General features: G+C 38.8%; 3 protein-coding genes and 1 pseudogene across 4 annotated transcripts; 1 reads left to right on the forward strand and 3 right to left on the reverse strand.

Annotated features, from left to right (window-relative positions):
* Positions 1-3,832: 3,832 nt before the first annotated feature.
* Syx17 (syntaxin 17) lies at positions 3,833-12,637 on the reverse strand. Its single transcript, XM_089649671.1, has 3 exons — positions 12,477-12,637; positions 6,857-7,052; positions 3,833-6,349 (listed from the first exon to the last, which is right to left on the reverse strand). Exons 1-3 carry the CDS (start codon positions 12,597-12,599, stop codon positions 5,757-5,759), a joined length of 912 nt encoding a protein of 303 aa, XP_089505797.1. The 5' UTR covers positions 12,600-12,637; the 3' UTR covers positions 3,833-5,756.
* Positions 12,638-14,592: 1,955 nt separating this feature from the next.
* On the forward strand, positions 14,593-55,435 carry Rtf1 (RNA polymerase-associated protein Rtf1). Its single transcript, XM_089649464.1, has 17 exons — positions 14,593-14,819; positions 22,082-22,250; positions 24,099-24,212; positions 24,372-24,483; positions 27,159-27,278; positions 28,150-28,403; positions 34,670-34,750; positions 37,009-37,166; positions 38,948-39,056; positions 39,163-39,316; positions 41,819-41,924; positions 45,064-45,195; positions 46,616-46,744; positions 48,135-48,247; positions 50,509-50,677; positions 51,284-51,545; positions 53,321-55,435. The coding sequence occupies exons 1-17, from the start codon at positions 14,757-14,759 to the stop codon at positions 53,428-53,430; spliced, it is 2,355 nt and encodes a 784-aa protein (XP_089505590.1). The 5' UTR covers positions 14,593-14,756; the 3' UTR covers positions 53,431-55,435.
* A 4,937-nt stretch (positions 55,436-60,372) lies between these two features.
* Positions 60,373-62,146, reverse strand: LOC149409648 (uncharacterized). The gene is made up of 2 exons (XM_089649465.1): positions 61,146-62,146; positions 60,373-61,069 (listed from the first exon to the last, which is right to left on the reverse strand). The coding sequence occupies exons 1-2, from the start codon at positions 62,144-62,146 to the stop codon at positions 60,373-60,375; spliced, it is 1,698 nt and encodes a 565-aa protein (XP_089505591.1).
* Positions 62,147-100,864: 38,718 nt separating this feature from the next.
* LOC149409649 (activity-regulated cytoskeleton associated protein 2 pseudogene) lies at positions 100,865-113,487 on the reverse strand (annotated as a pseudogene). Its single transcript, XR_016305143.1, has 2 exons — positions 102,533-113,487; positions 100,865-101,325 (listed from the first exon to the last, which is right to left on the reverse strand). The product of XR_016305143.1 is annotated as an activity-regulated cytoskeleton associated protein 2 pseudogene (transcript).
* Between the last annotated feature and the right edge of the window lie 30,692 nt (positions 113,488-144,179).

Genomic DNA, 144,179 nt, shown 5'->3' on the forward strand with positions numbered 1-144,179 from the left:
CTCGTCGCCACTGTAGTATCTTTATACTTTTAAGGGTTTGGGAAGGCCTCGTCGCCACTGTAGTATCTTTATACTTTTAAGGGTTTGGGAAGGTCTCGTCGTCACTGTAGTATCTTTATACTTTTAAGGGTTTGGGAAGGCCTCGTCGCCACTGTAGTATCTTTATACTTTTAAGGGTTTGGGAAGGCCTCGTCGCCACTGTAGTATCTTTATACTTCTAAGGGTTTGGGGTTGCAGGAATAGTAAACACTATTTAACAATTCAACCGCTAGCGTATTAGATTTATTCTCTGAGAGTACAATACTAGAATTACTCTATACAAGCCGTAGATGGATTGCCACATGCTCCTCTATATGCAAGGGAGGTAGGTACCACTACCACAAGAATTCTACAGAAAACTCCATTCTAACTAACTAACTAACTAACCATCACGCCGTTTCCCCGCAGGGGTAGGCAGAGAGGACGGACCGCCAAACAACTCGGTCTTGGCACACACTCCTTGCCTCATTCACATTCATACATCGTCTCATACATACTCTTCTATTATTCTGACTCTTGACATGGCCCGACTCGAGTATCTGATTCACTTGATCGTGCCATGTCTTCCTCGGGCGTCCCCTACTTCTGCTACCATTCACATTTGCATCATATATCCTCCTTACACTCCTATCTTCGCTCATTCGCTCTACATGCCCAAACCATCTAAGCGTCCCTTTCTTAATCTTACTCATTACGCTTACATCAGCCTTGCACTCTTTGCGGATCTCCACATTCCTCACACCATCACACATGGTTTTACCACACATACGCCTCAGGGATCTCATTTCAACAGCATTTAATCTACTTTCATCCTTTCTTTGCCAGTTCCATGCCTCACTTCCATACATCAAGGTAGGTACCAGCACTCCGTTGTGGACTGCTAACTTCGCTTTTTTGGACAATTTTTTGTTAGCGCCTACGGCGTTTAGTCCTCCATTAACGGAATTACCTGCATTTACCCTTCTTTCGATATCTCTGTCAGCCTTCCCATCTCTCGTAAACATACTTCCTAAATACACAAACTCATCCACCTGCTCCAAGTATTCCCCATTCACAATTATATTGCACACTGTTTTCGTACTCTCTCTTTCAAACACCATTACTTTAGACTTACTTACATTCATCATTAACTCATTCTTCATGCATACTTCGTTCATCTTAGACACGAGAGACTGTAGATCATCTATACTATTAGCAATCAGCACCGCATCATCAGCATACAATAGGCAACATACTTTCAAATTATTCAAATTCGCGCCCAATCCCACCTCTTTCAATTCTTGCATACAATTATCCATGTATAGATTGAATAACCACGGCGACATTACGCAGCCTTGTTTAGAATTCAATATAAGTAGGACAGTAGACATGCAACTTAAAATTCCACCTATTTTACATAATTACAACCAGTTTTTGTTCTCACTAGGTAGGTAGGTACATCATTTAATTATTTGACTGCCTCAACACAGGCTAGCCGCTAGCCTAGTTAGGCAGGTTATGAGAATCCTCAATTTTATCTAATTGTTATGTATTCTCTCTATTTACATGTTTATAGTTGCAAATGTATTAAATAAAGATATTATTATACATTTAAGATATTGCTAGATACTATTAGTTTCCTTTTTTCTTTGTTTCTGAAGTTTCTTTGGTTTGCAAGATCAAAGTAAGGTATATCAATCTTCGGTTAGTTTTTAGATTTTCACGGCCAAAAACATTTTTGTTGTTTGTTTTTGGGGTGTTATGCCGTGTTGCGCTAACTCCTTCTTTAGCCGACGTTTCGGACAGAGTTGCAGTGTCCATCATCAGGGCAGATCCGGTAGATCACATCTTCAGCGCAACACGGCATAACACCCCAAAAACAAACAACAAAAATATATCAATCTTCGTTATAGAATTAGCCATTTCTTCCACAGGGATATGCAAGTATCTGATACTCGACGATTCAAGTATCTTGGCGACTATCGGCATACATCTGCATGGAGGTTCATACACAGGCATGTGTTTTTGACATTTTATAAACTTAAAATCGTTACAACTCACATCTTGGAGACTTTAAACATGGCGGAGAAATTAATAAATAAGATTGCATCATCACTTGTATCAGACACTTTGTAACAATGTGTGTACTTTATATCAATGCTAGGAATAAAACAGTGAAATGAAGAATGTTAGTTACAGCAGTTGTGAGTGAGGTTATGAAAGCTAGCTTTGACGTATCGAGAGATGGCGGCGACGCGGATATCGTGATTTAAGTCGTTCACAACATCAGTATCGGATACTTGCGTATTCCTGAGGAAGAAGGGCAGTATATCTTTTGTCATGTGTTAAAAGATTTCTAATAAATCCAACAATCTAAATAAAATTACTAGCAAGTCAAGATATAAAACAAGAGGCCTACGATTTTAATATGACTAACAGAAGGTCTGATTGACAGCGCTGGTGAAACTTAGGACTAGGCTACTATAAAAAGGAATAAGTTGAAACGTGGGACATAGAACAATAGTCCTATGACCGTATAACCTGAAACCTTACGGCAGTTTTATGCAGGTAGTTTCCTTAATCAATAATAATATGTGAAAAATGTCAAATGTTCACAGCAGAATCACTTTAAAGAAATTATCGCTTGCGTGGTGGTGTGCCGTCCATATAAGCACATAAGCTGTGCCTAAACTACCTTACTAGCATGAAAATATAAAATTATTGCAAGAAATAAACCTGCACTTTCAAAAATATGTGCGAAATAGAATCGCACCGACTGCACTTACAAGATATCAAAGGCAGGAACTAAGAATAGAAAATAAAGCACATTCATATTCAAATGTTGTCTGCATTCCACAAAAAATTTACATGTATGCGTGATGCTCATTCAAGAGCAGTGGCGGTTCGTGGTCTTTTTAACAGGGGGTTCAGAAATTCAAGAGAAGATAAACATATTATCTAATTAAAATTTACTTACTGTTGTCCTTCGTCAAATAGTCGAATACGGCAGCAGTCACACTACTTAAATAAAGTTAGTGGGAGGGGTACCTACATATTATTGTTTTTAAATCACTTTACACTAGACACAATTATTAGATAATGAGAAAAGTTTTATAGGAATTAAATTGTTTAATGTTTTTATAGCACTCAATTATGTTGCTAATTATTATTGTTTTTTCGAGAAGAATAATTTCGTAGAATATATAATAGATATTTTAAAACATAAAAAAAAAAACAAATAAAGGTGGCACGAAATAAATTTACTAAGTCTACTTCAATGGGTAGTAGATTTGCAAATGCCATAAGCAAACGGTTGGAGAAATGCAGAAACAAGAAAACAAAAATATGTACAAAAATGACTACAAAGTTAAATACCATAATATAACATAAAAAATAACACTTGCTTCCCTATGGTTCAAAGGTCAAACGTCGGTTGGTCAGTCCGCGAAGTTATCGGGTTTCTTCGGTTACATTCGTCAATGTTCGGAGGTCACGTGATATCACAACGCGTGTTCGGCGCACACAATTTGTCTTAGTTTTGCAAAGAAAGACCAAATTTTGTATATGTCACCGTCATAGGGTCTGTACCGGCTAAAATTATTTTGTATGAAGAGTTTGGCGCGGATTTTAACTCGCACAAACATGGAATATGTATCGTATTTTTCGGTGGCGCGGGTTTTGAAGGCGAAATTTTAATAGCGTGCTATCTATAATGTGCTTATATTATTATAAAACAAGTTTGTTTTATTTTCTCATCTTTTTAATGGGGGTTCGCCGCACAAACGCACTTTAGAGAAAACCGCCACTGTTCAAGAGACGATCCGTTAGTGTTAGTGTCGAAAAAGGCCATGCTTTTTGATACAAACTACGAATATAGCAATCAGCGCCATCTGTTAATACCTCTATTAATTAACACAACTTTACTAACAAAGTAATTATCATATTATGTTGGCTTTCTTTCATGCAACTGTGCAGTTGAAAAGTAAAAATGGAAGAGTTATATACTTATCCAGTCATTGGCTTGTAATATGCATAAATGAAGCAATTATTTGGAAATTTGATAAGGCTTAGGTAATCTTAATCAACATTGCATAAAGCCAGCAACTTAGCCATTCTTAGCAAAAACTTATCACGTCTGTGGTAAGTTTTTTTTAAAAAGAAAGACAAACATTACCGGGTTACGAATAACCTGACAATATTTGAAAATCTCCTACTACCACCACAGTAAATGAAAAATGTCACTTGTGTTGTGATGGAGGACTTAGCCAGCCGAGGAATTGAACACACTAAGCCTGGGTAGGACCCAAACGCGATGCCAACTCAGCCACCGACCGGTCAATTAATTCGCTTTTTTTCTTGCTGCCTATCCTGATTAAAAACTCTGTGCAAGTCAATTGGTGTATCGTAGCACTACTGCAGGGTACAAGGGGACCACTATCAGTACGTACAAATACATTCAAAGTGCGCTCTTTAAATGTACAAACGTCGTTGACGATCTTGGCTGTGCACCGGTACCAAAGGGAACAGTGAGATTAGTTCTTTGCAGTACCTTCCACTGAAATACTGGTGGAACAAAACAACAATCTCATCGGATTGTTCTAAAAATTGCAATCCAATGAGATCTATCAGAGAGATTGTATAGATTTTTATGTTAGAAGTTTTTTAAGTAGCTACAAGGAAACTAATTACATATATAAAATTTTGCATTTTTTGCATCACTTTTATCATCCGTAATCCAAAAGTTATACATATTATAAACTACAGTTGCACGCATAGAACTCCGTTTAGGAGCATAATACACATTCTCCAAAAACTCGTAATACCTACATGCAGGAAACTTATGAATCTACATCAAAAGAGAGAACCCCAAAAAACCTTTTTTTTCACATTTTAAATGACAGTAAACATCTGATGTTAATCCCTAGAGACTGAGTTTTTCAATATTCAACCTAAAAAATTCCAAATTCGCACTCGAAAACGAAAGCTCAAATCAATAAAAGTTATACCACACATTGTGATATCCAAATAGATTTGCCAGTTTTCTGTTTTTAATACGAATTTCCAGACACCATGTATACACATAATATTTGACTAGACGAATTGAATGCAAAAACACAGTATATTCACGTAAGTAGCAATATTGTCATGCATGTGCATGAAGAACGATTTTCAATCACTGACCCCAAGTATGTTGAATTATCAATACCTACTATAATAGATTTCTGTATAAGAATGTCATACCATAGAAATAAAAAAAAAAACTTGTATATCCCTCACACAGATGTCTCTTTGTGTGCGTTCGGGACAATCAACCAATGTTCGGGATCCACACTGACGACAAAGATACAAAACCCGTCTATTATAAGGATCCGCATTGAATCGGTTAATAAATAGGGTAACAATTCCCCAACAAACTAATATCATATCTTATCTGACCAAGTAAACAGTACTTATTGATTCATAATCAAAATTAGCAAAGGGTAATATATTTGATTGCGCAAATATTATAATAAAAAGATCTGTTTTATTACAGAACCAAATTAATTTGTATTATTTAGACTTGCCGCAGTCTGGTCAAGTGAAATGTAAATTTTAGTATTTTTTAGTACATATGTTTTGATATCTGATGTTGATATGTAATAGGAACAACACTTTTACACAAATACCTACATTATAAAAAATTTCTCTCATTTACAAATGTTAAAAATTCTCCGTTTAAACGTGCAAATAATCCACGGTCAGTCTTCCTTTTTATCCGACTCGCTAACAGAAGAAACGGTGGCCTCCGTTGAAGGCGTGAGCGAATCCTCCTTTTTCTTTTTCAAAATTCTTCCCCCGGTAAACCCCAAAGCTGTACCACTCAAAAAAGCAAGGCCTCCTACCTTCAAACCTGTCACCAATCCAATAGGCCCCGCAATACATCCTCCAATCATAGCGCCTACGATTGGATACCAAACAGTTTTAAGTCTCTCGGCATTAGCGAGTGTTGCTGTTCCCGTTTCGACGTTAAGAGCTACCGTTTCTACATTTTTATCTATGGTGTTTACCGTGTCTTTCTGCGTGTCTATTACTTGTTGAAACTTGACGAATATCTCGTGCAGGTCTTGAACTTCGTCTTGCAGCGTCTCCCAGGATTTTAGGCACGAATCTCGCCGTCTGATTTGCTCTTCTGATAGCTGCTCTTCGTCTATTTGCAGGGAGAGTTTCTCACTGCCCGGTGTGAAGTCGAATTTGTCGACGGATTTCCTGTCATTGGACGTGTTGGGAGAATGCGAGGAGTAGCCGCTGGAGAGGCTGGGGGATGACTGGCTCTGCGAGTACTGCGGCATATCTGGAGAATGAAATTAATAATCCTCACCTATCTTTATACAAACATACATAAATAGCATGAAAAAGATTCAATACTCGCTCTACTCGAAAATCCTGCAACTCATACTGCTCTTGTACAACGAAATTTTAGGAACCTTGTGACAAGAATTTACAACATTCTTCGAGAAGACTAAAATAAAATAAATGTGATTCACAAAAAATTCCGATAAGATAACATAAACATTGGATCAAAAGTAATGATAGGGCCTTTACCGGTGCCCAAATTCGAAGTAATTTACTATCAAAATATTCAGTGAACATTTTTATTATAAGTGTATATTCATACCTGTAGAACAGACAGCATGCCTGCATTGCATTTGTGCATTAAAGATGGCAATCAGTCTGTTAACAACGGTTTGTCAATCAGACAGGACCGCCCTTCTTTGCAGAGTAGCAAATTTTATACAATAGAAGATGGGGATAAGTGGCTCTGGGAATACTGAGATACTTCTGGAGAACTATAACTTACCGATATACTCCTTGATCGCTTTTATGGTCAGCTGGCGGGACTTCTCGGTGAGGCGATCGAATCTGACCAGGTCGGCATCGGCCACACGCTGGCGCAGCACCTCCATCTCGCTCAGCAGGTGGCGCAGCTGCACCACAATGCGCGTGGCGTTTATCTGCTCGTTGCGGATGCGCTCCAAGTCACCCAGATTCTGGAACTGGTCAAGACAAACTCTTAGTTTTCATTATTATTTTTTTGGTAAACTAATGTTTTAAGACAAGGTTTTTTATGCATAGCACAAAGGGTAACAATTATTTTACAAGCAATAATTATTCGCCTGAAACACTCATCTACATTGAAAAATCTCACTTACAATGCCTTTCTCATATAAAATAAAGTTGGTTGTTTTCAGGTGAAAAAATGTAACAAGCAGTAATTGTTGAATGAAACACTAGTATATATTGAATCATTTCGCGGGTAAGAGATAAGCCGCCATAGCTCAGTGGTCAGAGCTGTCGACCGGAAATCGAAGGGACACGGGTTCGAGTCCCGTTGGCGTCATGTATCTTTTATCAGGAGATTTTTCAATGTGGATGAGTGTTTCAGGCGAATAATTATTGCTTGTAAAATAATTGTTACTCTTAGTTTTCATTTTAAACCTTTTTAAATCTAGTTTATAACGAATACGCAGAATGCCCAAACGAATACGCAAACTAATTTTCTTCTTGAAAGATATACGGAAAATTGTTGATAAGAAAACCATTAATATTGTGTACTATGCTTTGTGCCATTCAATTATCAGGTATGGCATACTAAACTGGGGCGGTGCAGCCAAGACTATACTAGATCCGTTAGCCAAGGCACAAAAAGCTGTAATAAGAGTGATGAATAAAAAACCTTATTTATCTATCGACACCCTTATTTAAGGAAACAAAACTATCAGACGTAAGACAGATATATATACATGCACACATAATGTACTATACGAACAATCCCAAGATTCATAGTCTTGTAGATCACAGACTAAGATCAGAACAACAGATGATAGTACCAAAAATGAACACATCGTTTGGACAACGTTTCCATGTATTCCTGGCTCCTAAGGTGTATAATGGGTTCAAGCAGCAATGCAGTAAGGTTAAAACAGACCCTCTTCAAAAGAAAATTACCGTATGGCTGATAGAAAGCTTCCTGAATGAAATTATTGTATCACTGAAGAAAGACCCTTATCCCTTTCAGCCCGAGTCTTAATTCAAATTAACACAAACTTTGTGATTTTTTTTACCGCATGGCAGCGATTTATAAAAGCCATATTTTGTTTTCTTAAAGCTTGTAATCTTTTTTGTTGCGTCTACTTTTTCAAATCGGTTGTAATCCTTATTCCTGCCACAAAAACGGTAAATATTTTGACATCTGCTGATTGTAAGTTTCATAAAATTTCTGCCGTCATTGATTACTTAATTTAAGGTGAGATGTCAATATTTTCTACTCAAATTACAAATATTTTAACGCATAAAGATGTGTCCTATAATAATAACATCAGTTCAATTCAGTGTTCACAGTCATTTGCCAGAATATCGTAAATTAATTTCAATGTTCATTCAAATTAACACTGGTAGTGACGGACATGTTTTCGACTAGTATGGCGAATTTTTAAAGATTATTTCTTTATTTCCGAATGAATTTTTAGTTAAAATGTTATTTGTTTCAAAACTTGGAGATTATCGCTACATTATAAATGTGCATTTTTGACATGAAACAGTTATTTGTATGACTTTAGTGTTATGTTTATTTAACCTTACTATTTAAAAAATACCCTCTGACGTCCAATGTTAATCCAAATTAACGTAGAATAATTTCAAAAAAAAAAAAATTAAATTAAATACCAAAAATTTTCAAATAATTTTCTGAGGTATTATCAAGCATTACATATTTTATATATGTGGAAACAATAATGAGGGTGTGAAAGGGTTAAGTGAAATCATTCAGAATTTATCCCTATTATCGTATATATATTTGTAATTTTTGTTTTTGTATTACGATATATGTACAACATTGTATTATTGTTTTTATATGTTCTTATTTATGTTACCACCATAATACGAGCATTTGCCTACTTTGGGGTATTATTAATAATAAATAAATAAAAATAAAATTAATGTGTTTGGTGAACTGGTCTGAATAGGTACTTTGCCACTTTCCTAATCCCCCCCCCCCCCCCTTCACCACCTCTCGCCATACAACATTGGGGATACCATGGTATCACTGGCTCCAGAGAGAGAGCAATTGGGACTATTGTGCGGTACTTACATTAAAAAAAATAATAATAAAAATTTCCAATGGTTAATTTCAATAGTTGACAATCGCTAACAATAGTAACATTGGGGTTTTTTCGAATTGTCGTCAGCGCCGAATAGAACGCAACGGCTCGTCTAATATGTAATGTCATCAGATACTGTCAAATCACTTCTACTTGATTGCCGTGGCAAATACACTTATATCACAACTGTAGTTCTGTGAACAGTAGACATAGTGTCCAAAAACGTATGTTTCTAATTTTCTTCGATAAATCAGAATCATATGATTTCTGAGTAAGTACTAGCTTAAGTACCTACCTACTTAATTATAAACCATATATTTATTTGATGTAACATTAAAAAAAAAAATCAAATTAGGAATTATACAATTTTTCCAAAGAAATTTCTTATTTTATAAGGCTTTTATGTTTTATGTTGATAATACTAATTTGTTCATACATTTATTTTTACTTGCTTATTATATAAGGCTTTTATGCTGCTATTTAAACTTTTCTGCAATGTAACCAATTTATGTAATTATGTACCGTTCAAATTGTATCTTATGAGTGTATAAATGTTGTCTCTATGTCCCTGCTGACAAACTACACAAGTAGTTTAGCGGGTTTAAATGTGAATAAATAAAAAAAAAAAAAAAAAAAAAACATCAAGACAAATCTTTTTTTAAACATTCTTCAAGCAGGTAGGTACGATAATATTGAAAAAAACTGTAAATACAAAAGTCCAAATAAACATGGCGTAGCAAACATAATTTCAAACTTGAACAAAGAATCTTTACTGAATCATTAAAATGGCCACCATCTTGAAAAACAAATTTACTGACAGACAAAATGCAAAACAGTCGAGTTAAAACAGGACTTCGCAATGCTCAGTCAATAATGCAGTGCACTTAATATCCGAATCCGAATTTATCCGAGGTTCATTTACTTGAGGCAATAGATAGAGGTTATGAAAATCTTGCAAATACTCAGTTTTAACCCTAGATAACTAATCGCTCGTCGAGGCGACGACGCTCTACACGGCGAAATACGAAATCACCTACTTCCCCCCGCTCCCCGACCTTGACTCTTTCATTACCTTCCTAATTTGAGTAAACAGTGCAGCACGTGACGCGATTGTGGCCACACGCATCTAGGACGTGCCATATGACCATCTCGTCGTCCGCTGGACGAAAGTTTAGTTATAACAACAATTTTTATTTTTAAGGTACGTACATTCATATATTCTTATATTTATTGTTAATGTTGGCGAATTTTCTACAATAGAAGCTCCGGTTCCATCTACGTCAAACGTGCGTAAAATTAGCTACCTGTGTCCATCCAAGGCCCGTAGGATAACTAAACACCGTTGCACCAGATGTAGAAAGGCTATTTGTGGTCCACATAATGTTGACATGTGTGGTCACTGTGTAGACTGATATTTTGATATTAATTTGTTCATTATAAACCTTACTTTTGTTCCATGTAACAAGTTCCTATCTTAATTAAATATTTTTGATTTATTTCTAGTGTTTTATTGCGTAGTCCACTCAACGAAAATGAAGTTACAATGAAACAATGAAAACAGTTTAGTTATCTAGGGTTAATATCTCTAAATAGTAAAAACTAAAGTCGCTATCTGCGTCTGTCTGTTTGTGATCATAGTTCTTATAAACTGCGCAACGGATTTAAATAGGGTCTTCAGTATCATTTAGAGAATTTCTTCCGGAAGGTTTATGTATATAAAACATGCATATTACATTTATAGAAAGTAGAGAAAAGTCCATGTTTCTTAATCAAGTCGTAAATATATTTCGGGGCTTACATTTCTAACGCTGGCTAAACCTTATGAGATACATCAAAATAATGTGCTATATCTTGAAAGGCCTACAGAAAAGTCTACAATGGTATATGTCTAAGCAGATTCCTTTTGGAATGCTATGGCTTAGACGTGCACGTTTTGTTTTTTATACGTTTTTCAAAGCATTAAGGTCAAAATCGCATTGCAAATTATTCTAACAAGGATCATATTAGAATGCTCCAGAGTCCCATCTGCATTCCACTAGTTAACTATCACGCAGCCAAGTGGGGGAGTAGGTAGTACCCAAAATTACTATCCTCCTTATATTAGCTTAAATACTTTACATATCATGTTAGTATTTTACGTATTCTTGCGCAAATACATAAGTTACCATTTATAATTGGGATTTCTATAGTTTAAAAGCCCATAAGACAGAAAAATGCATGGGGTCGTCAGAAGACCCACTTGGTTACAGACGTTTCGTTTGGCATCTTGGCCTGTCAAGAGTTAAACAGCCTTAAGATTTTTTTTGTATAGGGTTTTCCAATAAGAGGTGTTATTTTGATATTCAATCGTAAAAGATCAATGGTTTCGTTGCTTGTGTGGCACGTAGCGCCGTCTTGTTGAAAGTAAACGTTGTCCAAATCAATACCATCCAATTCCGGCCATAAAAAATCATCTCTCAATAGCGCAATCCATTCACCGTAACTGTTGCTCCAGCCTCATTTTCGAAAAAGTAAGGTCCAATGACTCCGCCGGACCATAAACCGCACCAAACAGTCACACGTTGAGGATAGAGAGGCTTTTCAACAATAACTCTTGGGTTTTCCGAGCCCCAGATGCGACAATTTGCTTGTTGACGAAGCCACCGAGGTGGAAATGGGCCTCATCAATCAAGATGATTTGCATTTGATTCACTCAAGTGAATTTTAATTATTTCAATGCGTTGTTGAAGCGTGTATCGTTCAATTTTTATTAATGGCGTAGTTTCTACTTGTCAAATGTCAAAAAATGACAGCTTCAAAAGTAACATCTACCGAAATAGCGGGCTATTCAAAATAACACCTCTTATTGGCAAACACTGTATAATTATCTTCCCAAACTTTGAGTGTCAGAATGAAAAGATTGTTCAGTAATTGGATTAATAATATGTGGTACAGTAATAAAATAAATGTAAATAAAAAAAAAATTCATACTTTATCTAGATTCTATTTAAAATTACTTTATTAATGCGCAGTTAGTAATAGAAATATAAAAACAGCATCAATGTTTGCTATCAGAGATTATTTCGATACGCAAATCAACATTTGATTTTTTATTGTTCAAAAACACATCGACAAAACTCTATGCAACAGAATAAGATTTTCACAAAGGATAGTAAAATAATTAATTTGTTCGGAGTCTACGAGAAGGGATGTGAGCTGGAAGAGTTGTTACAAAGAATGTGATTCAATAATACTGTCGATATATTGCTAGTGGATATTTTTTCCTTAAAATAATAAACAAAAAAAAATATTAAAAAACAACATTAACCTATGTTGTCTCACCTTTGAAATATTGGTCTTGTGCTTGTTAAGCAAATCAATGTGATGCGGAATTGCAATGGCGTTGAAATTATTTAGAGATATTTCAACTCTTTTTAAAGACAATTTACTATTATTTACGTCCATTTTAAATTGCCAAATAATCTTTATTTTGACAGCTGTCAAAATGCCAGCCGTTTGGAAAATAGTGATTAGTGGTGGTAATAACATTGATCGATATTTTTTATCGCTTTTTCAGGTTTTGTCTATGGTAGGGTCGTGCTTTGTTGTAACCTGGAACGTCTCTTCTTGTATAATATCATTGCACAAATGTTGAGTCGAACCAGACGGTATCGGTTGAATACAGTCTACTCACGTGAGTTGTTTATTTATATTACTCACGTAGATGTTTTGTTTACATTCAATACCAACCCCTAACCAACCCTTCAACCCCTAGCTTCGGCTTGATTTTGATGTTATAAATTACTCGAAATTGAAGCGGTGCAGATGTAGGCTCTATGTACAGGGTGTCCGGGATGAAAGTTCAGTAACTCCGGGAGGTGATTCTACATGATAGTAGAAGTAAAAGGGAAAATTACTTTTTTGAAATTTCAACTTTTAGATGTACTTTTCAGCTACAGACGAAAAATAGCGCCGGCGTGTGCGTACTGCATTATTATTGCTTTTGGATCATTTGAAATCGACCGGCCGATCCTAGAACTAACACCCCTTTCCGCGCTTTACAGCTCGTAACAGAACAGCTGTGATTTGTTTACTTTAAAGAAATATTATAAACAAATACCTCACATGTACTCACTAAGCATATGGGTTACATAATTCGATAATGGGTTAGAAGGCCTAAAGGCCACCCATTACGTAACAAGAGATTCATTCATTAACTCTTCTGAAAGCTGATTACTTCAATGATCGTTTCATGCCGTAAAAAGATAACGATTTTTAATCCACATTTACGACAACATACTTCTCAACAACGGAAACCTCAACGAATACCTACAGTTGGAAGACACCAATACACTTTCTGAGAAAACCGTCGTGTTCAACTTCTTAAGAAGATACCTTACTGCCCGAGGAAACTATTTGGTGAAAAATACTTTTTCGGGTTGGGGGTGGATCGGACAGCAGGTGGATGTAATAATAAACAACGTCACCAGTCTCGCGCTCGACAAGCACACAGCGAATTTATCGGGTAAGTACCTCAACTAAGGATTTTTAGTAGGTATGTCTTTTTGTATGGAAAAAAAAGTTGTTATTTCGCAAAAAGTTTTTTTTTCTTTTTTGCTCCTACCATCATGTAGAATCATCTCCCAAAGTTACTGAACATAAATAATAATACTTGGATGACTTGTATAGCGCCGTTTTTGTGCAAAAACACCTTAAGGACCCCGGACACCCTGTATAATTTCACACAAAAAAATTGTAGCGATCCACGTCAGTCTATATGTGCGATTAGTTCTAACTAAGCAACAGATTTTGATAGGTATTTACATTTAGATTTTTATATATTTTATTACACTATCATTTGGAGAATTTCTTTCAGAAAGTTTATGGGTATCATACAATCATATTATATTTATAAAAAATTGAGAAAAGTCTCCAAGCAAGTAGTATATAAAAATTCATCATGCCTTTGTTTGTACTCGCAAACCTCTAAAAGTAGTTGACCGATATTGATGAAAATTCCAAAGTTTGTTTAAGTTTCTCATTAGTGCCAAGAGTGTTTAAAGAGTGTTTTAAGGGGTATAAGTTGTCAGGAACGTCCAAGAACACTTAACGCAATATGTTGGCAACGGAATAAGATACGGAGTCGAATTAAAGTTGATAAATGCAGTTTTTTAACAGTAACATTGTGGTAGTAAATGGTGGAAGAAGTCGGAGACTCCAGAGAAAGACATTAGCAATATCAAAGAATTGCGGGGTCCAGTAGTATTTTCTAAAAAACCTTGGGTTGGGTGTACCGGCAGAAATTTTGTATTGCCCAATTAACTGTGAGTTTATGGTATCATTCGGCAACTTGATATTTTCCCGCCCAATAAAAAAATCACATGAATCTTTTTTAACACTGACAACACCGTCGCCATCTTAGTTCTTCTTCAGTGATTGGTTTATTTATGTTCTTCAGTGTTTTGAGTGTTGTGCACTTTTCGATTTTGCGTCTGCCATTGGTCCGTCGCGAAAAAAACAAATTGCGTCAGTTTTAAAAAATCGAAAACTATCTCACCGTTTGTCTAGCTCCACGGTTATCACTTGTAACAACCAGATCAGTTACTCTTGTTCCCGATCGCCATGGCGAAGAGAAAGGCCCTAATCGATTCTGACTCCAGCAGCGATTGCTCCGATCTGGATGCGGTAAGATTCATATAATGGAATCTATTACTTCCCAACATTCCTCTTTCATGTCTTCTTCCCATTTTTACTCCCTCCAGCCTCACATCACTCCAATTGGGCATGCCATAGATCCTTTCAATTTGAATGAAAATGATAAAAATACCCGATGTATTTTGTTTCGAACTGCAGAAGATTTCCCGGTAAATATTTACCTACGACTACCGTTTTTACTACTACAAAAAATTGCCCCTTTAATAACGCCTGCTCGCGTCCCCTTTAGAGTTATATCCCAGTTTTCAAGTAGTTTGTGGGCTACGCTAGGTTTGTATAGACTGGTTTGTGATTTAATTCTACCTAATCCAACCTAACCTAACATGTATGGAATATTTTCTCAAACGGTAGTCGTAGGTAAATAATTACCGATTTCCCTGATGTTAGCTAACCTCATATAAGAGAGGGCACTAATCAAACATATCTTAATTAATTATCTTTAATCTCTCGCTTTTTATATTAGAACAATTTGTGCATCACGATTCTTGTTTTCCTGGTAGAGATTTTACTTGACACCACAACAATAATATGGCGATTTTATACGAGTCTATCGACTTGTTCGTGCCATGTCGGCTTTCTTGGACGACCTCGACTCTTTATAACATTGGATAATGTAATAGTATCGTTTTAACTTAAATTCCATCGCTTATTGGGATTTTTCATGTGACACGGACGCTTTTTGGCCAATGTATTTTTCTTGACGACGTAACTACGCATTTGTGATCACATGTTCTACATTCTCATTGATGTCTTCTAGAAGTCTAACAATCCTACAATCTAACTACCCTGCGATATTCCGTGAATTTATCACTTAGAGGTTAATGTCGTACGATATCGTCAACGGTTGCCAAGATTACGTTTTCATTTTGAGGTTAGTTTAACGGTATCGGGCACAGCTAGGGTACCTATATGTATAATACGAATATATCTAGCTGTTGTTTCTAACCGCTAGTTACATTTTGATATAGTACTAATGGGAAGCCATAACTTTGAATCACTCTGCTACAAGTTGGTTGTTGCTTGCAAAATGGTATGGACTTTTCAAACTATTCACCTGAAAGGAGTACCACCAACATAAATATATGTTGTTTCTGGGAGGTTGACCAACCCCCCCTCACCCCATGTTGAGAAATTTCATAAACTTTAGTTATGCTTTCTTACTCTACTTACTGTCAAATATGCCCAAATTATTGAATTAACACTTGCCAAATAGAAAATATGCAAAAAAAGGTTCTTAGTTTGTGGGTTATTTCAATAATTTGTGCATATTTGGATTGAAGCGCAAAATGTCACTTCATACTAACGAAATCCAACAATAAAACACCACCCAAAGTCTTTTATTTTTTTTTATAGTGAATACCTCACAAGAGTCCCAACTGCTCCCGTCTGGAGCCAGTGAGACTATGGCATCCCCAATTGGGGGATGTTGTGAGGCTGAAGGTAAGTGGTGAAGGGAAAGAGGAAGGTGGGGAAGTACCTGGCTATTCAGATCTAGTCACTAAACACGGCTAAAGCCATTTGGAGCAACGTTTCAATTCTGAATGGTGGTCTTACACCAGGGCGATACTGGTAGTATCTTCCACTCTGAAAGTCTGCCATTTTGTACTATTTATCGTTACCTAGTGAACAACTGTATTACTTACATTTATTTCATGTAAAAGCCCACTGGGGCGTAAATAAATAAATTAATGTTTGTTATTTGTGGGTAAAATTCCACATTCATCACTTGTAAAGATTTTTTTTGTGATAATTGGTGGTAATTTGAAAGCAGTAACACATATGTTATGATCCATGGTCGTCATTCTGTTCATAACTCTTTCACGCCCTTCATCAACAGACCAAGTAAGAGATAGACAAGTCATAACCGTGTGGAGATGCGTTGGTGATACGTGATAAGGGGGCGTGGCTATCGACTTGAACGGTTGTACCGTCAGAGTATCCAACTACCATCCAACCACTTGACCGCCAACCAAGTTGGATCGTCTGTAGCGTGGTTGAGCAATTGAACCAACTCAGTCTGCCTAGGGAGCCGTCGCGCATCTTTTTTTGTGAGCGTACATTTGACTAATCAAAATGAATAAAAAGACATGATGATTGTGAAGTTTCGACAGATGTTTTTTACATTATATGAGGTATGTAACATGCTCATGGGATACCACAAGCAAGATATTTGGTCAATTATTCGTGACAAGTATATCTTTTAGTTTGTCGATGTCTTTTAATTTCTTTATTTCAATCGGAAGGTTGTTGAAATACTTTATTCCTAAATAGAAGTAATTTTTTTGCATTAGTTTGGTATTTTGATGTTTGTTTATTTATTTAACCATAAAATGGCTTTTACAATAGAGTGATACAATAGAGTGATTACAGAACAAGTAATGTGTACACAAAAATATTATTGCAAGTGATACAGTTGTCAACAGAAGTGCAGTTAAACAATACATAATTAAAAGAAATATCTACTAGTGTAGTAATACTGTTATGTTATGTTATATATGTTTTGACTGTCCTGAAATGGGAATCCTTCCTAGTTGGACAGTAAAAATCATAAAATGTAATCAATATTATATTATAAAAAAAAATAAATAAATAGTTGAATGAATACTAGGTTTGTATAAGACCTGACATAAATTGTGGTATGAGGTGTCTATAATAATAATTGGATGACTTGTATAGCGCCGTTTTTGTGCAAAATCACCTCAAGGGCGCTGTACAAACTTATAATACATTTCTACAGTGATCTATATTATTACTTAACTATTTATGGAGATAATAATATACAGTACAATACTTACCTGGTAGGTCACTTGAGATTAACACTTAATTGACATTATCTAATTGTTTATTGGCGAAATTTAGATACAGGATTTAGGACTTAATTGGAAAATTGAACATAACTGAACTTTCTCTTAGGAATGGTATTGTAGTGGTACGCAACTACTTCATTCGAACGAAATTCTAGAAGATTTTTCCAAACAAGCTTCTTGGCTTTGATTATATAAATGTCTAGATAGAGTGTCGCACTGTTATTCCGACAGAAAGAACAGGCCAATGCGTGTCACGCACACAAGTATTTCAAATCTACGCAACTTATATCATTGACGTAAGCGCTTAACGTCACTGTAGGCGTATTGAGTGATACCAGCTCCCTAGTATTTCCCAAAAAAGTTGGGAAAAATATGTTTCGATTTTGCGGGACCTATAATTCGTTTAATTTTGAATTCATTTAAGTAAGATAGTTTTCTACATAAATATAATGATATAAATGAAAAGAAAATCATTGTTAAAAGAGATTTATTTTTATTTGATTATTTTTAACAAATAAACAAGAAATACGGAAAATAAGAAAGATACATTCCTAGACGCTGCCAAATGGCCGGCAGGTATCGCTGTGTCTAAATTTAAATTTTTATCATCATCAATTAAAGAAGGTGGAAGGTTACAAACACTTAAACACAAAGACAAACTTTCACATTTATAATATTATTATATAAAGTGTACTTTGGGTAATTATTAAAACCTATTTTAAAATTAACAACGCACTCATGGGAAATTTTTTTATTTACTAGATTCTTATATTTCTTACAGAGATGAATCATTTAAATTTACTGAATTTAAAGTTAATGTTCTTTATAAATAGAACGGCGTCATTTGCGCCTTGCAATTTTTACCTTATGTGGGTATTTTAATTTGAAGAACAGGCAACCCTGTAAACAATGCGTCAAAATATGGCGTTGTCATGACGATGGTAAGACTAAATTACACTATTAAAACTGAATTGTTTCTTTAACTAAATGGTTATTATATGGCTTTGAAAAGGTAACTTACCTATGATAGGTAACATTTTTAGTTATTTTCAATCGTCCTTTGTAATTTCTGCACACTGTTATAGCGCAAATCGTCATTTTCAAATGTCACACAACACGTGTTTACCGAGCTTATCAGCCAACAGTTGGCTGATATTTTTTTTGGCGTTTCGTTGCTCGAACGCTCAATCTAGACATTTATATAATCAAAGCTTCTTGGATGTTCTTTTATTCATTTGTTTGGAAAATTCTACATAGCAACCAAATTGTTCCAGAAGCTTCTTCACCTTTTAAAAGCGACAGCATGAAGAATCTAGTTAGTCAGTCAGTCATCAATCCGCCATCAGTTGCTATGCTATGCAACAAGGTGCTCAACGAGTGATAATCCGCGCACCTCACTTGCGCGAAGGACATTCTTCCCGGCTCTGCTCATGGACTCCATCGGGATATCATCATAGCGCTTTGGCCCAGATCGCCGTCCCTGGCCAACGCTACATGGATTACAGCGCCCTGGTTCCAGCGTCTCTGACCAGCGCTTCATCCACTCATCATGACCACCACGAGGACACGTAGCATCCTCACTGGTCTACTCAGCTCCCGCTCAACCGCCTACAAGGTCCACCGCACCTTCGGCCTTCCCGTCAGCACTGGAGTACTGATTGCCAAGATCGTCAGTGCCTGACAGTCAACGAGTCCGGTCACCAGCGCCCGGCGTCGACTCACAGACCCGCGCTTGACCTGCCATCACCGCCTGCATCCGGAGAATACTACATCAGTCCTACGCCCACTCATCACGGCTACCTGACTCATCAAATAAAACACTCTGACCTTCACGACAACATCTTTCATTCCGTGCCTCCTCCACCAAGATCCCCAAAGTGGAGGCCCCGATGAGATTGTGTTACCCCGACTCACCGGTAACCCCGTCTCAAAATGGGTGATCGGTTGAGGCACCATGGAGCTGCGTGCACCAGACTATCTTGGCACCAGCGCGGATAATGGTGCCCACCATGGTTACCTTGAGTGCCTCAGCTTGTGTTGTGAACAGTGTTTGTAATTTATAATAATTTTGTTTTTCTAACCATTTTTTTTTTTTTGGTAATTATTCGGAATCGCTGGACACGGATTATATGAAATATTTTTAAATAAAACCTTCTGATTTACCTTAATTACTATAAAAGAAATCTGACTGCATTTGGGATATTTTTAATTTTAGCATTTTAATTTTTAATTACGTAAATCGAAAATTCACTTTCGTTGTATGGGATGACAGCTGGAATGCTTTCTGTTGATAAAATTTTCTTTTGTTTGTATTTCTGATACGAGTGGCTATATTTTTTACCATGTGCAAATACTAGTAAGGTACTATTTTAGCGAAACTCGAAAAATGAAATAAAGATATTTAGGTATGTTTTATAAAATAGAAAAATTAAAAAAGGTGGGGTTATTATAGGTAAGGTTGGATTATTATAGGTTAAGTTGGTTTATTATTAGGATTTAGGTTAGGTTAGGATAGATTGGATATTATAGGTTAGGTAGGATTATTATTAGGATATAGGTTAGGTTGGATTATTATAGGTTAGGTTGGATTATTGTAGGTTAGGTTCGATTATTATAGGTTGGGTTGGATTATTATTAGGATATAGGTTAGGTTAGGTTGGATTATTATTAGGATATAGGTTAGGTTAGGTTAATCCTTGTCCAGCGATTCCGAATATTTACCTTTTTTTTTTACGTGAGAGAATATACAACAACTGTACAGTGGCCCTGAACCCAAGATAAATGCAACGATACCAGCACCAACCCTTCCTACTCCCATCAACAAGCAAGATCTGACTCAACTTTTCTTTCTATCTCGGCCCTCAACCATGCCGCTGGAAGGGGAGTCCTGTAGTGGTACGCAACTACTTCATTCGAACGATATTCTAGAAGTCTCGATTTTTCCAAACAAGCTTCTTGGATGTTCTTTTATTTATTTGTTTGGAAAATTCTACATAGCAACCAAATTGTTCCAGAAGCTTCTTCACTTTTTAAAAGCGACAGCATGAAGAATCTAGTCAGTCATCAAATCCAGCCATCAAGATCCCCAAAGTATATTTAATTTAAGGGTACGACAGCTTAAAAAGGTAAGTTTTTAGTTAAGACCTGAATTCTGTTGGACTTGTTATGGATCTTAGTTCCGGAGGGAGTTTATTCCAAGCTTTCGGCACAGATACTCCGAAAGCGCGATCACCAAGCTTAGTATTTGGCTTGCGCTTAGGTTCTATCAGTCTGCCTACAGCTGATGATGTTGCTGATATAGTAATTAATATAAAGTAAATTCTATTAAGGCCTAGAATGTTAAAATAACATGTTGTATTGATATCTTTTTGATAAGTGGGTTTCAAAGTTTTTGATGATATTATCTTTGTAAATTTGGATAATTGCATTTTTCTTGAAGATATCCTCTACTCGAGTATATATGCGGAGGGTTTCTTTATAATTACTTTGATGATTAGCTTCTGGACCACTTTGATTGTGGTTAGAATATTGTTGTATGACCCCTTATCCCCCATTTTATTAAGTATTCTTTTACACAAGAGACGAGAAGTTAAAAATAAGTTTGACTTTTATCACATTGTTTAAGGCGATGCCATACGTAGTAATGCAAAATCATGTGTTTTTGGTTTGAAAATTTGGTCGCCTAGAAATGTTTCAGATGCTTTAATTAAATACTACGAGTAGAATACATTGACTTTTGAAATAATCGAGTATTTTTTAGATAAGTCTTTTTATAAGCCCAGAAAAAATTAATGTATAAGGCCTATGAAAACTGCTTTAAAGTTCAGAATCTCCTACTTGAACCCATTTTCGATTATGATTTTATTGTTTAATGTGACAAATTAAGTTATTTATAAAATGATTGAAAAAAAATTAAATATTTATGATAAAATAAAATAAAAGGCACTTTTTGGCCATGTTTTTTTCTTGCATAAATCAAAACAGGCGGATGGTGTTAAGCGGGAATTTAAACCTTATCGCCATCTACGTAAGGGTTGTTATTGATAGCAGCTCAATTCAAAGTATTACACGACGTAGTGCATCGCCTTAAGCCTGTGACCAGACCATGCTATAAGCGCACTGTATTTTCATGGCCCTGCCTATATCAGCGATGTGCTAAAATAGATCAAGCCATAATGCGTATAGCGTAATGTGTCGCCTACCTTATACATATTTATAGTTGGGACTATTTATAATACACGGACACGCTGAAAAATCGTATTCCAAAGCCGTCAGAAAAGCGGCATACATAAAATAAAAAGTATTTTCTAATTAAATATTTGACGCATCCCATCCTCAGTTGACAGGTTAATTATTTATTTGCTTCTTGGGAACGTGCATTGTGCGGACTATCTCCATAATTAATGGTGTCATATTTTATTCCAGCAATTCCTGAACTTAGCCAAGAAGAAGAAGAAGCCGGGAGAGGTGTCCCCCAAGAACCGTAAGCAGCAGAAGCAGCGCTCCGACTCGGAGTCTCAGGATTCTTCTGACGATGATGACGAAGACAGGGACTCCGCAGACAGCAGGAGGTCCCGAGATAGCCCCGACGCTGGTATGTTACAAACAGAAAATTATGTGAATGTATGTTCCAGTTACCCTGACGCTAATCAAAACTATTTATTTGATTTTATACAAATCTCAACGTTATCAAGCATATTGAAATAATAACCAATAAAGCTTTGAAAATGTTGGGATTTATTTTAACCTGTGGTGTCCCAGGAAATTCCAAGCTCAAATTCCAAAATCAAACGTCAAGTGTCCACTTAAATTTTTTTTGTGTCGCATTGTATAAGTATATGATAACAACTCTTCCAGATTTCGGTAGTTTATACAACTGTTGTTACTAATTATATTATTTTGTACAAGAAACCTGTAAATAAATAATGCTAAAAATATAATTATTCATTATGACGTAAAAATTTTGACATTTCTTACAAAGTTATTTTTCATCACTTTTCTTGGGTGAAATATTATAAAATTTAAATCAAAATAATGGAGATAAAACTATCTTTCTGATGATACCTCAAATCTATTATTTCCACAATCAATTTATATAAAAAATAATGAAAGAAGACGCTTTGACACTAAAAACGCGGCAAATATTTCGTTGGCATTCCACAGAAAAATTCTTTGCAGAAAAACTGAAAAGCTAGAAGTCATTCCGGTATTTGCTGCGTAAAGAACGAGAATAGCTCAAGCGATTGTGACCTTGTTCTTCATACAAATTCCTTATACATAAGGGTCAAAATCGCACATAATTTTTTTTTTTTTTTAAATTCGTAGATAATGTGCCGCACTCACATATGCGCTCCCGGGATATGACGGGTTAAGGGTATCTAGTGATTTCAAAGATGTAAATACTGTAAAAACATTATATGTCACTGTTGAATTTATCACATTATATATGGTTAATTGATTAAATTTTCTCTTCAAAGTTTGTTTTTTACAGTCAGAATAAATCTTCCGGTGTTCCTGAACATATTGTAACAAAAATTGTGTTTGCTCCTCTCCGACCGTGATTAAGCCATGAAAATCTTGCATTAACTTAAAAGCTCTTTCGGCTGTATCATTCACATTCACTTATTTCTGGCTTCTTGATACGAAGCATTGACCACATTGTAGGGCATTCGTTAAGAAAACTGGCATCTATTTTGAGACGATCAAAAAAGACTTGCTTTTGACTGAAATGAAGTTGTAAATATTTTTCTTTGAAACAAAATTCACTAAATTATTATATGAACAAAAACCTCAATACAAAACATAAATGTAACAACTTACATACATTTTAGCTTCAAGATCTTCCTTCGATGGGATGTAACGTTTATCATGGGTTGATAAATTTTTTTTTTTGTATTTTAGAGCCATTTTATTTTAGTTGTTTGATCCACAGTGTCATCAAACTGCGATAAAATAGATACTTCATCGATGGACAAATTCAATTCAATTCAAGCAACTGGTCAATAGTAATAATAATAGAACCATCACAGAACTTTAAAATCAACTTAGAAATTTGATGAATTGTTCAACAACCCTTCCTTAGGACCAGTTGTTTCGGAGAATTTGAACAATTCATCAAATTTCAACGTTAATTTGCGAGTTCTGTGAAAGTCCTATTCATGTTTTGATATTATATCATTATAGGCTAGTTGCTTGACAGAACTGAAATAATAACAGAACTATAAAATATCTTTCACAGAACTCGCAAATTAACGTTGAAATTTGAATAATGGTTCAAATTCTCCGAAACAACCCGTCCTTAGAGTCAAAAACCAAAATGGAGCTGAATGGTCATTTGACAACAGTTTTACATTTGAATTTCTGCAGAACAACTGGGCCTTAGTATGAGAATTTTTTATTTTATATTTTCTTAATTATTAATGATTAATTCATTTTTTTGCAGGCAAAAGCAAAACGGGGAAAATACCGCGGAAGAAATCTACCGATAGTACCGGCTCGGGAGGAAAAGGTGGTAAAACTAATAAAGACAAAGATGATAACTCTGAACCGGAGGAAGGTAATTACAACTTCAGTTATTACATATATATCTAAAAAATACATTGAACTTTATTCATATTTTGAAACGGACACAGATCAAATCCCAGTATAATTAATATTCCTGGCTCCAAGCAGTTGTTGTGCGATGGTATCAAATAAAATAAAAATGTAATTCCAGGTGAGGTCTCTTCGAATTCAGAGTCGGAAGAAGAGACGAAGAAGCCCACTGCTGCGTCAAAGGACTCCGACAGCAGTGGTTTCGATACAGACGACTCTGAATTCAACGATGGGTAAATAGATATATTTTTACCAAAACTAATAGTTTGATTTTTATATAATTCTAATGTAAGGATGGAAATAGTGCTGCGCGTACGTTGGTCCATGTGATGGTGCCACACGGCGACGGCCTTCGTGATAAGCAGGGTACTCACCAAGAGTGTAGCATGTAACGTAACTGATACTGTATCAATCTGCAAGTGGGTACGGCTCGTCCACGGTAACCGCGTATCCAGCTACGAGCTCCCGGATCCGCCTTTAGTGCTCGCAGTGTGCTCGCAGTGAAACCGCCGTCGGCGGGTCGCTGCGAGCACACTGCGCTCCACCCGCGAGCAGCGAGCAGTAGGCTCGTGCCTACGTACTCACTTGATACAGTATCAGATACGTAACATGTTACACGGTTAGGTGAGTACCCTGCTATAGAGGGGTGAGCAGTCCCGACGTCGCGGCTTCAAATCCGCTTGCGCAACTACGTTTTATTTGATTAATTTGTGTTCTTTCACAATTTCACCTTCCAGAGTGGAAGATACTCTCATGTTGGTGTGTGACCACCATTCAGAATTGAAACTTTGCTTGAAATGGCTTTGGCCATGTTTGGTTACCAGATCTAAATAGCCATGTACTCACCCACCTTCCTCTTCCCCACCTCCTTCTCCTCCCCATCACCTTCAGCCTCTGGGGATGCCATAGTATCGCTGGATCAGTTTGTAGCAGTCTCGCTTGCTGAGTACCTACCGTATCAGCAGACAGCATTCTCAAGTTGCCGTCTTGTTTTGCGAACTAGTCTGAAGGGCGCTGCGCAGCATTTGGAATTTGTTCCGGCAGTTGTGGCTCGATACTCGTGTGACAAGGAACGGTGTTGAAGACTTCAGACTAGTTCGCAAAACAAGACGGCAACTTGAGAATGCTGTCTGCCGATACGGTAGGTACTCAACAAGCGAGACTGCTACAATTTGAGACTCTTGTGTGGTATTCACATAAAAAAAAGTGCTCGCTGATGTTGCCCGAATACAGTAATTTTAATTGATTAGCTCGTTTTTATTAATGTTGTACTAACCGAAGACTGGAAACAGTGCGTCACACACTTCGAGCTAACATTTTAGCTCAGCATCCCGATCTTTGTTTAAATGACTAGATAAGTCCCAAAGAGTAAGACAATAATAACCCTCCCTGTTCAGTATTAATTTTATAAAACTGTACATCGAACTCCCCATAATTTCACGCGATCTGAACGCTCTTACACAGATAGTAAGCCTGTCAGTCATCCCACAAAGTAGCACAACGTGGACCAATATTCATCGTACTGCTCTTCGTTCATTCACCTAAACAATTAAACTACGCGTTGCACTATTTTCAGCTTAACTTTAAGTTATCAGCGATGGGGATACTATAATCATACAGTTAACAGTATCAAAAGCTGGGCGTGCTGTACTCCAAACAGGAGACCCTGAGGGGAACATGACTCTTTATTTAATTTTCCTAAACAGCACATGTAAAATAACTCTTTTTCCTAACTAACGATCATGTACTAACCCTTTATATCCCTTCATAACTAACCAACAATGTCAATGAACAATTGGCCAATCACCATCATTCTATCATCGCCATCAATTATTCTTTTTGTACTAACCAAAACATCACCAACCCATTTTCCCCTTTTCATGTTCCGTTTTTCTCCTTTCACGCCTCATCTTCTCCTTTCACGAGTTGGCCCCCCGCTTATCATGGCGGGTGTCGCAACGCATGTGCTGATATTAAATTAATTGAGATAACAGGGCTGGTTTCCTTAGAGATTGGAACTCCAGTAGTAAAATATCTCGTACAAAACAATCCTTTATAATCCACTGAAGAATTGATCTATAGGGTTTTCCAATAATAGGTGTTATTTTGAATAGCCCGCTATTTCGGTAGATGTTACTTTTGAAGCTGTCATTTTTTGACATTTGACAAGTAGAAACTATGCCATTAATAAAAATGGAACGATACACGCTTGAACAACGCATTGAAATTATTAAAATTCACTTGAGTGAATCAAATGCAAATCATCTTGAGTGATGAGGCCCATTTCCACCTCGGTGACTTCGTCAACAAGCAAAATTATCGCATCTGGGGCTCGGAAAACCCAAGAGTTATTGTTGAAAAGTCTCCCTATCCTTAACGTGTGACTGTTGGTGCGGTTGTCATTGGACCTTACTTTTTCGAAAATGAGGCTGGAGCAACAGTTACAGTGAATGGATTGCGCTATCGAGAGATGATTAATGATTTTTTATGGCCGGAATTAGATGGTATTGATCTGCACAACGTTTACTTTCAACAAGACTGCGCTACGTGCCACACAAGCAACAAAACCATTGATCTTTTACGATTGAATATCAAAATAACACCCCTTATTGGAAAACCCTGTATTTCATTGGTCAGTTGGGGCCTAGAAATCCAATGACACATGAGATTCCATGATAATTCCTCAAAATGACAATTCAACACACCTATAAAAAGTGCTATATAGTTAGATATGTAACCTATTTAACCTAGTTTTTGTTTCATAACTTTATAGCACTTTTTATAGGTGTGATGAATTGTCATTTTGATGAGTTATCCATTCACCATTTGACCTAACAATAAATACAAACTGTTTTCTACTATTCGTCAGTTGCCTGATGTGAAATGTGTGTGTGTTTTTGTGGGACAGGTATGACGAGAACCTGATGGGAGACAAAGAGGACCGGGCGCGGCTAGCCGGGCTCTCTGAAAAGGAGAGAGAGCAGGAGATCTTCAAGAGGATAGAACGCCGAGAACTCATGAAGACAAGGTATGAACTTAATTAATTTTCACGACAACAGAACCGTGAAGATAAATGAAAGGAAAAACCTCACCTAACCTATTCTTTTATCATGTTCTGTTTTGTCGCTCTTCCATTTCGTCCGGTTACCGAATTTTTAATCTATTTTTCTGAATTAAGTCTTCGAGTGTCGATTCGAAAGTTTTGCTGTCCGTCAGCTGATTCTATTTTCGTAATACATAACTAATTTGTTTTTGTAAATTGTATCGTCTTGCCAGATAATCTGTTCATATATTTGTAAAAAAATTGTATGTAATCTACCGTAAGTTCCCGCCCAAAGTGTGTTAATATTATTCTAGTATGTTGTTTAGTCACTTACGGAGGAGTACATTTCGGCAAATGTGTTTATTTTATGTATCTGTGAAAAAGCGCATTGTAATATTCCGTGTGAAATGTCACAATTCAGATTTTCAAAAGTAATGTATTTATTTACAGAGAAGCGTCAATGACTTATTTTTATTGTGAGGTAAATAGTGTCAGTCAGTGCACGCTCCAGACAGTTGGGACTCTTGTGCGGTACTAACATAAAAAATACTGTTGAGCCAGAAAGGTGAACTCACTACACTTCACTTCACTTTTTTTTTATTTTTTTTATTTTCTATTTTATTTTTTAAATTTTTTTTTATTTTTTATTTTTTTTTGTTTTTTTATATAAAGAAAGTCAAACATTCCCAGGTTACGAATAACCTGATAATATTTGAAAATCTACTACCACCACGAGGACGCGATGTCTTTTCGGCCACCGACCGGTCAAAACCGGTCACTATGTATATGTTTGGCATAGATTGTAAACGATAGCCATGTTTACGAATCTCTCTTAATTATGTATATTGTTGTTCAGATGGGAGATTGAGCGCAAGCTCCGTCTCGCCCGCCGCAAGAAGGGAGAGTCCCGTCCGGCCCCCCGCCCCAAGCCCCGCCGGGCTCCCTCCCCCGTCTCCCGGGCGCCCACCCCGCCGCCCGCCACCACCCCCGTATCTGCACCGCCACCGGGGGCGGCCGCGGAGAGCCCGCCCGCTTCTGCTATGCCACCGCCTGCCAGCCGCGACAAGGACAGAGACGAGAACAGACATAGCGACGATAATAGTAGCCAAGGTGCGTGATTCATTTTATACCATTTATTCCGTTGGGTATCGTACATTACAATACATGTTAATGTAATGTAACTGTTACATATTGTTGAAGTTATGGTACGATGTATATTTAATCAGTTACGTTGTAACATGGTAACCATTGCAGTGCAATTATTGCATAGTATTTGTTGCATCATGCATTATTTTAATCCACACGTGTATCATTTTACCATATCACCAACGTGGTTCCATGATATTTCATCAAAATGACAATTAATTACACTTTTAAAAAATGATATAGAATCATCTCACTTTTCATGACTTTATATCATTTTTTGTAGATGTGTTGAACTGTCATTTTGAAGAGATACCCGGTCACCCACCAACGTGTATCACTAGCTAATGTGGACGTGTGTAATCAGTCGCATGAAAGTCGTAGTACAAGTGGGAAACGTGGAAAACCGGTCACTAGAGGGTTAATATCTGTTGTTTAATTTGTTTTAAAATGCGTTGAAATGTAGAACAGGCCTCTTTTTTTATTACATAAATCTTTTTGTTTACAAAAAAAAGGAAAAAGTAAAGAAAAAAATAAATTATTTTACCGAAATGCCAAATAGCTAACCGAAATGCCAAATAACTGCTGACCCTGTACAAATCGCAAGTGCGCCCTACTGTCGAATTTGGCAGCCATCTCTGGTCCGGAGCCCCTAAATACCTGAAAAAAACCCTTGACTCTGTGCAAAAACGGGCGGTCCGTTTGATAGATTCCCCAATCTTAACAAACGGACTACAATCTTTAGAGCACAGGCGTCAGGTAGGCATGCTGTCCTTGTTCTATCGGTATTACAATGGAAGATGCTCTGAGGAACTAGCGTCATTGATCCCTTCGGCACCGGTGCGTAGTCGGGATACACGCCAAACGCGCGCCCAACATTTGTACACGGTTGACATTTGTCACATGAGAACGGGTCGCTTCTACCATTCGTTCTTAAGTTCAATAGCTCGGCTGTGGAACGAACTGCCGGCCTCTGTGTTTCCTCCCTCCTACAACATGGGACTCTTCAAAACCCATGTTCACTCCTTCCTCTCCACAAAAAGACCCTCCACACAGCATCCCCAAAGATGACATAGGCCCTGAGGGAAATTATTTTCTTCAGGGCCTCCTGTGTGGAGTTAATATAAAAAAAATAGATTTAACAGTTTCTAGCTGTTACAAGTAGTTTACAAACATTGTGTATATGTAATAAGGAATATGACGTGTTGCATTTTGAGTGGGTTTTTGCCCAATCATGCAGGAAGAAACGGAAATGATGCGGTGCGACGGGAGTTGCATTCCACAACTTGATACGAAGCTTGACACGATACGGTGATCAGATGGGGTACATTGAAAACGTACTACTGTCGTCTCGCTATAATATGTATCCTAATTTGTTGTACAGTACTTCCGTCGTTCGATTATCCGACAACTACTTTAATCTGGCGATATTTCGGTATTATCGGTATTGGTATGTCAAATTCAGTAGTCAGACTAGTGTGCCTAGACTCAAGTGCCAAGCTTTGTACACCGACAAGTGGGGTTATCTTATTCTTACACGCTAGGTTACTATACCGCCGTCTAGCTTGCTGGAGCTGACCATTTTACCAGTCACGAGGGTTCATTATTAACCCCTTGGGTCTCAACAAAATCATATCTTAACCCTTGCCACTCCTTTGTCGGGTGCCAGCCGACATCACTATTTGTACGCTATAACTCAGTTGTGTTAAGACGTTGTTTCTTGTGATTAGGGGCCGTTCAAGTATTATGTAAGCACTATAGGGGGGCAGGGGGGTCTTTACTTTGCTTATTTTTGATGACATGGGGGTGTGGGTGGGTGGAGATTACAGACATAGGAATTAATAGACGAGAAGATAATGGCGAGGGGAAAAATCAACTGTTGAAGAACGAAGGGAGTGAAGCTGACTGTGATTCGTCAATAAATCAATCTGACAGTAAATAGGCATCTCGCATTATAATATCACCATTTACTTCTTAAAAGTAAAATCTGCTTTTGAATGAATAGACATTTTTACATGGAAGCGCAAATCACTCGCCACGTTATGAACAAATTTGCGAAGTCCAAATTAGGCAAAAAAATTCGGTTCTATTTTCAGAGTCGAATGTTTCGTTTAAGTATTTAGTTAAGACACTTTTATAAATGTTCATAATTTACTTCCCAGCAACCAACCAGCTTTGTGTTTCGCGTCCAGACGTTTCTCGATGTGATGGTAACAACTGATTCATATTATACGATGTGAATATGCTTAAAATAAAGTAAAATAATGCTTATATATGGAATGTAATACGACAATTGGGTTTATTCTCTTTTTCACATCTATTTTTACAAGTTTTCATAGTACAAGTCAATATTTTGCCGTGTTATTTCGTAAAATGAACCGATGATGCCTCGACCATAGTTCGCACAAGAATGATGACGTCACGTTTTCAAATTTCACTTGAGGCCATACGTGAGCACAGCCGGCTCCAATGGAACCGGCATGGGGAGTGGGGATAATACGCTTTTAATCACTTAGGGCAGGTCTACTAATATTCATATGTCTATGGTCGAGATAGTGATTACGTCAGCACTGCTCAGCAGTAGTTTTTTTTTTTTTACACATTGGCAACCCACACATTGTCTATGTTTGAAAACCGAATACATATTCGGGGATTCCCACAAATAATTAATACGTTTAGGTACTCGCTTAGAAGCGAATGGGGGAATTACCGCGCGCTACTCACTTGTCAAAATTTCTTCCATCAATCTATTGTTTCGTTTCAGTACGATTGACGATTTGACGTGTTGTAAGCAAATCAAAGCAAGTTAATATTTGTGTTACCGTTGATCCTCTTTCGCTTATGAATCAATAAAAAAACAGAATACATTAACAGAAAAATGCATATAGGTATCAATTTTTACGTAAGCATGGGAGGAGGGGGGGGGGGGGGTGGTAAGAGCTTTGCTTACTTTTGGTGACAAGAGGGGGTAAATAATTGTAATAAATCTGCTTACGTAATACTTGAACGGCCCCTTATTCGATAAAAAAAACTTTTGAATTCATGTTTTCATAAGATTTTGACTGTTTTCCGTTTTTATTTTACTATAAAATAATCTTTGCAAATTAACATAACCTAAAATGTCGGGAACTTGGCGTGATATGGCATCTGAATACCAAGTGTTTTCGGAAGATGAATCTTATGAAAGTGACAGTGAGTACGAGCCTGTTGCTTGTGATTTTGAAGATCCTGATGATGGTAGTGTTAACAGCACAGAAGGAAGACGCGAAACAGTGTGGTTTTGTGAGACCTGTTCCAGAAAACCTGGTCTCCATCCTGGAGAATGTTTTAAAAAGTACCATACTATGCTAAAATATAAGTAATCCATAATGTTTTTTGTAAACTGTTTTCTTGAATGAATTTTTAACGATTTTTTTTGTAACTGCCAATCAATGAATTAATATTTTAACATTAATTCAATTAGAGTTGGCTGAAAAAAAATATTAATTGAGTAGTAAGGGTTAACATTCAATTTCAAACAGATTCGCTGTTTTTGAATGTATATCGTAATAAAATATACTGCTTTTGAAAGCAGATGAAAGTCTCTTTCAGATTTTAGTTTTACAAATCTGCATTTGTAATTATTGTCACATCACTATGTTATGTGACAATAATTAATTAATCACATCACTGTGTTATGCGACAATAATTAATTAATCACATCACTATGTTATGTGACAATAATTAATTAATCACATCACTATGTTATGTGACAATAATTAATTAATCACATCACTATGTTATGTGACAATAATTAATTAATCACATCACTATGTTATGTGACAGTAATTAATTAATCACATCACTATGTTATGTGACAATAATTAATTAATCACATCACTATGTTATGTGACAATAATTAATTAATCACATCACTATGTTATGTGACATTAATTAATTAATTGTCACATCACTATGTTAATATGTTAATGCCATCACTATTATTATTTTCAAGTGTCTATAGTGAATCACAGTGTGTGTATTGTCAGCAATATCAATAAACCAAAAGATCACATGAAACAATTATAAATTTTTAAATTTTGAACACAAACATGGATAAAGTTTTTAAAGTAACCTAATTACATATATTCGTCGACAACACTACTGACCTCGCCAAATGCCGATTCGGTAGGACTGACATTTATTTTGTATATTAACTGCTTTAATGTCATCCGATTTCAGCGTATACACATGTGTGTGTATGTGGTTGCCACCAAAAGTCGGTAGATTGCATTGTCACCGACCACGACTCTATCTGCCTGAGTTTCAGCTATATCGAATGTCGGGAAGTGTAGTGAAGAATTTCCACTTTTATTTGCATTCGTTCATTACCGAAAACAAAATGAAATTCAAGTAGAAATACTTAATAGTTGTAAATCACAACTTTATGAATGATTTAAAAGCGGCGTTTGTTTTACGAAATACTTGTTTTTAGCATACGTGTGCATTATTGTAATTTGCCGCTGTCTCTAATACAGCGGTCGGGGAACTTTTTTTAACCATTACCCCAAAATATCTTTGCGTAAGTCGATATTACCCCTTCCCCCATTTTGAAAAGAATACAATCAATGTAAATAAACATTATGTGTGTAATAGACAAACAAAAAAATTAAATTCTCAAATTGGATCAAACAAAAATTGAGATTTTCAGGTTTCCCTTTCAGTTTTTGGAGAAATGATGTTGCTTCATGTTTGATACAATTACTTCAAAATTGGGACTTTTTGATGTAAGAGCAATTTGAATACAGTCTTCGGCGTTTAATCGATTTCTGTTCTTCGTTTTTATGTTCATTAGAGTGAAAAAGCCTTGTTCACAAAGATAGGTTGTTGCAAATGGCAGCAACTTTTTTACCGCCTCCTCATGTGCAATTTCGAAAGCCTTCGTAGCTTTTGACATCCAAAAAGACGACAGATTGGCTTTGTTCTCAAATTGAATACGTGCTTCAGTATTAGATCGAAGTTCAAGTATTTTTTCTGCCAAACCCGGAGGTTCTTCTGGTATGTTAGCAATTTCACATGTAAAAGGATCTACAACCCAATTTTTTAAAAAATTTTTTTAATTGAATTTTTTTTTTATACATACATGGTTACATAAAATATTGAAAAATGTATAAAAAATATTGAAATAAATGTACATAATTAAAAAAAATCCCACGAAGGCGAAGCCTGAGTGTGGGTATTATAAGTATTTTTATCTTATTTCTATGGTTTAAGTGAAGATACAATATTAGATATAAATTTAAGTTATTTTAAAAGAGTTACTGTAGAGATGCAATACAAGAAACTAAATCATGTAACATGTAAAAGTTCAAGACATCTTAAAAAGTGAATTAGCAGACAAAGCATTACAAACAATAAAATATACCCGCTGTTTTGTATGTATGTGAAATAATAAAAAATAATGTATACATGGATATAAATGTTACAGATAGCTTTGCTAAAACTTATAAGAAAAAAATATCTAGTTCAGTGTTTTTTAGCCAAGATTTGATGTACTTTTTAAAAGATTGAAGGTTTACACACGTGTCCCTTTTAAAGGTTGTACATAAAGAATTATACATTTTTGGAGCAATAAAACTAATATGCCTTTTGGCCAACCTGGTTTTGCAGTGAGGCACAGCATATTCACAAGCGCCATGTCGTTGGCTGGCACGATTTGAATTTTTAATAAAGTTGTTTGGTCGCGTATAAATAAATTTAAGACATTGAGCACTATAGGTCTGCTTAAGGTCCAAAATTTCAGTTTCTTGGAACAATTGTTTAGAGGGATAGGATTTAGTCTTTTGGTACATTATCTTAATAATTGATTTTTGTGCAATTTCTAGTGGTTTTACATGATTGTTGAAAGTTCCGCCCCAGCCAATTATTCCATAATTGAAAGCATGTATATCACGATCTGGAAAGTAGTCAGAGAACCGCTCTCTGAGTTTGGTAAGATGTTTCATAACTGTATCCCTGATGTCATCAAAAGTAATATTTTCACAGTCTTCCAAAATAGCCAACTAGAAAATTTTCCTTATTACCCGAAAAAAAAAACATTTTTACCCCATTTGGGGTAATTTACTCCTGTTCCCTGACCGCTGCTCTAATAGGACACTTGCCCGGTTGGTGTACTGTAACTTCATTTGGGTATAAGTAACTAAAAGCATGCGTAAAAAAACTACGGCAGTCTCTAGAATGTTTTGCCTTTGCAGACAAGCAAGAAAAGGACAAGTGGGCAGATCAGAAAAGCGGCTACCTGTCCAACGTGCAGAGAGATCTAGACGATGCCATCGGTACTGTCATACTTCCAACACATGCCACGCCACTCATTATTATTATTTCAGTTGCCGTTGCCATTCTAACACGCCACTCTTCGCTGTTTTTGTTTTTAATTTATTTTTTACTTTTGATATTGTCATCTAAACTTTGTTTTGTTGTTTTTACTATGCGTAGTCTGACATCTCATGTTTTAACGCTGACTTAACCTCATTTTTCCTATCCTAACAAATATTATTTCCGCAATCAATCTACACATTCCGCATCATCTATTTAGTACCACAGTGAAACGAAGTACTCAGTGCGACAAGTTTTCACGCTTAAGAAGTTTCACGCTTAAGAAGTTTCACGCTTAAGAAGTTTCACGCTTAAGAAGTTTCACACTTAAGAAGTTTCACGCTTAAGAAGTTTCACGCTTAAGAAGTTTCACGCTTAAGAAGTTTCACGCTTAAGAAGTTTCACGCTTAAGAAGTTTCACGCTTAAGAAGTTTCACGTTTAAGAAGTTTCACACTTAAGAAGTTTCACGCTTAAGAAGTTTCACGCTTAAGAAGTTTCACGCTTAAGAAGTTTCACGCTTAAGATGTTTAATGCTTAAGAGTATGCATGCATAAGAAGTTTCATGCTTAAGAGTATTCATGCATAAGAAGTTTCACGCTTAAGAAGTTTCACACTTAAGAAGTTTCAAGCTTAAGAAAATTCACGTTTAAGAAGATTCACGCTTAAGACATTTCACGCTTAAGAAGTATCACGTTTAAGAAGTTTCACGCTTAAGAAGTTACAGTCTTAAGAAGTTACACGCTTAAGAAGGTACACGCTTAAGAAGTTTCACGTTTAAGAAGTTTCACGCTTAAGAAGTTACACTCTTAAGAAGTTACACGCTTAAGAAGGTACACGCTTAAGTAGGTACACTCTTAAGAAGTTTCACGCTTAAGAAGTTTCACGCTTAAGAAGTGTCACGCTTAAGAAGTGTCACGCTTAAGAAGTTTCACGCTTAAGAAGTTTTCATTATTATCCCATACTAACTGTCGTGTACCCGACATTGCTTTGATATTACGTAAATGAATGTAGTTCTCCTTTTTACTGCCAGTGGTGAAAGCAACCCATAGGGGAGCTTCACTGTATACAGTGTCTGGAAACTCGTAGTACAAATAGGAAACTGGTGAATAGAGTTCGAAGTTGGAATTTTTTTTAGATAAAATTGAAAAATTGCTAATGTCTTTTAAAATGCGTCGAAGCATCCACTTGTGTTTTAACCCCGCCCTTGTTAGTGCCATATTTTATCTCCCTTTGTTTGTATCATGTATAAAACCTACATAACCCAACTTTACATAACTACATCCAGTTTGATAATTCAGTTGCTATAACAATTACAATATTGCATCCGCTTGAATTTTTCTGAAACACCTCGGTCAGGTTGTTTAACAGAATTTGAACAATTCTTCAAATTTCGAAGTTAATTTTGAATTTCTGTGAGAGTTTAATTGAAGTTCTGTTATTATATTATTCTGGGCCAGTTGCTTGACTTGAATAGAACTTGAAAATGAACTTCGAAATTTGATGAATTGTTCAAATTCTGTAAAACAACCAGTCCTTAATGTCCTTTTCCAGCTTGAGACTAATTTAATTTAATCTGTATTTTGAAGCTTTTTCATTTGTTAATTATATACTTTATATTTTTTTTATAATGCTTTTTGTTTAATTATTTTACCAGTTATGAACCTATATTATTATTTTTTTTTCACATTAAATAATTCCCTTCAATCCTTTGTCATTTTTGGGGATGCTGCGTGGAGGGTCACTTTTAAACAAAGAAAGCAGAGGATGTTCCGAGAAGGAAAATTGTACAGGGTGTGAGTAGGAATCTGGGGGTTTTGTATGGTGCCCCGGTGTATTGGGTGAGATTTGTCCAGGTTTTGGCGGCGGAACCACCTGCTGCGTGAGACTGTTCCTCTCCGGCTGGACTGTCTTGACCCAGCGCCTTTCACCGCATTGAAAGGGATAGATTCATATGTCATTCCTGGACAATGACTCCAGATTTCTACAATTCTCTCTTCTTTCTTTCTTTACAAACACCCTTTACACACATTATCGCCAAATATCCTTCTGTGTGTATAGTTGATGAAAATTTGATGTATCTATAAAGACAGACTGAATTTGGATTGCTTGTATTGTGGGCCATTAAATGAAGTCTGCGGGGTTTTGTCATTCGGTGTTTGGTCATCTCTTTTGCGGAAAGTACTTTGATATATGACGTTATTATTATTGTCTTTCCAGGCGAGCTGGACGAGAAGGAGCGTCCGAAGGAGAGGCGGCGCGCCGGGGTGGACGACAAGCGTGTCAACGCCATGGCCGCGCTGAAGGCCAAGCGCGAGGGCAAGCAGCGTCGCGAGCAGGACAACCAGCGCAAGGAGGAGGAGCGACAGAAGGCACAGGTAACACACACTGTTGGATAAACTCATCCCTTCCTAACGACACATTATCGACCTATGGTGACGTAGGTAGTTGATGTCTCCGTAATCTTTGATGATTTTCTTGGTCGACTAGTTAAACCCCTCGGTCCCCGAAAATATAATATCATGTCTTCAAATATTCCTACTTGATATTCAATTTCAAATGCTGTTATATATACAGGGTTTTCCAATAAGAGGTGTTATTTTGAATAGCCCGCTATTTCGGTAGATGTTACTTTTGAAGCTGTCATTTTTTGACATTTGACAAGTAGAAACTACGCCATTAATATAAATGGAACGATACACGCTTCAACAACGCATTGAAATTATTAAAATTCACTTGAGTGAATCAAATGCAAATCATCTTGAGTGATGAGGCCCATTTCCACCTCGGTGGCTTTGTCAACAAGCAAAATTGTCGCATCTGGGGCTCGGAAAACCCAAGCGTTATTGTTGAAAAGCCTCTATATCCTCAACGTGTGACTGTTTGGTGCGGTTTATGGTCCGGCGGAGTCATTGGACCTTACTTTTTCGAAAATGAGGCTGGAGCAACAGTTACGGTGAATGGATTGCGCCATCGAGAGATGATTAATGATTTTTTATGGCCGGAATTGGATGGTATTGATCTGAACAAGGTTTACTTTCAACAAGACGGTGCTACGTGCCACACAAGCAACGAAACCATTGATCTTTTACGATTAAATATATCAAAATAACACCTCTTATTGGAAAACCCTGTACATCAAAATAAAATATTGTTTTTGAAAGCAGATGAAAAACTCTTAAAAAATTTAGTATTACAAATTGACATATGCAACTAATCATATTAAAATTAGAAACGCAAAAATAGAATAATAATGTTTTTAAAGTCGCTTACTGATGGTTTTTATCGTATTTCAATTGGTTTGGCATATTGGCAACCATGGCAATATTGGCGTTTGGCAAGGACCACAACACGGGCATGTGCCTTGCTTGGTGGTCTAAACATTCTTTACCTTTCCTCACCTGTGGTGTGTATTTACTACACATTGCTTTTAATAACTTTAATAACTCTATAAAAATAATTAATTCTGGGTTCAGATTTTAGGTATTCCTCCGTTATACATTTATGCAGTGAATTAAAAAATAATATTTTACATAGTTTTCAAATTCAATTAAAAATCAGAGATTTTTGTTAAAAATCGGAAACAAATACACCAATACAATCAACCGTGTGACAATGCTACACGAAGAGTGTGCGAGGAAATGACACGCTATTGATGCCCCGCTTTAATTCGCTATGCAGGAACATGAGAAATCCACACGTCCGCAGTTGTATTTTTATTTAGACCGTCGATACCTACGACCTCATAGCGTGTGTGTGCCAGCACTGCTAGCCGCCGGCCAGTTTGTCGCATATTGACCTCTCGCATATTTTTTTAGCATCTGCCGATGGTTTTTTCACGTTTTCAGCAATTAAATTACAATTATTATCACTTTTGATATGAAATATAATAAACATAAGCGATTAGCTATGAATATTCACATTTTTCCGATATTAAATCGCTTATTTTGAGATGTGTATTGACTACACAGCACCGGAACGCGTGGATTTTTTTAGCGCAGTAAGGGAAAGGTTAATGACTGTAATAAACAATGCACTGAATAAAGAAAAATGAAAAAAAAATTGAAATTCAAGATGCGTAGTTAGAAATTTTAATTATACAAATTAGGCTCCAAAAGATGATTATAATAATATTGAATGTATTGTTTGTTTGTCTCAGGATGAAGGAGATGATATCATCGGAGGATCCAAATCCAGTGTGAAGTTGAAGGCATCCGATATCTATTCCGATGACTCGGGTTCAGATTCTGATGATAACAAGTCACAAGGTAAACATAACCTTTCTTTAGACGCATCAAATCTCTCTCCAGTGTTCATTAGTTTTTTTATTATCTATTACGTGCAATACTAATAAGCCTCTTGTAATGTATCCAGGTCGGCAGAGATCCTCCGACAGTTCCCGCTCCTCATCCGACTCGGAGAGCGACAAGAAGTCAGTTTCGTCCAACCGCGCTCGTGCCGCCGGAAGCACCCGCAAGCCCACCAACATCACCACAAAGGAGGAGCTCAACAAGATTAGGATCAGCCGGTAATGCATACATCATCCACCACATCTTATATTACATCGTCCACTACAGATTACATTACATCTTCCATTACATTATCCACTACACCTTACATTATATCATTCACTACATCTTACATTACATCACCCACTACATCTTACAGTACATAATCCACTACATCTTACAGTACATAATCCACTACATCTTACAGTACATAATCCACTACATCTTAATAATAATAATATTTGGCTAATTTATGTAGCGCCGTTTTCGTGAGAAATCACCTCAAGGGCGCTGTACAAATATATTTCCTAAATAGTTAATACTAGAACTACTGACTTATCTCTAAGGCTTATATCTAGTGACTTACGACTAAGGCCTATAACTACAATCTTAACGACATATATACGAGTATTTGCATATTTAGCAACTTACAACTAAAATTAATATTAACAATCTAATCTTACTAACGCCAGAAGAAGAAGGAAGTTCTATTATAACAGTACATAATCCACTACATCTTATAGTACATAATCCACTACATCTTACAGTACATAATCCACTACATCTTACAGTACATAATCCACTACATCTTATAGTACATAATCCACTACATCTTATAGTACATAATCCACTACATATTACAGTACACAATCCACTACATCTTATAGTACATAATCCACTACATCTTACAGTACATAATCCACTACATCTTACAGTACACAATCCACTACGTCTTACATTACATCATCATTACTATTTGCTAGCGCACTCCCAACTGCCCCCAAATGCTCCCAATTGTCTGTGGCCAGTGAGACTATGGCATCCCCATTTGGGGTATGTTGTGAGGCTGAAGGTAGTGTACCAAACATGGCTAAAGCCATTTCAAGCTTCATTTAAATTCTGAATGATGTTCTTCCACCAGGGCGATACTGAGAGCATCTTCCACTCTCTGCAGGGGTGGGTCAAAGACGATAGACTGAAACACGCTAAAACTAACAAACTCTTTGCAAATCATAGGTGGGGTTGAATCACAAATTGATTTCCTTGTCGAAAAGTATTTTAAATATTTTGTTAAACATGGGAGTGCTATTTTGCATACAAATTTCGAATGTCCTACTCTAACTCGTCATGAATTTTAGATTTTATATATTTTTTTAAATATGCCAGCATTTGTAGTTCGCTGTAAACGCAGTCTGGTGAATACAACATAGCAAATTTTAACAATAGGGTTACATGAAACAATACCGGCTGTCAACATTGTATTTTTTTCCCTGTCAACAGGGTTTTATAATCATCAGGGTTTTATAATCATCAGAGTTTTATAATCATCAGAGTTTTATAATCATCAGGGTTTTATAATCATCAGGGTTTTATAATCATCAGGGTTTTATAATCATCAGGGTTTTATAATCATCAGGGTTTTATAATCATCAGGGTTTTATAATCATCAGGGTTTTATAATCATCAGGGTTTTATAATCATCAGGGTTTTATAATCATCAGGGTTTTATAATCATCAGGGTTTTATAATCATCAGGGTTTTATAATCATCAGGGTTTTATAATCATCAGGGTTTTATAATCATCAGGGTTTTATAATCATCAGGGTTTTATAATCATCAGGGTTTTATAATCTTCAGGGTTTTATAATCATCAGGGTTTTATAATCATCAGGGTTTTTATAATCATCAGGGTTTTATAATCATCAGGGTTTTATAATCATCAGGGTTTTATAATCATCAGGGTTTTATAATCATCAGGGTTTTATAATCATCAGGGTTTTATAATCATCAGGGTTTTATAATCATCAGGGTTTTATAATCATCAGGGTTTTTATAATCATCAGGGTTTTATAATCATCAGGGTTTTATATTCATCAGGGTTTTATAATCATCAGGGTTTTATAATCATCAGGGTTTTATAATCATCAGGGTTTTATAATCATCAGGGTTTTATAATCATCAGGGTTTTATAATCATCAGGGTTTTATAATCATCAGGGTTTTATAATCATCAGGGTTTTATCATCGGAGTTTTGTCATCGGGGTTTTGTCACCGGGGTTTTGTTTTCGTTGTTTTGACATCGGGGTTTTGTCACCGGGGTTTTGTCACCGGGGTTTTGTCAACGGGGTTTTGTCATCGGGGTTTTGTCATCGGGGTTTTGTCATCGGGGTTTTGTCATCGGTGATTTGTCATCGGGGTTTTGTCATCGGGGTTTTGTAATCGGGGTTTTGTCATCGGGGTTTTGAAATCGATGTTTTGTCATCGGGGTTTTGTCATCGGGGTTTTGTCATTGGGGTTTTGTCATTGGGGTTTTGTCATTGGGGTTTTGTCATCAGGGTTTTGTCATCAGGTTTTTATCATTAGGTTTTTATCATTTCTACAGCATTCAGATTCAACTTACTTTCTTCCTTCCTCTGCAAGTTCCAATTTTCTTCCCAACTTGTGTGTAATTAATTATCCAGACGACTGTAGGGTTGTGTTTGCCATCTTATAGTGTTTTATCAGTGTTTTATTTATTGCAGACACAAGATCGAGAGATTCCTCAACCTGCCCATCTTCAGCAAAGTGGCCAACGGCTGCTTCGTGAGAATATCAATCGGGAACAACAATGATAAGGCAGTCTACCGGGTGAGTCCTCGCATTTATTTATTTATTTGTAAAGATTGAAGTAGAGGATAATATAGGGTTTTCCAATAAGAGGTGTTATTTTGAATAGCCCGCTATTTCGGTAGATGTTACTTTTGAAGTTGTCATTTTTTGACATTTGACAAGTAGAAACTACGCCATTAATAAAAATGGAACGATACACGATTCAACAACGCATTGAAATTATTAAAATTCACTATTATTAATTATTAAAATTCCATCGAAAAATCATCTTGAGTGATGAGGCCCATTTCCACATCGGTGGCTTCGTCAACAAGAAAAATTGTCGCATCTGGGGCTCGGAAAACCCAAGAGTTATTGTTGAAAAGCCTCTCTATCTTCAACGTGTGACTGTTTGGTGCGGTTTATGGTCCGGCGGAGTCATTGGACCTTACTTTTTCGAAAATGAGGCTGGAGCAACAGTTACGGTGAATGGATTGCGCTATCGAGAGATGATTAATGATTTTTTATGGCCGGAATTAGATGGTATTGATCTGGACAACGTTTACTTTCAACAAGACAGCGCTACGTGCCACACAAGCAACGAAACCATTGATCTTTAACGGGAAAAGTTTCTTTGAATATCAAAATAACACCTCTTATTGGAAAACCCTGTACTAATAAATCTAATTGAAAATAAAATAGTAACAGTCGCAACTGGGACTATAATCCGGGTTCTCTGTCTTACTGGAAGAAATAAATGAGAGTAAAAAATGATTATTCGAGGAACCATCCATCTAGATTTCACGGTATACTTTTACAGCGATGCACCTCGGCGTATAGTAATAATAATAATTGGAAGACTTGTATAGCGCCGTTTTTGTGCAAAATCACCTCAAGGGCGCTGTACAAATTTAGAATCGGGCTAAAATACTCTTCAACCCTTAGAAACCGACCAAATACAATAGCAGTTCAATGAAATCATGACTCCCTTCAGGTGCACTGCAATGTGGTGTGTGTAGAACTAGGTTTTAGAAGTTTTGAACGCATTTCAATACTGTACATGAAAATTTCTAAGTAAAACGTTGATATTGTAGATGTCTGTCAATTATTTCATGTATAATTTTCAATATTAAATTTAACTTTGACATATTTACTAAATATTACCCGGCTTCTAAGGGTTAAGCAGATGGCAATAAGGTTGAAATTTCTGCCTGACAACAGCTTCCTTTTTTTTTTTCTTCCTTCGTATAAGCTTTACACAAGAGGCCCTGAGGAAATAATTTTATTTTTTAATGATAAATTAATGTTTATAGGACAAGGTTTTATACATAGCATAAAGGATAACAAATAATTATAAGCAATAATTAGTCTCCTGAAATACAAATACAAATTGAAAATATCTCCCGAGTAAAAATAAATGCCGCCAACGGGAATTGAACCCGCGCCTTCTGATGTCCGATCAGGTGCTCTGTAACCAACCGACATAGCTCAGTGTTAGCTCAGTATAGCTCAGTGTTAGCCGTCATAGCTCAGTGGTTACAGAGCACCTGACTGAACATCAGAAGGCACGGGTTAGGTATCTGCGAGTCAGTGTGTCGTTAGTGGATGTTTGAATTCATCCCTCCCACTGCGGTGCAAGGCGATGTGTCGAGAGAGTTGCTGGAGAGGTAAAAAGATCTCCCTCAACTAGTCTCTCCAAATCTGGCCCCCCCCACATGGTAGGTGAGCAGATGCATCCGCCGTCAAGACCTAGACAATCCTCACCTCGTGAACCCCTGCTAAGTCACCAAACGTGGCGAACTACATGGGGAGGCCTAAGTCAGAGGTTTTGGTTATCCAATGAATGGTTCCCGGGGTGGCAGTAACTATATCCACCTCCCAAATTGATTGTGCAAACTGTCAAAATGCACGTTTTATTTTATTTTGTGAAGGCACAAATAATAAAATGTTTTCCTATGATAATCTAAAGAAATTAATTTTCTCATTATGCAATATAACCGGTTCCATGATAACTCCTCAAAATGACAATTCAACACGTCTTTAAAAGGTGATCTCTAGTCAGATTCGCTGAGGAATCCAGTCAGGAGTTCACACTTCAATCCTTGTTGAAAGATAGTGATTTTAAAACGCGTATCTAGATTTTAGTCTCGACATTCCTTTGATTATTTTAACTTTCCGTGTACCTTAAATATTGCACGTGTTGTAGCTTTGAACGCCGATACACAAAGAGGACCGTTGAACAGTTGCGCCCGTGTATCTCGCGTGCCGGTTAGTTTCGAGCATGACCACAAGACGCCGATGGCGTGGGGCAGCACTAACTCGTTATGATTTTAAATGGTTTCGTAACACTCTATTTAACCTAGTTTTTGTTTCATCACTTTTCATAACTCTTTATAGGTGTGTTGAATTGTCATTTTGATGAGTTATCCGGTCACCAAAAAAACCATATCTCAAAAGGGTTTCGTAAGTACGAAATTTCACACTTCAAAGCACTTTTTAAATAGACAATAATTCTTGATTATTTCTTGTGTTCTCACCGCAGTATTTAATTAAAGCATCTGTAACATAGGGTTTTCCAATAAGAGGTGTTATGTGTATTTAATTCCGGCCATAAAATGATTTTTCATGGCCGGAATTGGATGGTATTGATCTGGACAATGTTTACTTTCAACAAGACGGCGCTACGTGCCACACAAGCAACGAAACCATTGATCTTTTACGGGAAAAGTTTCCGGACCGTGTTATCTCTCGAAGAGGTGATCACAGTTGGCCACCGAGATCTTGTGATTTAACACCTTGCGACTTCTTCCTTTGGGGCCACATGAAAGAGAAGGTCTACGCCAACAGCCCAGCGTCGATTCAAGACCTCAAAGATGGAATTCGTGAGGCTATCAAGGACATAAGCCACTTTGCGATTTGGTTACGAAAAATTTCATGAAAAGGATATGGTCCTGTAGGCGTGGTCGTGGTGGTCATTTGACTGATGTTATTTTTCACTATTAACGGCATACCTTCCTCTATTAAAAAATGGCATTTTTCTTTGAATATCAAAATAACACCTCTTATTGGAAAACCCCTATACATATTTCTAATCAATCATGTTTTCAAAGCAAAACGATTCTTTGAATTACTTTGTAGCGCATCGCCTTAGTAAGTTAATCTTGTCTGTTTGTTGCAGGTTGCGGAAATAGTAGAAGTGTGCGAGACGGCCAAGGTGTACCTGGTGGGCAAGACGAGGACTAACAAGGGACTCAAGTTGAGGCACGGCGCCCAGGACCGCGTCTTCAGGCTGGAGTTCATTTCCAATAGTGTGAGTTGTTATTAACATTATAGATTTAGGGTCTAAATCGTTATAATTAACCCCTCAGGTAATATTCTGTCAGAAGTGTGTCCGTCCGCTTTGCAGTAAAATCCAAATAAATGGAATATTTCAAAACTGGTTGCGCCAATGCGCAATAGACATTGATTTATACATACATCTCATGCACACATACACACATACCTGCGACCACTGTACTGAGATAGTATTATTGTCCTTTGTCCTACCTTCCTTTCCATTCCTGCTAATTTATGTGCCCTTTGGTAATCAGTATGTTGCAATAACCCGAACCGCTCACAATAAACCGCATCCGCGCGTGATCTCATCTCCCTTATCTTATGAAATTATCATTCGCGCCGATATCTTATGACAAGCCACTTCGTGTTAAGTGACATTGTTGTGAGGAGAAAAGACAGGAAGAAGCGAGTGCCCTTTCCTAATGGTGAGTCCTTCCTTATCCGTACAACAAATATTGTCTTATGTGCAGTGGTCATTGCTCAATCATCCAAGGTCCTTCGACAATCATTTCTTACACTATCACAAAAACAACTTCATAACTTCTTATACACCAAAAACTAAAAACTGTTTCTGACAGGTGATAAAATACACTTTCAAATTTTAACTTGTTGAAGGTCGGAGCATAAAACAAAAAAACATTAGTGGAACCTAAAGTTTTATTAGCCCGAACAATGGTGATTTTAAATTAAATTAAATGAAATGAAAACCCTTGGTTTTACGTCACTTTATTGATCAATTTTATTGGCTACCGGTTTCGGTACGTCCGTACCATCATCAGGACAGTTGTAAAAATTATGCTATTAAATACAGATGTGCACATATTATCAATAAAGAAAGAGACAGTATACTAGAGTGGGACAGCGCTTCAGTTGTGGGAGAGAGGTGGGGGAGGGAACTTGGGATAAGTGAAGTAATGGAGAACATACTAAGAATTGGGTTGACAGTTCAATTTAACGTGTTCAGTCCTTATGGGTACTTTCAGGATTATTTTTATTATTACTTTTTGTGTTTTAACGAGCTGCTTCATGTGAAGGTTTGAGGCAGATCCCCATCCAATAATCCCATATTCTGTGCGTGATTGGCAAAGAACATACATAGTAGACTTTATAGAGATCATTTTTATTTAGTATATTGCGTACGTTTCTAAAGTAGTACATGAGCTTTGTAAGTTTCTTTGTAATGCTATTTATGTGAGTGTCCCATTTTTCCCGAAGTTTTTCATCGATTACAACGCAGAGATATTTTATGTTTCTGGAGTGTGTTATGGTGGGGCAGTGACATGATTGCGTTAAGTTTTTTCCTTGACAATCATTTATTTTGAAAGCATAATCCTCAGCTGGTTGTCCTCAGGGGATTTATAATAATATATAACGTCAGGTTTATATTGTTGCAGGAATTTTCTGATACGGAATTCAACAAGTGGAGAGACACCTGCTTGCAGGCGGACCGGCCACTACCCTCTCTGGAGCACGTTGAAACCAAGATCCGAGATATCACGGAGGCCATGTTATATCAATTTAAGGTAAACAAACAGTTTCAGACAGTGTTACAGTGGATTGTGGTCAAGTGTGTTGCGTGCGTTAATCCTCTTAGAGCCGGTATATCTGTATAATAATTAGTCAAATTAACACACTTCCAGCGGGAAAGGTAGTTCTACCTTTTATGCCGGTCCTACTTGAATGGTGGGAAAGGCATTGCCGTTTGATAATTTTATATCAATCTCTTTGTAAGGGTCCCAATTATATGTATATTTGTTTAAAATGTGATCCAAGTCTTCCACGTCTTCAAATTCTTGTCTTTTGTGTGGAAGAATCTTTTATTAACCCGTCATATCCCGGGACCGCATATGTGAGTGCGGCACATTATCTACAAATTAAAAAAAAAAAAAAAAAATCATGTGCGATTTTGACCCTTATGTATAAGGAATTTGTATGAAGAACAAGGTCACAATCGCTTGGGCTATTCTCGTTCTTTACGCAGCAAATACCGGAATGACTTCTAGCTTTTCAGATTTTTTACAAAGAATTTTTCTGTGGAATGCCAACGAAATAGCGTTTTTAGTGTCAAAGCGTCTTCTTTCATTATTTTTGATATAAATTGATTGTGGAAATAATAGATTTGAGGTATCATCAGAAAGATAGTTTTATCTACATTATTTTGATGTAATTTTTATAATATTTCACCCAAGAAAAGTGATGAAAATTAACTTTGTAAGAAATGTCAAAATTTTTACGTCATAATGAATAATTATATTTTTAGCATTATTTATTTACAAGTTTCTTGTACAAAATAATATTATTAGTAACAACAGTTGTATAAACTACCGAAATCTGGAACAATTGTTATCATATACTTATAAAATGCGACAAAAAAAAAATTTAAGTGGACACTTGTCGTTTGATTTTGGAATTTGAGCCTTTGGAAATTGAGCTTGGAATTTCCTGGGACACCACAGGTTAAAAGGAAACTATATTTAAACCCGTAGAACGGGTAATCATCATTACACTTATCACACCGGAAATGCAGAATTTTAAATATCAATAAATGGCCCAACATTGACATTAACTTCAGTTAATGAAGTTTTATTGCAAAGTAGGTTGTAATTTCACAAAGTACTTTTATAATTGGGTTATTGTGTGACTACCATGTAAAAAAATCATTAAAATATATGTATTATTTTAAAAGATAAAGCTGTTTAAAACAAAATCCATTTTCTCAAATGGGACCCTAATTTTCGCCCGCATGAAGTGTGTTAATGTAGTTTTCGGCATTTAGTTTTGTTGTAGACATTGGCTAAATCTGGAGAAAGCCAAGTTGTGTGGCGCTCCATCCACTGGAACTCACTAAACATGGTTATGATTAGATAGTAGAAGTGGACTGATGATTCAGATAAAGACTTTCATACGTTGCAGGAGGAAGATGTGGACAAGATAATCCAGGAAAAGGATCGATTCCGCGCCCATCCCACCAACTACGCCATGAAGAAAACCCAACTCATGAAGGACAGAGATGCCGCTGTATTGAGGTAAGCTAATCCGCAAGCTCGGTAATCCACAGATCAAAGAAAACATGGACATGCCACAATCTTTTTGCCAGTAATAAGGTTCAAGCATGTCTTAGCCTTTGGACTGCATTAAAATGTATGAGTTTCGTCACTGCCACACGCCACATTTTTTTATCTGGTCTGGTTGACCAATGATACTTTTAGAAATGGTAATTATGCATATTTCGCAAGATTGTTCTTTGTGTAAACCTTGCTCAAATAATACATCCATATCTCAACTATTCACAAATAACTCAAAATAATTGTTTTGGGGTGATGTTTATATGGGGTTTTCCAATAAGAGGTGTTATGTGTATTTAATTCCGGCCATAAAATGATTTTTCATGGCCGGAATTGGATGGTATTGATCTGGACAATGTTAACTTTCAACAAGACGGCGCTACGTGCCACACAAGCAACAAAACCATTGATCTTTTACGGGAAAAGTTTCCGGACCGTGTTATCTCTCGAAGAGGTGATCACAATTGGCCACCGAGATCTTGTGATTTAACACCTTGCGACTTCTTCCTTTGGGGCCACGTGAAAGAGAAGGTCTACGCCAACAGCCCAGCGTCGATTCAAGACCTCAAAGATGGAATTCGTGAGGCTATCGAGGACATAAGGCAGCCACTTTGCGATTTGGTTATGGAAAATTTCATGAAAAGGATATGGTCCTGTAGGCGTGGTCGTGGTGGTCATTTGACTGATGTTATTTTTCACTATTAACGGCATACCTTCCTCTTTATAATGAAATAAACATTCGATCGTTAATATTAAAAAATGGCATTTTTCTTTGAATATCAAAATAACACCTCTTTTTGGAAAACCCTGTATAAACAAAATGAAATATTACCTAGGAGATAAAACATTACTGAACATCAAGACGGGCCAAGCGATTCCGAAGGGTACTTATTTCTTTTTGTGTTTGAATTTGTCTGACTAGCTGTACCCTGCATGCGTTGCTATGGCTCAGTCTGTCTGTGCAGATAGAGAAATAATAGCTCGTGTTGTTTTTCAAAAGAAGCATGCTTCTACCTGTCACAGGTGATATCTATATAATATAGGTATATAAAAACACACGCGTATTCGAATGTAACGTTGTGTCAAAATTTCAAACCAATCGTTGAAGAACTTTCGGAGATTTAAGATTTTTAACTAACGAATATTAACGATTGTTGGATCTGTGCTTCCATATCGTGAGCATTTTTTAAATCGGGATTTGTTTACGAACTTATAAATATTTTTCTTTTTAAACTTCAAGAATAAAGATGTTATTTCTCTTTGAACAATAGTATTTAAAAAATATATTATTCAATTTAAAATTCAGTTTTCATGGCACTATGTTAGTTAAAATTCTATTTAAAATAAAACACATTGTGTTTCAACACTTGAATTCGCTAAAACACAAACAACGTTCAGTGTAATATAATGCAACATAGACCCAAATCTCAAAAGAGAAATATATATTTTTAGGTTGACATCTCTAATACTTTTTTATATTGAAATATTTATGTGTTTTCCAGCGAAATGAGATTGTCAAATCCTACATTTACACTTGTTAAAGAACAGTGCACGATATTGATTGATATTGCACTAATCGACAAACAATGCTTTTTGTACTGGCGCGGGAGATTGAATAGAGATGAAGGGAAGAACCTGTCTGGGTCGCTTTAAATTCTCACCCAAGATAATCAAATAAATTTACTGGACATATTTATAGAGATATCGCTAGTGGTGTGAACCCAGAATTTATACAAATGTTTTTCGGTTCTGTAACGTGCTTGTAAGTAATACAGCGAGAACTCAAACCTAGAAATTACTTAAGTGAGAGAGTTTGCGTGAGAGGCGATCGTGTTGATATGGCTTAGATATTGAGAGTTAAATTAACTATCACATCAATCATACTTTGACCTCCGATGAATGCACACTGAAAACACCAGACTCTGCGCAGAAAAGTAATATTTGCTAATGTAAGATAACGGTTTGCAGCACAGACTTTTGTCGGACTTTTTTTTCTTCAAATTTTACATGTTCTTTTTTACTGCATTGAGTAAATTATAAAACACTTGCAAAAGTGTCAAACTAAATACTGTATTTTAGTCAAACCTTCGCTCAATTTTTTATATACCCAATGACCGATTCGTGCGCTACTGTAAAACGGACTAGTTATTTGTAAGCAGATTTTTATTTTGAGAGAGCAGGTAATTTGTTTGTTATTAATGTGTAATTGACTGTGTCCGTAGGGGTGAAGAGGAATTGGGCAATGACCTGACGCAGAAGATACAGGAACTGGAGGAGCGGGCCAATCACCTGGACAAGGTGCGGACCTCCACCATACAGAGCATCTCCTACATCAACAACCGCAACAGGAAACTCAACGTGGAGGGAGCCGAGAAGGCCATCATGGAAGAGGTTGGTTCCTTGCCCGCCGCATAACCTTCCCATACCACAAGATGTCAACTTATATCTCAACTTACACTGAATCCATTAAATTCCACAACTTCAACTCCCTTCGAACACAACGTAATTTTTAAACACATTAATTGTAAACTAAACTCACAGATTACAACTTACACTGAAACCATTAAATTCCACGGACACTTTCGCCAGAAACATCTGAACCCTGGCCTGCTATTTCTATAAGATCCTCCCATGTAACTGTTTTGATTTCTATTACCTATTCTGTCAGAACGTCGGAGTAATTCCCCTTTGCAATAAAATCCTAATAATTGGAATTATTCTATAATAACTTATCCAAAAACTAAAAACTGTCTTTTAAGGTGATGAAATATGCTTTCAAATATGTATGTCTTATTACGTCCAATGTACTTATCCTTGTCCTATATTCCTCTTCTTCTTTCCCTCACCTACTATATCTAAGCAATTTTAGCAAAATAAATAAACTTTCTTGGCTCAACCTTAATTAACATGCGTAGATCTTTATATTATAATAAGCTGTTTAGTTAAAAGAAACCAGTGGAAAAGTTAGTAATTGTAATTTGCCTGTAATTGTTTCAGATCCGCGCCAACAAAGGCAAGAAGATAGACGACCCGTTCACGCGGCGCTCCACCAAGCCCGTGATGAACTTCAAGTCGTTTGCGGCGCAGGAGCGCAGCCAGGAGGAAGAGGCGGCCGACACGGTGCTGGAGGTGGCCAAGGAGGCGGACCAGCTGCTGAAGCGCCAGGACAGCTGGAAGGACAAGCAGCGCTCGCACGAGAACAACCTCTATTCCCTGCATGACTTTGAGATCAACATAGACCTGGAGGTGCCACAGCCTAGTGAGTCCAATACACATCTATTTCTCTCATACTGTCATCATTTGAATAGTGGACTTACTACTGCTCTGGAGATAATCTTATACATCTACCTACCTAATGATGGGTAACCTGGTATTTAACCTTTCCTTATCTGTGGTGTGCATTTACTACACATTGCTTCTAATAACTTTAATAACTCTATAAATATAATAAATTCTGGGTTCAGATTTTAGATATTCCCCCGTTATACATTTATGCACTGAATTAAAAAATAATATTTTACGTAGTTTTCAAATTCAATTAAAAATTCGGAGTTTTTTTTGTTAAAAATCGGGAACAAATACACCAATACAATCAACTGTGTGATACTAATACGCTAAGAGTGTGCGAGGAAATGACACGCTATTGATGTCCCGCTTTAATTCGCTATGCGGGAACATTAGACATCCACACTTCTGCAGTTGTAGTTTTTGATTTAGACCATCGATACCTACGACCGCACAGCTGTGTTTGTGCCAGCCGCCAGCCGCTAGCCAGTTGGCCGCGAACCGTCGTTAGATGTGGACCCCTCGCACGTTTCTTTAGCATCTGCCGATGGTTTTTTCATGTTTTCAGCAATTAAATTACAATTATTATCATTTTTGATATAAAATATAATAAACATAATCGATTAGCTATGAACATTCATATATTTCCGATATTGAATCGCTTATTTTGAGATGTGTATCGACTACACAGCACCGGAACGCGTGTATTTTTTTTATCACAGTAAGGGAAAGGTTAATTATTGAAGACAATTTTAGCGATTCCTAAATGAAAATCTGAAACAGAAAAATCATAAAAAGATACGGTCACATCTAGGACTCGAACCCAGTACCCTTGCCTTGCCGGGGCACCGCTCTACCAACTGAGCTAATGGGACCCTATCTCCTTCGGTCATGTTTGACTGTATCATACTTCGAATAAGAACTACCAATATCATCGTCTTCATTTTTCTTACCGCACATTTTTATTGGCAACTATCTTTATGTATGATGGCAAAATTTTTCTGTTACAGATTTTCGTTTAGCAATTGCTAATGTTGTCTTCAATAATTAAATATTACAATTTGAGGTTTTACTCACTAAGTTATTCCAAAAGAATAAAAATTCCTGGTAGTTTAGTTAGGGAATATTGCAGGAATTTGTCACGCCGGGTTTATATGGTAACAATTTAAACAAAATATTATTGAAATAACAAGCTAATGATTTTAATATTGTAAAATTTAAAGAGCCATGGTCAGCCATTTGGCGGCGGAATCGTTCCATAAATAATCCTTCTACGAGAGAGTGGGGAGCCTTGTTATCAGTTCTTTTCGGTCGATGATATTTCATCAAATTGAAAATTCAACACATCTTTAAAAAGTGATATAGAGTCATTAAAAGTGATGAAACAAAAAAACTAGGTTTAAGTTACCTATGTAACCTATTTAACCTAGTTTTTGTTTCATCACTTTTCATGACCGTATATCACTTTTTGTAGGTGTGTTGAATTGTCATTACTCGGTCACCGAATATTTTTGTTCAAATATGGAGTGAATACGAATCCCATACATGCTCCTGTTCTGAATGAGGGGGAAATGTATGTGTTAGGGCGAATGATGGTTTACAGGGTGTTTGACACCACAGGTGTGAATGTGATCATAGAGTTATACAATTAGAGGCGCTATGGTGTGTACAATATCTCATAGAAGTGTGTTCCGCTGTTACCGCTGGAGCCAACCAATGTTACAGTATTCGTCCCATTTGTTATTGCAGTAAATGCGGTCAGTGTGCTCCCCAAGCCCCTGCTCAACAAGGCCAAGGACACGGGGCCCAAGAGGGCCCTCAACCTGGAGGACTACAAGAAAAAGCGGGGGCTCATCTAGACCGTATCCCCCGCCTGTACTCACAAACCAACCTGCACTCGCCAAGTGCGTAAGTGATGAACCTGACTGTATATGTGTTTATTCATATTTTGTTATTGTTACTTATCCTTACACTCGAATGCAATCACGACAATAACGCACTTTGCCAATGTTATTGCACATATTGATTTGTTTTCCTCATGTGCTGAGGAAAAATAATTTTACCTGTAATTCGTTTGTATGTACATAAAATGTACATTATTTTGATTATATATGTCGAGAATTAGGTGTAGGTACCTTACCCATAGATAATAGTGCCAAGAAAGATGGGTCATGAACCTAGCGCCCTGCCTTTGTTTCTACCTAGACGACAAACGCATAACTTACATTGCATAGTCACTTTCACAGTCCGTGCTGTTTGGCCATAGACAGTCAGCGCACAAACACGCCATATATATCCATATCTCTTTGTTTCTATTATATATGGGTGAAGTGTTGTTTTATTTTTATTAGGTTCATGTATGCTTTTTTAAGATGTTATAATATAAGAGAAACTCCGTGGTGTAATGGTTTACATATATGATCTAGAGTCATCCATAGAAATACAATGAAAGATATTTTCATTAATCAGTATTATCCCTATTTAAACTAATTCTCTTCCAGTCACCATGCACTCTGTGCTCCAATTTGTTGTTTTCGTCTATTGAATCCCATATATTGTTAATTCGTTGCTCCAATCTGTAATGTAAACATTCGCTCGCGCTGCCAGTCCTTTGACTTCCGCACAAAAAACTACCAACGGAGGGAGCGCCGCGGTGGGTTGAATGTAAACTCGTCTGTTATTTATTACAATATTAATATATTGTCATTATAATACAAATTTTTTAAATGGTATTGTGGCGACAAGAGAACATCCAGAATGTCTCATTAATAATAAACAGCTCGACCTACTTAGTACCTACTTGCGAGTTACTACTGACAGTTAAATTGTAAACAAAGCAACCTACCTGCTACAAGCATCTACTTGCCTACCTGCGACAATACGATTGCAAGTCGGTCTGGCACATTACGACAACTCGCCAGAAGGTTCGAGCCTATCGCCTATGCTTAATTGCTGCGCTGCCGAAAGTTCCCGAAAGACCCAGACTGAGCGAGTGTCTCCGATTTAGTTACAATTCCACCTACCTACTGTCGCCGCCGGCCGTACAGTATAAATAAGCCCGACGCAGCGAGCAGTCAGTATTCAGTCTCTGTCACCGCCGGCTACGTACAATCGCGCTACGGAAACTTGACCCAGATTTGCCCGCATTCCATAGTATTGTAAATAGTAACGCGTAAATATTGCGACTGTAAAATCGATTTTTGATTTATCAATAAACGCTGAATCAGAGTTGGAGAGATTTTTATTTGTACACCAAGATAACCACAGTATCTAGTCCTTTATGTAAAAATTCACTTTGAAATATTTTCCAGTTTATATGATCTAACAAATTTCTAGATTCTTGATATGGCATGGACCTTAGTTGAAGCTATTAAGTGCTGAACTTCCGATGGGTTTGAGGTCATCGATATTGTCACGCTGTGTTTGAATTTAATGCACTTTGTCAGTGTATGTTTTAAATCTTCAATTTCTTCGCATATCAAGCACATTGACAAACGTTGCTTTAGAACTGTCGTAAGCACCGCCGATTATTAAACATGCAAACCACACTTTGCATCGTGCATGTGGCAACCGTTAGTTAACGGTTAGCTAGGAGGGAAATATTGAAAATTTTGTCTCCTATATTGGCCAACCACTTAAATATGAATTTATATCACATTCTATTACTAAGTTTACGTCTGTTTTCTTGCAAGATAATTTATTCAACGATTCTGAGGTCAGCGGCAGACTGCAAATCGAAGCAGTTGTCCGCAGACTTAATACTTGATGTTTAATTTCTTTTCCGATTTTATGTCCGGGTTAAATCTTCCCCATAGGAAAAACTAAACCCTTCCACACACTTTTCCACAAATGATCATCTAGTCAATCAACATTATGCAAGTGCATTATATAAGCAAAATAAATTCAAAACAATACAAGAACAACACGTCAACTCACCGGAGATCAAATGGGAAAATAATTCACCGACTCCAGATATTTTCATATCAGAGGGTTCGGCTCGGTAGTACTCCCAACAGGGCCTATAAATCCTACTGATCCCTCAACGTAAATATTTAAAAAATCTTTCGTTATCCTACATGTATTTAAAATGACTGATTTTAATAATTATTAAAATTATTTATTTAATAATTATTATTCTCATGTCTTGTATTAAGTCTGAAGTCTTTTTTTTACATTAACCCCACACGGAAGCTAAATAATTTCCCTTAGGGCCGGTGTCACTGTTTGGGATGCTGCGTGGAGGGTCTTTTTTTAAGGAAAGGAAGGAGAGGAAGTTAACCCCTTCAGTAATCATTTAAAAATTAAAAATGGAAAAAAAACACCTTTTTTTTATCAATGAATTTTATTTACTCAAAATATATATTCTCATATAAAAGCCATTTCAGGCCCAAAATGGGACTGAATATTGATGTTGTGGGGCATAGTGTGAAAAAATAATTAAAAATTTTCTTTAGTACGAATTCCGAATTCTGGCACATAATAGCATGTGGTCCTTAAGAGGTTAAAGGGTATGAGGGTTGGGTAGGAATCTAGGGAACTAGTGTGTCCAGGAGTGACGGACATATGAATGTATCCCTCCCACTCCACGATGGGTCGAGAGATGAGTCGGAGAGGTCAAAGGGTCGCCTCACGCCCCGCAGCTGGTGGGCAGGTGCATCCTGAACACACCTCATTCGATGAACTCGGGCACCCCTGCTAAATCGCCAAACGTAGCGAACCACCTGTGGTGACCTACGGCAGAGGCTTGGTTATACAATAAATGGTTCCTGGGGCGGCGGTATCCAATCCCGCGCCTGCCGCAGAATCGTACCTTTAGACAAATATTTCTCTAGGTAGTCTGAATATTTTGTGGTAACACTTAATTCCGCAATTAATATATCCTCTCTTTAAAAAATGTTTCTATGTAAGGGGCCGTTCAAGTATTACGTAAGCAGATTTATTACAATTATTTCCCTCCCATGCTTACGTAAAAATTGGTACCTATATGCATTTTTCTGTTAATGTATTCTGTTTTTTTATTGATTCATAAGCAGCACGTATAAAATAGACTTAGGATAGAGGACTTTAATGCACATAATATTCATTTAAACAAACTTTATTGACACAGTGGGAATCCCCAAATATGTATTCGGTTTTCAAACATAGACAATGTGTGGGTTGCCAATGTGTAAAAAAAAAATAACTACTGCTGAGCAGTGCTGACGTAATCACTATCTCGACCCCCCACCCCCCCCATGTCATCAAAAATAAGCAAAGCAAAGACCCCCCTGCCCCCCTACAGTGCTTACATAATACTTGAACCGCCCCTAATAGAGTTTAGATCATGCATGCTAGAATGAGATTGTAAATATAATTACGTATCTACATACATATTACAGTGCATATGCGTAGGTATAAATAAACACTTACTTTATATTAAATAATTAAAAACAAACTGGAATCGTGCTTTTTTGTATTAATTCATACTTTATCCAAAGTTTATTCTTGATTCAGGTAAAAGCTCCAGTTCCTATATTTAAAGTGCTTACACTTTCGAATTCTAATCACTCCCTTCACAAGCTGGCAAAAATATTCATTGGTAAAGTTTATTAGATTACAAACATTTTTACAAATAAAACTCACCGTCATTTTGAAGTAAAAGTCTTTAAGTAATCTAGCAATCAATGCAAATATTTGCATAAACAACGTATGTTAACCGTAGGAATGTCCAACTCTCCTCATTGCCAGAGATTTAAATGGACTAATCTCTTCGATGCATCTGGGCACGCTACAGCGATACGGAACGGACGGGGTTCGGTAGTTCTGTCATTTACCGAAAGAATGCATCTCTTACGGCGGCGATTGTTTGAACGTCCAACTACAATCTTATATGGACTATTATTATTACATATTTATATAATAATATAGGTACGCGACATGACACGCTGTAACATGTGGGTAGAATATTGTGTGCACCAGTTAAATAAAACTGTAATATCATCTTTATCATTTATTATATAAACTGAACCACACATATTGCTCTAGAAAAATAATATTTAGCATGAGACTCAATATAATAGCATTAATACTCAAGGCGTGTCGAGTTAGAAATTAACCTCGATAGATGACATAAAATGCAAGTCCTGACAGTTGAATTTAAGAACAGAAATAAAGATGCTATAAAGAATTTACAGGGCGCCAGCTCGGAATCATATTATTCTGAACAAATTTATATTAATTATGAAAGAAATCCCTAAATATACTAGTGAATAAATGTCAATCTCAATTTGGAAGGCATCTTACGTAAAATCCTAAGTCCGCCAAGGCCAGGAAGCTTCACCAACCGTCACGTGTCCCCGAGAATCACGCAACAACTGGCGGAACAAATTTTTTTTATTTTTTATTTTTTTATTTTATTTTTTTTTATTTATTTATTGCACAACAGATAGATTATCCAATTACTGTACAATTCTCAATTTGACAATCTTAACACCTATGAAGATAATTATTATACCATTCCAAAAATTGAAACCATACACAGCGCTCTTCACACCGTAGCTCGCAAATCAAAACGGCAACTTGAGAATCCTGTCAGCCGCTTTCGGTAGGAACTAAATAGCAAGACTGCTACAACGCGACATAATAACGTTGGTTCGCATCAAAAGGTTCATCCGTCCGATCGGAACCCTTAAATTGTTTTGTTATTATCATTATCACAATTTTTTTTTAAAATTTGGCAGTTTAAGTTTTTAAAACCATGTTGAAATAAAAATAATACAGTAGAACCTAATTAATTCGAACCCCGCTATTAATTATTACACAAAAAAAAACCCGGAAAATTTTTTTCATACGAAAGGTTTTTTTTAATTCGAAATTTGCTAATTCGTAATTCATTTAGTCCGCACATGCAAATTTGTAAATTCACAAGAATGTTAAAAAAATAAATAATGTATTGCTCTCTTAACACATTAGTTGCAGCTATGTTTGATAAAAAGTGTAACTTGAGGCAGGGACATAAGACAGCTGTCCGCTATCCTACAAGATGTCAGTGAACTTCAAACTGTGGAGTTTTACGAATAAAACAAAAATTTAAAAATAAGTGTAACATTAGACAGGTGAGATAAGATGGCTGTCCGGCAACCTAATGTATGTCAATGAACTGCATACTGTAGAGTTTTATCAATAAAACAAAAATTATGTATATTAAAATATACAGGGTGCGCCAGAGAAACTTACTTATTTGAAAAAATTCCCGACCGTTGAGTTGGGCAGGTAGAGGGGCAGGAGGGGGCGCATCTGGAGGGGGACGTCCCCAAGTTTGTTTCCCATTCTCGTCAGTTGCCATTATGCTGTGGTCTAGAGTGCAGCGGGCATGAATTTGCTGCGACAAAATTTCCCCAACCGCCTCATCTCTCTCCGAGGCGATCTCCCATGGCCGGCGCGCTCTCCGGATTTGACTCCATGTGATTTTTTTTTTATGGGGTTATTTGAAATCCCTTGTTTATGTCGATCGACCACGGACCATAGATCACCTGAAAAACAACATTCGCGATGCTATTGCCAATATTCCGATTGATATGTTGAGAAGAGTGGACGAGAACTTCAAAAAACGACTTAACCAGTCTATGCGCAATGAGGGTCGCCATTTAAAAGATGTAATTTTTAAGACAGTATGTAAAAAAACTTGGTACATTGCATTTTCAAATAAAAAAAGAATTACAACAATAACTACAGTGCTTTTGTTTTTATTGAACTTTCAAATAAGTAAGTTTCTCTGGCGCACCCTGTATAATAGAAAAAATATGTCTTGTAATTTTACATGTTCTAAAACTAAATAAATTTAAAATTTTTTCTTGGTGTGGTATGTTTGGAAACATTTACCAACATGAAGCGGAATTTTGTATTCCTTGCACATGAATGCATTTGGTTTCCTTATTTTGAGTTAAGCACAAACACGACAATTACGTCTCACTAAGTTCTGAGTTTTCTCACTTGTTATTTTGACCAGTTCGTGGTTTTTTAAAATGCCAGAAAGTCTATCATTTGGGTCAAAAAAAGAAGTTCTTACTGTGGCAGACGTAGAAGGTGCATTTATTTTCGAATCTCTCGTGCCTGATGAGGACGATGCGGCTAGTGCAAAAGAACTATCTTCAAGCCAGGTCTCTGCGACTTGTAACAAGAAGTCTTGGAAGCGAAGGTTATTTGTTTTGAGGTACAACGTCCGGTACAATTCTCCCCCTGGTGCAGTCACGGCTGCGCCTAGCGGTCCGGACGTGTAGGTCGGCGGCGTCCTCGACATCCGGTTCCCCTGGGCCGCTGGGGGTTGTGGCTCCCATGCGGCATCCGTGGTCCGGGTGCTGTCGAGGGTGGCGCTGGTGCTGGTGCCGGTGCGGGCGCTGGTGCTGGTGCGGGGAGGATGATGGCGAGTTTTACAGCAGGGCGGGTGTACGTCCCTGTGGCTGTTTGGACCCGGGCTGTCCTCACTTGGCCGTCGGCAGCTGGGATGGCTTCGACGATACGTCTGCGCGGCCAGCTGTTGCGTGGTAGCGCGGGGTCTAGGATGACCACCAAGTCACCAGTTTTGAGGGGGTCAGTCGGGTGGTGCCACTTCTGTCGGGCGCCCAGGGTGGCGAGGTACTCACAGAGCCACCGCCTCCAGAACATATCGGCGAGTTGTTGGCTGATACGCCACTGGCGACGGAGACATACCTCCTCCTCCTTGCTGTCGTAGAGCGACAGATGTGGGCGGTTCCCGGCAGACCCCATGAGGAAGTGATTTGGGGTGAGGGGCTCTTCGTCCCGCGGGTCAACAGAGACATGAGTCAGTGGCTGACCACAAACTCAGCCTCTGCCAATGCTGTACGCAGGGTTTCCTCCCTTGGCGCCCTCTCCTTTAAGGTGGCGCTCAGGGCTCGTTTCACCGAGCGCACCAACCTTTCCCAGGCTCCCCCCATGTGGGGACTGAGGGGGGTGATGAAGCGCCACTTGATGCCCTTGGTAGTCATGGCGTCCGTCATCCTGTCATCCTGCTGCAGGGCTGCCGTGGCATCCCGAATTTCCGTGTCCGCACCACGGAAGTTCGTCCCGTTGTCCGAGTACAACACCTTGGGCTGACCTCTTCGGGCGGTCATTCGTTGTAAGGCCATAATCGCCGAGTCGGCAGACAGCGAGACCACTAGCTCCAGATGGATGGCGCGGGTGGAGAGGCAGGTGAACAAGGCTCCATAGCGCTTCTCCCGATGTCCGCCGACGGTGACCTCCGTCGGCCCGAAGTAGTCCAGTCCGCAGTGTGTAAAGGGGCGGACGTGGTGCGCCAGGCGGGTCGGCGGGAGAACCCCCATCAGTGGAGGAGAGGGCTTGCTCCGTCGTAAGCGGCAGGTGGGGCAGTCGTGGCTGATCTTCCTGCTGATGGTACGGAGTCGCAGGATGAAGAAGCTGCACCGGATCTCGGCCACAGTTTTCTCCGTGCTCGGATGGTCTGCCTTTTCGTGGTAGTGGCGGATCAGCAGTCCTAAATGCCTAATCGACACAATTTCTCATTGGTAAAAACCAAAATACAGATTTATTGCAATCGAAACAAAAATATTTTGAGGACCTCAACTCGGTGAACATGAAACGTGACACGTATCCGTGTTGCTCCGACCTGCAAACGCATGGCACCACTGCTTCCGGGACGGGACAGCGGCCGCAGTACACGTGACCAGCACCTGTGACGTCATATAAAAATTTGACACATGTAGTCGGGAAGGCCTGGATGTCGTCTAGGAGACCTCGGTATTCATCGTAATCGTAAAAGTACTCGTATCTGAGGAGAGGGCGTGGGACTCCCGGCGACCAGCCCACCGGGTCGAAGATCTTCATCACGATGGAGAGGAGCTGCCGCTTTGTAGGCCGTGTGGCTTCTTCTGGACTGGCCGCTTCCAGGAAAGTGTAGATGAAGCGGTCGGTAGATGGGTCCCACACCAGTCCCAGGACCCTCTCGGTCTCGCTGCTCCCGCTACTGATTGCTACCGTGGAGGTGGCGCGGTCTTCAGGGGGTACATCGGCGATGGTGTCCAGGCTGTTGGAGGCCCAGTTCGTAAGGTGGAACCCCACCTTTGCAAGGAGGGCCCTTACGTCTCGGACTAGGGCAGCAGCTTCATCAGGGTTGTCCACTGCTTCCAAGTAGTCGTCCATGTAGAACCGTGAACGAATGGCTGCTGCGGCGGCCGGGTACTGGTGCTCGTACTGACCGGCCACCCTGTCCCGCACGTACTGGGCACTGCTGGGCGAGCAGGTAGCCCCAAACATCATGGACGCCAGCTGATAGGTGTCCGGCTGTTGCCGGTCTGGCGACCTCCACAGGTAGAGTTGGGAAGACTGGTCCTCTTTCCTGATTTGGATTCTCAGGAACATCTCCTGGATGTCGGCGGCGATGGCTGTACCGCCTTCCCGGAACCGGAGGATGTTCCCCAGGAGAGAGGACAGCAGGTCAGGGCCAGTGAGCAGTTGATCGTTTAATGATGTCCCTCGGCATCGGCTGGCGGCGTCGAACACAACCCTTATCTTCCCTGGCTTGTTCGGGTTGGTGACGGCGAAGTGGGGAAGATACCACATCTTGTCGTTGTACGCCGCTGCCAGGGTTGCGTCCGCCGCGAGCTTCTACTCGAGGGACTGGAGCCGCTTCAGCGCACACTGCCGGTTGTCGGGTAGTGTGGCATCATAAGGTGGGCATTATCCTGCCGATCAAAAATTTTTCGGGTGACGCGTCTTCCAGGCACACGCTGCTCCGGCAGGCTCAGGTCAGCTACTGTGTGGGCGGTGATGGTGAAGGTGGGTTCCAGTCCAGCGCCCCGGATCGATAGCTTCACGCGTTGGTAGCGGGCGTCGGAGGTGCACATCCCCTTCGCCCCGTGCAGCCGCAGACTGTGGACTGGGCCGCGTGCGCCGATCTGCGTTGCGGTGTCGGCGTCGATGAGGGTGATGGTGGATCCCTCATCCAGGAGAGCGAACGTCGACACTTCCCCGTCCGTGGGGCCCCGCAACACAACCGGCACTATTTTTAACAGCACGCGGCTGTCCACTGTCTGGCGTCAAAGGTTCACCTCCGCGACCGTCTCCCGGTGGAGCAGCTGATGATGCGGGTAGCGGCACTCACCCTCACCACACCACACTGTCTCCTTGCAGTCCCTGGAGTGGTGCGGCTCCAGGCACTTGCAGCACAAATTGTTGGTGCGCACAGTCTCCCACCGGAGGGAGAGCGATTTGGCAATGAATTCGCGACACTCCCGGGTTTTGTGTGGCTCACCGCACTGAGCGCACGCACTTTTAAGTTTGTTCGCCTTTCTCACTACAGGCGGTGGTGGGCGGTTGGCCTTCCCCTCTGGCGGTGTGGCCACAGCGTTGGCCAGAACATGCTCCCGGCGCCCTTTGCCGGTTCGCAATGGATCCACCATCCCGCTGACCGGAATCACGCCGGCGACGCCCCTCAGGAAGGCTGCCAACTGGAGGATGGTGGACTGGGTTGTTTGCCTCAGCATCCGCAGCTCCAGCAGGGCGGGGTTGGTGAGGTAGCCTCCCGTCCTCAAGTCCCGCAGGGAAGCCACCAGGTTCTGGATGGTCCCGGAGAAGTCTGCAATCTCCTCCAAGGTGGCTTCGGCAGACAGGAAGGGCAGCTTCCTCACCTTGTCCAGCATGAGGTTGGCGATCGAACTTGATCCGCTGTACCGCTCCTCCAGGGTCGCGATGATTTCTGGCACGCGGTCCGGGTTTAGCAGGAGCGGGTAGACATTCTCCCTCGCCTTCCCCTTGAGCGAACGCTGCAACCGTATCAGGCTCTCGCTCAGCGTGAGCTTGCAGGTCGAGGGAGATTGCTCATACTGCGCAATCCAGGCCGGCCATTCGAGGGGGTCGCCTGAGAATGTGGGGAGGTCCTTGGCGGTGGACTGCCGGGCGATGAGGGCGGTCATCCGAAGGTCCTCCTCCACTGAGGGACGAGGGCTGTCCTGGGCGCGCGTGGAGCGGATGGCGTCAGCCAGCAGAGTTCCCAGCTGTATTAGGAACAGGTCGGCGCCTTGTCGGACCCACTCGCTGGTGTGATGGGCAGTCTCATCGGCGGTGGCTGCGGGGGAAACAGCGGCGAGAAACTCTGGGATGAGGCGCCAGGGTAACCCTCAGGAGGTGCGCCAGGGTGCTCGCCAGGGTAGGCACCAGGATGCGCGGCGGCAGGAGGCGCGCCAGGGGCCGCACCAGGGTAGGCGGCAGGAGGCACGCCAGGGGCCAGACGATGTAGCGGGAATGGCCGGCTGGCCGCTTCGACGCCTAGGAAGGAAAGTCGGGAAAAAGGAGGCAGAATGTGGGAAAAGGGAAAAATGTGGAAAAATATGAGGAAAAGGGAAAAATGTAGGGAAAATGTGGGAAAAATAGGCCTTTGTTTTTTGTCCATAATGATGACTGCTTGACCCCGTGGTTTTATTTATTAATCAATTTTTACAGTTTATACAAGTTTAGAGAAGGAATTTGTTGCATAAATTCGAAGATGCGCAGAGGTAATTTTGTAAAGGAACTCTGCGTAAATTCAAATTTATGCAAATTAATTTAAAGTCGGTCGAGGTACAACGTCCGGTACATATACTATTCACTACGGGTGATAATAATGTAATTTTAACAACAACAAAAAATCGAATAAAATGAAGTATAAAGTATTTTATTTATTTATTATTTACTAAGCTGAATTTTATATATGATATCAAGTTATGGTTGAAAATGTCTACATCTCTAGAGGCATTGTGAGTTTCACAGATACGTACTATTACAGAGTTTTGCGCGTATTTGGATTTACAATGTGGTATTCTAAATAAATCATTCGATCTGGTGTTTCGCTTGGGGCAACGAAATGCAATCCTTTCTAACAGATATGATGAATCAACAAGGCAGTTCACGATTTTGTGTAAGAATAATGCATCAGAGATTTTTATAATTATCCGCATATACATTGTACCATTTGTTTAGGTAGGGTGACAGCAATTCGAATATTGTGGATTCTAATGTAGAACTTATACCTGCATATAATTTAAAATTGCAGATATATCCACTCTTAGATACACAAATCATCCTATTTAGAATTCCGTATTTTAAAATTTTCATGGGATTGTATACTCGACATTTCAGACGACCTCTCCACGGAATCATTCCTTCATCGAGAGATAGGTTTTGATTTGGCTTATACACATCCTGGAATTTCTTCGTGAAATAGTCAACAATACTTGTCAAAATCTGTCGCTGCTCATTATCTTTCTAAAATATGGGGTATCTATCCGAGGATTCGTGGACCAATAATCACCAATGGTATTTTTACGGACTATCGCCATTATAAGAACGAAGCCAAACCATTTTTTTAATTCTTGGATAGTCACATCTTTCCATTTAAGTGCGTGAGCTGATCTCGGATGGTTGTGATGGTTTCTTTCACGATAAATGTTTGTTTCCTTTGCTTTTTTGTCGAACAAATCATCTCCTACACTTGATTGGTTTTCAGGAAAAACTTTTAGACCCGGTACACCTTCGAAATCAGGCAAATTCCTAGGAGGATCAAATTCTGACCAATCCAAGGTTATATCAGGGATATCCTCTGAAGATTCTGTTACGGCGGTTTATATGGTGACGACTCATCCGAGAGACTTTCCTAAAGAAATAGTGCGCCAAAACCTGATTTATCAATCGGGCTTTGTCTGTCGGATGAGTCACCAACTCAGGGTAGCAAGGTAGATGACTTCATACTCAGGAGGTGGGCACTGTGTAGAGGAGGAATAGGTTTGTAATAAAATAGTTTAAAATTGATCCCAAGAAAATAAGTTATATTTTGAATATTACATAATTGGATTGTAAACGACTCACCCGAGATCGACCATTATGTTAATCTAGCTAGCTATACCAATCGTAGGCCTGGCAATGAATGTGGAAGATACTGGCGATGACGAGTTTTATCGTCGAGGTCCGTGAGAAGCTTGTGATGAAGATGGAACGCATCCGTATGTCCCGAGGTAATGTTGGTCGCCTCCAAGCGGACCACAGCGCCCTTGGGAAATGGTAGGCCGCGAGATGTGTTCTGTGATGAATTCCAAGCCGAATCAGCCCAGGTTCCGGCCAACCGGATTATACGTGATTCGGCACAGAATGTTATGTAACAACCAGGAGGTAGAAGACGAAGGCGAACATTAGAATTGCATCATGAACAACACAGAGTTGGCCGTGATAACTCTCAGATTTGAAGTGCTTACGACGCCATTACGTTTTATCACGTAAACTCGAACGCCAAAAGGTTAGATAATCACACAAATGTTTCATTCGCGTACCCATCAGGGAAAATATTCTTTCGAATCATAAAATAGTACACCCCATAACTGTAGGCTACTTCAAAATCAAACTCGAGACTGGCATCACCGTTTCGGTGTCCTGCGAAACCGTGACAAGAGTGCCCCCGGAAACGGCCCGCCTTTCCTCCTTCCGCCCATCTCTGTGTTGCCTGTATTGAATCAATTCCCCAATAAGTCACCATTCTGTCCATTTCCATAGTTATGAAATATTGTTTCATAACAATTCTTCAGAGGATGATATACGCATGACACGCCTTCTTGAACTTGCATGTAATATTGGTTCATCATCTTCTTCATTTTCGTCAGCATCACTGTGATCTTCCTCATTGATTTCTTCTTCAGCGTCACTCAGTACGTCGGAAAGATGGTCTTTAAAATGTTCTTCGACGAAAGTATCTTCTCTCTCATCCATTTTAGGTTGATAAAAAATCACCATCACAAAAACCGAAAAATTTAATCACATAAAAAAGATTCAAATTCACAGTATATTATTACGCACAAATTCTCTGAGATCGATTTCGAAAACAATACAAATACAGTTGTTTAAGCTGTGGACTTTAATCAATTATTCTTTGGCAATGAGTTTTATACCGAGTTTAATACCGCTCACCGAACCATAGCGAATCAGACACTTCCGAGCTCTTCAAACATTTGAGCGATACTATTGATGATCTCTTGCCCCGCTACCCTTCGGCCGAGTTTGTTGTTCTGGGGGACTTCAACGTTCATAACGAACCATGGTTGAAGTTCTCAGGCCCAACGGACTCGGCTGGCCGACAGGCGGAATCCTTTGCCATTTGCTACGGATTAGAGCAATTGGTTCAGGAGCCTACAAGGGTTCCTGATGTCCAGACTCACCGCTCCAATCTGTTAGACCTATTCTTAACTACTGTGCCACACGGTTATAAGATTGACGTCACAGCGCCTCTGGGATCATCTGACCACTGCCTAGTGACGACATCAATCCCCGTTAGCCTCAGACCAACCAATGAGAGGCTGAGGAGAAAAGTGTGGCACTATAGGTCAGCAGATTGGTTCGGTATGCGGGCCCATTTCAATGCTTTTCCGTGGTCAGCTGTTTGTTTTCGGACTTCGGACCCTTCAAGATGTGCCCAGGAGATTGGTGAAGTCATCAATTCGGCGATGGATGGCTTCATACAATCGACTACTAAAGAAACTGGTGTGGGCTCAAAGCCGTGGTTCAGTCGACAATGCTCCGAAGCAGTTCGACGAAAAAACGCGGCTTACCGAGCCTACAACACATCTCGAACGCCCGAAAGCAGATCAGCATACAACAAATCGGCAAAGGAATGCAAGAGAATCATCAATAGGTCGAAATTCGAACACGACCTGCAGATCAGCAAAAAGCTGGCTGCCTGCCCGCATGGCAGCAGAGCATTCTGGTCGCTTGCGGGCTCAATAGGTCGAAATTTTTGCAAACCCAGTTTGCCACCTCTTACCAGACCTGACGGCTCACTAGCAAACACCGCCACCGAAAAGGCAAACCTTTTAGGGAAAATGTTTGCGGAAAACTCGACCCTCGACGACGGGGGTGCTGTTCCGCCGTCGGTTCCTCACTGCGGCTTCTATATGAAAAAGCTGAGGATCCGGCATCGGGATGTACTCCACGTCATACGGGGGCTCGATGTTAACAAAGCTAGTGGACCTGATGGAATACCTGCCCTGGTATTGCAGAGGTGTGCTGCGGAAATAGTTCCAGTTTTGACAAAGCTCTTCAAAATGTCCCTGAAGTGTGGCACTGTGCCCTCTGGTTGGAAAAAAGCGGTAATTCACCCTATTCCCAAGAAAGGTGACCGCTCCAACCCGGCCAACTACCGCCCCATAGCGATCACATCAGTTCTGTCCAAAGTGATGGAACGTGTGATCAACGACAAACTGCTCACATACCTCGAGAAGAACAAAATTATCAACGACCGTCAATACGGATTCCGGCGGAACCGCTCGTGCGGTGATCTTCTCGCGTATGTGACGCATGTTTGGGGGCGGTGCCTGGAACGTCACGGTGAGACCCAAACGGTCGCACTAGACATATCCAAGGCCTTTGACCGGGTCTGGCACCGAGGACTTGTCAACAAATTGCATTCTTACGGACTTCCCGCATCCCTGTGTACGTGGATTGCTGACTTTTTAAGGGATAGGTCGATTCAGGCGGTTGCTGACGGTTTCACCTCTTCCTCGCACTCCATAAATGCTGGCGTCCCACAGGGATCGGTTCTGTCTCCAACTTTGTTTTTGTTGCACATCAATGACCTTTTGACATGTGCACCGATTCATTGTTACGCGGATGACAGTACAGTTCATGATAGCTTTTTGTTTGACAAGCCCCCAAAGGGCACACAAACTCCAACGGCTCGGAGGGCTTTGAAGCAGAGAATGGACGGTTATCTCGAGAGTATTTCCTCCTGGGGTAAAAATAATCTCGTCGAATTTAATGTTTCAAAGACCCAATCCTGTCTGATTACGTCTAAAAGGGATCCAAATGATAATCTAGTCTCCTTCAACGGAAGCAATCTTCCGAACAGGCCTTCCATTGATATGCTTGGTGTAACTATAAGTGACCAGCTCAGGTACGGGGGCTCCATCGAAGCTAGAGTAAAGTTGGCCTCTCAGAAGCTGGGCGTACTGTACAGGGCCCGCAGATACTTTAATAGTACACAACTGCTCACCCTGTACAAATCGCAAGTGCGCCCTACTGTCGAATTTGGCAGCCATCTCTGGTCTGGAGCCCCAAAGTACCTGAAAAAAACCCTTGACTCTGTGCAGAAACGGGCGGTCCGTTTGATAGATTCCCCAATCTTAACAAACGGACTGCAATCTTTAGAGCACAGGCGTCAGGTAGGTATGCTGTCCTTGTTCTATCGGTATTACAATGGAAGATGCTCTGAAGAACTAGCGTCATTGATCCCTTCGGCACCGGTGCGTAGTCGGGATACACGCCAAACGCGCGCCCAACATTTGTACACAGTTGACACTTGTCACATGAGAACGGGTCGCTTCTACGATTCGTTCTTAAGTTCAACAGCTCGGCTGTGGAACGAACTGCCGGCCTCTGTGTTTCCTCCCTCCTACAACATGGGACTCTTCAAGACCCATGTTCACTCCTTCCTCTCCACAAAAAGACCCTCCACACAGCATCCCCAAAGATGACATAGGCCCTGAGGGAAATTATTTTCTTCAGGGCCTCCTGTGTGGAGTAAATATAAAAAAAAAAAAAAAAATAAAGGTATAAGGGTACTTACGGAGGTGGAGGAACATTCACTTGTTGGGATGCACTTGGATTGCACTGTAGTTGTGGTATTAGCAAAACTTTATTTTTGCAATGCGTTAAGATGGTTTTTATTGCTATGCGATGCGTTTTGTGTAATAATGTTCACCTCGCGTCACGGCTGTTGGTTTTTGACTGGCTCCCGGACAAAGAGGAGAGGTCTGAAGGAGAGGATAACGGAGTTCAGGAACAAAATTCATTGCCATAAACAATTCTCTATGACACGACAATTAGCCATTATTTGGCGTAAACAACAGTTAAAGAGTCTTTAACGTCTCAAAATAAAATCAAGTTAGTCCACAAATAAAAAAAAGTAAAAAATTGTCAAATACACTTGATATATTATCACAATAAAATAGCACATTGAAGTGACCCACCGCTGTCCCACCCCGGTATAGGTGACTTATGGTCACCCCTTCGGAGCTCTCGCAAGAATATAATTTTTTTGTGTAAACGACTCTACATAATATAAGAAAGAATCTAGACCTTCAATGTCCCCGCATACAGTGTTAGGAAGCGGTATGCGAGCGCTTACAGGTAAGTTACTACGGAGCAATAAATGCTTCTCAACTAAGAAAGACAACAACAAAACAGAAAAAAATGGACATTTTGGAGAACGTGGAATTCATAATCATTTGACAAAACCAAGAGAAAAAAAAGACTAAAAAGTGTAGATGTATCACCAACCTGGAATGAAAAAAAAGAGATAAGAAGCATATTGTTACAGTGTAAAAAAAATAAAAAGATAATAATAATAGAAAAGTAAAAAAGGACATACTCAGAAACCATCACGAATATCGTGTGGTCACTGAGTAGCAGATGACCTGTAAGCATAAGAATATAAGAAGAAAAAAGAAAAGGAAGGTGGTTCAGCGCCTCGCAGCTGGCTGTCCTGTGGGGGGATTAGTGGTGGTTGGGAAGACTGAGCCGGGTCTGGATGCCGCGTCCCTAAGCCGACCTCCCGGTGGTGCCCCGAAGAAGTGTGTGGGATGGTAGGGATTAAACCCTAAAGACCCTAGGGAAGAAAAGCGTCGGGTAGTCGGAGGCAGGGCGGAAGGCACCAAGACCCGCACAGTCATCCCTCTGACCACCATCCCTCCTCAGGGGTGGCGCAGATGTTTGGCAAGGTTCCACACTAACAGAGCTCCGGTGAGCGAATGCGGGGACAAAGGCCCATGGTCCAACCCCAATTGGGGAAGAGAGAAAGACAACACAGACAAACAACGGAGTTCAGTAATCTCCTGAAATACATTGCAGAAAATAAAAGTAGAAAAAAAAATAACAGTATCTAACTAGATAAAAGAAATAAAATTTTCCTGAAAACAGGAATTCAAGAAAGAGAAACAAAATAAACATTATATAAGGAGTATAAAAATTTATAAAACATAAGAAAAAGTCATATTAATAATCCTGAAAAAACAAGAGAGACTCGTAAGAATTAAAGAAAAGAACTAAGAGAAAGGAGAGACAAGAGATCAAGAAAAGAGCAAGGAGATAAAGAAAAAATATACAAGTTTGTAAGGTAAAGTAAAGTGAGCAGTATCTGTGGTAGTACAGGCGCAGTACACTAGGGTTCCTGAGTTTGCAATTAGTCAGCGACTCTAAGCTCAGACCATCTCTCAACCCAGATCTTGTTAACTTCCTCAAACACTCTAAGTTCACCTTATTAGCGACAAGATCGGTGTTCCACACCGGTCTTATGATGACATCCAAATCATCGAGCATTTCCTCTCTTGCATCCATCATGATCTCACAGTGCCACAGATTGTGCTCAGCCGACTGATACATGTTCCCACAGGCACAATTTGGATGGTTAGACAGGGCGAGGCTGTAAAGCCTCCCCCTGAATTCCCCATGTCCTGAGAGAAGCTGGGTTATGTGATGGTCCAGGTTTATAAAGGCTCCTTCCATTCTGCTTTTAACTGATGGAAAGAAGGAAAAAGTCCATCTTCCCATGCTTGACCTATCCCAACGGACCTGCCACTCTTTGAGCGACAGATCCCTCATCGTTCGGAGCAGTCCAGGGAGAGTTCCTGGTCCACCCGGTGTCAGAACGACACCAAGGTGGTTTGCCGGGGATCCTCGGATTAATCTCTGCTTCGCTAACACTTCCCTAATCTCTAGATTGATTGGTAGTACACGGCCAAAATTGGCGAAGCGTCCGAGGCAACGGTTCGGTATGCACCAGATAGTGCCAGAAGGGGAGTACGCTGACCCCTAGTGAGAGCTAGAAGTATTAAGCAGTTATCCAGGCGATGCTCCCAAACAGAGGCAGCATATGAGACTTGCGCAACATATACACCCCTGTAGAGAGCATGAAGAGCCGGTCTGCGAAGTCCCCACTTCGCCGTGGAGATTCTTCTAAGCTTCAGGAAGAGCGCCTGTGTCTTGCTGGATACATCTTTTACATGAGCCAGAAAGGAGGACGATCGATCTAATGTGACACCTAAGTATTTGACCTTATCCACAAATTTGATATTAGAGTCTCCCATACGGATGGTAGGGTTTCTTTCCTAACTGAGAGAACCCTTCATCAGGAGACCCATTGTCTTCTGGGAAGCGAAGGTCATTTTATTCCTCTCCCCCCATTTAAGGAGGGTATCCAAACCTTCACCAGCTTTACGTTCAACTTCCTTTCTACTGTCGCCAGATACAAGAAACATTTTATCATCCGCATAGTCGATCATGATACATCCTTCAGGCAAGGGTAACCTAGAGGAGTCATCGAAGGATATATTCCAAAACTCGGGACCTAGAATGGAGCCCTGAGGGCACCCCATATTGGATTCGCGTTCAATAGTGAAGTCCCCAAGTGATATGATGATGGTGCGGCCCGACAAGTAATTGTCCGCTGATTTAAATAAGAGTTTCGGGCAATTCCTATTTTTAACCTTGATGCGTATCATGTCCCACCATGCGTAGTCGAAGGCACCAGTGATATCAAGAAAGATTGGAACTACATACCTCTTAGTGCAAACCTTCACCCAGTTAAGCGCAAACGACACGGCGTGCACAGTGGATCTACCGGGGACGAAGCCAAATTGGAGATCGCTGGACGGTGATAGTGATTGACGTAGTCTATGCCGGATAAGTTTTTCCAGGATCTTGCCAAGCACTGGAAGTAAGGTGATAGGCCGATAGGCTTTGACATTGGTTAGTGGCTTGCCATTCCCCTTTGGTATGACCCTTAGCACGCCTCTCTTCCATTCAGAAGGGAAAACTCCTCTTCTCAGACACGTGTCCATCACTTGGAAGAGCTCCTCCCTACGTGGATCCATACTTGCTTCGCTATCACACCGTTGAGCCTGTCATGCCCTGGTGCCTTCTTAGGACCCAAACCCTTAATTATTCCATCAAGTTCTGCTCTAGTGACTGGAATGAGTCTATCTTCTTGGGCGAGGTCTCTTGGTAGAAGCCGTGCCAGGTGTCTAAAAATAAACAATAAAAATAAAAATATTATTAAAAAAATTAATACAGATTTTTTTTTTTTTTTTTGATTTTATGGATTCTTTCGTAATCCTCTAACTAGCTAGGGCTTATAACAATACCCTTCATGTTTCTAACTAACTAGTACTGCGGCTGATTAGCCTTATTACTATCACCATCTGATGGTTGTATTTAATTGACTGAATTTATGTTATTTTGTAGTTTTATGAGGAAAAATTCTTAACTGGATAAAAAACCTCATACAAATGACAAGAAATAAAAACAATAAGTTCTGAACTTTTTACGCTGTTTGACTTTGTGATTTACTGAATTTAAGTATTACATTTTTTCATGTTTTGGCTGCGTCCTTTTCGCTTCGGTGGTCCTGCAAAAAAGTTTATGAGAGAATTAGTGTGGGAGAAAAAACACATTTTGTTATATTAAAAAAGGATACTATTTCTTCGTCATCGCTGTTATTTTTCTCATGGAGCTTCACGGTGTGATCTCCTTGAGGAGCTCCATTAGGATAATCAGTTTCTCTGTCTTTGATGAGCAGGAGGCCAGTTTTTCGCGTACCCTGATGAGGCCTCGCAGTAGGATCATTATGTCCTCGTCATCAGAGGATCCGGTGTTTGGCGCTTGGCGTTGTTTCGGTGTGGCTCTTGGTGGTTCCTGTTGTTCAGGAGCCTGTTGCTGGTGGTTGCTTCGGCCCGCTACGTCCGCCCAGGATCGGCCGTCAACTCGGGCCGCGGGTCTCTGTGCCCGGGGCTCTGCCTCTTTGCGCCTCTGGGCGTTGGATTGCTCCTGTCTGCGCTGGAGAGCAGCTACGTATGCCACCCTGTTGGGGCATTTGCCGTAGTTTGCGGGATGGGCTCCGCCGCAATTGCAGCAGACGGCCGGCTCTTCTCGATCGGTTTTGGGGCACTCCGGTGTGGCGTGACTGCCTTCGCATTTGACGCAGCGGGCAACGTGTGCGCAATTTCTGGACCCATGTCCGAAATTTTGGCATCTGTGGCACTGTGTTCCGTGTTGGAGGTGGTTGCTTCTATACTTCCTCAAAGTAATCCTGCAGTGGCACAGGTAGACCACTGCGGCTCTCAGGTGGCCCATGTTTGTTTCCTGGCCAAAGTGTGCCAGGTAAAGCGGGTATTCTGTTCCCGGGGTGGTCATCTTGACCACAGTCCTTGCCGGGAAGCCTTGATCCTCAAGGTCTTGCATTATCTCCTCTGGTGACAACTTCGGGAGTCCTCTGATGACGGTTTTCTTCAATTTATCCGCTTCTGTGGTGTAGGTGTGGAACGGCTTCTCCTCTCCACGTAGGGCTGCTGTCAGTTTTTTGTGGGCTTCTACTGAGCTCACCACAACGCTGATTTTGCCTCCTTTGGCATACCTGAAGTTGAAGTTGGCACTTCCAATGTGCCTCTGTACTTCTTTTGTGATGTAGCCGTGCGTCATTGACCCTATGGCCATGATTACGGGCGGGACTCGAGTACTCTTCCCAAGAGTCACAGTAGTCGTTGATCTTTGTCTGGCGGGCGCCTGGTCTCTGCTGGTGGACGCCACTGGTCCTGGTGGCGTCGGGCGTTTCTTCGTCGGTGGCGACGGGATATCCTGGGCTGGTTCTCTTACTTGATGTAAGGGTTCATATTTGTTCTCGTGAACCACGCGAAAAATGGGCTTTGGGGGGGAATGGGGCGCTTTGAAGCCGTAGCCCTCGTCCATTCCTCTACCATGGGTGATGAGGCTCTTGGTGATCCGGTTGCCGAGCCGGAGCCGTTCTGCGAGGATCCAAACACGAATTCCCTCTCGTGCGTATCTGGATTGAGTCTCCAGCCAGTGGCCCCCTCCGGGAAATCCATGGACAGGGGCTTGTTGCGCTTAAATGTCGCTTTTCCTCTTGGCGTGCGGTGGAAAGGCATTTTCGACTTATTTTATTCTGAAATGAGAAAAATTTGTATTAGTTGAGTAATTTGCAGAATGCCTTGAGAAAGGCAGTTGGGACGACGTATGTGAATTGCGAAGATTGCCTTGAAAAGGGCAGTTGGGGCGCGTGCGCCTGCTCCAGGCCGGCTGAATTTCTCCGGCCGGCTGTAAGGTGTTGGGGCCTGGCCGTGTGAACACAAGCCAGACGGAAGCAGTTTTGTGGCTATATTACAAGCCACGAAAAATCCTCAAACTGCGCAAAATCCACAAGCTACGACAAGTTCTTTTTCTTCTTTCAATTAATACAGACAGCACATTCCAGAGAGATATTAAATCAGTTAAACGTTTCAGAGCTGCTCATATATTCCATAGCTTTATAATTTATTATATCCTTCCCAGAACTTCCAAGAATGAATGTAGAAATGAATTGAAGAGGATAGAGTATTAGAAATCTTCTAACCTGTTTATGGTGGTCACTTTCCCCGATTACTGAATCTACAGGAACTAATTTGCCCAAAAGTGTGTTGAGAGTAGAGGCCACGTCTATCGTCTCAGCGTTCCTACCTTCTGTATTCCCAATGAGACTAGATAAGTACCGATCCGATCCTTTCCCGGATTTTTCAATTGCGCTGTGGATTTCCCACGGGTTGGCGTTGCCCACATCTTTAACCCAATCGTGCCAAGCAGCTCATTTCGCAGAAAGTACCGCATATTTGAAGGTCGCCCTGGACTTGAGTTTGGCCAAGAGAGGAGCTGTCTCCGCCTCCGTCCGACCTTTAAGCGCGTTTAGGGCGCGCGTCAGACTCAGGATATGTGGTCCTACCGGGTTCCCCCATTTAAAGTAGACTGAGATCAGATAGATCTCAGTATCAGCAAATTTAATACATACACAGGTTTGGTACTCATTAGACAGCCCTGCCAGAAGGAGGGGGCTGATCAATGATGTATTGACCAGAACACCCGCCCCCGGCGATGAGCCGACTTCGAGTACCGCTCCCGGAAATTCAATTGGTGTTTTACATTCCCAGGTGTACTGCTCCTGAATAAGCAAAATGTCGATGTTGAGGTCAGACATGACCCGCTGCGCGTCCAGGGTGGCCATCCGGGATCGCTGCAAGTTAATCTGACCTAGGGAGAGTGTATTATGAGGAGCCATAATCAGTCATTCGGACTTGTGCATTGATGGCGGCCAGGTGGGCAGGACAGTCCCTATCCCCTGTTGGATGGTCCGAAGGCTTCCTAAAGCGAGTACAGGTGGCACAGACAGCGGGTAGTGCCTTCTTGGGGCAATCCTCTTGTTTGTGTCCCACAGCGGCGCAGTGGCGACAGGTTTCTTTCTCCTGAGAGCAGGACTTGGAAATATGACCATACTGTTGACACTTGAAGCATCTGGTCGCACCTGTATAATCGCGAGTACGACAGGCATTCCACCCAAGGAAGCACATCCCGCTGTCTATCAAGACTTTTCGTGCAAGAGGGTGGCAAGTAACAACGATGTTCATGGTGGGGGTGTCCCGTTTGCCAAAGAGCGAAACTCGCCGCATGGTTCTTAGGTGATCCTCTAAGGTTAGCGTAGTTTGACCGGACAAGTTATTGGTAAAAATTTCCGAAAAGAGCTCCTGGTCTGCAGTTAGGTCACCTTTTGGGACATTATAGATTACGATCTTAGGTAGTCGACCGAGGGGATTGATCATCTTAAGTCCACTCGCGGCGAGTTTCGCTTCGGCTTTTTTGATGTTATCTAAGTCCTTCTTGTCACGAGCCTGAAAGGCCATCCCGGCGCCTTTAATTTTCCTAGAGCGGACGATCTGGAAATCGTCCCGCTTAGGATTGAGAACCTTTTCGAGTTGTTTTAAGGTGTCGTCCGATGTCTTGCCTTCTGGAACGTTAGGGTAGAAGAGAACCGTCAGGGGCTTCTGCGGGATCGGGCGTTCGAAACCTTGAACAACAATTTTTTTTGAAGCCGGTAAATTTGCCACTGCATTAGCATATGACATGTTCTGCATTGATAGTGGAGGCGGGGCTGAAGTTGGGCGTGTCTTCAAAGCTAAGTGCAGTTTAGACGAGATGGCCGATTGGGCACACATCATTTCATCAATTGTAGTGCTTCTGGTATTTAGGGTATTCAGTTCTAACATTAGTCTGGTGATGTCAGACATCAAATCATCCAATGTGGAGTTGAGCACACTTTTATCAGTTTTGTTAAGTTTGTTGGAACCGTCCATGAGTATCATTCTAATTTTGTGGCACTTCTCCAGGGCTGGAATGGCCTTGAACTCCTGGTTCCCCGGAGAGTCGCTGTAACGCACACGCTTCTTGTTCTCAGAGTTGGGTGTAGTTGCTATAGCGATGGAAGGCATATCTTGAGAGAGAGGCACAGCAGTGGAGCGACGAGTTGGTTCCAGCTCCGAAACGGCCTCACTGTCCGAGTCTACTGTGTGAAGCTCCTTCTGTGGTCTGGTTTTGGTCATTTTTTTCGTCTTGGAAGGACCAGCTGTAGGAGAGCCCGTGCTAAGAATCTGCTGAATCTGTTCTAGTATGTTATCACGGTCTTCGGAGCGTCTGACCGGATTTTCAGTGGGACCATCGGACTCGCCACGCGAAACTGGATCGGAATCCATTTTTACCTAAAAGTGGGTTAAATCTAAAATTTACCCCAAATTTTCAAAATTTTCCCCAAAATGGGGAAAAAAAATTGGGAAATTTTTTATCCTAAAGTGTTGTCCAAATTCAAAAAAAGTTGATTTTGAGGAAGTTACACAATTACCCGATAAACATCAACAATTACCCAATTTTAATTATATAATTTATTTTATTTTTTAGTATCCCCTTTGAATTTAATAAAACCACAAAATTAATGTTTAAGAAATCAACTTATTAGTCCTCCACTTTATAATGAATATCTAAAAAAATAAAATGATCAAAATGGATATGGCACTTCACAGAAACTGAAAAATATTGGACTTAACCATACTAATTTTCACAAAAAAGTTCAAAATTTAACGTTGTTCTAAAGTAAAGGGTCAGTCCTCCAAACTGTTCTTTCGTCACTTAACAGAGATTAACGTGGAATGTTCTAGAATATTTACCACGTGTTGCATTTTAAAACGTCTATAGCACAAAAAGTATGGCACTCACAAGAAAAACACTACAATCACTCGACGCAGAAAAAAATTCTGCATCTGAAATAGTATGTGTTGTCGAGATTCACTGATAGCTGTGCACGTAAAACGTATATCGATGAGGAACACCGCTCGTATAAAGAAAAATCACTGTAAAAACTCAAAAAAAGTGTCAATTGCACTGAAATTTTCACCATGCGATTCGGATGAAAACTTTTCACCCAGTATCGGTAATGGATACCGGGGATGTGGTGAAAACCACCACTAGGGCAGATTGTTAGTTTTTAACACTAAAATACAATTATAATACAAAAGAAACACAATCACACGAAAATAAGTATTACAGGCGGATAGCCCGTAAAAAAATACACCTGGTGGCGCTTGAATGTTTGTAAATGTATTGACCGGAACCGATTTAAAGAATAATATTTGCGGAGCAAAGTTGTAGCATGTTCTAACCGCGGAGGCGAGAACTGAACTGTAAAGGTGAGTTTTGGGTTTACCTCAGGTCGGCGAGCGAGCGTAGCGGGTGAAAGGTGCGGGGCGCTTTGGGCAGCCCTGGTAGTTGGCGGGGTGGGGTCCGCCGCAGTTGGTACATATAGCGTCTCCGTCCTCCCGCTTGTGGGAGCAGGTGGCTGAGAGGTGGTTGTCGGGGCACTTTACGCAGCGGGGGGCAGGTGGCAGCCCCTCGCGGAGTGCCCGAAAAGCTGGCAGCGGTGGCACTGGGAGGGGGCGGTTTTTGGTTTAAGGTATTCAACCTTTATGCGCAGCTGGAAGAGTGATTCTAGTTCGAACATTTTTCGTCCGGCTTCGCCGTGGTTTAGCTGAACGAGAACCAGGGGGGCCGCAACTCTGTTTGGTCCTGAGCGCATGCGGGTGACGCTGATAACGGGGAGATAAAGCTCTTCTAGCTCTTCTTTTATTTCATCTGTGGAGGTAGACGAAGGTATCCCGCGCAGCACTGCTTTCGTAGTCTTGTCTTCGTATAGTTGAAAAGTGTGGAAGGGCACTTGGAATTCGTCGAGGAGACAGGTGGCTGTACGAAAGCTGGTAGAGTCTTCCGTGTTGAGGACGTAGCCTGTCGGGATTGCCTTTGAGTCACTTACTTTAACCCCGGCTGCCTGTAGTTTCTGGCGCATCGAGTTCCAGTTGGTAGTAGTTCGGATGATTATTGGTGGAATTTTCGCCTTGAAAATTTTCGGGGCGGCCGCGGCGGTGGGGTCTGCGTCTGTGGTCTTTGAACCTGCTGTCGAGATCGTGTCGCTTGTCGTTGAGGCTGGGGGCGCGAGGACTTCGAAGCGGTTATATGAGGTGGATGCGATCGGTGAGGTGGGGCGAGGAGAATTTGCCTTCCTCCTTTTGTTGTTACTTGTTTTCCCGTAGGGCGTGATCCAGGGTGGCGGCGGGAAGTTTGGGTCCTGCTCGTAGTCATCTTGGGTGAGGACGGGCGCAGCCTGGGACGGGAAGAGGGAAGCTACGTCCCCGATGTCGAAGTCGTCTGCGGAGTTTTCATAGATTGTTGATTTGGCGGTGGAGCGGGGGTCTTGTTGCGAAGCATTTACACCTTTTGTGTATGGTATTGTTTTTAGATATTCGATGAGGGCCTCTCTGGATGGGTTGAGGTTCCTCAGACCGGCCATTGTTTGTTCCATTTTATTTTTTCACTTGTTTTTTTATTTCACTCATAGTAATAATGATAATACATGTAACAATAATACGTGAAAATTGCACTTTGTCTGATTGTTTCTTTCACTTATAATAAAAATAATACTACGTGTAACAATAATTCACGTATCAATAATACATGTAACAATAATGCACTTTGTCTGGGTTGCACTTTTTATGTAACACTAATGCACTTTGTCTGGGTTGCACTTTTTATGTAACAATTATACATGTTGTAATGTAAGGAAAATGTTGGGTCGCCAAATGTAATGTATATTGTTGTAACATTCCAATGTTTACAAAAACGGTAGAGCAGAGATGTCCATCTCATGATTGTGGGATTAATTTCCTGTCAAGTAAGTTGGGTGATCATAAATAATAAGAATGAATTCTTAATGGAAAATATATTGAAACATCAAGAGTTACAACAAAGCAGTACAGATGATAAACATTGTAACCATAGAAATAAATATAGGCACATACCCGATGGACTCCTGAATCAAACTAAACTAACTTAACGTGAAACGAAAGAACGACAGCGGATGGCGAACGAAGACTTGCTCTCGGCAGCGGGGAACGGACCCGAGTCGGAAGCCAGGACATCCTTCCCTTGGTGGAAGCAGGAGGACGCAACTCCTTCAATGGACGCCTGCAGGGGCATCAGGCCTGCAGCACGTGGTAGTCGACCAGACTCTTCAACGGAGCCAAGACAGCAATCCGTATCCTTAGTGGCAGCGGGAGAACCCAGCTCCTTCAATGGACGCCTGCAGGGGCATCAGGCCTGCAGCACGTGGTAGTCGACCAGACTCTTCAACGGAGCCAAGACAGCAATCCGTTCTCTTGCGACACGGGGACACTCCGCCCAGAACAACCAGCCACAGCTAGGACCAAACCCATCTCGGTTTCAAGTCCGAAACACGAGCAGTCCGACATGACCATCGGCCAACACTCAATAAAAGCGGGATTCCATATTCCCCACTAAAATAATAACAAACACGAACTGTTCGTGAATGGATAAACACCCCGCGCCTTTTTTTAAAAGAAATAATAACTCCTATTCACATGATTAACTCAGATTCAAGCCCCTTTAAAGGAGAGTGACTGGATCCACCGATCAGCAGGCCTAGCTGACCGGGGAGGAAGTGACCATAAACAAAACTGTACTTCCTTCCTTCAAAATATTGCCAGAGTTTGAGAAAAAACACCATAGACAAAATAACCCCAATTAAGCAAGAACTAAACTTGTCACAAAATATTTATGTGACAATGTAACAATTATAAAGGGTGATTTTTTAAGAGCTTGATAACTTTTTTAAAAAAAAAAACGCATAAAATTTGCAAAATCTCATCGGTTCTTTATTTGAAACGTTAGATTGGTCCATGACATTTACTTTTTGAAGATAATTTCATTTAAATGTTGACCGCGGCTGCGTCTTAGGTGGTCCATTCGGAAAGTCCAATTTTGGGCAACTTTTTCGAGCATTTCGGCCGGAATAGCCCGAATTTCTTCGGAAATGTTGTCTTCCAAAGCTGGAATAGTTGCTGGCTTATTTCTGTAGACTTTAGACTTGACGTAGCCCCACAAAAAATAGTCTAAAGGCGTCAAATCGCATGATCTTGGTGGCCAACTTACCGGTCCATTTCTTGAGATGAATTGTTCTCCGAAGTTTTCCCTCAAAATGGCCATAGAATCGCGAGCTGTGTGGCATGTAGCGCCATCTTGTTGAAACCACATGTCAACCAAGTTCAGTTCTTCCATTTTTGGCAACAAAAAGTTTGTTAGCATCGAACGATAGCGATCGCCATTCACCGTAACGTTGCGTCCAACAGCATCTTTGAAAAAATACGGTCCAATGATTCCACCAGCGTACAAACCACACCAAACAGTGCATTTTTCGGGATGCATGGGCAGTTCTTGAACGGCTTCTGGTTGCTCTTCACTCCAAATGCGGCAATTTTGCTTATTTACGTAGCCATTCAACCAGAAATGAGCCTCATCGCTGAACAAAATTTGTCGATAAAAAAGCGGATTTTCTGCCAACTTTTCTAGGGCCCATTCACTGAAAATTCGACGTTGTGGCAGATCGTTCGGCTTCAGTTCTTGCACGAGCTGTATTTTATACGGTTTTACACCAAGATCTTTGCGTAAAATCTTCCATGTGGTCGAATAACACAAACCCAATTGCTGCGAACGGCGACGAATCGACATTTCACGGTCTTCAGCAACACTCTCAGAAACAGACGCAATATTCTCTTCTGTACGCACTGTACGCATTCGTGTGGTTGGTTTAATGTCCAATAAAGTAAACTGAGTGCGAAACTTGGTCACAATCGCATTAATTGTTTGCTCACTTGGTCGATTATGTAGACCATAAATCGGACGTAAAGCGCGAAACACATTTCGAACCGAACACTGATTTTGGTAATAAAATTCAATGATTTGCAAGCGTTGCTCGTTAGTAAGTCTATTCATGATGAAATGTCAAAGCATACTGAGCATCTTTCTCTTTGACACCATGTCTGAAATCCCACGTGATCTGTCAAATACTAATGCATGAAAATCCTAACCTCAAAAAAATCACGCTTTACATGTAACAATAATACATGTAACAATAATACGTGAAATTAGCACTTTGTCTGATTGTTTCTTTCACTTTAATAATAGTAATAATACATGTAACAATAATTGATGTAATAATAATACACTTGAAAATTGCACTTTTAAATGTTGTACAACTGTTTTGTGGCACGGCCGCCGCGCGGTCTGTTATGTTTGTTTGCACTATACAGACGGGGCTCGAACACTTTGACACTGAGTTGAACGCGGCATAACCCACGAAGAAATTGGACGATTTAGAATTTGTGTTTGCGGAGCAAAACCTAAGCGTGTTGTCACCTTGGAAGTGAAAACTGTTCCTTTTCTCATCTGCCTTTCTGAAGGACTGTTTCCCGTTTTATAGGCCACCGGCGGCCGCGCGACGCTCACACGGGCCCACTTTCTCTTTGATTCCTGGAATCGAGGGCCGTGTTGTGACACGATCGCGGCGCTCCGCCGGTCCGTTTACCGCCTCTCGGCCGAACGCGACCACGGCCTTTCTTTGTTCAGGCACGATCCTCAGAATCGCGCCTGTGGAACGTTATGACGGCAAATCATCTCGCACGCCATGACGGCGCACGGCCCTTTACTTCGGGCCGTGGCCGAACGTTCCCTCTCGTATAGGCACGATTCTCATAATCGTGCCCGAATTAAAATGCTATTATGATATCTAATTATGATCTTATCCTCAGCTCTCACAGTATATTTCTCTGCCCTTGTCCCTCTAGCCAAGCTCCGACGTTTCGTTTATTGTATTTACATATTGACATTACATATTACATTTTTTTTGGTTTTACATTACAATTTTACATCTACATATTTCGGCAGTATATTTAATAATAAATAGATAGATGATGTAGATCTTAACATGGGCGACCGCGGCCGAACCCGGAGCAGTCCGTCCGTTACACTCCCCCCGTGGAGCTCGGCTACACCCTCTTCAGCGGGAGGCGTGCTGCGACTTGCGGGTGCGGCGTGGTCCCCGGCGTCCGGTCCCTCTGAGGTGGCGAGTTCGTTGGGGCGGCGTCTGAACAGGTCCCTTGTGTGTGTCCTTAGGGGCGGGGTCACAGGCAGGCAGGAGGACCGCGATCTTAACGGCTGCTCTGACGTAGGTCCCCGTGCTGGTTTTGACCTTTACGGTCCTGACCTGTCCGTCCGGGGCTGGCGTGGCCTCGAGGATCCGCCCCCGTGGCCAGCTGTTGCGGGGCAGTGTCGGGTCCGCAATCAGCACCAGGTCATCCTTCTGTAGGGGTTGCGCTGGCTTATATTTTATAATACGTCCAGAAAGATGCAAATCTCTTTATCTATCAGTTCATGACAAAAGTCAATTGGTACTCAAATTTTTTTTTTTTTTTTTTTTTTTTTTTTTTTATTTATTCACATTTAAACCCGCTAAACTACTTATGTAGTTTGTCAGCAGGGACATAGAGACAACATTTATACATTCATAAGATACAATTTGAACGGTACATAATTACATAAATTGGTTACATTGCAGAAAAGTTTAAATAGTAGCATAAAAGCCTTATATAATAAGCAAGTAAAAATAAATGTATGAACAAATTAGTATTATCAACAAGTACATCAATAGTTTCATAAATAGAGGTAGGTAGTCAGGTATTACAAAATAATTGTTTTTCCATTTTCTAAGAATATGAATTCCATTTCAGGGGCATCAGTATAGATCATTATTATCCAATAACCATTTCCTTAGATTATATTTAACATTAGCAGTATACATGTTATTATTTTTAATTGTCATTGGTAATAAGTTAAACATTTTGGGTACTATATAGTTTAAAGTTCTTTCACCATATTTATTAGTACATTTCGGAACTACCAGTCCTTCATTTTGAGTGAATCTTGTGTTATGTTTATGGCAAACTCTTTCCCTATACAATGAATCAGACAATATAACATGTTGACTTACAATATTATAAAACAATAATCCTCTGACAGGTAAAATATTCAGAGACTTGTACATTAATTTAATGTTACTTCTGTGTTGATTGTCATATTTATGGATTAACAATTTTATAATGGAGTTTTGTAATGTTTGTATATAGCTTACATTAGTTTTACAAGAATGTCCCCAAGAAGTAATTCCATAACGTATAGTGGATTCAGCCAGAGATAAGTAGATTAACTTTAAAGTACTTATAGGCACGAAATATTTTATTTTATAAATCCTACCCACAATAGCTCGTAGACGTTTACAAACATTAGCAATTTGTACATCCCATTTCATGTAGCAGTCAATAGTAACACCCAAATATACATAACTTTTGACAAAATCAATGGTTTCACATGAACAGGGCTGTGCAACATTTTTATGTATGCAGGCAAATGTGTGTGTATATAATGAAGGAATTACATTACATCTGGCGTGTGGAGATCTGATGTGCATAATTTTAGTTTTTTTGGCGTTTATAAAGAGGCCTGCATCATGCGACCATTTCAGTAGGGCAATAAAATCATGTTGCATAAGGTTCATTGCAGTAACCAGATCTTCGTGCGATATTACGAGCGCCGTATCGTCTGCATATACAAAATGTTTAACAAATGAAAACAATTTTCTCATAATTGAGACATAAATAATATAAAGGGTTGGCCCTAGAATTGACCCCTGTGCAACACCTGTTGAGATATATTTTCTTTTGCTAAATTTTTTAAGAATTTTTACTCTTATTTGTCGATCAGTTAGTAAATTTTTTAATAAAACTAGCAGCTTTCCTCTAATTCCTATTGCCTCCAGTGTTTCTAATAGTTTATTTGTATCAATGGTATCAAATGCCTTAGAGTTATCTATGAATAAAACCAAAACTTGTTTTTTTAGATTTAATTCATAATTTATGTGATTTGAAAATTCCTGAAGCAGCATTTCCGTACTTTTTTTCTTTTGAAATCCATATTGGTTGGGATCCAACAAAGAGAAAGATTCTAGATATTTATTAAGTTTTATGGAAATGTATTTTTCAAGTATTTTTTCTAGGGCTGGCAATATGCTTATTGGCCTATAATTTTGAATATCTGTATGTTTGCCCCCTTTGTAAATTGGCCTAATGATGCTACTTTTTAGTTCATCTGGTATTACTGCTTGCGATAAAATTAAATTGATAAAGTGTGTTATAACAGGCCCTAAAATATTAATATGTGTCTTAATGTCAAACATTCGAATGTTGTCAATCCCTGGTGACTTTGAATTGTTTAATTTGCTAACAATAATATTGATTTCTTGGCAGGTAGCTCTGGGTAGGTACATACTATGTTGCACTTCATTCGGCCTGACGGTCGATGCTAAATAATCACATTTATGTATCATAGAGTTAACACTATTTGTAAAATATTCAACAAACTTATCTGCTACGGTTTCTTCATTATTCGTATTTAACATATATTTCGAGATTATTTCGTCACAACTACTTTTGGACTTGGGTCCTAATAATTTATTTATTTCATCCCAAGTTTTTTTTGTATTTCCAAAATAATTTTTGAATTTATTGTTAAAAAAGGTAGACTTACATTTAATAATTTCTTTTGTCACCTTATTTCTGAAAGTTTTATATTCCAATTCAAAGAATTGATTGCTAGGAAAATTCTTCCACCTTCTGTACAATGAATCTTTTTTTTTAATGTTTTCTAAGATATTAGAAGTTATCCAAGGTTTTATTGACAGAGGTCTTTTTTTGGGTTTATAATTCATAACGATTTTACTCTGTTCATACAAATTCTTAAAGTTGTTTTTAATTTTACTATATAGTATATTGCAATCTTGTTCCTCAAGCAAGGAGTGCCACTTAAAATTATGAATGTTTTTGTCGATTTTGTTTTGCGATAAAAACGAAATTCTTTCCCCGTGTTCTGGGGCTTCTTTCCTTGCACTATATTTAATATTAACTGCAGTTAAAAAGTGATCCGCTATAGTAATATTATTACATACACATGAGGAAAGAGAATCGCTTTGTTTACATCCACTGTTAAATCGGACAAATATGTGGTCTAAACAAGTACGAGTAACTTTTCCTGCTAAAACTGCTTCTCTAGTTACGTCACAAATACATTTGATTAAATAATTATCCGACATTATATTTTCATATGCCATAATAATAGGGTTTTGACAATTTAACAAGTCTAGATTAATATCTCCTATAAGTAAAACATTTTCTTTGGGGCTTATAGTATGCAGAATGGCAGATATTTCATTAAGAAATTGTGGTTGGCTAGAGTTGGGGGGGCGGTATATTGCTATGATGTTTAAAATACTCTTGTTTGGAAGTGTCATAGAGCCAAGCACACATTCAAAATGATTTGTTTCTATTGTTTTCTGTTGAAATGTGAATTCATTTCGAACATATAGCAATATACCTCCTCCAGATTTTTTAGTTCGGCAATAGTTGTAACAATTAAATCCAGGAATATTATACAGACAGACAAGATTCGGTGTTATAGCCGTTTCACATAACATTAACACATGAATATGCTTCCAACAAGTATTTAAGTAGACATTCAAAGTATCCCAGTATTTATAAATCGATCTAACATTCAACTGAACAATATTAATATTTTCCATATTGTAGTTGCTATGAAACTTTAGCCAATCACAGAAATTGTGAGTATTTTCGTAATCTACCTCGTCATCTTCTTCAATGTAATTAGACGCCATAATCAATAGTTGCAAAGTCCTTGGCAAGGGCAGCCTTGTAGGCCGGGCAGGAGTCCTTGTCTCCAGTCGGATGTGCAGCGGGCTTCCCAAATCTTGTACAGGTGGCGCAGACAGGCTCGGCGGCGGCTTTTGGGCAGTTTATCCGGGCGTGACCTTCGCCTGCGCAGTGTCCACATCTTTGCTGGTCCTTGCAAAACTTGAAGGAATGTCCGATCATTTGGCACTTGGAGCACACTGTAAGTCCAATGAAGTCACGAACACGGCACACATTCCAGTCCACAAAGACTTTCCCCTGCTCCACCAGCACGTGACGAATGTGGGCAGGAACCTCGAAGACCCGGTGGCAAGTTGATCCAGTTCGAGCGCCAGCAAGGTGACTTAGCTTGCAACTTTTTACTGCGAAATCTAGGCCTGCTTTGTCCTGGGCTCCTGCTAAGGCATTTTTTAGGAAGCACTCGTCCGTTAGGTCACGAGGAACGTTGAAGAAAATCACCCTTGGAAGCCGTTTTGTTGGTAATCGAGCGCTTAGAGTGTCCGAGTTTGCTAGACATGGGGTTTTCAGTATTTTATCCTGATCTTCTTGTGTTGCAGTATGGATTACAACGCCTTTGTTTCTGATTCTCCTAATACCCGTCACACGGATTCCAAGTTCTGATGGTCGTAATGTATCTTTTAGTAGCTGTTTCGTATCGTCGCTATCTTTTGTAGAATCCAGCTTTGGGAAGATGCATACAGCAGGTTTGGGGGTCCCAACGTTAAGTCCTGAGCGGTTGATTGATGGTATCATCTTCTGTGGGCCATTTTTCACAATATCGGCAAACGATAGGCTTGCTTCCGTGGCATCGGCTACTCTACGCATCACTGGTCCTAGATCTGACTCCAACTGCAATATTTTTTCTAACCTGTGTTGGTTTTCTGCTTTTTCAATCGCGATCTCTCCCTTTGCCACTATTAATTTGGCATTGACTGTTGCCAGATCAGCTTTGAAACCCTCTCGTTCCAATAACAGCTGTGAAACTGATCTGAATACAGCGGATACATATGCGCTTATCCGCAGTTGTTGATCCTTTGAGACTCTTGACTGCTTTTCAGCAAGGACATCTTGGAGTGCTCTTAGACTTGCTTCAGTGTCGTTCAGTATCTGTACTGAGGACACTGGGATTTCACTATCATTTTCAGACACGTCGGAATAGTCCGATGCTCCGTCAGATTCCTCATCTTCAACCACTGGAGAAATCATTCCCGAGGCCTTTTTTTGTGATGGGGACGTCATCTTATCCAGCATTCTTTTTTTACGCCGATGGCAGCATTCATCAGGCATCGGTGGGATGGACATTTCAATGAGAACAAACACACAATCTTAGGTTGTTTTAAAACTTTCGATAAAAATGTTTAGAATCCGCTAGAATAGTATTATTTTATTACTGTTTTATCAAATAAACTTTTTTGGCACTTAAATTTTCCATATAAATACTGTTTGCACACGAATTCGGAGGTTTTTTTTTAGTTTTTTTGCAAGAGCAAAGTGTAAACACGAACTGCTGTCACTGCGATTATTGTTACATGTCTTAACATCTATACATGTCTTAATCAAAACAGAAACTAGAAAGTTAAGCCCACACCTTATGATATACAAATATCCATATAACAACCTGCAGCAAACACTCAACAGAGTGACATTGTTTGTAAAAAAATGAGACCAAGGCAATACCCAAGCTGGCATTCCTTAAAAAACACTCCACTTGTAGACAAAAGTCAGCATTTCTTGTACAAACAAAACAAAATTGTGTGATCAACTATGGCTATCAGTGAGTTGACACTATTCGAGGGGTGATCAATCCAAAATTTTAATGAATGACACTAGTAACACTTAATTTATAGTCTAATACTGGTATTAACAGTAAGACACTAATGTTTATAACATTTAGACTTAAAAACTATACAGATACACACTTTCCTGTATTAGAGGCAAAGTGATAATTCCAAAGGAATTAATTACTAGTTAAGCACGCCAAAGCAGTACTTACTTTGTTAGAGACAAAACAACTTTCTTATGAACTAAGACTTATATAAAGAACTTTTAAGAAAGCTATACCATACTTAAACTTATGAAATACAAACTATCAATAATAGAACTAACAGAACTTTTGTGCATCAGAAAGTAGCTCAAGTTTCTGAAACACAAAATTCCATGATATATATAAGAAGGGCATAAACTTAAAAATAATAGCATTACAACATAATCCGTTATACAGACGGAACAAAGTAATAAATCAATGTGTGTGCACGTAAGTAACTAAGTGTATTATTATCAATATAATCAAACATTTGATAATACCAAAATCTCGAAACTAGTGTATGTTACTATTAACAGGAAAAGCATAGTAACGAAGGAAAGAAAGACTTAACTAACAAAATTTGGGCGCCAGTGACCACAAGGATCACGTTCCAGTTTACCGAGGGTAAATAAACGGTTTATCGTCAATAAACTAGATTTAAGTGTCCGTACTGAGCACAAGATTTGGAGGTACCAAACTTCAAATCATGAGACCAGAACAGTCACAAAAGAAACAAATGCAATAATGTGAAGGGTTGGTAGGCCTACACACTACAACATTGGCCTCCTTAAAGAAAAAAACAAAACTAATCTACCCGAACAATATCTTTTACGTGAAAATTACCTACAATTTTACTTAAATGGGTCCGTATTTCTTCCATTTTGTCCTCACCCCATCTGTTTTTAGGAGCCTGCAAGCCTCTATTGTCGGATGTTTGCAATCCACCAACTGAACTTCTTTTCTTTAAAGCCACTAAGTTCACGAAATTGTCCGTTTCTCCGAGGATTTTCAAAAAACAGCCCTTACAAACATTTATTTTTTCCCCGTCAACACCTAAAAAATATTTATAAGTTTTAAGTCGTACTTTCTCATCATCTGGGTTTCCAGCTCTCGGTCTGCTTGTGGCTTTATCATACATAGTTATCGATGAAGCTACGAATGAACTTCTTCTGTTAAAACTTTGTAATCCCCAATATTCGTTAAAAATATCAGTGCACTTGTCTTCTGGTATTTTTGATTTACATTTTAACCTACAATTTGGTAAAGGTGTCATTTTTCGGGCTTTACGAAGTTTTCCCGAAAGAGTGTGATATTCTTTTCCAGAATTGCGTTTACTTTTCCTGCCTGAGTAGGAGTAACACTAAAATTTTCCACATTTGGAGTATCTCGTGATGATATTATGGACCCATCTAACTCGGGTGGCGGTTCAAAGTTTGGATCTTCGACTGAATCATCGGAATCAAACAATGAGATATCATTTTCCAAATGTCGAGAAGTGCATCAATTACTGGTTCTTCTAATACTGTTAGATTGTCCCTCGTGACCCGCGCTTCATCCATTATTGTTGCAGGACCTGTTGAAAATATGTAATTTTGTTTTATTTAGAATCTCATTTTAAAACAGAGTGTGTTATGAAAAAAATATCACATATCAAAAAATATCATGAATGTCAAAATTAGGTTATGAACAAAAAATATCTTCACCTTTAGTAAGTCCTCTGTTCTGTTCCTTCGCTAACTTAACCATCTTTTTGCTTCTACTTCCCATTGTAAAATAATATTCACCACACTTGACAGTAAATAGGATAAATAGTAAATAGTTTCCTCAAAATGCTTCTGTTTATACGTCAACACGCCAAAAACGCGCGAACAATGATAGTTCGGTTACCATAGAGAAATGTCAAATAAGTCATAGACCTTGCCAGTGTTAAAAATATTTTGTGTTCCTAAGCACATAAGTCAGACTTATGTGTTTATTCTCCCCCATTTCTGTAGTCAATTATTTCGTGTGATAAGGATCAGTGAGAACACTATCCATAATAAAGTTCCTAGACGTGTGTGTTTTGGAACACTTGTGAACATGGTTACATAGTTCACGATGGACAAATAAAAAAAAAATGAAAAAATTGACTTATGAATTCGAACATACAAATTTGAAAATAAGTGCAGTTTTGTGCGGGCTATAACGGTGTTCTTTTATCCTCTCGGTATTCCATCGGAAAATATTACAAGTGCAATATTTACAAGTGATATTCTAGCGAATAACAATAATATTGTTAAAACCGGGTAGTTTAAGTAGCTGCATGACGATTGGTTGAAAGTGAGCTCACTTTGTTTACCTTTTACCAGTGCTAGCCGATTTGCGGAAAACAGGCGTATCTCTGCCAATTCCCATTATACAAATAAAGTGCTAGTCCGATTGCAGACAAATAGGCGTTATCTATTCCAAAAGCGAAAAACACATATTAAAGTAATTTTAAATAAATTCTTAAAAATCCCAAGTGCTGACACTATTATTATAATAATTTAGTATTTGACGGTATAACAACAGTGGAATTTGGACTAGAGGCGAACGCGTTAGCGCCGAGTTTCGAAGAACGACAGTTCGAACCCCATTTATTCCAAATAAATAATTACCGTTTTATATCTATTTTTTTTTTTTCCATAAATATTAGTAAATATAAAAATAAATATACAAGTGAAAAAAAAAAAAAAAACAGGACATTACAATAAATACAATACAACTCTTAGTGACATGTAAACATTAAAATAAACTTTAAATGGCAGATCCCCCGTGTACCCCCCCAGGGGCTAAAGATCCATTTAAAAAATCGGGAACCACGCCGAGGTCACCGATAATCCGGAGCATTAGCAGTCCAGAACTAGTTAAGTCCCCAAGACAAACCCGAGCCGAAAGCAGAAAAGTTATGGACAAACGACAAAAGAAGGAAATTAAGACTAATAAACAAGCGTCAATCCCCACTAACACCAACTCTGCTCTTTCTACCACCACCGCAACAACATTCTCCTCTACTACAAGATCCTCACCAATAACACACGAGTCCAGTCCAGCGCTTCCATCTATCAACGAAGACAAAATTCCTCCTCTCAAAACCAAACCGATTCTGCCTTCTGTTAAAATCCCCCAATATATTTCTCTCCAGAAAACGAAACAGTCCGAGACAGCCATGAATATTGTTCAAATTGCCACTCTGGCACTGAAAGCAGCCGAGCCTCTCAAAAATAACATAACCAAAGAAGTCCGCGACACAATAATCTCATCTTTGCTGGAGATAATTGAGAAAGGAGCCACACTGGGAAAACAACTTCATGCTCTGGAAGTCGAATTACTTGAAACCAAGGTGCAGAATGCAGAATGTCAACTGAAGATGGAAGAAAGACACTGTAGGGAAATGTCAGCTTTCTGCGCCAACTCTCAAAAAGAGCCCGTACTCAGTTACGCCTCGGCAGTAGGGAATCGAGGAGATCGCACCAGACATGCCGTAATAGTGTCGTCATCAGACCAAGAAGCGACGTCAGAATCCATCACCTCAACAATAAAGGATACTATCAAGCCAGCCGACCTCAGAGTGGGTGTCAGTGGTATGTCAAAGGCCAAAAATAACAAGGTCATAATTACCTGCCCTAAAAAGTCAGATGCACAGAAGATCCTAACAGCAATTCCAGGGCTGACCAATGGTAACTTGGTTGCTCATGAGGGCAAACGTCTTAGACCTAATGTTATCTTGAAGGGGATCGAAAAAGAAACACAAGATTCCGAAATATTAGACATGATTGTGCAACAAAATGATACTATCTACGAAGCTACTGGAAATGATAAGGAAGCTATTAAAATTCTAAGATTCACAAACAACAGGAAAAATGATAGGCTACGAAACGTTATTCTGATCGTCAAAAAAGAAGTACACTCAGCTATGTTAAAACAAGAAAGAATAAATATAGGTTTCCAACGAGTCCGAGTCGAAGACAGCTGCCCAATCATGCAGTGCTATAAATGCATGGGATACGGTCACTCCGCCGCGAGATGTACTGAATCAAAAGATCGTTGTCTACACTGTGCTGGTGAACACAAATCATCTGAATGCTCAAAAAAGGAACAAAAAGAAGAATTCCGTTGCTGGAACTGCTTTAAAATGGCCAAAGGCAAAATTGAGGCACCAAAACACAGATCAAACGATAGGGACTGCCCCTACCGTGCCATAATGATGTCACGCACAATGGAGAGAGTTGACTATGGCTAACTCAACTGTAACTACAGCATCCGGGACCCAGGCCAGTATAAATGAATACAAATATGAGAAAATTGAAGACTATAAGCCAATAAAAAATAGCCTTCGAATAATGTATCTTAACGCGAGAAGTATCAGAAATAAAATTGACGAGATTGAAGAAACTTTAAAGAGCATCAAACCCACTGTACACGTACTTGCAATATCCGAAACCTGGTTGGAAGATGGTGAGGAGTGCTTCTTCAACATCGACGGCTACCAAAGTACATTCGCGTCTCGCACCAATGAAAGAGGAGGAGGGGTGATTCTCTACACACACCATTCACTAAATGCTACAACTATCGAAAAACATTGTAGTGAAAATTCTTTCTTAGGAATTAATATCCGTAATAGAAATTTTAAACCGTTAAATATTTATGTTATATACAGAAAGCCTACCTCAAACATTAACGAATTCTTAATGTATCTTGAATCTATTTTAAATAACTGTAGAAATGATACCCTTATCTTTGGTGACTTCAACATTGACATTCTTCAAAAAAATAATACATCTCTTAAGTACATCAACACGCTAGACTCATACAACTGTTTCATATGTAACACATCCTATCCTACACGAGTAACAGATACCTCTACTTCTCTAATAGACCATATCATCTCAAACAGACAAAATATTTCCTCAACTACTGCAAATATAGATGCCTACCTAAGTGATCATAACATTTTGATATTAGATTACCAAAACAGCTTGAAACATCACACTAATAATAGAATACATTCTTTTTCAAACAACACCAAAACCGATAAAAACATGTTAAAAACATATTTAGAATCCCACAACTTTCCACACGAAACCACCAGTAATGCCAATGAAAACTATAATAATTTTAATGAATACATCAAAACAGCAATAAAATCATCCCAACATAAATCTGAGTTACGCATAGGAGACCAACGGAGGGGTAATACTCCATGGTTTGATGCAAAATTAAATGCACTTATCAAACAGCGCAACAATGCGTTTAAACTCTGGAAAAAAAATCAGCAAAGTGATATATTCACAGCACTGAGAAATAAAACAAGAAATCAAGTTACCAACTATAGAAGATATGCTAAAATCAAATACTACACGACTATATTTAAAGAAAACCTGCGTAATCCGCGACAGACATGGAAAATAATAAATGCAATTCTAACAAATAGCTCGACACCCCAGAAAGATGAAATTGAATGTCTTCTCATTAAGAATGAAGAAATAACATGCCCAACACAGATAGCTTCAACTTTTAACAACTTCTTTATATCAGTTGGGGAAAACTTAGCAGCCACAATTGCATCATATCCAGATGATTCTATCACTATAAACACGGATCAAAAAGCAATCCAGTCCTTATACATGGCCAAAACAAATAAAACAGAAGTTCTCAGTATCATCTCTCAACTAAAGTCTAATGCATCTCCAGGTTTAGATGGAATTACACCAGTGTACCTGAACTTTTGCAAAGATATATTAGCTGACCACCTTGTTTTTCTTATTAATCAATCCCTGGATAGTGGAATCTTCCCAGATCAACTAAAGATAGCAAAAATAATTCCGATTTACAAAGATGATTGCAAAAAAAATCCTTCTAATTATCGTCCTATATCCATCCTATCTGTCGTCTCTAAAGTTTTTGAAAAGGTTATTAAGCTTAGGCTCACTAAATATCTCTTATCAAACAATTTACTCGCATCCCAACAGTATGGATTCAGAAACCAATCTAACACAAAATGTGCTGCCTTCGATTTTGTATACGCCCTCCAAAAGCATATAGACCAGGGTAAGCATGCTGCAGGCTTATTTATAGATTTAAAAAAGGCATTCGATACGGTTGACCATGGGATACTACTAAAGAAGCTAGAACACCTAGGCATAGTAGGCACTCCCCTGAAGTTACTGTGTAGCTACCTCTCTAATCGACACTGTCAGACCTTTGTTGGAAAAGGGACAAGCAACATGGGAACGATAAAATGTGGCGTGCCTCAGGGCTCCGTACTTGGACCATTGCTATTTTTAATATACATTAATGATATTGCTAAATGGGGACTTAAGGGTACAATACAACTCTATGCAGATGACACAGTGATTCTTTATCACAATAATGATTTAAACGAACTTGAAAAGGAAATGGAAAGGGATATAGCTTGCCTGGCAAACTGGCTGCGATTAAACAAACTTAGCCTAAACATAAAAAAAACACATTACATACTGTTTGCAAATAAAAAAAATGTAAGTCTTAATATAAGTCTTGATAATAACCGCCTTGAAAGGGTTGATGTTACAAAATATCTTGGCCTTTTCATTGATTCACAACTCACATGGAATCACCAATTTAAACATGTTCTATCCAAAATTACTCCTATAACTGGTGTTTTATATAGACTTCGCGGGTTACTTCCTCCCTCTCTATTAAAATCGATTTACCATGCTATGATTCACTCACATCTAATATATCTCGCCGGAATCTGGGGATTTGCTACAAAAAAAATGATTTCAGAAATCCAAGTCGTCCAAAATAGAGCCCTGCGAAATATTTTCAGTCTACCTTGGGACACACATGTCAAAGACATCTACAGAAACACCCAAATACTTCCTTTTAATACCATTCCCACTTTTGAAATAACGAAAACTATATTACAAGTAATTCAACACTCGGCACATTCCAACACTACACTCTATTACAATTGCGACGTACACCAACACAACACAAGAAATCACAACAAACTTCATATACCAAAAATCAAATCAACAAAATATGGACTAAGATCCCTAGAATACATAGCTCACACAAAATATAATCAACTACCCAACGAGATCAAATGTGCAAGTCAATGTAAAAAGATCCAAACTAACATGCTCAAACTTCAACTTATTAATGACTATCTGAAATAATAATGTTGTGTATGTCCCATCATATGTCCATTTAATACATACAACTATATGTTTCATGTAATGCGTATCATTCCCGCAATGAGTTTATTAACTCCTGGGAGTACGATGCTTTATATAATATACTATATTCTGTATTGTATACTTTTAATAAATAAAAAAAAAATAAAAAAATTCCCCCCTCCCATAGATATATAATAATGCATATACCTTCTACGTGACTACCGCTTGCTTGTCCAGCTTCTGCATCACTGTCAGCACTTTGCTGCTCCATCTGCTCCCATTCTGAAAATATAATGCAAAGGCAGCACAACATAAATAAAATTGTTTATATATGTATATATAAACAATTTTATATATTTATTTTGTTCATTACAATGTCTTCTAACCTTCTACATGTCCACCGCCACTTGCCAGATCTCCACTGGAGCCTTGGGTAGCAGGAGCCACCATCGAATCAGTATCCATGAAGAGCATTTGATGAGCCTCTTCTGTGCTCGCAAAAAACGAAGCAGACTGAAAAAAAATTTGAAAAACATTTGATTTTATTGATGGAATAAAAAAATAAACATTACACAAAGTATTGATTTTAATTATATAAATCATCTCATCAAATGTCTCTTGGGCTTCCTCGATGTCGGATTCGATGGCCTCCTGTACTTCCCCAAAGCTGCTGTTGCTGCTATCGGCTCCAGAGGAGTCTTCGGCCTCCAGCTGCTCTAAAAAAGCATCCGGTATGGGTTCGTTGGGATTCCATTTCATTCTATTCGTAGAAAAATTATAATGGTTTACTCAAATATCAGTTCACACAGAAAAAATTCGAATTCGAATTTTTCAAAAAAAATGGAAGTGACATCACTAATGCTTGTTGATTGACATAATCGACTCTTTTTGCCAATATTTCTAAAAACGATCAAAAATAACAATATTGTCATGAAATTACTCATGTTTTTGGTAAATATTACAATAGAATACATGATCTTATGGATATATACAATTTCAAGCAGTAATAGCGGCGATTTATTACGAAATCAACGTTCAACGCGATGAAAAATTCGAGCTACATGAAAGTGTGCTGGAAAATAACGATTTTTACATCAAAAACACTTCAAACCAACTAAATACATGACGAAAGAGTGGCAGATATATATCTCAACAATAAAATAATTACTTTCTTGTCCATTATTGTGTATTAATGTGAAAAACTCGAAAAACTTGAGTAGGGTATTTGTGAAAGTTGCGAACGAACGAGAACGAAAAAGATTGAAGATTCTATCGGCTCAGATAATGAACCTCTACGTTCCATAGATATTTTTGAATACAGACGCGTAGTGTTATTCATTATCGATACTCTGTTTTTTAAATCATGAGAATCGGTATACTAGTGATGGAAATAAATCAATTTTTGTAAAATCTCGCGCGTTTACGTGAAAAGACGTTCTAATGTCTTGACCGCTATTATCATATTTACGCCTTTTGACGTTCTAATGTTCTGAGTGGTTTAAGGCCTGTACTAATGCATTTGAAACTTGTTCATAAATATGAACTAAGTCTTCCAACTTTTTTGCAAATTCGGCTCTAGACTGATCTAAAGGTATGTCCGCGACACTAGAAGAAACATTAATTTTGTGTAAATTACCGTCAATAATTTGTTCCCTGCCGTGCATAAGGAAAAAAGGCGTGAAACCTGTTGCAAAATTAACCGTATTATTCAAGGCTGATTGAATCTGAGGCAGAAATCTAGACCAATTACGATGGTCAGACTCGGACAAGATAGACAAAGCAGTCCCGATAGTTTGATTATACCGCTCGACTACATTATTTTGCGGGGTGTAATATGCGTTATAAAAAGGCATAGGAACATTATAATCGGCCAACAATTGTTTGAACTCTTTTGAAACAAATTGTTTACCATTATCACACACAAAGGTTTGAGAAACACCGTGAACCAGAAAAATGAATTGTTCAACATTTTTTACAATGCTTTTAGCAGTAGCATTTCTTAGCGGAAAAATCCAAGTGTATTTCGAAAAGACGTCAACAACCGATAAAATGTACATAAATCCCGCGTAACTACGTGGAAGAGTCTTTACTTAAAATAGCGTTACGGTCCTCAAAAGGCACAACCAGCTTCCAGGCTGTATCCTCTTGCAAATCGAAACGAGATTTAGAATGTCGAAATAAACAATTATCTTTAATTTGGAAATTATTGAAACGTTAGGGATTATTCATACAATAGGAAAACAAATTACTATACCAACTATCAGAAATTGCAGGCGTAGAATCTATGGCAGCAACAGTAAAATCGTCTTTACGAGAAATAACATCTAGAACAGTATTTAATTTACCCTTTCTGTGCACCACATCAAAAGAATACTGAGAAAGACGCGTAGACCATCGAGCAAGTCTACCAGTTGGATTGGACAGCGAAACCAACCACTGCAAACTGGAGTGATCCGTCACCACTGTGAAATGAACACCTTCTACGTAAGGCCTGAAATGATTCACCGAATCTAACACTGCAAGGAGTTCTCGCTCCGTAACGCCGTAGTTTCTCTCGTGAACATTTAAACACCTAGCGAAAAAAGAAACAGGATGTTCATCACTGTCGAACACCTGGGTAAGCACGCCGCCGATTCCAACGTTGCTCGCGTCGCAATGTATAGTAAAGGGCAAAGAAAAATCTGGACAACTAATAACAGGAGCAGAAGTAAGAGCTTTTTTTAATTCTTTAAACGCGTTTTCTGCTTCTGGAGACCATGAAAAATTACTTATTCCCATTCTAGAACCAGTGAGTTTTGTCAACGGGGCCGCAATAGTAGAGAAATCTTTAATAAAACGCCTGTAATAACCGCAAAGACCTATAAAAGCTTTAATTTGCTTAGAATTTTTAGGGGTAGGGTAAGTACGAATACATTCTAATTTAACGGGGTCTGTACGAAGACCTTTCGCGTCTACGATATAACCTAGATATTTCAACTCTTCTTTACAAAACTCGCATTTTTTTAGGTTAACTGTTAAGCCCGCATCTCTTAAACGTTCATAAATTTTATTCAAAATCTTCAAATGTGATTCAAAATCCTCCGAAATAATAATTAAATCATTGAGATAACAAAAGACGTTCTCGTCGAACTCAGGACCAAAAAGAGCACCCACAAGACGCTGCAATTCGCTGGGAGCATTCTTAAGACCGAAGGGCATCCTCACAAATTCAAACAAACCGTGGCCTGGTACAACGAAAGCCGTTTTAGGACAGGATTCCTTATCCAAGGGAATCTGCCAAAATGATTTGGACAAATCTATAGATGAAATAAAACGAGCACCCCTAAGTTTATCTAAAATACGCGAAATATAAAGGAGGGGGTAGGAATCTGCCAATGTGACGCTGTTCAGCGCCTCGAGTCCAAACAAAATCTGACAGAACCATCCTTCTTAGGAACAATCAAAACCGGGTTTGACCAAGCCGAACGAGAACGGCGGACAACACCTAAATCCAACATTTCTTTTAACTGTGCTTCTAATTGCTTCTGGCGAGTTTGAGATAATGGATAGTAACGCTGCTTAATAGGATCCCCTGTTGTATTTATTTTATGACGTACTAAATGGGTTTTACCTAAACCACGTTCTTCGAAAGAAATTTATGTTTATAATTTATATATTTAATAGTACTGAAATTAAAATAGGATCCATGAGTTGAAAAGTTGAAGAAAAAAAAGTTATTCCAAATAACAATTATAACACAATTGTTGGTAAAAGGTTATTTATTTAAAGTAAGTAAGTTCACAGATCACATAATATGGTAAAAATAGTCACAATGTATCAATTCACTAATTAACTGAGCAAGGGATCGGAGGGAACCTTGCCGTTAGGCTTTGGGAACAACAAAAACTGACTGTGGTTCTGCTTAGAGGGTCGTACCATAGGACGAAGCGCAACTAAGGCAGCAGTCGAGGGTCTGGTTGGGGCTTTACTTATGGTAGTAGAATACTCCTTAGAGGGTCGTGCCAGAGGACGAAGCGCAACTAAGAGAGCGTACTAGCCAAGAGCGAGCTGCAGACGAACCTTAGGCGGTGTCTGTGGGAGAGGACTCGTGAACGGCGACACGTAGATCTCGCATTCATTGTCCTGTACTGGTGGGGCGGGTAGGCAAACCTTAGGGAGTTTGTGTGCTCTCACTTCTCCTATCTCGCCAGTCTTTTGACGTTGTCGAATACCTCGGTTTGGTGGTATGGCGTCATTTTCCATATGCAGCATATACCGTACTTCGGGGCTGTCCGTGAATGCCCATGCGCGCTGGGGAATGTTTATATCGATCCCCGCGTCTTCGATAAAATCGACGCCTAGGAGTGTTCGATTCTCGTGTCCTCCTGGGAGCACGATGAAGCTGGTGGGTATCTGTCGGCCTCTTAGGCTTCCTTCACACGGGACACTCTGTGTCCGGACTCAGAATCTTGAGCCACTGGGCACCCAAATCCGCGGGACACTGCAGGGACACGCTGTGGCTCTGACGTCATCCAAAACCATCCTTTTTATCTGTATTCTTCACTCGTCAGTCAACATGCTTGAGCCAGAGGAGATGGTTGCACTTGTATGTATAATTTCAAATTGTTTAAAAAAAAAGAAAATAAAACGTAAAAGAAAATTATGGGTACATCCAATTATATCCAGCAGACAGGGAAAAGGGATTTTTCATACTGTTTTTAATGATCTATTGGAAGACGAAAAAAAAATTTTCAATTACTTTCGAATGTCAATTTCATCATTTTTTGAACTGTATGAGAAATTAAGGATTCCGCTGACATTTCAAGATACAAATATGAGAAAATGTATCCCTGGAAAAGAGAGACTAGCTGTGACTATTCGGTAAGTAAAAAAACAAATACTTGTTTAATTTAAAAACTTATATTTTTATAAAATAATAAACAAATAGAATACTAGATACATAAGTATTGAAAACTGTGCATTAATTAAGTAGGGAAATTATAGAATCATCAGACTCAGCAGTCATTGGTGAGGGTGTACATGTAGACTGAAGAGATCTGTTATCACCAGTCTGTGAGTAGTGAACCATATTTCCAGTTTCATTAGAATAACCAAAAGGCGCAACTTGCGATTGATGAGGCACTCTTGCAGGATAATGAAAATTTGGAGGTGAATTCATAGGAAAAGATGGAAAATGTGTTTGTGTGGGAGGGAGGGGGGGACTAGGTGCGTTATATTTTGCCAAAACTTGAAGGAGATCAGACTTAGCAATAATTTTTTTATGTTCTGGAACAGATTTCAAATGGGCATGAAGTGAGAGCAAAAATAATTTATCATCATCTTCCTCGTCTTTCCGCAAACGTAAATTCATTGACTCCCTCAAAGTTTTGTTGAGAGCTGCTAATTGATCCTCGCTCTCAACCACATTTTGTTTCCTTTTTCTACTTTTACTTCCTGCAGAAGAGCTTTCGGGCTTATCTGTAGACGTCCCTGCCTGAGGATTAGTTGCAGCGTCGTCCTGAAGAAATTGTGTCGACTGCTCATCAGTTCCTTCGTCAACTGGTTCCAAACTTGATTCAGTACTACTTTTCTGAATGGCAGGTTTTAAAAAGCTTAGAATATCGAAATATACATAAGTTTTTCGGCTCGATGCTGCATCACCTGACTTACTTTGTTTTTGTTTTGCTAGTTCCCTTGAATAACTATTTCTCAGACTCTTCCACTTTCTTTGTATTTCAGCACCTAAAAAATATTGAATTTTGTTTACAATTATAATTAAGACATGTTTATACAAAGTTTAAACAAAATACTGCGTTTTGACGCAATCAATTCTTTTGTTTCAGATATTTGGCTGTCGGGTGTTACTTTTCGGACATGTTCTACACCTACAGAATTGGCTTATCAACAATTTCCAAAATTGTGCACCACACTTGTCTACTGATCTGGAATTTAAGATCTGAATGGATTCCTTTACCAACTGAAGAAAAGTTTAGGAAAATCGTAGAGGGGTTCAAGCGAAATGCCAACTATCCAAATTGTATAGGAGCACTAGATGGTAAACACGTTAGGATAATTAAACCCGCTAATTCAGGGTCTCTGTATTATAATTATAAAAAATATTGTTCAATTGTTTTACTCGCAGCTTGTGACAGCAACTATCTTTTTACTTATGTCGACATTGGATCGTATGGAAAGGATTCGGACTCAGGTATATTTCAAGAATCCCATCTTTGGCGAGAAATACAATCAAATACATTGAATATTCCTGCATCAGTAGCTATAGGAAGTAATCAAAATGAAAAAATTCCATTTGTTTTTGTAGGAGATGAGGCATTTGGTTTATCTAAACATGTTATGAGACCTTATCCTGGAAAATGCCTAAGTGTGAAGAAAAGGGTGTTTAATTACCGTTTAAGTAGAGCACGAAGACATATTGAATGTGCCTTCGGAATACTTTCCAATAAATGGCACATTTTTCACCGGCCGATAAACGTAGAAGTAGATTTCGCTAATTATATAATTAAAGCATGCGTTGTTTTACACAATTTTATAAGAACAAGAGATGGGTTTAACTTTGATGATACCCTAACCTGCCCAGGGTTATTAGATATTCCAGATGAACCCGACAATGGTAACCGCCGGGTGCAACCAATGAAAATCAGAGAATCGTTTGCTGACTATTTTGTTGGTGAAGGGAGTTCGCCATGGCAGAACAACAGAATTTGACTATTTTTGTGTATTTTTATATATTTACTTCAAAATGTTGCATTTATTTAGCCCACATAATTTCACTAAGTAGTAAATTAATTTATGCACATAATTAATTTTAAAAAATGTTTCTTTCTTTACTTATAATATTCCTGATGTAATTTTCATTTTATTATTAAAGTTTATTTACTTATATTGAAATAAAAAATCAACAAAAAAGTGTACAATTATTATTACTTACTTTTTTCCACTTTCTTGTCTTGTGGGAGTTCCTCAAAACCTTCTTCCATCTCAACAAAAACTTCCAGCCAGCACTTTTGCTTAACTATTTTATTGCTGTATTCAGCTAAGTTATTATCCCAGATCGCTGGTCTTTCCCGAACCATTTCAATGAACTTTTCTATATCGAAACTCGCCATAATGTAGAAATAAAATAAATAAAATGAAAACAAAATAAATATATAACAGAGAAGCGAATGAAGAGTTGTGTCCCGTGTGAATGCTCTCATAGAACTGAATGTAGGAGAGGGGCCGAGAGAATCAGACAGTGTCCCAGCCACCGCCAATCGGGACACCGACGGGACACTGCCGGGACACAGAATTCAGCGCCACCACACGCTGAATTCTGTCTGAACGCTCCCATCTACTTCTATATCGAGACGGTGGCTTGGGACACAGAATCCGGACACAGAGTGTCCCGTGTGAAGGAAGCCTTAGTGTCAAGGTGGCGGCTATTGTCTCGACCTCCTGACGTTTAGGGACACCATCTGCCAATACGATGTCCATGATGGTTCGCTGGGTTTTGAAATTTTGAGCGATTAGCCGCCGGTGTAGCTCAGCTGATGCTACGCTCAATTTTGCTCCGGTGTCTACGTGAGCAGTGCCCAGGAAGTTTCTAATCCCGATGTGTAGTATAGGTCACGCTCGGGGAAGGCCTACTTCATGTATCGAGCAAAAATCGGCTTGTGGGTGAGGGGTGTCTATTCTCCCTTGGCTGCATTGCGGGCACTTGCTTCTTACCACGCCTGGTTTACCGCAACCGTAGCATGCGAACTTCGCATCACTGGGTGTCTCCAGCCTTTTGACTGGAGGAGTGTACTTTACGTGCGCTCCTGTATCGTAGCGGGAACGGCACTCCTCGGAACGGTGCCCAAATCTGCGGCAGTTAGTGCAGCGTAGGCGGCCGTCTGTTCGGTTTTCCATCGCGCGTAGTGGGACAGTCTTCATGCTCCTGTACAGGCTTTCTTCCGCTGCACGGGCTTTTTGTAGTAGTTCGGCGAAGGTATTGATCGCTTCGCGCGGCACTCTGTCTCGTATCCGGATATTCAGTTGTCCGAATATTAGGTCTATCTGGACCTTCTCTGGATGGCTGGGCGGTGGTAGCTCCGCGAGTAACATCCGCTGCTTAGCAATGAACACATCGGTTGACGTTAATGCGTCTTGCTTGCATAAAAATATCTCTGTGTACACTTTGTACGCTGGCTTCTTAGGGGCGAAAGCATGCCTGAGGAGGGTCGTTGCGCTCTCCCAGTCTCGTACTTCTCCTTTTATGCCGAGCCACCAAGCGGCGGCGTCTTTCGTAAGCAGCAGTGGTAATCCTTCCAGAGCGCTTGCGTCTTCGATGTTCTCGGCGCACTTGAAGATGGATGCGGCGGCAATAAAACTCTCGACCGCACTCCTGTCTCTGGTACCATCGAAGCGTGCCGTACAGGTGGTGAATGTACCCGTACGTGTTGGTTCCGACTGCATCCGCTTCATGGAGTTCATTAGTTCCGCGAACTGCTCCTGCGTGAAGCAGATGCCAGCACTTTCCTTGGCCTGCATTGTGAAACGAGGACTTCGACGTGGTAGCGACGAAATTTTTGTAGATGCACTGATTTTAATTTTTTTTTTTACTTTATGTGTCTGGCCACTAAGTTGGGCGCCAGTTTTATAACACAATTGTTGGTAAAAGGTTATTTATTTAAAGTAAGTAAGTTCACAGATCACATAATATGGTAAAAATAGTCACAATGTATCAATTCACTAATTAACTGAGCAAGGGATCGGAGGGAACCTTGCCGTTAGGCTTTGGGAACAACAAAAACTGACTGTGGTTCTGCTTAGAGGGTCGTACCATAGGACGAAGCGCAACTAAGGCAGCAGTCGAGGGTCTGGTTGGGGCTTTACTTATGGTAGTAGAATACTCCTTAGAGGGTCGTGCCAGAGGACGAAGCGCAACTAAGAGAGCGTACTAGCCAAGAGCGAGCTGCAGACGAACTGACTAATTTAGGGCGCGTAGCCTGTTATATAGCCCATTCCTTGTTGCGGGGTGGGGTTGGTGTAGCGGCTCGAGGGTGGGAGATGCGCAGAAGGCGTCGGCGCATCCGGGTTTGCTTAGGGGTGGGTGAGCAGGATGGCACTGTACGGGGGAAAGAGATGGTGTAGTGGTAAGCGTAAAAACGGCGCGCTACACAATTTAAAAATAATATTTGGGCTAGTTTTGAAGATGTTAAGCAAATTAACTGCTGAAAATATTCTTTCTACATTTGCAGATGAATGAGGTAGTGTAAAAATATTATAGACAAATTTAATAAGAGTGGGAAACATTGCAGAACCATCGCCATATTTCATATTGCTTATACTTTCCCAAAATAAATCTGATTTGTCACTTAAGTTTTGGAAATCAATATTTCAAAGTAGTCTCCACTCCAGGTCAATTGTCTGTAATTCTCCAACAGTAATCAAATTTGGAAAATTCCTACATATAGCAACGATAGAAACTACTTCGCCAGTTTTTATCCGGGCTGGATAAAATGCTTGAAAATCCTTCAATACATTGTTTTTTCAGGGGAATCTTTCGACAATTTGCTTACACGCTTCAATATAAAAATCTAAACATCTGACTCTAAAAAAATGCTTTTGTTCATTTGTTAATATTTCATCTGTGTTTAACAAAGTATTTATAACTAACGCCCCGTAATAAATGTCATTTAAATCTACGTCCTCAATAGGTACACTGACAATGTATTCTCTCTTTAAAAAACAATCGTACAAAGTCCCAAGTGTTCGCGATACTTCTGAATATAACACATGAATACTCAACCTGCATCTCTTCGTTAAGGTTATTAAAAATTGGGAGAACAGAATCTAAAAATTCTAAAAAAAGTTGCGTCGTGGGGTCATTAATTTTTTGAAGTATATTTTCAGCAGCTAGTAGGTCATTATTCTGGGTGGCATCTATAAATTTAAATGCTGCATATTGTTCTAGTACCCATTTTCCCGCATTGTGTACTGAAAGCCATCGGGTTTGCGAAGGGTGTAACATTTTGTGAACTTTTAGGTTGCAAAATGTTTGAAATTCTTTGTATTCAGCTACCCTTTTTGGACTTGTGGAAAAAAAATTAAAAACGTCCCTAACAAAGTCCTCTACAAAACGCGGTAATTTTTCACATGCATATGAGGCACACAAATGAAATGAGTGACATATACATTTCATCACAAATAAGTTCGGTATTTCTGCTTTCAAAAGCATCATGACAGAATGTTGTTTACCCATCATAACGTTGGCCCCATCAGATGCAAAACCGATCATATTTTGTTTATACGGAATTTCGTGTTTTATGAAAAAGTCATGAATATGTTTAAATAAAGCGATAGCATTTGCAGACGAAAGTGGGATGAGGGCAAGAAAACTATCTCTGATGCAATTATTTTTCAAGTATCTTACTACTATGCACAAATGCTTCACTGTACTTCTGTCGGTGGATTCATCGATGATCAATGAAAATTTAAATTTCTTTAAATCTTCACAGACATTCTTAAAACTCTCCTGGCCGATGACGTTCTCGATTATGGCTTGCGTCTTGGTGCGGGAACAATGCATTTCTTTGGCAATTTTTGAATCGGGAAATATTTTTCTGAAAAGCTTGGGCAAATGATCCATAATCGTGAACGACAAATTGTGTTCAGCTACTAATGCACTCACGCGAATTTCAGCTAAAAAAATAAAATAGAATAAATAATGTGCCTCGAAATTAGGAACAAAAGTGAGCCCACAGAACAAACAATAAAAGTAGCCTTTGGCAATATAAATAATTTATGAAATTACAAATTAATACATTTGTCTAACCATTGTATTCTAGTTATTTATAATTTATACAAAAATACCACAATACAAAAATACTAACCTTCCTTCACTTGATCTTTAAGGACCTTTTTCACATTCCCTGTGCTTGCAAAACTAGACATCGTCTGTTGAGACAAAAGAGATCTCCTGCTTTTTATATGCGATTGTGAGGAATCAACCATCATCACCATCATCATCAACCAATCATGTTAACGCATCTCTTCCTGAACAAATATTTATATCCTTGTTGCAACTTTTGCAGAATGCAAAAGTTGCGTTTTTTTACTGGGAGCAAGCCAGCCTTCATAACTGGATAAACTTTCCCACTCTTTCTTATAATATTGCGAATATTTTTTTTTAGCACCCATGCTCCTACTCGTTCCTGCACCGCGATCAGAATCTGAATTCGAACTCGACATGTTAAAAAAAAATAATATGTACGAGAAACGAAGAACCAAAAAAGTAAATCGAGGCGTTACGTAATAAATTCTAAACTCTCGCTCGTAAAATTCATAGATTTTCGGTTTGTATAGGTCTAATACATACATATGCTTAGATAATCAGTAATCTCTAATTATTCTTGTTAATACCCTATTCGGAGGAATTGTTTTTTTTTGCCAGAGACAATTTTTTGCCTGTTGAGCAGACCATAAACAAAGAATCGACGAGTGACGACGATTCGCTGCTTGCTTTGAAAAATCGGGAGATATTGATGCCATTCCGGTAGATCGGGAGATGAAGTGAAAAATCGGGAGCTTCGGGAACACTGATCGTGAGTGACTAATTCACGAACAGCCAGCCTATCGCTGTTCGGGAGGTAGTGCCCATAAACAAAAAAACAATTTGTCTTCCCCAAAAAAATTGCCAATCTCCAAAAAAAACACTAGACAAAATATCCAAATAGACAAGAACTGCACTAGTCACATAATATTTATGTGACACTGTTTCATCAGTCCAAGCTTGATGTGAAGTGGGGGTAAAAGCACTTTTTTGGGATCAACCAAAGACTCAAAGTGAACATTTTTTTCTCCAACCTTCAAAGTTCTCGTTGGCCACACTTTTTGGCTCCAGTGCTGTGCTTTTGCCCGGCTATCCCACTCACATAGGAAACAGGGGAATTTCGTATAGCCACCTTGTTGTCCAAGCACCATAGAGATGACTTTGAGATCACCACAGATAGGCCATCCAAACTCCTTATATTTAAATTTATCAAGTATAAAAGCCATGTTGTCATACTTTTCTTTTAGATGCATATTTAGGGTACAGAAGCGTATTTATTGCCGTTGTGTAGCAAAATTGCTTTTAAACTTCTTTTTGATGAGTCAATAAAAAGCCTCCAATCATCTGACACATGTTGAATGTTAAACATTGACATCAACTTGGGAACATCAGAACAATATACAAGTTCCTGAGAAAAATTTGGCTCAAATTGCCAAAGTTGAACCATTATAATGGTTCAACTTTGGCATATACATATTTATGGATAATTATTTCCAATAGTTTAGCAGGTGCGAAGAGAATCGCTATAGGACGGTAGTTAGTTGTTTGATATTTGTCGCCATCTTTGTGTAAAGGGGTGACTTTCGACAGCTTCCATAGTTTAGGAAAAATTCCGTTTGCTTACATAATGGTTCAGAACATCCCTTAATAACGAAGGGTGGAATGAAATCAGGACCATACGATGTTTGAATAGATATATTTTGAACATTTGTTGATCCAGTCTGTCCTGGCACATAAGATTCAAAATCAACTTTTTTTTTGAATTATAGACAGATTGAAAATACTTTGCGAAGGCTTCCGGTATGTCGAATCCTTTGTGTGTGCGATCATTCAGATTAACGTGACTTAAGAAACCTCCGTCACATTTCTTGTCATAAATGTATTTCCAGAATGATTTCGGATCGTTTTTCACTTTATTCTCTACCTCCGAAATATAATTTTTGTGGGCTATTGAAATATTGCGTTTAATTCTAGTACGATAAGTTTTAAATAACTCGTGTTCACTTTCCAAATATAATTTTCCTTTTATATTACAGACAGACGAGAAGAGTAAAAAGGCATTATACTAACGATATCACATGTATAAAATAAAAGGAAATTTCACGTAGATAACAGAATACTCAATAACAGATCAAAATTTAAAATAAATAAACATACACACACACTTCAATTATCATAGCATAACATTACGATTGCACACACAAAAGACATAGAAAACCTGCATAATTTGCGCATATCATTACTAGTATTATTACTGATTACTGTTGTAAAAGAATAGTACTGAAATTAAAATAGGATCCATGAGTTGAAAAGCTGAAGAAAAAAAAGTTATTCCAAATAACAATTTAAAAATAATATTTGGGCTAGTTTTGAAGATGTTAAACGTGATCTTCTCTCGGTGAATATTCTCTGTCATGGTACTGAGGTGGTCATTAGGCGGATGGCAATTTGTGTGTAGAAGCTCTTCCTGTAAATATTGGTCAAATTCAATAGTTGCAGCAGCTGTGGGGTAGTTTCGGTTTGGTAGCTTGTAAATTTGTCGTCTTGCTTTGCCCATAAAGAGATTCTCTGACGTGGTGTTGGAAGTGGACGGTTCTGGACGTTCAGGTTCAATAATTATCTATTTAATATTAAATCAGAGAGTTTTGATTTAATACTATTGACGACCCTTTCTAATTTTGTGGTATCTTGGATCCAAAATGGTAGCCTCAGCTATTAAGCCTGGACCAGCAACATCACAAAAACGTTTTTTACTTTTCAAGACTTCAACTTAATTAAAAAGTTCTGGATACAAATCGGCTTCCACAACCTGGCTATTGGCATGTCGTTCCATCGCCTCACAATAAGTTATTATTTTGTATGATGTGACTTTAGTGTGTGCGGACATATCGCGGGTTATCTGTATCTATTATTCCCATGGACTAATCATGATTGGACTCTGATTTAAAGCCAATGTTAAAATAATAGCGTCTTTAACTTTCACTACCCTTAACAACATATCATAAGTGTAGATATCCAGCGTGTCGGGACAACCTGCTGTAAAGGTTAAACTCCGATGTAATAGTGAGATATTCAGGATCAAGTAGAGGGATTAATACGGCAGAGCAGAGATCTTAAACTCATGATTGTGGGATTAGTCTTCTGTCAAGTAGGTAGGAAATCAAAAATAAAAAGAGGATGAACTTTAACAAAACTATAATGTAACCATCAAAAGAACACAACATGGGAGTTCAAAGTATATTAATGTAACATAAAGAATATAAAGTATACACATACCAGATGGACTCCTGAACAAACTATGCTAACTTAACGTGGCCGAGAATCGTAGGAAAAACAACGGATGGCGAACGAAAACCTGATTCTGGTAGAGGGGAACAGACCTGTGACGGGATCTCGGATCTACCGGGGACGGCGTGGAATCCAGGGAAGCCAGGACATCCTTCACTTAGGGGAGACAGGGCGCAACACCTTCAAAGCGCTTCTGTAGAATCTTCATCCGAGAAGCACGTGGTCCAACCAGACTCCAAGTCTTACGGATTTCGGAAACAGCAATCCGTGACTTCGCGATGCGGGGTTAAACAGGCATAATATTCTAGCCCCAATTAGGACCAATCTCTTTACAATTTCAAGTCCAAAACACAAAATCCACAAAACTGAGCACCGGCCATCACCAAAAAAAGTAGGCTTCCATAACCTCCACTAAAAATAAAAACCTACACGAACTATTCGTGTTAGGAAAAACACCCCGCGCCCTTTTAAAAGATAAAAAACAACTTCTAATCACATGATTAACTCAGATTAAAACACCTTAAATGGTGAGTGACCAAATCCGCGTGCAGCTAGCCTAAGCTGACCGGGGAGGAAGTGACCATCAACAAAAACTGTCTTTGTTCCTCAAAAAATATTGCCAAACTTAAAAAAAAACACCATAGACAAAATAACCCAAATAGGCAAGAACTGCACTTGTCACATAATATTTATGTGACACTGCTTTAACTTTAATAGAGGAAGTCCCATTTGACGTTGTACTTCTTGAAGTTTGGAAAGGGCGTGAGAGCACCGTTTAAAATACTCTACAATTGATTTCATTTTACTAAAAGTAGTGTCACAGAAATAATTCCCAATGTGAAAAATAACTATTTTGGTGAATTTGGGTTGGCACCGTTTCCGGCTAGGAAACTGCACTTCTTGATCTAGATTCGATTGTCTGATAATCAAAGGGATTGGTCTGTGATTCGCTGTTGACTGCGGTTCGGCTTGTTGTTTATCATTGTTCCGTATTTCTGTAAGTACGAAGTGCGTTTCCACGTTGGTTTATGTGAACACTTCAATAAGATTTGATACCCCGTGCCTCATACGTGTTACAGTAGCTTGTATTTCTTTAATGGATGTCTGCTCAACCAAATTTTCAGCGGTATGCCTTTCATTAAAATCTACTTGGCATTTTCATCAATGTAGTGAGCAGTTAAAACTAGAAAGCCTTGATTATTTATAGAGGTCCACGCATCGGTGGTTAGACAAACACCTGAAGCTTTGGCTATTTTTTATTGAATAGTTGCATATTGCCCATTGTACATCTTTGACATAAGAGTACAGTTAGCGTTTTCCTGCTCGGTAAATGATATTCTATACATTTGGTCTCTTCTACAAGGTGTAATGGATGATATTCCTAAATCTATTTGAATATGCGTGTTTATTGGAATTTTGTTGGTAATCAAAAAGTCACTTATTCCTGGTTGCTGTCTCAACTGTCTTGGTTGGAACAGAAGTCGTAGAAGATTCGGCGACAATGTTATTTTCGTCCAGGGGATTTCTTGAACCTATTGGTGAGCGCTCCCGCTCACGTCCCATTGAAATGGGTGCCGCAAAGGACACGGAAGGCGCAGGGTGCTGGACCTGGACAGGAATAGTCGGATGTTTATTTTTTAAGTACCATTTCCCATGCAGCCTGTTGAAGCGCTCAAAATTGTGGAGCAATAGTTCAGAAAAGTGACACCAAAGTTCGCTCCTTTTTCTGGAAGACATCTTGGCTATTCAATATGTTGCTTTTTCCTATAAAAAACGAAGGTAAAACATCATTAGACGATACCAAAAATAAAAAGTCCCACTCGATTTTTCTTTTTTTGCATAGAAATGCTGGCAAACTGAATCCCAGAATAAAAATTATTTTTATCTTTCGATATATACAAGATACGTTCTTAAAGCTATAATAAGAACTATATTATTATTATCCCACTTTTGTATATCCGACCCGGTCACCTGGAATAAGCTTCAACCAAATATACAGGGTGTCCGGGGGTAAAGTGCAGTAACTTCGTGGGGGGATTCTACATGATCGTAGGAGTAAAAAAGATAAATAACTTTTTCCGAAATTCCAATTTTTTCTTTTTCATACAAAAAGACATACCTGCTAAAAAGCCATAGTGTAGGTGCAAACTTACCCGATAAATTCGCAAGTGTGAACGTGGCAACGTTGCATATTTGTGAGTGGCGCGTATCCATGGAAACCGCATGTGAATTGTAAACAATAACAACACAGAGTTCGCCGTATGTTATGATATTTTACCAAATTCAAAAAGAGAACTGCACTAAAATCACGTTATTTCAAATCAAAAAATATTAATAACTAATTGAACACTTAACTAATTTCATCGCTTTTTACTAATTTAAAATATTTTCAAAATGTCCACCTTCTGCTTGTAGGCAAGTATGTAAACGTACAGTAATATTATTTATAATTCGTACATTGTGGCGTATTTCATCTGCGGCTTCGTGAATACGTAACCGGAGATCTTCGACGTTATTTACTTCTTTGGCGTAAACTTTATCCTTCATCGCACCCCAAAAGAAAAAATCTAACGGTGTCAAGTCTGGAGAACGCGCCGGCCATGGCGAAGTACTCCCTCGTCCAATCCAACGATCTGGGAATTGTTCGTCTAGGTAGCGACGAACGGCAAGTCCGAAATGTGGTGGAGCTCCATCCTGTTGAAACCACATTTCACGTCTTCTATTTAAATCAACTTTTTCCAAAAGAACGGGAAGGTCATTCTTCAAGAAATCCAGGTAATTTATTGAATTAAGCCTAGGTGGCAACACATGCGGTCCTATAATTTGATTGTTAATAATTCCAGCCCAAACGTTAACGGAGAATTGAACTTGATGGTGCAACTGCCTTACGGAGCGCGGGTTTTCTTCCGCCCATTCATGCAAGTTATGCAGGTTTATCACACCAGTTCTGTTGAACTGGGCCTCGTCCGTCCAAAGGATGTTCCCAATGAAGTTCGGGTTATTAAGTTGCTTACGAAGTAGCCACTGACAATATGCAATCCTTGATACGGGGTCACGTTCCAGAAGGCCTTGCACGCACCGATAATGGAACGGGTGCATTCCGTACGTCTTGAAGAGATCCCAGATAGAACTCTTAGGGACACCAGTCATTGCGGAAATTCTACGAAGCGACAATGTAGGATCATTTACAATTGTAGCCATGATGAAGTCTTCGTCCGCTATTGGAAAATTAATAGCATTGTTGTTTCGGGGTCTTCGGCCAATTCCTTGTTCGCGAATAAGTGCATGCGTTTGAACAAAAACACGAGCGTTGGGCACATTACGATTCGGAAAACGACGTGCATATTCCCGGCGCGCCGCTTCAGAATTTCCACCATTTAGTCCATAAAAATAATGAATATCTGCCCGTTCTTCGTTGGTAAAGCGAGGCATTGTCACAATAATTCAATATTAAAATTACGCACTCTTACTCTTAAACTAAATAAAACTCGATGTTTAAGGAAAACACGCACCGAATAAAGATGTACTTTTTATTAAGACTTAAACACTAGATAAAGACACTAAATTAACAAGTTTTTATTTAAATGAGACTTTTAACACTAGATAAATTAAATTTTCAAAGTTGTTTACTCCGCGCGTCAAATTAGGTGACACATTACATTCAAAGCACAGACGTTTGTTTACTGAATTACGATTTACTAATAGCGGGGGGTGCAGGAGGGGGTGCGGGGGACAGTTTACCAGCTGACAGACTGAATTCGGGTGCCGGGGGTAGCGGGTATTAGTTACTGGGGGGGCGCGGGATGTAGATTTGGCAACGACGAAAAAAATAATGCCGTCTTCGCACGTCGGAGAAATTTTTCGTTATTAGCTTAAAAGTACACCTAAAAGTTGGAATTTCAGAAAAAGTTATTTATCTTTTTACTCCTACGATCACGTAGAATCACCTCCCGAAGTTACTGCACTTTACCACCGGACACCCTGTTTATATTATATTTATTTATTTTAATGTTTGTAGGTACTTACCTTAGTGGTAATGTTAAATCCATGCGCCAAATAAAAACTGATTGAAAGTCTGAAATTGAGTGACATACAATTCAGTACAAAAATACAGAAATCAAAACAAATTATTTGTTTTATTACACACGATTCGACAGCCAACCGATCTCATTTTACGTCTACAAGTAGGCAGGTACATAAAAACATACTTTTAAGGACAATAACGTAAACATCACTTTGTTTCCAATCGTATTGCATAATTTTCGCATGTGGAAGGGAGAAAAATACAGGAAATACTTTCGCTTTTTTACTAGAAGTAGAAAGTTTTCACCTGACTAGGTACTAAATCGAAGGTTTAGCCATGCTGGGACTAACGACGAACCGATTGACAGCTGGCATAGTGCAATGAATTAGGAACTTCTGGCTAGTAAGTGTTTTGTGTCTTATATACCGCATGCATTTTCCTTATTTTCAGATGGTATGCTATCAGAGTCGTCCAACACAATTCCTAACTCAGTATCTGAATCACTGCTGCTGTTGTATTTATTGGGTTTAGCCGTCTTCCTTCCAATGCCTTAACCTTTGAGCGATATACTACTTGCAGCTTTCATGTTTTTTCTTTTTTCCGATTCCTAGGCATTCACTGGTTTTGTTAATAGGCTCCATTTTTGGTCTCTTTCCTAGACGTTCCTGAATAGATATTGCCAAATCATTTTTATAAGGGCTTGATGTTAATATGACAGCTTTCTGAGCACCACGCGCCTTTTTCAAACATACACTGTTCCAGTGTTAGGAAATGGTTCACTAAATCATTTTCAACTGCTTCTAAAAAAGCTGTTGGTCGTCCTTGGTGAATTATAATTGCAACGGTAATATTGTAATCTAGATGACCCTTTAAAGTCGGTTTTAGAATTTTATAAACACAAGCACATTCATTCAAACCCAAACAATGTTCATTACGAAATATTGCTTGCCTTAGGTCTTCTTGTGTCTATTTGTAATATTGTTTACTATCCGCCATCTAAAATAAATACAAATTTAACTTAAGTCATAATTTATTTTCACTTGTAGCAGCATTGAGTAGTATAAATTGGACCGGTCCGATATGCCGAACTCACAGTGGTCCAATTAATCGAACTCTTACTTCTCTCAAACAAAAATTTCTATCAAACATAACCTATACATTTGGATATTCAGGTTATTGCTGGCATAAAACTCTAAAAATGACCGAGTTTAATATGAAAAGACAGTAAAAAAACGTTAACCATGGTTGCAGTTAAAGACGTATGAACGTTTTCCAAATATTACATCGAAACAGAGAGATTTCGTTTTATCCCTGTCACTTCTGTTATTTCTTCTCGAATGTGATGCCGATCGGTAAGTCAACAGTTACGTTAGCTGCGCATCATTTGGTATTGCCAGGATCAGAATATGTTTTGTCATAATATTTTTGGTCCAATTAAACGACCGGTCCAATATTCCATACTCTCCCCTATTTTAAACTTCTTCGTCACCATCAGAATCCACTTCAGAATCAGGCTCCACAATTGACATTACATCTAAGAACTCTATCGGAGCTTCCTGATCCTGAAGTTTAAGCAGTTTCCTTAAAGTATGTCTGCCTCTTATGGGCATCCATTTTTGGTCTTATTGAAGTAATAAGAGGATCAGAAGAGACTATAAGCATATTGAGGACATCCTCGTTTGATGCTTGTCTGCTCTTCTTCCTCGAATGGTGTTCTCTGAACCTCCTAAAATCTTTGTTTCGGGCCTCAGAAGCTTCTTCCGAAAGACTCCCAATTGGCACAATAGCATTTTCTGCGATTATGTCCCCTTCATGAATTTATTTATTTATTGTAAGAAACAAAGAGCAATTTTATACAGGATGAGTTATACAAGAGGTTAAATATGAGGTAAGCCAAAATAGTTTCTTATGCTAATGTTGGTTAATATGATATAATACAAAATTGTAATTGGTTATGTTATAACCATTAACTGAAAATGAAATTAACAAAAAAGAGGAAAAAAAATCATATAAATATATTAGAAGGAAGAAGGAATAGGAAAGGGCAAGAGGCAGAGGAAGATGGGATGGGGACAGGAGATGCTCATGTTGTACCTTTTCTATAACTGTGCATTAATTTAATTAACATTTGTGGTCGTACGCTTGACTTCGTTTCGGTATTTCACAAGACTATTACTAAGAATATCGATAATAACACTGGTCGACATTTATTTTTTTAAGTGCAGTCCCTTAAGCATAGGTAATTTTTTTATATGTATTTAGTATCCACAAACACGAAATTAAACAAAAAAAGTTGGAGAAAAGGAATTATTGAGTTTTGTCAATCTAGCACCTAGTTGTATAAATCTTAAATGAAAATTATTACCCAGAATGGAAATGTGTTAGCCTGAGTCCAACAGGCCAGAAAAAACTGATCCCAGTGCAGAAAAGGAGACGAAAGGACGGCCGTCCCTATCAGCCCTCCCTTCGCAACCTGATGCTCCTAAATTCCTGTAGAATTGCCTGACTACCAAAAGCCAATCCTGCCACGCCGGATCGAGAGCAGTGATGCTGGAAGACGTCTCCGCCAGCGACACAGCTAACGTCCGGCTCTCGCGTTTTTTGACCTAACGCAAGTGCAGTCAGGAGTCTTGACGCCTGGACATCCACAGCGAAAGCAATGAATCTCCTTCCTGGAATTTACGTTATAACGTTTGAAGGACATGTTTTTATGAGAAGAATTCGCATTTTACTGGCGCCTTTTCACTCGCAGTTGAAGGGGTTTGAGGGGACTTTGAACCTTTCCTCTGATCAGAACGACTGTCTGCCAATTCAATTAATTTGCCCAATCTTTTGAGGGTAGCGATGTCCGGAATGGAGTTTAAGGCAAGTTTTTGAATGTATCTGGGTAGCATATTGCACTGGAGAATTTCTAAAATTTCCTCATCAGGCAATTTCTTGTTTATTCTTTTATTTAAAATGAGAACATTAGTGATAAAAGTACCAAGAGAATCATTTGGCGCTTGCATAGTTGACCTCAACTGTGCAAGGAGTCTACGGTCGTAATCAAGAATTTCATATTCCTCCTTAAGGCCTACCACAAGGTCATCCCAGGATTCGAAAGAGAGCGATTGACCCTAAGCCAATCAAGGGCAATTCCATCAAAAAGTTTAAACGCGCCTAAAAAAAGATTGTGCTTACTTACAGAGCGAGACAGAGCGAGTTCTTCAACACGTTCAAGAAATTTCCTAATACAAGTAGTGCCATCGTACTTGAGATTCCATAAATGCAGCGGAACCAGCGGAGATGGGGCAACAATAATCTCTGAGTCCTTGACGGCTGACATGGCGGATTCTTTTACTTGACTTCTTGTATCAGGCATTGTGACTAGATGTACCTAAAGGATTAATTGGAAAAAGAGAAAACAAAGAGGCAACCGTGAATCACGTCCGAAGACGGCAATAATCAAAAATAGTAAAATTCCCAAAACAGGAAAAATAGGTGTAAAAATTATTCGTACCTAAACATCTAATGGACAAAAGTTAAGAAAGGACATACACCAATACTATAAATCAGATGTGGGAATCTGGACCAACATTACAAGAATATAAAAAAAAATACATACGAGATACCCATCAATCTCGCAGAGTACCAATGGACATTAAATAATTTTAAAAAGGTTAAAAGCAATATTAAAATTTTAAGAATTGAAGACAATTTTTAAAAAGAAACACAGCTAGGGGACGACGCAATCCAGGAAGACACACTCCAAACGACATTATATAACACGAAGAACAGGCCAAATACTATGTCACACATGAAAAAAAAAATCAACACAAAATGCTAACCTAATTAAAATGTTAAAAAATATCCGAGAAGCCCCACGTTGGGCGCCATTGAAACAGGATTTAATCCCTCGATTGCGACATTTGATAGTCAATTTAGTCTTCAACCAATATTATATGAAACCGGCTAAAACCACGAGGGTTGCCTTTGGCATGTTGTGTGAGGGAACCAACATCGGGATGATGCAAATGTAGTAATAAAAGAGATATGATTACAACATTGTATTTATTTCTATAGCGTACAAAAAGCCAGAGCAAAACTAGAGATCTCTAAAAAATTAACATAATTAAAGTTAAACCCAGGGCGTGTGCGTCGGATTGAAGATCTTGCGCATCGGACATTAATTAAAATTGGTAGCAATGTTATATGGTGTGACAAAATATGTGACATAGTATTCTAACCTGTTATAGAGAGAAGAGGGCGCCAAACAACACTTTTCTTGTTGTTAAATTTAGATGTGACTAACAACGACCAGCTAAAACGATATTAAACTGCTGCGTCATTCTTCACCAGTAGATCGTTGTCACGAAATGCTCGTCTAATGTCGTTTGGAGCGTCCGCTCGTGTCTTCCTGAGATGGCGTCTATCCCCGCCGGTTGCCGATTTGGTACTGGCTTTGTAGACCGGAGCCGGTCGAGTCGCCGACTCGAACTTTCTTCCCGGAGTTCCAGTGTTTACATGTTGCAGAAATAATCTTGAAAGGTAGCGGGCAATAAAGAACTGCTACAATGGTCTTATAAAATTCATGATATTGTTCAGGAATAATTCCTGAATCGCAAAGACTTATAAGGTCATTGTATATATCTTTTTGAATCGGCAAAGGGGTATCATACGCCTTATGAAGTTCGATGTCAATAGCATGAACGATGATAGTCTGAAACTCTTTTCTGAGCTCATATTTATACTCCAGCTGATTGGAATGATCTCCAGAGGTACGAACTTGCTTGACGCAGCTCCATGTCATTTTTTTATTTTGGGTATCTTTAGTCCAATTTTTATTCTTTAACAGTATTTTAAAGTCGTAAAAGTTATCTTGCGACATATCTCGAACTTTGTAGGGATTTTCATCAATTTTTGCCCATCACGAGAATCTTCCATTCATTTGGACTATAAATCGTCCTAGGAGCACTTGCTTTTTCGATTACTGCGTGCACACTATCTCCCTCATTTTGAGTGTGGCCCTTTTCTAAGAAGCTGTGTGTAATGGTGATTCCGAATTCTTTAGCTGCATATAAATACAGGCTAAAAACCACTCTATTTCGATTCTGTCCAGGGCAGTTATCAGACCAGAATCTGAATTCTTTAGCCCCCTTTCAACTTTTTTTTTTTAATGAAATCAAGCAAACAACTACTTACTTCATTGGCTCCTCGTTTTGCGATTCCTTCGTGCCACATATAGCAGATCCCGTGTCTCGCTGCCATATCGTAAACAGTGAAATTGTAGGTGGACAATTTTCGTTTATAATAAAAAATACTCGCCTTACAATCAGGACAAGTTAACACCTTTTGAAAACCAAAAGTCGCACATATGATTGACCCATCAGAAGCGATAGCTTTGGCTTTGTCGTTATTATTTAGGTCCCGGGCAAACTCCTTCTCCTCGCGATGCAAAATGATGGCTTCTGTCTGCTCATCAGACGACTGAGACATATTTTTAAATGCATAGCATTGGTCGCATTGATCCTTTTTAGGGATGTGGAAACATAAATTAAATTTTTGATTAACAGTGTCTCTGTATTGTCGTTCGGATGTCGCCTTTTTGGTATAATGCAATTTTTTTTTTTTTTTTTTCTCAGGTTTATCAACAGTGATTCATATCAAAGGTCTCGAAATTCAATTACATTAATTAAACTTGGTTGATACTATCACTAATTACAGACAAACACAACATTGATGAACACAACACTATAAGTAAAGAATAATGTACATGTATGCACCTACATGCATACATGTATACACAAATACATACACTTACATATACATTTCATAACAGCAACAGTAATTATTTTATAGATCAACACGATAGGTAGCTTTAAGTCTTGTTTACGTTTGATTTGAAGGTGGCCAGTGATGACATTGACAAATCAATGGGATGACTTTTATGTCTCGTTAAAATAACGGCACATTCTTGGTAAAGGTGAGTCATACCCCAGCTTAGTTTTATATTTTTTAATATGTAACGGAATATAATGTATGTTATGAATAAGTATTTGACACAATGTTACGATACTTACTTAGCCCATAGATGCGTTAATAGGCTGTTATTGTGTGTGGTTTTTCTAAGTACATTATTGACTGTTAATATGATTGAATAGTGGGTGGCCAAGTTTGACTTTGTTGGTCTTTGAAGGCCAACGCGCCAGAGTCCCTTCCAGTGGTTGAACTGGAAAAGAGCTCGCCAAACCGACCTACCGACGGTAGAGCATAATTCTCCATTCAGGGCGGGGAAAAATATATCCCATCTACATGATGTTTGAAAGGAAGTTGCAAGGTTGTAGAATGAAAGTAATCTGGATAAACTTTGGACTGGCCGTAACAAATTATATTTGATAAATTTCACAGAGAAATACAAAAAAGGTGAAAACTTACCCCCATCGACCAGAACGTAGAATCTATCTACCCTGTCTAAAATAATAAGAACGTATTTAGTTATGAGGAACGAACACTGAGTGCCGCGAATGGCGGAGTAGATGAATCAGCCATGTAGCTAGAGGACGGCAGCATCAGGATGTGGCTGGCCGACGGCCCAGTGTGGTCCAGCCAGTAGGAGTAGACGGCATCAGAATGTGGCTGGCCTACGGCCCAGTGTGGTCCAGCCAAGAGGAGTAGACGGCATCAGAATGTGGCTGGCCTACGGCCCAGTGTGGTCCAGCCAAGAGGAGTAGACGGCATCAGAATGTGGCTGGCCTACGGCCCAGTGTGATCCAGCCAAGAGGAGTAGACGGCATCAGAATGTGGCTGGCCTACGGCCCAGTGTGGTCCAGCCAAGAGGAGTAGACGGCATCAGAATGTGGCTGGCCTACGGCCCAGTGTGGTCCAGCCCTGAGTAGACGGTTAATCCGTAAGTTGCCCTTCCACGAGGCAAGGTGGAACTTAATAATGCTCTGAATCAAAATGCACACGGCGAAAACAGTTTATCGGCAGAAATAATCACCGATCGCTTGGATAAACTATGATTACCCCCACGGCCACACATGGTAAAAACGTTTTCATTATTCACGCCACCCGGGGCGAATTCCACTCGCGGGAAATATGACTAGACTTCTAATCTCGAAGCACAAACTGAACATTTCGGTATTAATCGCAAATCCATGAAATAACTTTCGATTAGAGCCTCAGACCTCCAGAAATAATAATTGACCCCCCGACCGGACAGCCTCTCTCTCCTGTGCCCGGCCGGGAAGTGAAGCCATCTTGAATTTCTTTTCACTTCCTGTTCAAGTTCTAAGTTGCCAGAGCATAAACAATAGACAAGATAAATCACAGATTTGACAGGTTCTTACTTAGAGTGAAAATCGTATGTTATTTTCATAACATGTATGAGTCGGGAACCAATTCTAGGAACGTTGAACATAATTTGATAGAGTGAAAAAGGGCAGTTTATTAATGTTAAAAAGGGCAGTTTATTAAGCAATGCTGAGACTTCCATCTAAATATAACTTTGTCGAATCTTTTCTAATAACAAGTACATGGTCACACACACTTTTCACCACATCCTCGACAGTTATTTTTTTATGTTTTTTATGGGCCCCTCTGTTGTCTGGCTGAACGTCCATCGATCCGTCATACTTCTTCCAGGACGTTGTCACTATTCTTTCCCCGACAGAAAGAATATTTAAAAAGAATATCTTGCAGACCTTTTTCTTATCAGATTCCAACGATAACGTTGACCTTTGTGGCAGGAAATATTTATATGTGTACTGACGGTTATGTTTTAAATCATTAGCGAGCAACAAAGCTCCATTGTAGCTGTCTATCACCCAGATTCCAAAATTTTTGTAAAATATCTGCTCTTTCTTCAGTAGTGCAATGTGTGCAACATTTCAGCTTACAGGAGCGAGGTGGGCCAAGTACCTTTTCGTCCGCACAAAATCCACGTTTGGTGAAGTACTTCTTACCCAGGTTTTTAAGACATTTTCGTTTGGTGTCTGCCCATTCCGATTGATTTCGGCGGCGTTTTGTATTTATCCTCGTATTAATGCTAGAAGCTGGAGATGATGCATTCGAAGAACAGCTTGGAGAATAATCTATAGGCAAAATATTATTATAATCCTCATTGTGTATGCCACAAAAGTTGTAATCGCATAATATGTAGCCATTCACAGGGGATGGTACAGATGGTGCCCGTGATACCTCGGATCCAGAAAAGTACACAAGGCAAATGTAGTGCTGAATTCTATATTTCTGAACCTTTTAATCCGTTTTGCAGTTGCAGAATTATGTTTTTAACAGGGTCACAGAACTTATCCGAACTTTCAAATTTACTGCATACACCCAGTAAACATCTAGTAACTACGATTACAGAGCTTCCCGTCATGTATTGTTCACCGCTCATTGAAGCTGTCATCTCTTCGAATGGTTCCAAAACCTAGCACAGCTCTTTGCAGGCTTTCCATTCATGACCTGTGATTAAAGGCAAATCTTTGTTAATTAATGCCATGGTTGCTTTAACGGCTTCTTCCAATCCTGTGAATCTGCGCAGCATATAAAACACCTGTTGGAACTTGCTGGATAAGACGTTTAGGATCCTGGACACCCTGTGATGACTGATATTTTAAAAGTTTCTCGCACGACAGGGTGCTCAATAAAACACTCCTGAAACTAAAGTCGTTGTCAATATAATGTCCTGTTATAGCAAGGTAGCTCTCCGTAGTCCTGGAAGTCCACATGTCTGTCTTGACGCAAATGCTAACAGCATTAGCAGCAACAATGTCTCTAACGTTCAATATGGATTTATGATATAACGCAGGTTTCATGACTGAAGATATTGTTTTCCTACTGGGAAGATCATATCCTGGAATCCATTTAGAATATTTTCGAAATCCTCTGTCGACGATACTGAATGGCTGAAAGTCCTCAATAAAGAGATCCAACAAGTCATTGTCGATTTTGCTCAGCGATGTCCACCAAAAATAACCTCTGGCCAGACCCTAGATTTTGACTATCCCTAAGTGTGAACGGTGTATAAGTTCTAAAATTTTTTTATGCAACGAACTTGGAACGACGATCCTATGTTGCCAAAATAGACAATCCTTCACGATCGAAAGTTCATTTCTTTGTATCCAATATTTCCATATGTTATCTTCGCGCTTAATTCGTTTTGGCCAGCCCTGCCTCAAACAAGTCAGTACCCCTTGAATTTCCACGTCCGTTTTAGTGGCTTCCGTGATCGAATTGACGTCTATCCCAATAATTCTCCTATTTCTTTCCAAACTTGATACTTCTTTCTATTATTTTTATATTCTGGATGTGAAGTGTCATAAAGTAAACGATGCTTGCTAATTTCGTTGATCATTCTCTCTGTATTTGTATCCGACATCATGAGAAATACCACAAACTCAGAGATAATTACGTTGCGTGCAGATCCTGCAAGCAGCAACTTATCGCGGACGCGAGCGATTGCCGCTTCCAGACGCTGCACAGGACGCCGCGGCCAATCAGAGAACGCTTCGATGTGAACACGTTGCTACAAGTTCAAACACAACATCTGATCGCCACCGTGCACGGGATCGCGGACGCGCTTTGATCGCGGCGGTTTGTTCGGGCCTTAAGTGCTCACAATTGCTAACATAACTCACGAAGTCTGACCCGTAATCTTCATTGAACTCTTCAATAGTACTATCTACTGGTAGACGAGACAGAAAACCTGCCTGATTCTTGCAGGATCTTACGAATTCCGTTTTATAAGTAAAACCTGCTAAGATTATTCCGTACCTTCGGAGCCTATTAGCTGCAAGAATTGGAATGTTTTTATGTTCACCGAGAATTCTCATCAAGGGCAAATTGTCCACGCACAGCGTGAATTCTCTACCATATAAATACTGAAAAAAATTATTTAATCCGAAAACTATAGCTAAAGCCTCCAAATCTAAAATGCTATATTTCTTCTCCGCGTTCGTTAAACTTCTGGATGCGAAAGCTACAGGTCTCAATGTTCCGTTTGCGAAAACATGTACCAGACAGGCTCCTAGCCTTCGTTACTAGCATCCGTATACAATTTTACTGGAAGGTAAGGTCGGTAATTCGTTAATGCATGTCCACTGCATTAATGTATTCTCTAGAAAAAACCCATTTGACCTCCTTTTTTAAAAGATTATGAAGTTGCTCCAATATTGACGACATATTAGGTATGAAACTCCGATAAAAATCGACAAATCCCAATAGACTCTTTAATTGGTGAATATCCGTTGGATATGCTGCGTTTTTAATGGCTTCTAATTTATCCGTTTGCGGTTGTATTCTCTTTTCAGATATTATGTACCCCAAAAATTCTAATTTTTTTACAAAAAACTGGCATTTTTCAGTATTGACACATAATCCGCATTCTTGTAAACGCTTGCAGACTGCCATGATGTTGGACAATAAATCCTTTTCATCGATGCCCGAGATGATAATATCATCTAAGTAGAATGCTACTCCTTTCAGTCCTTGTAAGCAACCAGCGATAGTTCGAGCGAAAATCGCCGGAGCGGACTTGAATCCAAACACTAATCTATTGTAAACAAACAACCCTAGATGCGTATTAATCGTTGTGAATTTTTTACAACTATCTTGTAATTCTAACTGTGAATAAGCTTGTTTCAGATCCAATTTTGCGAAAAATTTTCCCGAACTAACCTTATTAATAACTTCTTCTATTCTAGGAAGAGGGTATTTCTCTAATTCTGAAATCATATTTAAACTGCGTTTATAATCTACACAAATACGAATCTCGCCGTTTTTCTTGTGATGTTCTATTGCTGTAGTATTTCTTATCTACTGGTACAATAGGAGACGCGTATTCACCGCTCTTCACGGGCGAAATAATCCCATCTTTATCCATGGATTTAAGTTCTAGTTCCACTTTATCCCTAATTGCATATGGTACTGGCCTTGCATTACAGAAAAAAGGATTCGCATCTTCTTTCACTTTAAAATTCACTTTAAATTTATTAAAACGTCCTAATTTCCGGGCGAAAACATCTGGGAATTTCCCCTTAATTTTATCTAAACCTTCCTTTCCTGATGAAACCGAATTAATAAAACCTTGTCCTGGAATAATGTTTAAGTTGTAAGCTTCCATGAAATCTCTACCAACTATCAGTTCTGACCCATTCGATACGACAATAAACGTTACAAATTTAACAATATTATTGTACTCGACCTCGAATTTTAAATTACCCACAACACGCAAATTATTTCCGTCATACCCCGAAATGTTCCGCGACTCGGGAGACAATTTTACATTCCCAAAATGTTTGCAAAACAAAGCTTCTGGAAAAACACAAACCGAAGAACCTGAATCAATCATAGCTTCGAAAAATTTACCATTCAATTTCAATTGTGCCTTGATTGCCTTAACAAATGAAACATTATCAATATTATTATTATTACAATGTGATTTCACTGATCCGTTCTTGCAATTTCTTTGTAAATGCCCTAATTTGCCAAAATTAAAGCACTTTGCTTCTTTAAATCTACAATCACGCGTGTCATGACTTAATTTTCCGCAGATGCTGCATTTTCTCTTCAGTGAAAACGTTCTATACCGTTTATCTGGCCCTCGCGGATTTTTATTATATGCCCGATCCTCAGACGATCGCGCCTGGGGAGAAGGTCTCGAGATCCTCCCCACTGAATTTACTTCCGATTTCACTTCCCTAGGATCGATCTCCGGACCTCTCGCCGCCACTGCAAGCTCAACTAGCTAATTAAAACTTTGCTTAGGCCCCTCAATGAACAATTTTACACGTACCGGACCCGGGAGTAGACCGATTGCGAAAATATCTATGAAATTGTCCTCTAACCTTGTACCGAATTGGCAATATGTACTCAAACCTCTGAGCCTAACTGCGATTTCCCTTATAGATTCGTTCTGTTCCTGTCTGGCTTGAAAAAACGATTCGCGCTCTTTAAAAAGTGATCTGCATTTAATACAATGTTTCTCGAGAAATTCAATTAATTTCTCATAACTAACATCTGTTATTTTAGCCGGAAAACATTAAATTAGTTAAATTAAATCAAATTAGTCAGAAGGGTTAAAGTCTCCGCTTTGAGCAAGTTAATCAGATATGCCCTTTTTTTAATCTCCGTGATATCATCATGTAACACGAGGAACTGATCTAACTTAAGACGGAATAAATCCCAATCCCCGCTTATGTGAGAAAAAGATTTAATCCTCTCGAACTCCATTCTGACGAGACGGAAAGAAAATATTACCACTGAATACCACAATACCATAATACCACGTGCAAAAATTTACCCCGTTACAACAATACCCAAAATTTATAAGTTTTCCGACGCTTCCCCCACAAGAAAAATGACTTATGTTTGCCTTCCGGTAGTCCTTTCCTCGACTATCTGGATCCTGACTTCCGTGGATAGCTGTTGTTCCCAGCCCAAAAAACGACCAATGTCTCCTGACCTTGGCTCCAGGGATAATCTCCGACGTTGTGCACGCGGCAAAGATTTCTTGTTTCCGATAACCCTTTCCTCGGCTATCTGGATTTCTTCTTGTTTCCGATAACCCTTTCCTCGGTTATCCGGAATATCGGTATTTTTTTTTCTGTACCGTCCTTTCACAGTAACAATTCTAATTGTTCCTCCTGTACTTGGCTGTAGGTAGTCACAAAGTCGGGCGTGACTTAGTCCCATCCGCTCTCTTGAAAAATAATCTGTCTCCGCCGGCTGCGCCACTGTGATATTCTGTTTGCTGTGGTGTTTCTTATATTTTACTACACTTATAATGTTGCTCCAGGCTCGTTAGATTATTGAAACTCTCAAGGTTCGTTTACAGATTTATTACGAATAATGCTTATTACAACCGAGCTGTACAATAGAGGTTTGCTAACGTCTGCTCGCTAGTGGGGTGATTTCTCGTCTGGCCCGCTCCGTCAGCGTCCGTAGTCAATGCTACCGGCTCGGAAGCGCTCGGCCTACCCGTGCAGTTCCGAACCGCTTGTACAGTGTTGCCAGACAGACACTGCAGTAAGTCTTTCCTCTAGCGCTACATCTGGACCGATACCATCTGGTTGAGGAACTCTGAATCGCAATATAGGTCCTTCACGATCCATCACGACATCCAGACCTGCATCCCGTGCTAGCTCTTCAGTACTCAATAAGAGTTGAGTAGAGTACCTCTCATAGCTTCTCACTGCGGAAATAAATGTGTCCAATGTCTCCTTTGACACTACCAAGTTGCTGGTCGACCTACCGGCATAACCTGGCTGATTGTTGGTAGCTACCGGAAGAGACAACGTGACTCCAATGTAAGCCAAATCGGCGTGCTGAGCTACAGGAGCCACTGGGCGAATCAAAGATTACCATGGGTCACGTATAATGTGGGCCATCACTTTCAGAAGCTAGGTACGCTGGTTGGCAGGGATGATCTTGCTGATTTGCGTGAACGTTAGGAATGTATACTTACGACAGGCCTCTACAACTGCAGTAACACCTGACACATTAGCTCCGCGAGATTGCTCAATTATCCATCTTAGAGCTTCCAGCGAAGTGTCAGTACAGATTGAATTCAAGTAGAGTAACGATCTCATAGCTTGTGTTGTCGTTATCTTGGATTGCAGCACCATCTTTAAATAATCTTGAAGAGCAGGTAAAGTGATCCCCAATATATATAGTAAATAGTAACAATGGAAAGAATGTAAAAAAAAATTTTCTCACCTTATTTATGTGAGAAAACATACATATTTCGCTTTGTTAACTTAAGTGTACATTGATTAAAACAAAAATAATATATATTTTAATAATTATGGTTTACTACCTAAGTAACATATTTTTGTTAAGTAAGAGCATTTTGGTTTTGCTCATTGATCTTGAGGGCAAACAGTTTTTTCTTAAATATATTTATTCTATTTACGGTTGTCAGGCTATCAGGAAGGAGATTATATATGTGTACACCCTCATGGCCTATGTTTCTTTTACCACACTCTGTCTTTGCTGAATTTGTGTATAATTTATTATGTTGTCTTGTGTGGTGGTCATGTACTTGTGATGTTTTCATAAATGAAGTATTTGTGTGTATGAGGCCATTTTGGATTTTGTGAATTAATAGGCATTTCTTGTCCTGCTGGTCGTGGAACTCCCCGTCCTTAGTTACTTCGTGCTCCCGGCAGTATTGTTGCCAACACGCGTCGCCTATTTGTACACCGGCCTGCCATTCTACCATGCTACTATTCCCTCATTGTGATTATTGATAAATCCAAAAAATTACACTGAATTAATTTACAAAAACCGAAAAAAATTACATTATCACTATTTCTTTGAATGAATGAACTAAAAATAATTTTGTTTTTTATATCAGTATAATTATTACATAATAATAATATCTCGCACTCTAACTGCTGCGGCTACGCCAAGCTCTGTAGCTTTGGCATTGAAATCAAAGTAAAGAGTCTCTGGTTGCGAGAAATCGGCTGCTGCTCGTGAGAGTCAGCGCTCTAAATTCTCATTTGGGAGAACTCCTTGGATACAATGATTACGCTCCATAACTATACTTTATTTACTTGTTCGGTCTCCACTAACTCTGCTCTATCCGGCCTTATTGCATCTAATCGAGTGCGAAGTGTTCGCCCTTGTAAAATCCGAGCCGGTGACTCACCCGTGGTGCAATGTTCAGTGTTATTGTGTACTAATAAAAATCCTTGTAGTGCCACAATAACGTCCACTTTTTCTCGTAAGACTTTTTAAATTACTTTTTTACAAATTTTTACCGCGTTTTCCACTGCACCGTTTGACGCCGGATGGCAAGGTGCTGAAAATACGTGATTAATGCCATTTCCCCGTATAAACCTGCCAAATTTCTCACTAGTAAAAGGTGGACCAATGTCCGTAACAATTTGACGCGGGAGTCCAAAACGTGCCCATGTTTCCCGCAGTTTATCAATTGTAACTTCTGCCGTGGTCCGTGTCATTTCTATCCACTTCGATGTGGCATCAACTGAAACTAGGTATGTACGTCCCGCAATTGGACCTAGAAAGTCCAGATGAAGCCTCTGCCAAGGGCGTTCCGGCCATCGCCAAGGACGCGGAACCGATGCAGGCGGAGCCGCCGCTTCGGCTGCACAAACCTCACATTCCTTGCACCTCGCTTCTATAGCTTCATCCAAACCTGGCCACCAAACATAACTCCGCGCGTAACTCTTTGTCTTTACAATACCCATGTGGCTTTCATGTAACTCCGTCAAAACCTTTGACCTACAGACTTCCGGCACGACTTACCTATGACCCCACATTACACATCCTAGCTCTTCATACAGTTCTTTTCTTCTATTGAAAAACGGTTTTAACGGATCTATTTCGACGTATTCCGGCCAACCATATTTAATGTACCCTATTACCCTGCCTAAAATGTTATCGCGCTGCGTTTCCTTTTTTAATATCGCATGATCCAACAATAAAACGTCTTCGGAAATGTGCAAATATGTTTGCTCGACTTGTTCCTGTTCTATTGCCTCGCTATTCTTAACCGGTAATCTTGAAAGTCCATCGGCTCCGTTATCCGCCGAACGTACGTATTCAATCTCGTAATCATACGCGGACAATATTATGGCCCAACGCTGCAAACGACTCGCTGCCATTACTGGTACTCCCGTCTTAGGCCCTGCAAAAAACCGGTTGAGCGCCCGGCCTCACACGCAATTTTGCCAATCCACCGATGAACCGTCCCAAGCCTCCACGGAATACGTCTTAATACCTAGAAACATCGAAATTTTTGTTTTGATTATTCTTAATAAAATTATTGTTATATTCTAAAAGTGGAATATTAATTTTTAATTCGGCAAGCCACTGCCTCCCCAATAAATTCGTCACGCCGCCGTCAATAACATAGAGGTCTAAAGTTTTTTTTTTTTTTTTTTTTCTTCATATGAAGCGGTTACTTTGTGATGTGACATTATAATTTAAAATTAAACAATAACTTTCTAAACATCACTTATAGGTAAATACTTAATACCGACCGGGTTTCGCTACAACCGTAGCTTCATCCGGGCAGTATAATACTAAACATCTAAAATCTAAATTAACATGTGTTGATATCACGGTGAGTGGACAGTCTGAGCTACAGTGGAAGAGGTAGGGATGTAACAATTTATAAGGAAGAATCCATGATTAGTTATGCCCAAGAGCAACACTAATAAAAATGTAAATCAAATATGGATTGTGTGTATTCTGAAATAAAAACATATTCAATCAACTGTAAATTAAAGAACAGTTTAACAAATAATCGTTTATTCAGAATGGAAGCTAGTACAATATAAGGTTAATTAAATAAATGAAGTAGTAAAGGAGACTCTATTTTTTAAACTAAAGGATTCTCAGGGCCGTGTGCAGGACTCGAAGAGCATCTGCATGTTGAATTTTATAAATGAAAGTCATCATAAAAGTTAAGAGGTTAATTATATAAAGGGCGCCATTTATTTCTTCTAGAAATAAAAAGATTTAAAAGGATAAAGATAACCCGAAAAACTATCTAAAGTTAAATGATGATTTACGTGAAAGTTTCTTCCAACCCGCCATGTTGTGGTACTGGTCGCCGATGGTTCCGCAAGTCACAAGTAGTCTGCTCCGCTCCCAAAATCTGACTGGCTGGAGAAATGAATGATTCTCCTCTTCTCTGCGCAATGTGCTGCGCATCTCACGGGTAGCAATAAAGATGTCTCTCATCGATCGATATCTTGAAGAATCGATCTCAGTCCGGGGTTTGTAGTTTTCTCCGTTACATTACCCCTCCACCAAAGAAAAGAACGGACCACCTGGCTCCGAAGCACATGACTGCATTAGATTTCTTCCTGGTGTTGGTGGTGTAGAGGAACCCTCAGGCGTCATAGTTTTGCTTCAATAGATGTGTATAATTACAAATGTTGAGATTTCCATCCTCCAAATTGAAGCAGTTAAACTAGTAGACCATCTACGATGAAAACAGGGAATATTAGCTTGAAATTGTTCTGTAAGCAGCAGCAGCAGTCCCAAACCATGAAGACTTCCAAAGATGATGGTGAAAATATAAAAATCTTGTCTTGTTAGCAGATATTTTTGAGCAGCCAGTTCCGCTTCTTCAGGGTGAGCGAGTCAATTTCTTTTCCCTAAATAATTATCTACCTAACGGGTTAACCAACAAAAAACAAGATTATACAGAAAAAAAAATTTCATAAAATGTTGAAAACCGAAAAGCCTTTCAAAAGGAAAACACAGCAGCCCTTTTACTATAATGTAGCAAAATGACAAAAATTCTAGTAACAGAATGTAAACCTGGAGAAACAATATTTTTAAGTTTTTTTTTTTTTTTTTTAAATGAAATTCAAAAGAAAATTTATTTATTAAAATGTTTTGTTAGAATTAACACCATCTAGTGAATTATCCTGCAAGCATATTGATATTAAGGACCCAAACCCAATCAATAGATCTAAAACAAAACCAATTGAAAAATAAATAAATCGATATTAAATAACAACTTTTAAAAACATCCGATAGATGTCAGCTCTGTAAAAATTCGGAAGAATTTAATAAAATATTAGTAGTACTTGTGTTTTAAAACCAAACAAAAGTTCAAATAGAATAAACTATTTTAAGAATTTAAGATATTTGTGTAGATATCCAAAACAAAATTCAATGCGAAAAAAAAAAAAAACCCCCCATAAAACAACAAACTAATTCATTATGCAAATATCAGAATTGTAAGGATATTTGCAGAAGGAGTTAAATGAACGCACAACATATAACATTCAACAAAAAACATTAATTTACTCAGGTACAAGATTATTAATTTGCGATGCAAAATTAATACAAAAAACTCAGTACCGTTTATTTCGCCAACTTGTTAAAACAGATCCCCGAAGGTTAACAGTTAATACGAAAAACAAAATAACTTTTTGGTAATCAGAAAATTACTCAGAAAGTCTGATTAATTTAGTATTGATGGTTTTGTACCTCAGATCCTCATAAAGAGAAGGTAAACCTAATCAATATAAAAAAAATACAACGTGACGTTCGTATTTAGTACGCGCATATGAACGTAAATAAAACTTCTACCAAGATTTCACACTATCAAATAGTATCAAAACAATATCAAATAGTACATGGCCTCCCCGTAACCTCAAAACTCTTCAGTGACAGGGTCCCCATGGACTAATGATAAAAAAGACAGGAATCAAACCTGAAAGTACAATATCGTACTATCGCATATCAACAATGCATACAAAACAAAGCCTATCACAAGACTCGTGTATATGTGGGATAATAACAGTTCTCAGCGGTTGTAACAACTTGTAACTGTTTCCACTAGATTGACAAGACATGACAGTACATGACAGTACATGACATTAACATGACATCACAAAACAAACACAAATGGAGGATGGACAGTTCCCATTCATGGCGGCAAATAGAAATGTCGTCCACCAAAACATAAAGTGAATTTAAAGATAAAAAGAAACTTTTCATGCAACAATGACATGAAAATTTTGCACCCAACAACCATGTGTTGCAAGTGACCTCATGCGTATTAGCATGATACGTTTGAAAAAAGGTGACAAGATAATGTCCTTAATAGTGCCTGAGAATAAGGTACTCTGTGCCAATTATAAGAATAATATCAAAGAAATTATTGTTTCTTAAAATGATCAAATTTGTAGTAATTTTCTACATTTAAAACGATATTTACGGATAACGTTAAAACGAAATTTATGATAATTATAGTCATGTGGAAGTTATTGAAATAAATTCTTTTCAAATAGTATCTATTGAATAAGAACAAATTACACGGCAATAACCTTTAAGCTAAATGTAAAGATTAAAACAATATTGAATAAAAAAAATCCAAAACCCAAATTACAAAGAAAAAGGTAAAAAAGGGTAAAACCTTCTGTAAAATATCTTGTTTAATTAATGTTTAGAATGGAAATTCCTGTAGAACTTATAGATTTGATATTTTAAATTAATTAAGGTCATTAAAATTGTATTATACGCCTCAACACAATGACTATTAACCTGTAAAAACTATTTTCCTGGACAAGCATACAAAAACTAAAAAAATATGGTCGTACGTGAAAATTATGTTTTGTTTAATAATTAATTAAAAAAACAGAACCTTGTATGAATTGAAAGAATGGAAATTCAGAATTACTTGAAAACAATTGCCGACAAATAAAAATTAACCTATAAAAAATTTAGTTCCAACTGAGCTCGTTGAAAAAAGATTTAAAACATTCCCTGTTTGTTTGAAAACCCTTTTCCCATAATAAACAAAATATGAGCATTGAATATTAATGGTCCTATCTTGTATATTAAAAGTTAAAAAACTAAATAAATTATAAAAGAAAACCTTCAAAAAGCAATTTGCCGACAGCAAAGGAAAACGCAGATCAGGCAGGTGTGACGTCTCGCTCCTAGTCCTGAAGCATTTATCCAATGTTGAAACAGCATTTACTCTGAAAAGCATGTTTTGTGTATTTCATTATTGAGTAAAAACAAATGCAACATTTTAATTTTAAAATACAGGAATTAGAAAAAATATATTATGTTAAAGTATATTGAAAGTGACAATAAAATTCCAAATTTAAAAATCATAAATCTTTGTAACTATATTTTTATAATTTAAGAACACAATAATATGTGTAAATGGTTTACTAAGAGTTGAACACTTTTATGTAACAATCATCCACATGACTTAAAACGTAATATTAACTTTATAAGGTGAAAAAAAAGGTTATTATTGAAAGGAAATTACGGATCAATAAGGTAGCTATAATATTTCGAAATAATACAATTACGGAAATTAAGGAACCTATAATATAGTTTCATACACTGAAATTCAAAGAAAAATTAACAATCGCATGATGTTAAAGATATAGTAGAGGTTAAATAAATAACTTACTCCGTATTTTTTTAAAAATGAGATGCGAAGAACTACTGTCCGCATCATGATCATTTCTAGCGCCATTCGTGAACGATGAAATATGTACCTAAATACTCTGTTAGGACAAAATAAAACAAATTAGCACACAATAACCATTATCTCGTTAGGATTTTAAAAAGCTACGTATAAAACGTGGTAAATAATGAGTAAATACTCAAGATATAGCTAGAGGCACACAAGATGAGTTCAGATTTGAAAGCGGGAACCAAAATAAAATAAATTTTAAACTAAGAAGAAGAAATAAGTGTGAACTTACGAAATCATCGGTGAACCAAACCACAACGTTGAAAAAAACTTTAAACACGACCAAAATGATATTGACCACATGATAATGTCTAAAATGACAATGATAGTGTCTAAAAAAAATTCTACCTACTGGGGTGAAAAAGATGACATTCAAAATGAAAAATTTACAAAAAAAATTCAACCGATATACACACCTTGCAGGCGCCATTGTAACAATTTCTACGAAAGAATCCATGATTAGTTATGCCCAAGAGCAACACTAATAAAAATGTAAATCAAATATGGATTGTGTGTATTCTGAAATAAAAACATATTCAATCAACTGTAAATTAAAGAAGGATGAGTTTAACAAATAATCGTTTATTCAGAATGGAAGCTATTACAATATAAGGTTAATTAAATAAATGAAGTAGTAAAGGAGACTCTATTTTTTAAACTAAAGGATTCTCAGGGCCGTGTGCAGGACTCGAAGAGCATCTGCATGTTGAATTTTATAAATGAAAGTCATCATAAAAGTTAAGAGGTTAATTATATAAAGGGCGCCATTTATTTCTTCTAGAAATAAAAAGATTTAAAAGGATAAAGATAACCCGAAAAACTATCTAAAGTTAAATGATGATTTACGTGAAAGTTTCTTCCAACCCGCCATGTTGTGGTACTGGTCGCCGATGGTTCCGCAAGTCACAAGTAGTCTGCTCCGCTCCCAAAATCTGACTGGCTGGAGAAATGAATGATTCTCCTCTTCTCTGCGCAATGTGCTGCGCAGCTCACGGGTAGCAATAAAGATGTCTCTCATCGATCGATATCTTGAAGAATCGATCTCAGTCCGGGGTTTGTAGTTTTCTCCGTTACAGGGATAGTTGAGAGGCGAGTGCTCTTTGTCAATAGGGAACAATCTGAGTATAGGACTTTTATTTAGGTTTATTTGGTTGTTGATGACTTTGCTAGTGACGTTTTTGGCTTTCCTTAACTCTAGCGCCTCTAAGTTATCCAACCTAAGACCTATTCCGTTTTTATGTAATTGACTGACGCCAGTATTTTTGTCAAACGTATGGTTGGTTGCTATGAGATGATTTTCAAATTTGAAGAACCCGTTACTGTTTAAGCATCTTAGGTGTTCTTTGACTCGCGTGTTGATATTACGCGTTGTTTTGCCTATGTAAAACGCGGGACAGTCACTACATTGCGGTGAGTAAATACCTGAGTGATTTAACCGATGTTCTTTGTCCTTAACGTTCATCAAAAATTTACCTATACTATTGTTAGTTTAAAAAGCTGGTTTGATATCTGGTGGGAGGTTTTTTATGCTTTTTTGAGAGAAATTATTGATGTACAAAATTCTACGCCATTGTTGAGGTTGATTATTATTAGTTGATATATTATTATTATGAGGGGAGCTATTAAATAGAAATTTACTTGTCGATAATCTTTTTAATTTCTTATTTAGGATGTTATTGACCATATTTGCATTATAGTCATTATTAATCGCAATTTGTTTAATCGTCGCTAATTCTAATAAGAAGTTGGAATTTGATAACGGGACGGTAACTAATCTATGGATCATGGAATGGAAAGCAGAATGTTTGTGGGAGATGGGATGGTTAGATGACTTATTAATAGTTGTATCAGTGTAAGTGGGTTTACGATAGATTTTAAATTCTATTTTATTGTTAATGATTGATAGGGTAAGATCTAAAAAGTTTAAGCTAGAATTAGTTCCTATTTCTATTGTGAATTTAATTTTTGTATGAAAAGAGTTTATTAGTTTTAGGAAGGAATCAAGCTGAGCGCCAACTATTATATCTAGAGCGCTCGCCAACGGAACGGCTTTTGAATATGTACGCGTCTCTTCTGCAAAAAGACGTTGTCTAATTGAATCACTGCGAACCGCACACCAACTGATGCCGTAAATTTTCATCCAGTTTGTCATCAAATTCACAGAATCTTGCGTATTTTCTGTGTCGCGACGTATTGTGATATGCATTCCTCACGCTGCTGACGGGTTTGTCGAAATTTATATCTTTCTGCCATGACAGATGGTTTCGGCTGCAGATGATCTTGCATAATTTTTTTTAGGTCTTCATATTGCTTTTAAGTAGGTCTCGCCGGGCTGCAAAGATTCACCATTAATTCATATGCGGCATCGCCCACCACTGAAATTAATGTAGGTACTTTTAATCCCTTTACCGTTTTATTCACAAGGAAACTACTCTCTAATCTCTCGCAGTAGGTTGTCCAATTCCCTTTATTTACGTCAAATTCGTTAAACTTGGACATGATTAACTCTATTACGAATTGTATTTTTTTAATGAATTTATTCTCGTCGCCAATGTAATGTATGGAGGTAAAGTAAACACGCAGTTGCTTGCAAGGCTGTTTATTTAGAACTGGCTGCTTACAATAATGTTGGGTATACCTACGCAATAGGTAGATACAGTCTTACCATATAACACCTCCACCCTTAAATTCGACTATTAGGTACATACCAACAAACAGTAGCAATAGAAAACATATAAAATAAGCAATGGATAACGATATAGATAATAAATAGTAACAATGAAAAGAATGAAAAAAAAAACCTTATTTAGGTGAGAAAACATACATATTTCGCTTTGTTAACTTAAGTGTACATTGATTAAAACAAAAATAATATATATATATATATATATATATATTAATAATTATGGTTTACTACCTAAGTAACATATTTTTGTTAAGTAAGAGCATTTTGGTTTTACTCATTGATCTTGAGAGCAAACAGTTTTTTCTTAAATATATTTATTCTATTTACGGTTGTCAGGCTATCAGGAAGGAGATTATATATGTGTACACCCTCATGGCCTATGTTTCTTTTACCACACTCTGTCTTTGCTGAATTTGTGTATAATTTATTATGTTGTCTTGTGTGGTGGTCATGTACTTGTGATGTTTTCATAAATGAAGTATTTGTGTGTATGAGGCCATTTTGGATTTTGTGGATTAATAGGCATTTCTTGTCCTGCTGGTCGTGGAACTCCCCGTCCTTAGTTACTCCGTGCTCCCGGCAGTATTGTTGCCAACACACGTCGCCTATTTGTACACCGGCCCACCATTCTACCATGCTACTATTCCCTCATTGTGATTATTGATAAATCCAAAAAATTACACTGAATTAATTTACAAAACCGAAAAAAAATTACATTATCACTATTTCTTTGAATGAATGAACTAAAAATAATTTTGTTTTTTATATCAGTATAATTATTACATAATAATAATATCTCGCACTCTAACTGCTGCGGCTACGCCAAGCTCTGTAGCTTTGGCATTGAAATCAAAGTAAAGAGTCTCTGGTTGCGAGAAATCGGCTGCTGCTCGTGAGAGTCAGCGCTCTAAATCCTCATTTGGGAGAACTCCTTGGATACAATGATTACGCTCCATAACTATACTTTATTTACTTGTTCGGTCTCCACTAACGCTGCTCTATCCGGCCTTATTGCATCTAATCGAGTGCGAAGTGTTCGCCCTTGTAAAATCCGGCAACATTAACGACTCACAAACAGAATGATTCAATCGGAAAATGAAGATAATATTGGTAGCTCTCAGTCGAAATACTGTAAAAAAAGACTTTCGCTGATTTTTCAATCCTCTGAAAGAAGGCTCGAGCTAGGCGCACATCATTGCTTGTAAAATTCGGGCCGGTGACTCACCCGTGGTGCAATGTTCAGTGCTATTGTGTACTAATAAAAATCGTTGTAGTACCACATTAACGTCCACTTTTTCTTGTAAGACTTTTTAAATTACTTTTTAACAAATTTTTACCGCGTTTTCCGCCGCACCGTTTGACGCCGGGTGGTAAGGTGCTGAAAATACGTGATTAATGCCATTTCCCCGTGTACCGAGATTTATTGGTGTGAAATTTCTGAAAGGTGTGTAAACATATATCTTATTGTGTTGCACAATATTAAAAAGGGAATCTGAAATTAAAGAATAGTGTGGATGCTAAGAACAAAATTTATTGAGGTTATTTATCAAAGTACTTTATCATCTATTAAGTTACATTATTATCAAGTTAAATAGCAAGAGACTCTACGTTTATTGTTAAAATCAGGGCATGTTCAGATCGTTAAACTAAATCTGACTAGTGATGCGAATTTACAATTCTAATATGCTAATCTGTGGATACTAAAAATTAAAAGGATAAAGTTTCACATCTCAAATATTAATCTTGCTTTGATTACATAGGGCGCCAGCTCTTCCCAATCATCTTGTGAAGAACAAATTTATAAATTAAAGTAAATCTAGCAAACTATTATTATTATTAATTCGTACTACATGTACGAATCTAGCAAACCAGAAAATTTAGTATTTAGAACCTGAAATGATATGTGAGGACGGCCATCATTGTTACCCGCTCTCTCCGCCTTTGACGTTCTAAGGTTCTGGTAGAATTTTTCCACGACAGCAAGCCAATTAGACCACTCCGGGTCACACGGCACAGTAGATGAAGACGTCTCCTCGCCCACTGCACAGGCAACCCTCTTGCATCTGCAGTCAGGAGCCTTCACACCAGGTTGACCACAGCGGAAACATCTCACTGCTTCTCTGAAATTCACGTTTTGAGCGCTTTGATTATTGTTATAAAAATACCTTTGATTTCTTTTGACATTAGGATTATAATTGTTATTATTGCGAGAAGCCTCCCTGTTATTACTATTACTAGATGGAGTATTGTTGGCAGAATTATTGGCTTTGGAATTGTAAGAGTTTGAATTTGCAGGATGGTTTCTAGTATCCGTGCGACTATCCGCCAATTCTATCATCTTTCCATATTTCTTTAGAGCAGTAATATTAGTCACCTCTGTAAGAGAAAGTTTATGTATGTATCTTGGCAACATGTTACACATTAGAATTTCTAATATTTCCTCTTCCGGCAATTTCTTAGAGAGGCGATTATTCATTAGTAAGACTGTAGTTATAAATGAACCCAGGTTTTCTTTGGGTTTTTGACATGTAGTTCTTAACTGAGCTACAAGACGTTTCTCATGGTCCAAGAGTTCGAACTCCTCATTCAAACCCGCAACAATCTCTGACCATGAATTAAAAGTAAAACGGTTCACCCTGAACCAGTTCAAAGCATCGCCTGTGAAAAATTCAATCGCGCTAGAAAATAGATTATTGGTACTTACACCACGAGAATCTGCTAGTTCTTCTACACGTTCTATGAAATTGCGTACGCATGTGGATCCGTCAAAAACCAGATTCCATTTGTGTACGGGGAATGACTCGCAGGAAGAGGATTTCGTTTCCGCCTGTCCCTCCGGCGAAGCTTCATTTTTTATTCAGCATTGTCACAGAATCCTGAATCTTGGCCTGACTCCTCGTTACAATTTGCGGTTCCGACATGACGTGAAGAAACTATGCTATGTAGGTATGAAAGAAATAATTAGCACATGTACCAAATATACACGACCGCGAGCGACCGTCATCATATATTCACAAATTAGCAAGATTACCACTTGAGACTTTTAACTACACTAAAAAACATTGAGCACAAATTTACATCCTACCCACAAAGTAACAGATCACTAGGTTTAATCCACGTTGGGAGGCCAAATGTACCGAGATTTATTGGTGTGAAATTTCTGAAAGGTGTGTAAACATATATCTCATTGTGTTGCACAATATTAAAAAGGGAATCTGAAATTAAAGAATAGTGTGGATGCTAAGAACAAAATTTATTGAGGTTATTTATCAAAGTACTTTATCATCTATTAAGTTGCATTATTATCAAGTTAAATAGCAAGAGACTCTACGTTTATTATTAAAATCAGGGCATGTTCAGATCGTTAAACTAAATCTGACTAGTGATGCGAATTTACAATTCTAAGATGCTAATCTGTGGATACTAAAAATTAAAAGGATAAAGTTTCACATCTCAAATATTAATCTTGCTTTGATTACATAGGGCGCCAGCTCTTCCCAATCATCTTGTGAAGAACAAATTTATAAATTAAAGTAAACCATGTTGTGATATCTAAATTAGCGTGATGACAATCGCTCACGTGTTTAATGGCGCAAAACCTCTTTGGAATCCGTTCCGTGACGCACGTCCTGACCGCTGTCCAATCTCCCTAGAACTGCTCGCAATCTCTGATGTCTATGATTATGTACTCGGCCGTCGCTGTGTTCACGATTGCACGCTTCTTAAGTTAATCAGTTCTTGCAAGCGCTTGACACCGGGGCGAGTAGTTTCAAATCGTTACAACCTGCCAAATTTCTCACTAGTAAAAGGTGGACCATTGTCCGTAACAATTTGACGCGGGAGTCCAAAACGTGCCCATGTCTCCCGCAATTTATCAATTGTAACTTCTGCCGTGGTCCGTGTCATTTCTATCCACTTCGATGTGGCATCAACTGAAACTAGGTATGTACGTCCCGCAATTGGACCTAGAAAGTCCAGATGAAGCCTCTGCCAAGGGCGTTCCGGCCATCGCCAAGGACGCGGAACCGATGCAGGCGGAGCCGCCGCTTCGGCTGCACAAACCTCACATTCCTTGCACCTCGCTTCTATAGCTTCATCCAAACCTGGCCACCAAACATAACTCCGCGCGTAACTCTTTGTCTTTACAATACCCATGTGGCTTTCATGTAACTCCGTCAAAACCTTTGACCTACAGACTTCCGGCACGACTTACCTATGACCCCACATTACACATCCTAGCTCTTCATACAGTTCTTTTCTTCTATTGAAAAACGGTTTTAACGGATCTATTTCGACGTATTCCGGCCAACCATATTTAATGTACCCTATTACCCTGCCTAAAATGTTATCGCGCTGCGTTTCCTTTTTTAATATCGCATGATCCAACAATAAAACATCTTCGGAAATGTGCAAATATGTTTGCTCGACTTGTTCCTGTTCTATTGACTCGCTATTCTTAACCGGTAATCTTGAAAGTCCATCGGCTCCGTTATCCGCCGAACGTACGTATTCAATCTCGTAATCATACGCGGACAATATTATGGCCCAACGCGGCAAACGACTCGCTGCCATTACTGGTACTCCCGTCTTAGGCCCAAAAATTGTTACTAAAGGCTTATGATCTGTGCGTAATAAAAAATGATGTCCATATAAATACTGATGAAATTTTTTTACCGCAAAAACAATTGATAACGCTTCTTTCTGGATTTGTGAATAATTACATTCGGCCGTAGTCAAAGTTCGTGAAGCGTACGCCACTGGGCGTTCTACCACCCCTGCCCCACGCTGTGACATTACCGCGCCGAGACCCCGGGGCGATGCGTCACAAGTTAATATTAAGGGGCGCGCCGGATCGTAATGTGTCAATACTTCGGTACTTGTCAACAAACATTTTACTTTTTCAAACGCCTCTTCTTTTCTTTCTTCATATGATGCGGTTACTTTGTGATGTGACATTATAATTTAAAATTAAACAATAACTTTGTAAACATCACTTATAGGTAAATACTTAATGCCGACCGGGTTTCGCTACAACCGTAGCTTCATCAGGACAGTATAATACTAAACATCTAAATTAACATGTGTTGATATCACGGTGAGTGGACAGTCTGAGCTACAGTGGAAGAGGTAGGGATAGTGTAAGGTAGGTGCGTGAGCATGAGATTCTTATGTTACTCTCAGGTTTGTGGGGTTGTCAAAGTGTGAACTCATTACTAGTTTTAAATAAAAATCAGTCATTTCAAATCAGAATTTCGAAGCGAGCGCGAAAGGCACGTTGCGTAGCAACAACTGAGCGACCGTTACAAAAGAAGCTCTCGACGGCGAAGGCCCGCTGCTCTCTAGACCACAGCATAATGGCAACTGACGAGAATGGGAAACAAACTTGGGGACGTCCCCCTCCAGATGCGCCCCCTCCCGCCCCTCTACCTGCCCAACTCAACGGTCGGGAATTTTTTCAAATAAGTAAGTTTCTCTGGCGCACCCTGTACCAACCATAAAATATTTTTACACAACAATATAATATTTATGTTTGTTATTTCCCAAATATAAATAATACATAAATCCTTTATATATTGCCAAACAATTGTATTATTGTTAGCAATATTCCTGCGACAGTGATTACCAAATTACTGGAAATTGGGTGGCGAAAAATACCTTAGCAATTAAGATGGGAAATTCCGACAATATTATATGGCAATATTTACTGCCTTCGACATTATATAAATTAGTTTTCAAATAAATCATAGCCTGACAACAGTCAGAAATTCCATTGGAAGTATGTAATGTTTCAGTACCTGCCCATCAACCTTTCACATTAAATAACAATTACATGGGACAACATATTGACACTAATTGGTGAATTTGGCATTTGGTAGAAAATAAAAGCAAAAACGTTTTATTTTATATTATAATGTCAAAACACTTAACCACTCATAATATTTGTAATATAATAGTAATGAAAAATATAAATTCCTGGAACATAATGTAAATGCACCTAAATATTCTTAAACATTCAGAACAATTCAAACTATTATGGGGAGACCTCGATAAAATATAATGTATGTCTTTCGCAAGTATTAGTATCTAAACCAACCAAACTTTTAACAAGGCCTTGTAAACAGGGAATAACAAGTCTGATATTTGTTTTTATTTTTTTTATTCTAGATAAAAGAAAATTACATTTTTCACTTATTTAACTAGAAATAACATATATTTATTTATTTATTTAGACGCCGTAAAAGGCTTTTACAATATACATGATTTATGTTTACAGTGGTTCACAGGAGCGAAACAGTATTATGTTAAACAGAATAATTACTGAGAAATTATGTTGAAAATTAAACAAAAATAACATCTGGTATACATAGGTACATTAGCATTTTTATTTTCAATCCATACAGTAGTTTAGTATTGAGGTTATTGTTACCTTCAATATTGAATTTGGTTGAATTTGCTGAGAACTAAGAGTTAGCTCTATTGAATCAGGGCTGTCAGTAAGACATCTCATAACAATTTTTGGAAAAATTATAGTTTTAATTAAGTATATAAAATTATTAGATAACACACTTCTGTCTGATATCTGATGTAAGTGCATTGTTTAGGTTCTGTGATAACTTATGAATAGAATGGTTTTATGCCTAATAACATTGGTAATTACGACAGAGGTATGTTATTATAGCCTTCTTATAGCTATATTCCGTGCAGTTGAACACATCTACTACTTCTGAGAATGCATTACCAACTGCATGCAATCTAGGTATAAGGGAGTTTCTAAATGACGCAGTCCTGGTTCTAGTGGGTATATGGAAGGTAATTAGGCTTAATATATCAGGGCTGTCTATAATACCATTGACAATTTTAAAAATAAAAGTCAAATCGGAAATAAGTCTTCTATCTGAGAGTTTAAGTAGGTTTAATTTTTTCATCAAGTGATTGTAATTTATTGATTCTATAGGTAGACCGAGTTTATAGTTAATGTATCTTAGGAATTTATGCTGAATTTTTTCAATAGAATCGGAGTGGATTTTAAAGTAAGGACACCAAATAGGAGAATTATATTCGATTTGACTTCGAACAAGTGAGGAATATAAGATTTTTAGTGTTGAAATATTTTTAAAGTCTCTGCCATTTCGGAGAATGAAGCCGAGCATTTTTAATCCTTTGTTGGTGACAGTTTCTACATGTGAAAGAAAGTTAAATTTTGAATCGAAAATAATGCCGAGATCGTTAATTTCACTTACAGAGGCGAGAGAAACATTGTTAATTTTGTATTGATAGTTAAGGGGTTGTTTTGTTCTGAAAAATCTTATAATGTGGCATTTACTAATATTGAGATAAAGTTTGTTAGTTTTGCACCAATCTTGAAGTTTATTTAAATTTATTTGAATGTGAATACAGTCATTTATTGTTTTTATAATTTTAAATAGTTTAAGGTCATCGGCAAAAAGTAGCACTTCAACATTTTTATCAAATACAGTAACAATATCGTTTATGAAAAGGAGAAACAGTATTGGGCCTAAATGTGACCCTTGGGGTACACCGCTAGTAGCTATGAATTTGTGTGAAAGGTTAGAATTATTTTTTACTTGAAGATTTCTATTTGTTAAATAGCTATTTATCCATTCCAATAGTTTACCCTCAATTCCGATTTGACTAAGTTTATTGAGAAGAATTTTGTGGTTAACTTTGTCAAACGCTTTTACAAAGTCTGTATATATTGAGTCGACTTGGGTTTTGTTTTCGAGTGAACATGCTATAAAATTTTCATATAAGGAGAGATTTGTTAGTGTGGATCTGCCTGGCATAA

Source organism: Hesperophylax consimilis, chromosome 30 (assembly GCF_061612785.1).
Source record: "Hesperophylax consimilis isolate HC1 chromosome 30, BYU_Hcon_1.0, whole genome shotgun sequence".
In the NCBI taxonomy this organism is placed as follows: Eukaryota; Metazoa; Arthropoda; class Insecta; order Trichoptera; family Limnephilidae; genus Hesperophylax; species Hesperophylax consimilis.

What these genes read in the sequence shown, in the direction of transcription:
- Syx17 (XM_089649671.1), bottom strand. Translation starts at nt 12,599, where the DNA reads ATGGACGTAAATAATAGTAAATTGTCTTTAAAAAGAGTTGAAATATCT. An exon ending in ACAAGACCAATATTTCAAAG is followed by an intron (nt 7,053 to 12,476) that starts GTGAGACAACAT and finishes TGTCTTGACCAG; the next exon opens with TTCCAGAATCTGGGTGACTT. An exon ending in AGCGATCAAGGAGTATATCG is followed by an intron (nt 6,350 to 6,856) that starts GTAAGTTATAGT and finishes TTCATTCTCCAG; the next exon opens with ATATGCCGCAGTACTCGCAG.
- Rtf1 (XM_089649464.1), top strand. Translation starts at nt 14,757, where the DNA reads ATGGCGAAGAGAAAGGCCCTAATCGATTCTGACTCCAGCAGCGATTGC. An exon ending in ATGATAAGGCAGTCTACCGG is followed by an intron (nt 41,925 to 45,063) that starts GTGAGTCCTCGC and finishes TGTTTGTTGCAG; the next exon opens with GTTGCGGAAATAGTAGAAGT. An exon ending in TGGAGTTCATTTCCAATAGT is followed by an intron (nt 45,196 to 46,615) that starts GTGAGTTGTTAT and finishes ATATTGTTGCAG; the next exon opens with GAATTTTCTGATACGGAATT.
- LOC149409648 (XM_089649465.1), bottom strand. Translation starts at nt 62,146, where the DNA reads ATGTGGTATCTTCCCCACTTCGCCGTCACCAACCCGAACAAGCCAGGG. An exon ending in TTCATGTTCACCGAGTTGAG is followed by an intron (nt 61,070 to 61,145) that starts GTCCTCAAAATA and finishes TGTGTCGATTAG; the next exon opens with GCATTTAGGACTGCTGATCC.